This window comes from Pararge aegeria, chromosome 18 (genome assembly GCF_905163445.1).
Source record: "Pararge aegeria chromosome 18, ilParAegt1.1, whole genome shotgun sequence".
Taxonomy (NCBI): Eukaryota; Metazoa; Arthropoda; class Insecta; order Lepidoptera; family Nymphalidae; genus Pararge; species Pararge aegeria.
In genome coordinates this window covers 3,316,658-3,460,836 of record NC_053197.1, presented here as the reverse complement: position 1 = coordinate 3,460,836, position 144,179 = coordinate 3,316,658, and the positions used below count along the sequence as shown (strand labels likewise).

Sequence of the window (144,179 nt, the reverse complement as noted above, 5' to 3'; positions counted from 1 at the left end):
GCAAGGTCGCTGCCCACTGCGTAAATCGGTCGTCATTTTTATGAATATTATACATAAATACTTATAGTATACAGATAAACATCCAGACACTGAAAAACACTCGTCTTCATCACATAAACATTTTCCAGTTGTGAGAATCGAAGCCACAGCCTTGGATTCAGAAAGCTGGGTTGCTGTCCGCTGCGCCAATCGGCCGTCTAAGGTATAATTAACAGGACCGACATTACGTACCTACTCTCCAATGCTAGAGGTTTACAATTTTCTAATTCCAGACTTCAAAACGTCGTTGTTCGAAAAACTCAATAAAATTTATCGACTCTACCCGGGAATCGAAGCTAGGACCTGATGATATGTTATGGAATACGCTAACTACAAGACCAATGAGTCAGTTCCAATCCAATAAACTAGTAGGTAAATTCGTACCAGCAAAATTTCTATGAAGCTAACCGTAATAAAAACTGTTCCGGTCTAACCCCTTTTATAAAGAGCTTCAATTTCCGCCAGTAATATTCCAATGTATTTCAGAGGTTAACTCGAAAAGCACTGTTAATAGCCAATTATGAGTACAAAGCCATATTCGGCGGGGGTTGTTTTTTTCTTAAACATTTCCACGTAACGCTTGTATGCCGTTCACTGCGTGGATATGGTGCAAAGAGTTAGGATGTGAGACTGGAATAGTCTAAAAATTGCATACATATTATATTATTCTTGTGACATCACCACACACATCACGTAATCATTTCCAGTTAAGTATTCATTTTTCGATAACTTCTCTGGCACAACGGTGAGCACTGTTTTAAGTTGGAAATGTCGGGTTCGGTTCCCGGCAGAGGCAATAATATAGATTCCTAAGAATCTATAATTTCTGAATTTTCTCTGGTGAGAGCAACGTCTATACACAACAAAACGTTTAGCGTTCCGGTACGATGTTGCTTAGAAAACTAATTTTCTAAATTTTACCAAGATAATTTAGCGGTCAAGGCATGGTAACGAATTTAATTTTTTTAAATCAAGATTTGAATTTAAATAAATATCTAGATGCTTCATACTTGCCATATTTCATCAAGATCGTTTCTCTTCACACAGTTCTTTACTTATATTATATTGCACGCAGCAACGGAGCTACGGTTCTAGGTGGTTGTCCAAAAAAAACGCTGCCTCTGTAGAGTAAGATTTTTTTGCGATAAAGCTCGTCCGGGGAAGAACTCCCGCTATACTTATTTCTGCCGCTAAGCAGCAAAGCATAGCTACATACTTTCAACACGATCGTTTCAGTTTTCATTTTATTATTTAATGCCTCTTCACACAGAATAGTTATTTCTAGATAGTAGTATCCATGTTTAACATTGAATGTAGGTGGCTGGTGGCTGGTGGCGTGTACGCCACTGGAAAGAGTCGGTGAGTTTAATGTGCGATCGACACGGCAATCAAACACGCTCGCTCGGGGTGACTCATAAAACCGAGTCTAGACTTTTGACTTACTGTTATTTGCTGAAAACTTCATTACAAACGTAAAACTAATTACTTACATTATATTTTTTGAAGTGTTACTTCTTTCAATGGTAAATTAAAAGTACAAATTGTATAAGCACTGTGGGGAAATAAAAATTAAACGTGAACAATTCTTTTGACGATGAAAATTAAAACCAAACTGGTAGTTGGCTGTGATTGAACAAAGGAAAAAAAGTCGATAATTATTATTGTTAATAACTTGAACTTGCTCGCAACTATATCATTTCATTTCGAATAAATAAAATGTTAAGTTGCAGCACAAAATATGTTTAATTCTTTAGCGTGCATACAAGGTATGCATCAAGCGAGAGTGGACCTAAATTTTCTAACAACTAGATACTAAAATATGAACCACATAGTTAAGTTGACAAACCGTTAATATTTGTTTTTTCACTTTGTAATATATATCTTTAAAAAGTGGGTCGTACAACACAATAATCTCAAAAAAATAATAGTCTAATAACTAACTAATAATAATTTTACAAGAAATAGGTATTTTCTCTTTCCCGCCATTGAAAACCATTTGAAGGTAGCACGTAAAAGCGCAAGTACCCACTGTGCAAACAACCAGAGCCTGCGGCCAAACAGTTTAGCCCTATTTCCCAAAGGGAAGCCTGCGCAAATATTTGAGTTTGGCTTAACAACATAATATGACGGCATAGTTCAGCCCCAGCGTTCGCTAGTTAAACCTTGAAATGAGCAATGAGTTAGTTGCTATCGTGAATCACTACTATTAACATGGAAAGGTAATGGATCAAAGTGCATTCCACCACCATTTTTTATTTATATGCACCACTTACCTCTTTTCTTGTATACTTTTTGTTATATTTTTATTTATAATTTTTCTATATGTTTATATGGTGTACAATAAAAGTTATTCATTCATTCATTCAATTATTCATTCATTTTTTTTTTGAAGATACTATTTAGATACCCTTTACTACATTTAATAACTTTCCCCAAGGTTTGTTTGGAAGAGATTGCTGTAGCAATAAGCCCGCCTTTGCATAACAATATTTGTATAAATTTATGAAAAATTTTGAGATTATTTTCGTTAAATCGCATCGAACTCAACTCGCGTACATTTAACTTTTGACCATTTCTCAAAGTAACAGTTTTAGCTGAGAGGAAATCTCAAGCGGAAATATTACTTCAGATTTCTCTCTCACATACTTGCGGTGAGAGGCATCTCTATTTCATATAATTTCAGCATGTGTTACTACTCCTGCCAAGAAATAATTTATTATTTTAAATGCTGAGTTTCTTGCCGCCTTATTCTGGAAAGAATCTGCCTTCTGAAAAACGGAGTCACTACAGACTTTGAATGACATGATAAATTTTATAAGAAATAATTTTGACTGGCAGTGAATCGATCAATTAAAAAAAAACATATAAGAGTACAAAAGTGGGAATTATATTTTATAACTTTGTAAGGGGAACATAAAACGAAACGAAAAGCCGCTCCAGTACTTTGATCATATACGTGTACAATAAGTTAATCTACATCGGCTTAACTTGATTAAAAAATTTGCCTTTTTTTGTTATGATTGATGAAGGACAAACCAACAAACAAGCACTATTTCGCATTTATAATTATAAATAAACAAATTAATTAATTATACAATACGTAAATATATACGCATAATTATAGTTAGGCTTAGTGTGAGAATAGAAGTATAGCTAGATTGAGATAAGCTAAACCACGCAAGCGGAGTTTGATTCCCACAGTATCCCACAAGATAAACTTCCAAGTTTATTTATAGTAGTTATGCATAGTAGTCTTTTGTTTTCAACGTTGTCCGAGGAATAAATGTATCTGTCTTTAACATGCAAGCTAACCAAAGTTACACTAAGATCGATTTACATGCTCAGACGTGCATAGGTACGTACGGGATTAAAAGTATGATTTTCCATCTCCAAAATGTAAGAACCCAAATACCAATTTAAAAAAAACCAAATTCAAAAATCCTTTATATCAAGTAGGCCTAGTTTATAGGCACTTTTGAAACGTCTAGTCAGTCTGTTTGTTTTGACTCTATCACTGGTTTAGAAGACGGATTCTACCGAGAAGATTCGGCAAGAAACTCAGCAGATTGCCCTTCAACAAGAGCGCAGCGGCCTGCTTCCAAGCAGCCATGTCCTTAAGGAATTCATCGATCGTGAAGTAGCCACGATTAATAAAATTTGTTTAATTACATAGGTTAAACTTTGGTACAGGTAGATCTATTATTATCTACGGTATCATGTTATACAAGAATAGTATGTTTTAGTTAGTTGTCGCTCACTGGTCGAAATTCGACCATGATTAATTCAAATTATAAGTTTGAACATTACTCAGGTTCTTTTGTCAACAACTATATACTTCTTCAATCGCAGATTTTGCCAAGGATACACTGTCAATTTGCCTGTTTTTTTTTGCAAACAATAAATTATTTAAAAAAAAGCATATATGCGTGTATGTGTCAAATACATGGTAGTATGACTAATGTGGTTTTTATTGATTTAATGAAATTTTTATACATAATCTTTAATAAATATGAGCATTCTGCACTGTGTGGTAAAATTCATACTCCTTCGTCCGCGTAATTTTTTTAATAAGGGGTACAAAGTTTTGCTACAAGATAATAAAGATACAACCAGTATTATTAAACCCTTATTATCCAGAAATTAAACATCCTCCTGCTCAACTATAACTAAGATGTCACACAAACAATCTTATACTATTACTTTAATTAGGTACATTGCGAGATACGTCCCTCTCTGGTTTCCCAAGGGAATACTCAGGAGTAAGCAGTTTTTGCAGCGTCAGCCACAGCGATTAATGTCATCAAATATCACGTCTTAACGACGTAAAATAACAGTCACCAGACTGTTAGACCACTTAAGGATCGTCTTTATGATAGTAGTAGTCGTCTTTAAGTACGTACTAATTTCAACTGCGATAATTTTACAAGACTAAAAAGCTTGTGCTCTGTTATAACCCACGCCAGTAAAAAATAGATGCATAATATGCAGCCGACGTCATGCTAACTCTTTCGCACAGTATAAAAGCTCTATACAAAGAACATAGCATCGTCAAACGTGTTACCACTACTTCGCTGAACTAAGAATTGATAATAAAAGGTATTTGTGAATATTCAAAATTCAAATTCTCTTTCAAACATTTTTTATTCATGTCGGTCCATCATAGATACTTATGAAGCTTTTATTCATGTTATTTATGTTTCCATTATTTTGAGAGTGATACTCGTAACTCCATTCGTAAACTTAAAGCTAGGAGGGCTCCAAATGCACCATCGTCTAAGAAAAACCCACAGACAACTTGACCAAGTTTTTAATATCACCATCTCACAGTCAATTAATATTTAGTTATGACGTTAGAGCAGTTCGTACCCAAGCTTATTACCGTATGTCAAATTCAAATTCAAAATCAATATTTATTTATTCACGTAGGCCTATCTCAGGCACTTATGAAGCGTTTATACATATTACATAATTATAATATGTTTACATAATTGTAAGGGGATCGCCAACTTAAACCTAAAGTAACGAGGGTTCCAAACGCGCCCTGGTCTAAGAAGAGCCCACAACAAACTTAGCCGGTTTTTTTTTTATTATCACCATCTCACAGTAAGTACATTAAGCCATGAAGTTAGAACAATTCACACCCAAGTTTATTTATCGTTTAAGTAATCCTTAACGTTACAATAGGATTTTTCTGTAAGCTTTACGTTTGACCCTTGATCCAACAACCAAGCGAAAGCTTCATAATGTGTTGGTCGAAGCTTTTCGTGAGAAGACCATTGACTGAAACGACGATGGGAACAATAACCGTCAACTCAACATTCCACATGGCGGTAATCTCGTCCAAGTATTTAGATACTTTTTCCTTTTCAGCTTTCACCAGATTCAATTATTGCACGGCGCACTGATCAGTCGACTAGCACTATATCAGGTATATTAGCTGTAATATACTACTAGTGATAATCGTTCGATCCCAGTAGCGCAATGCACTGCTATTATCAAGAACGCCGATGATGATGCCGGGTTATTATTATTATTATTATAGCAATCTCAAGCCATAATCTCCATTCTGGACAGACGGACCGATCGCAATAGATGGTAGTTATAGCACTGAGGACGCTGCTGTGCTCCCTTAGTTGCCTCGTACGCCACCCGCGCTAAAAGAAGGGCTCTAACATACTCTCATATAATAGATATTATTAAGGATAACAACACTGTGGTTACAAAACCCCAGATTTATTAAAATGATTACAAATTTTAAAGTGAGTCAGAGCTTTTTATTGACTTTGCACAAGTTGTTAAATTAGTAAGAAATTTTCATTTAATTAAAAGTTGGATTGCGGAGCCGGGTGGATATGACTCTGACCATTATAATATTAAAGTTGAACTTTTAACTCAGTGTATTTCAGTTAGTAAATTTACATAGTCAAGCATTTGATACCCATATTAAGGGAGTTGGAAAAAAATCGCGATGTTGTGGTGGCGGCCATCTTGGATTTAAAATTTGTCATACTTTAGTATTCAACTATTCAAGCCCTTTCATTAGATGGACGATTGAGGTAGTCGTGAAATCTGACATTTTGTGGCCGCGGCCATCTTGGATTGATTTTCATCAAACATGGCTATGAGCACTCCCGACTAATTAACCTGTTAAGCAAACAAACAAAATCAAAATTGGTTCATCCGTTGGGGGAAATACGATGCCACAGACACACACACACACACACACCGTTGTTTTTGCGTCTGGGTTTGAAAATAGAATAAGTAAGAAAGAACTTAAATGTTTGTCAGTTACAAAGTTACCTACTGCGTAATAATTCCCAAGCTATACCACGTTTTCAATAACTACTAAGGTGTACATGTGACTAGATTGATGAGTTATACTTATAATACACGTTTAAAAGATAGTGCCGGCCTTTTTTATAAATCTTTCTGTTTGTCTGACTCCAAGCCTAAATCTTGATACAATTGAAACCGTTTGAATGAGAAGACCTTGCGAGTACTTAAGGCAACGTTGTACAATGATAAGTTTTTTAAGGACCACCACAAGCTAGCTCTTGGTCCTCATCGGTATGGTGATAACTAGCCACGGTCAAAGTTTCCCACCAGATCAAACCAGATAATTCGGAAATTATAAATTTCCAAATTTTCCTCATCGACACATTAAGTCGTTAACCTCAGTTATTGTCATAAATATATTGTGATAATAATCGAAAAAGCCCGCCAAACTTATTTTAAAATCCTCTCTCCTATGAAAATGAAGTTGCGGGTAACTAAAACTCTAATACAACGACGCAGTTCGACGACACTCATTCAACGACTTATCATTCGATCTAGGAATGGAGAGAGAGAGAGCACTTAGAATTAACTGTAGATATTATTTTAAACTCCTCGCTGCAGTTTCTAACTTCGCTTTTTCACTCTGGAAAAATAGATAAAAATCAGATTAAATTCGTTTACTAGGCAAAGAGCAGGCAACAGTTACATAAGAGAATACCTTTGATGTTAGCAGTAGTTGAGCTAAACATTATTTGTGTCTTTCCGAAACCCGAAACTTATGATACACTAAACTTATAAAAAAATATGCCATACTTAATAAGTCATTAATGAATAGCCTTTAGCCAGTCCACGGCTGAACAAAAGACTGTCCTCGTGGGAGGATTTGGATAATCACTACGCTCGGCAAGACGGCTTAATGATCGCAATATATGGTAGTAGTGGAAGAGAGAATGTAGCTGCCTGCACTGTTATATTTCGTCACGACACGTGCTTACTGGTAAACACTTATTTATACCAGGTACGAGTATATTGTTGATTGTTACGTCGCGGTTGAAAATATTTTTTTTTATATATATATATTATCATCATCATATCAACCCATTACCGACCGACAAGAGCACGGGTCTCCCACCACAATTCTCATTGTGGAAGATAACAAACTCACATAGATGAGATATTTTGTAACGAATGCAATTTTTAATTATATTAATTTTTTTTTTTTTTTATTATTTTTTATAAATGGATGTAATTTCTGTAAAAAAAGATTATAATTAAAAAAATTAAATCTATTCTTATTGCTGCTAACCAACATCAGGTTGATTTTACCTTTCCTGTTAAGAAAAACAAAAGTAGGGCATTTCAAAATGCTCAATAAGTTATAGTTTATGCTGATTTTGTGTACTTTTGTGTAATACTTTTGAGAAATCAGCACAACTTTTTCACGATACAAATTGACAACTTGCTTAATATCTTATTATTTTAAGCAATCGTTTGTTTATAATTGTTTAAGAACATGTCTTAAATTAACCGCCAGCTCTTTGACTAAGCCATAACACGAAGTTACGTTTTTAATGAGCGGACTAACTCTTCAACTAAACATAACATTATCTTTTACGGGCCTGTTATTTTCAGCGAAGGGTCATACAGAGTACTTAGTAACAACTTTATTTTCGTTTTCCAGTCCCTTCGCGTGTAACAACTCTAATTGATGGTCACTTCGCTCTAATAAAATCTAATATAAACTTTCCATAGTTTTAATCGAGTTTCGCAAATTTAATGAGAGCTAAAATGTGTTCCGGAAATAAACTTTTTTGCTTTGCGAGGAGAAAGTCCAGTCCTCAATGTAGACCACAATTTTACCGGCTTATATATTCGAATGAATGTTAAAAAAATATTGTTATTTTTGGCGATTTCTTTTATGATTCAGAAACGGTGCTATCACCGCTTCTAAATCATAATGTTGGATCTCGACTTCACTTGCGGGTGGCCGAGTTTGAATTCCAGCACGTACCTCCGTAACTTTTTTAAGTTATGTGCGTTTTACAAATTAAATATAACTTGGATCAACGGTGAAGAAAAACATCGTGAGAAAACCTGCATGCCAGAGAGTTCTACATTATTTTCTCAAAGATATGTTGAGTCCACCAAACCGCACTGGGCCAGCGTGGTGGACTGCGGCCCCTTCTAGATAAATCGATGTAAATTATCAGGTTTAATACCTGATACATATCAAGATTTTCCACTTTCCAATAGAATTTAATAAAGTATAAAATAATATGTTTTAGGACAATTCATAATTGATGTAAATATATTTTAATATTATTTTTAAGTTTTATATTATTTTAATTTAAATTTTATATTATCTGTACTTATAATAAAACTTTAACTGGAAGATTTCTGTACCTTTAAAATATTATGAAAATTTTGACCGGGGGATTCTTTGTAATCGATACTGAGTCCAAAACAGATTTCTATTTAATTTTTGTCTGTCTGTCCGGGCATCACGTAAAAATTACTGAATGGATTTAAATAACATTTGGTTTAGCTTATGTTCCGGGTCAACATATAGGATACTTTTTATTCCGATAATAAGATAAGTTTCCTTCGGGAAGTGGGAAGAAAATTTTTATCAATTTTACTTTATAGCTACGTTAAATTTGAACCGATTTTAATAATTCTATTTTTATTTGAAAGTGTATCAAAAATGTATCGTCTAATTTTAATAAAGATCTGATAAATGTTGTCGGAGATAAAGGACATAATTCTTCACGGATTACAGCAAGTAGCAAGGCATATAGGACAACGATCGAATGCATGCGTACTATCGTACTAATAATATAAATGCGAAAGTTTGTGAAGGTGGATAGATGTGTATATGTATGAATGTTACGCTTTAACGCCACAACAAATGAACCGATTTGGCTGAAATTAACCGATTTGTTGCAGACGAAAATGCGCAGGTCAGCTTGTGTTTATAAATGGATGTAATATCTGTAAATAGTATTATTACTTTCCTTAGAATAATTCCAATCTATATGTAATAATTTTATACTTTTATATTGGTTTAAGACAATAATTATTATTAACAGATTCAGATTTTTTAACTGTTTGAATGGATTGTACCATTTTATAATCCGGAGGTACCATGACTTTAAGCAGTATTTACTGTTTAAATGGTAAACCTTGACGTCCTTAAAATAAGAACTATAATACAGGTGCATTTTTGAAAAATAAAATAAATAATTTAGTTGACTTACAGTAGTTACGGAATTATGAGAATTTAGCAATCAATTACCAAGGATGGCTATCCATACCATATCCTGGATTGACACGCTGAATTGTTTTCCTCCCGGGTAAGTATAACACACCTCTGAAAAAAAAAATCATACTAAAGTCCTGGACAACAACTTTGTTTTCCCATCTTTCTATTTCATGTATTGTACCACCTACAATAAGTTGTTCATCTATCTTATATCTATCAAAGTACGCGAAATACAAAAACGCGTGTTAGCAAGCTCATCTGAACAGGGGAAGTTTCCTTGTTAACCTTGCCTGAGGGAATATACTTAAGGTCTTATTCAGGTGCGGCGATAAGACGCTGTATATTAGATGGTTCATAATCTTTTTGTAATATTTAAAAAAAAATGTGTTTTGGTAGAAACAAATATCATAGGTGATTTGGGTTTCACCGAAAGCATTTGGTATTGCACAGTTGAAAAGTCTGTCAACTTTTAGAGAGACTTTTCAACTGTGGGGATAATTTTACCAAGTTAGTAACATTGGAATCAACTCTATAACTATTCCAGGCTGTAATACATCGGTTGAACACACTTGACGTGGGCGTTTGTAGCCGCGTAGCTAGTCCTACGCCGTAGAACTTGCTACATTCCTACATGCTATTTTCAGTGAATGCTCATTAGACGTTACGTATTAAAATGACAAATTAACCTATGGCGCCCTGGGACACCGAATAGGAACGAAATTTTTTATTACATAAATAAATCGAAGTAAAAGTAAAATTATAAATTTTATTATATTTAGTTGTAATACTGATCAGATGGTTACAATTTTTACCACCAGATGGTGTTATTATCGAACGATTTTATAATAATAACAGTCATTATGAAGACTATACATAAGACACTGTCTAGGAAACAAACATAAATTATAACCTATTTTCCCTTATTATGTAAGCAATCTTTTCATAACTTTTTAGTGTTCATTATGTTTTAAAAATGTTAATACTTTATAAAAAACCTCCTTTTATTTTTGTCGTTTTTATGAACTTATTTTTTTCTATTTTGAAATGAAAAGATTGTTTACATTATAAGGCAATGATGGAAAAAAAAATTTATAAATAAAAATCTTACTCCACGCATTTTTCTTACGGATTATTTTTTATTATTAATAATAGATAGACGTTGCATTCAAATCTGTGTTTATATATGGAGAAATATTTCACCTTTCGATTAAAAGTGTAAAAAAAAATCTAGACCCAGTTTATATATCCTATTCAATAAACATGCTTGATCGTTTAATTAACATCAACATAATAACTAAGGTTCAATTAATTAATAATTCATTAAATAAAGAGCAGGGCAGTTACCTTATTATATTCATCGAAATCTAAGACGCTCATATTATTTGTGCCTGACCACTCAGTGAATAATCTAAACCGGTTTTATTAAATTGGGAACAGCATTTTTGGAATTTAACGAATATCATCCTGTTGTCATCAGTACCCATCAAATTGAGCATACCTAAGCACTCAATATATAGAATATCCAGCGGCGTGCATAGAGGGTATGCACAGGGTATGCAGATGATATAAAATGAAGAAAATCGCCAGTACGAGTTATAAATACTCAAGGGTTTCTATAACTCTTACCATGCCTATCCTTAAGTTTTTTATAACTCTTAATGTAGATTTTCTTAATTTTATATCATCTGCATACCCTGTGCATACCCTCTATGCACGCCACTGAGAATATCCATTAAGTTAGAAACAAGCTCCGTCACCCATTAAGTTCATAACTCATATTTAAGTATTTATGGTATGTTAAAATATTTATTAGTATATTCATTTTTTTTATTTATCAATAGTATTGTTGTATTAGTGTAGTCTGGTTTATGTATTAATATGTAGATATTCGTATGTATGTACTAAATAGTGTACCCCTATTCGTTTTTCTTTTTAGTTTTCCTTATCCAAAGGTTGCCTGGCAGAGATCGCTAGTTAGAGATAAGGCCGCTTTTTGTATCCTGCTTCGTTCTTCATGTGTTTATTCTTTTTTTTCTCATTTTTCTGAGTGGTATACAAATAAAGAGTATAAATAAATAAATAAATATGTTGAGTTAACCTAGAGTCGCCCATAAAATTGAGCGTTGACTGAACGCTCTTGCAACTACGTTTAGAACGCTCTGTACGGATCATTCTATACAAAGCTAACGAGCTAAGATCTCATTACCCGCTTTGTTATGTGAACACACTTAAGTTTGAGCATAGCTGGTACCTGCTAAGTACACCCTAAGTTAATGGAGATTGGAAATACTGTAAAGTTATAAGCCAACAAGGGCCGCTATTATAAAGTCCCTGGTTTGACTCATTATTCTAAATCTGAGTTAAAAATAACATTATCTCAGTGTATAATACTTTGACTTGTACAAAATATAAAATTACGAAAATTATTTTTAATTTAATTATTATTGGCAATTCAAATACTCACTCTTAAGCTTTCAAAATGTATAGATATCTATGTTTTTATTTTGTTAAGATTTGGATGTATGCAGGTAATTCAGAGATAAATCATTATCTGGTTCAGTTCATGTTATAACAGTAAATAATGCAATGAATTGCCGATAAGTTTTGTATGGAAATTAGAACGGCTAAGGCCTAGGACTCTTCTTTAACTAATTCAAAGTATCACCCCAAGGTAGTTTATCGTCCGAGGTCCGAAGAAATCATGTAGACAAATCAATTATACGATAAGTGCGGGGCGATTAAAGGACCCTCAGTAGTAAGGCCTACAAGGTTGACACTTTCCGCTAGATCAAAGGCGAGGAGCTGTCACATCTCTTCTATGAACAATGCTATTATGTGCACTTAATCATACTCATTTACAGACTCGACTCCGTAGCAACATCCTACTAAGTACAAGGGGGGCTAAAGTGGGGGATCTAGTCTTATGTAGTCTGGTGATCTGAGGAGCCAGATAGATCAAAAACTTTACAAGCATAATCACTTTGTTTGGTAATCTTCTCATAAAAGCACCGAGAACATTATTTTACGTCTGGAAAACCACGCATATTTAGACGTGCAAATTAGATTTTCTGCTTGAGAAAATAAATGACAATATTATTTTATGCAAAATGGAGAAAATAAACACGACTTGACGCGATTTCTCTCATCGGAATGGTTAACCATAGACACACTTCTATTATTGTGGGTATGTAAAATAAGGGTTTATTTACATTAACTCAGTTAGAAATGTCTTTGTTATAAGTTAAGGATCGTAGCGTGATGATAAAATATAGTTTTAACCCTGTAAAGGTATAAAGTATATTTTACTTTACATTTTGAAAGGTTTATGGGTGTGTATATACCTTTCTCAATAAATTAACAATCCAAAGTCTTGGCCCCCGTCCTTCAGAAAAAAACATACCACGGTCCCTTTTCTCAAGTTACATCTATGTCAAAATTCATTGAAACCATGTCTAATAATTATAAAACAAACAGACATGCTTTCGCATTTATGTTAAGTAGTTAAAATAGAAAAGTTGATCTATAATAAAAATTGTTACCGCAAGATTCTACCTATTCCCTATTTACGAGTATCCGGCTTTTAGAACATCTTTCAAAACTTTTAATTGGGTATAATGCTCTACTGCTTTCATTGTATATCAATTTACTATTATAAGCCGTGGGTTTGACTTGTTTTATTTAAAATAAATACACAAAACTAAACCATTCATCATCCTATCACGTAGTTTGACGTTTTTAGCCAAATACCGTTTTATGATGTCCTATATCGATCTTAAAACAAATTCTCAAGTTATCTTCTGAAGCCCAGTTTCACAACTACTTGAAAACCCATGACCAGCCCACTGACACGGGTCTCCTTCAAGAGCTGGGTTGAAGCCGTAGTCCACCACACTGAACTTACGTATTTCGGTAGACTCTACATGGCTTTGAGAATATTATGTTGCTTGGAAGCATCCGGCTCAGCTTTCAGCTCTCACAAGATAGAAAAATGAATGTTAAAATGTAAAATGTTAATTTTTGATGTTGGAAAAGAGCAACTGCTGAGTTTCTTGCCGGCTTATTCTCGGTAGAATCTGCCTTCCGAACCGGTGTTTCATTTTCATTCAGAGTCACTGCAAACATACTGACTTGACGTTTCAAAAGTGCTTATATTAGGCCTACTTGAAATAAATGCATTTTGAATTTTGAATTATGGAGAATTCTCAGGCATACAGGTTTCCTCAGAATGTTTTACTTCACCGTTAAAACAAATGTTTTTTGTGTAACATAGCAAATTAAGCGTTCATTGTGTTTATCAATGTCTAGACTTCGTGACAGAATCCTTTTTTTACTACTTTGACTCAGCAAGAAAAGCTTTTAAAGACAAAAATTACTAATCACTAGCAGGTGATATAAGAGTAGCGTAACTTGGTAGGGATTGACATCTCGCCCATTAAACTCACTATAAGCGAGCTATAGCCAAGCAACAATATTATCAGAACACAAGTTAGTTCCTTGGTACTAGCCAACTAGTGGTTAAAACACGTCTTACAAACGTCTACAAAATATAGTTAAAAATACTTTCTACTTTACAAGTTTATTTTTTATGCGTTTCAATACTTTTTCTTTTATTTATATAGTAAACACTCACATTATTTTTTGTAGTTTTTTTCTAGATTATAAACTTTTTTTGGTAATTAAGTGTTGTGTTAATATACAACTTTTGTTTGTTTTTTTTTATATTATGTTTTATTGTCTCTATATTTGATTGTTTGTTATTATTTAGTCGCGTGATTTCAGTGGTGACGAAGAATAGTTGGCTGGCTAAAAACCAGTGATGCGCGTTTTAGTGTGTAGCTATACTGAGCCTGTCTTTTCCATACATTTTTTTTTATTATATCATCATCAACTTTTCAACCAATGGGCTTGGCAATGGCAAAATAATGGCATTTTTATTATATAACTGATAACTGATGACAACAAAGATGTTTTTTTAAGAGAGTACAATGGGAGAGTACCTTTACTAGTGAGAGATTTTTAAAGTTTTGTAACAATGTTCTGTGATTTATAGCGTCTAGTTAGGTTCAGACGCGTGCCTCTCGTGTAAAACAATGTAAGTGCTTACTTAGAGCTTGGAAATGTTTGTTTATTTTGTGATATAAAGTACTCTTAATACTAAGAAATGGGGGCAAATATAAATTTCATTTCTATAGAATTTAAGCCTTATTAATTGCTTCTTTAAGGCTCCCTGCTTTTTAACGTTTCTAAACTAGGAGATGCCTGCGAGTACGTCTTATGTGGTAGAATAATTCATCATTAACATCATCATCTTTTCAATCATCAGGTTGCCTGGAAGAGATCGCTACTAAGCGATAGGGCCGTCTTTTGTATCCTACTTTCTAAGTTTCCTCTTATTGTCTCCATTGATTTTTGTGTTTCCCTTTTGTTTTTCCTCGTTGTTTTTCCCTTTTGTGGTGTACGAATAAAGTGTATAAATAAATAAAACCAATGGACTTCCAGTGCTGGACAAAGGTCTTTTGCCGTTTGGGTCCAACGGGTCAATGGGGGAGGCGAGTACCACTAAGCCTCCTAAATGGATTGCCTAGAGGGATTGCCCAAGATCTGTTTGATGTTACTTACACTTAACGATATAAGAAATTATAAATTACACCATACAGATACTCCTGCTTTACGCGGAGTATAGCGAATTAAGCTTAAATTTCATAATTCCTAAGTTAAGTCTAAAAAGCAGGTTTTTTTATTAAAAATCACTGACAAACCCATTCATTTGTAAATATATAATATTTAAAAAGCTTCGTGTTCTCAGAGAACGTTAGAATTTCATTATATTTAGTAGGTATTTGGCATACACGTGATTTGGTAAAAGCAGGGAAAAATTGTTTAATCATCATCTTCATCACTTCAACCGATTGACGTCCACTGATATAGGTATTTTGTAGGAAGTTCCGAAATCCATGATTCTGGGTCTCTTGTTTCCAGCGGATCCCAGCGATTGTTATAACTAAATGTACATAATTGTGTATTTGTTTATCTTTTTGCAATTTTGACAAAATACTAAGATGACGTCAATTAAGGCATATTGAAATTAAAGTACTATTTAAATTAGGATTAATATATTTTTATCTGATTAAAGATATCTGTCTGTCTGTATAAATATACAATCTAGAGTAAAAAATAGAAAAAAATCCTTTTGAAGTTAGTTACGATTCTCTGCAATTTGTAGTATCCAATCTCGCAATCTCATTGGTTTAATATGTTACTATTTGGCTCACTGTCTCGTGTAGTAAGATTCTTATTCTCTTTGCATTAAATTTATCAAGAAAGGTTACATGCAATCAATTTTTAGGTTACTGACCGTAATAGTGTTACTTGCGACTTATTCCACGTTTTATTGGTAAGATTTGGTTTTTGGTTACACGTTAGATGTGTGATCATTTATAATATAGGTAAGTGATGAATTGCCTGTTGAAACAAAGACGTTTCTAATCCTAGTTGATAAGCCATCCGTTGTGAGGAAATTCAAGTTTGGATCACGTGTACATAGGTGTTTAAAGTTAACCGCAGGCCTAAAACCGCTGATAAAACAAACACCTCTTTGTCCGCATGCCGCATTCGTGTCAATGAGGCATTAAGGTACATGTATTGCTTATTTCAGGGCAGGAGCATTAAATGAAACGTTATAACGGCGGGGCGTGGGCGAGAAACTACGGGTACACAGTGCCACTGTTTAGCAAGCGTACAGTTGGAAAGCGCGTATAAGAGTGAGCTCACTTAATTTAATACGTCAAAATTTCTTGCTCCGAATGCCGCAGTGGTTTTAGTAAAGCATTGAGGTAGAATTATTTGTAATTTCAGGGCAACAATATTATATGAAACTTTGTAAAAGAGCGGTGCGAGCAAAAATACAGTTAAATAGGGCAAACGATTAGTTAGAGTGAAGTGGATGAAATTAACAACAATAATATTGAATACAAGCGCTTTGATTTTGCAGAAATCCATGATGTAATTAGGCTTTATTTATTAAAGAAATATATACCAATAAACAATAATGAAATACATAACAGGGGATGCATATAAATTTGTCTGGCTGTCACAGATTATAATAAATTAAGTGCTTATTATGCCTACCTGAAATAAATGAATTTTGAATTTAAGTTTTTAAATTCATTGCATTACTGATGTACTTCACCATCCATCAACATCCTACTAGCGTCTACTGCTGAAAAGAGGCCTTTCCAAAAGTGCGCCACCAGACACGGTCCTCCGCCATTCTCATCCATCCACCTTTATGTATTATCTTAACTGCGTAGAGCATTGAAAATTCATCCGGCTCTAATGTGGGAATTTTTTTTTAATGAGCACCACTGTTTTGTATATTAATTTAAAATTGGGAGTTTAACGTTTGGACATCGATAAAACGCTCGAGTATTGCCAGGAATAGTGAGAATTGCATCTTATGATTAGTTTCAGTATAATCAATGACCACCTGTATGGTGGGTAAACTGTGAACCTAGTTAAGTACATTTACGGGGAGATGACGTGACGGAAATGTTTATTTTATTAAAAGGATGTAACGAAAAAGTACTTTTCTACCTACTTATTTGGGGTAAAACATTATATATTAAGAGTACCTGTCCACTCCTGCTTACGTTCTGCTATATAGGAATATTTTACAAGCTTAAGGACCGGACTACCTAACCTCAAATAGCTGAACTATAAAACATAAATGTCATGTCTTAAAATAGAGCTATACTTTTTTTAGAGATACGGTGTGGATAAGACAGCAGTAATTTGGGATCCGTCTATTTAGAAAAGAACAGAAAATAAATTTCCATATGCAACAGAATCAGCACCAATGTACTATGAAATATAGTAATAACTGCACACATTTTTATGTAACACAAAAAAAAAAACAATATCGCCTTATGATATATGGAGTGGAAACGTGGGCACGAATGTATGGTTTTATTAAAAATCTTAAAGTAGTTAAGAGTGCAATGTCGCGGACAAAGTGGGGTGTCTCTCGTAGGGAAAAAAATGCACAATAAGAAAATCCGTGGGAAAACTAAAGTCATTGGCATAGCTTAAAGGATTTACAAGATGAAGTGGCAGTAAGCAGGCAATGTCTGTCACAAAACTGATCACCTCTTTGGACGTTCTAGAGTGGCAAACACGTTCTGGTAAGCGCAACGTAGGGCGATGTCCTTGGAAAGGAAGAAGAAGAAGAAACATTTTATTTCACGTATAACATACAGGAAAAGAAACAGTAAGGAGTATACAGTACACAAAGTAGACATGCAACGGCGGCCTTATTGCTGCAAGCAATCTTTTACAGCCAACCTTTGTAAATAGGACTTACAGCAAGAAAACCGGATAGTGCCAAAAGTGTTGATAGGACTATGATCAGCAGTCGACGCAAACTGGCCGTTGATTAATTGAAAGCCTAATTTGAGACAAAGCGTAAACAACTTTTTAAAGCGTAAAAAAATTGCATAAAAATATCACAAAATTAAACAATAGTAGTAGTAGAGTTTTGTATGACAGAGCTCGTCCGAGAAGAAGTACTGCCAAGCTTATTTTTGCCGCAGGAAGCATTGCTATCCTCCGATCTGAAATGCGTGGTTGCCGGTTAACTTGCACATGAGGCTTAACATCGACGCCGCAGGTTTATGGGCTCGGACAGGCACTTTGCATACCCTGTAAATGAAATAAGTAATATAAATAAATATACTACGACATACATCGCTATCTAGCTCCAAAATAGGCGTTGCTTGTGTTATGGGTACTAAGATAGGTGATGAATAATTTTATGAATATAATACACATAAATACTCATAATATACAGATAAACACCCAGCACTGAAAAACATTCATGTTCATCACACAAGCATTTTCCGGCCTAGTACTCAGAAAGTAGGGTCGCTGCCCGATGCGCCAATTGGCTGTCAATAGTTTCTCTTATTAAAGGCGATGGTTCTTCACTTTACACTTAGCTATCATCAATTATTTGTTCCTTTGAAGGAGCATTAATGTATAATTGTTCCTTTAAAGAAGCATAAATCCCTATACTTATCCCTATCCCTATTAATATTATAAATGTCAATGTAAGTTTGTTTGTTACGCTTTCACACTAAAACTACTTAACCGATCCTCATTAAACTTTGTACACATATTCTTGGAAGTGTTAGAAGTAATATAAGATACTTTTTATCCTGACATTAAGCTCGGTTTCTCTGGGAGAGGGGATGAAAGTGTTTGACGATTTAACACCATAACTCCGACAAATTATAACCGATTTAAATAAATATTTTTGTACTATAGAGATTATAATATGAGTTTAATTTTGCCAAAAATTTGTGGAGATCTGATGAATGTAGTTAGAGATAGAAGACAGAACTCCTCAGCGGTCCCCTCATTTTTAGCGATACTGAATACTTGAATGTCAATTGAATGTTAATGCCACATCAAAAACAAAATCAAATGCAGACGAGCAACAAAATCGCGGGCAACAGCTAGTGTATAAAAACGTGCCGTTGTTTGTAGGTTTAATATTCCCTACATAAAAATAAGTGTAACTCATTGAGTGAAACTGTTATTTCTTTTGAGAAAATAAACGTCTTCAACCACATAGAAAAAAATTTTTTTTTTTAGATATATTAAATTAAGCCATTTTTTTAAATGGCGATAATCCCAAATTTGAGGCTTTATCCAACACATATTCAATCTTTTTGTATTCGCAAATTAGTCTACTTACATTTTCCTGTGCGTATCGAGGGCGTCAATTAAAATGTTACACGTGCAAAAGAGTTTCATATTAACATTCTTCACTGAAAAACACGCTCGGTTGTTCCCGCTGTACAGTCCAGCAATAAACTTTAAAAGTAACGACCGAAAACTTCGTGTTATTGACCTATAATACGATTGAGAACTAGCGATTATGTGGGCGTAGGCTTTTATTTCTTTTATTCACTACATTTAGAGGAAATAGTTCGTAGAATCTTATTTTGCTCTGTATTTAACTAGTTTAGTTATTTTTGTAAGTTTAAATCAGAGATAAGTTACACAAAAAACCCCCGCAGCGAGGCATGGTGCCTAAGATGCTGGCAGCACTGTTCCTTTGAAACTAATTCTTTGGCAATGGCAACTGCCAGTTCTAGGTACACCGATTGACTCATTAAAATAAACTATATCTTACTGTTATAACTATGATCTTTTATTTATTAGATAGTTCCATTAGACCTCCTCTTATCTTATTCATGGGGATTGCCAATAAATAAATAAATAAATTGCCCAATGTTCAAGAAAAAAGATTTAATAAGATTATAATTAAATAATAGTGTAGATAAAATAATAGATTAAATAGAGGTATAATATAGTTTATGAAACTGCATACAATTAAGAATTAAAACACTCGAGTAATACTATACAAATTATATTAAAACATGTAATATAATATTATTTAAACACACACTTATTCTGTAACAGTTTCATGAACTACAATTTTGTTATATGTCGGTAGTGTATATGTTTCATATCATGCATTTAATAAACAGCTGTTAATTTTCAATTACAAACAGACACTTAAATTTTATTTATTTTTAAAGCTGTTTTATCTAATTAAAATTATAAATAACACTCTCGCGTCTCGACTGATAATTTACTCCAGATCACTGGTTTTATTTACTCCAAGAATTTAATTTGCAAGAAATGTAACTGGAATAGTGCATTTGAGTGTAATTGAATTACGTTCAGTTTGTTTAACTTCAGTACCTAGAGCTTGTTTATTGAGCACTGAGCAGTCGCGCTTCTTTGATTCATTTATTCAGCACTTCGACGATGTTCTAAGGATTCGAGGGCTCGCAGTAGATAAAATAAATTTTAAAGTTATATTACCTCAATATTGTTACTACTTGTTATTGAGGAGTTTAAAAGTATACGTATGTCTGCATAGATCTTAGGATTATTTCAGATTATACTATAAGAAAAGAGAAAAATATGTTTGTAACATACGGATGAAACAGATCCTTCAGTTTGGTAAAATTTGTATAAATAGAGATCTTAGTATTTAATTAATATGTTAACGTCAAAAAAAAATTCTTCATACTATCACGGTAAATATATAAGCTAACTCTAATGTGACATTACGTGTTGTCTAATATATTTTACATTGTATTACTATATATGTCATTTAATATAAATTAAATCGATGTTATGCGCATGTGATCGAACATATGGGCTAAGACCACCACACGATGGGTTCCACAAAACAAAAAGAGACGGGCATTTAAAATTATTAATAGTTTATAATATATAATTAATAGTTGACAATGTGAGATGGTGATAACAAAAGAAAAAACAACCGACTAAGTTTGTTGTGGGCGTTTTCTTAGACCAGGGCGCGTTTGGAACCCTCGTAGCATTAGCTTTAAGTTGACGAAATTAGTTAACGCCATCAACTCACCTCTATGTTATATTTTACACTATAGTTATGACGTTTGACGGCCGACTGGCGCAGTGGGCAGCGACCCTGTTTTCTGAGTCCAAGGCCATGGGTTCGATTCCCACAACTGGAAAATGTTTGTGTGATGAGTAATAAGTGTTTTTCAGTGTCTGGGTGTTTATATGTATTTTCTAAGTATTTATGTATATATAATTCACAAAAATATTCATCAGTCATCTTAGTACCCATAACACAAGCTATGCTTACTTTGGGGCTAGGTGGCGATGTGTGTATTGTCGTAGTATATTTATTTATTTATTTATTTATATATTATTAAAATTTACATAACATGCTGCATTTTCGTATTAGGAGAACTTTTTCCTGCAATGTCAAAAATGTAAGATGGGAATAAATAAATAAAATAATAATTTTACATGTAACGTACGCATCAAAAGTGCCATATATGTGCCTATTTGAATAAAGATATATTTCACTTTGACTTTAATACTTAAAAAGCAACGCACCGTAACAAGTGGAAGGGATTAGAGGGCCTTTCTCCACCAATGGGTTACAAGAGGTTGCAAATAAAAAAGACCTATGTCCTAAATTATTATTAAGTATATAATAAATTAAAAAAATCAAAGTATTCATTTATTTTATTGATACGTCGGTAACATGAAAATGAACTATCTTATATTATTATTTAGACACCCGGTCAGCTCAGTGGGCAGCGACCCCACCTTCTGCGTCCAAGGCCGTGGGTTCGATTCCCACAAATGGAAAGATATTTGTGTGATGAACATGAATGTTTTTCAGTGTCTAAGTGTTTATCTGTATATTATAAATATTTATGTGCATTATATTTATAAAAATATTTATCGACTATCTTAGCTCCCATAATATAAGCTACGCTTACTTTAGGGCCAGATGGCGATGTGTGTATTGTCGTAGTATATTTATTTATTTATTTTTATTTATTTATATTATTTATTAGATACTTAATGTGATGCCCTAGCCCTCCCACTTTATAATTAACTATACAACTCTAAAAATAATTTACCTTATCTTAAACGCGACTAAGCCAACCTCAACCTTGTCTACAACAGCGGAATCTAAACCAAATCCCGGATTTAAGACAACGGTATTATAGAGTTGTTTCGCTGAAAATTGTATTACTTCTGTTTCTTTTACTCTACTAGCTTTCGTTTAAAACTACTATCTGTGTATTGGATGCCAAATTAATTAAACGAAAATTGGTCGTATTTTATTAAATCAGGAGTTATTTATTAAACTAAAAGTAATCCATGAATAATGTAATACCCACTTTCCATAGAACCCCAGTGGTAGCCTAGTGGTTTACACTTCGGCTACACTTTAGGGGGGCCCCCTAGTTCGAATACCAGCACGAACCTCTAACTTTTCTAAGTTATGTGCGTTTTAAGTAATTAAATATAACCTGCTTCAACGGTGAAGGAAAACATCGTGAGGAAACATGCATGCCTGAGATTTCTACACATTGTTCTCAAAAGTATGTGGAGTCCACCAATCCGCACTGGGCCAGCGTGGTGGACTACAGCCTTAACCCGTTCTCATTGTGGGAGGAGACCCGAGCCCTGTAGTGGGTCGGTAATGGGTTCATATGATGATGATGAAATATCACTTGCTTTAACGATGAGGGATAACATTGTAAGGAAACCTGCACCCCTGAGAGTCATCTATTATGTTCTTAAAGGCGCATGAAGTACTTGGCCAGCGTGGTGGACTACGGCTTTAACCCCTTCTCATTGTGGGATTAGAACCGTGCCCTGTATCTAGTAGATAGATAGATAGATAGATAAATTCTTTATTGCACCCAATTTATAATGTAAATTGAAAACATAAATATAAGAAGAATAACAATGCGCAAAGGCGGTCTTATCGCTTTAAGCGATCTCCTCCAGACAACCCTTAATGAAATAAGGAGTATGGAAACGGGATTGTGCAATTTTAAATTAAGCTTATAGGTAGGGGATGTGGGCTCTATTACTAGCCCACATCCCCTACCTCGTTTCTAACTAGTGATACAAAGACTAAAACACCGGGAGGTAATTTTTTATAAATTTAAAATGCATATAAAAATTTTCGGAACCGATAGGATTTGAACCTGCTACTCTCTGGCAATCGCGGCCTGAGCGCTTTCTCCAATTAAGCTACGGCTCTCCTACTGTCTATGCCGAACATTGTATATGCCTTTCACATCAGTATTATAGCGAGGTACTTTGTATATTGTACCGGGAGGTAACTTTGCATCGTTCGAATCCCTGTAGGCCTTGTATCCATAATGCAGTCGTATTTATATCAAAATACGCACCAACTCAACGTCATGAACATTGGTTGTTAATCAAATATAATTTAAATTGTGTCTTGAAAACAGTTATTAATTAATAAAAATAATGCATTTGTAAAAATCCTAATCAATTTAATGAAATATCTGGCAAATATGAATTTTGTAGTTATATATAAGTTTAATTATTTACTCTCTTTATATAATGACTGCAACATTAGTCTTATATTTATAAACGAAGAAATTTACATTCAGGATATTGAATCTATGTAAGCTACAGTCAAGATTTCCTAACCAACAAAAATGTATTGGAAATACTACACCAATACTTTAAGGTACTAAGCTGGACTTGTCTTGTTTGCACCAATGTTCGCACAGAATCTCCGATCCCGGATTTCAGACAAAGGTGAAATTCTAAAGTCACGATCAAATTCGAATTGTTCACATGTATTTCCCTGTATTCCACTGGTCTAGGCGGAACTGTATTTATTGCCAACTAACCAAAATTCAATTCAAATCATTCGTTTGCTATATTGTGCGACCTAGGTTATATTTTATATCGATTGTTTTGACGACCACCCTCGCGCAAAGGTTAGCGCTGTGAATTTAAGTAAGAGGTCCCGGGTTCGATTCCCGGCAGATGCAATTTGAGGTTTTTGTCGTGGTTAGTTGCCACCTACCGACAAAGACGTGCTAAGCGACGACGCTAAGCGATTAAATGCTCCGGTGCGATGTCGCGTAGAAACCAATTAGGGGTATGTCTCCCATACTCCCTAACAGGTTAGCCCGCTAACATCTTAGACTGCATCATAACTTACCATCAGGTGAGATTGCAGGCAAGGGTTAACTTGTAGAGGAATAAAAAATATTAAAAAATTGCTACAAGAATATTTTATAGCTGTTTTGTGATATTTTTGAGTGATTCATAACTATAAGATAATAATAACGAGTGATATTGCAATTTTTCATTTTAGTCTTGTTCAGGGCCAAAGGTCACATTATCAAAGAATTAAAATAATAAAAAAAAAGTAAAAATTCAGCTTCACGCGAAAATCTACTTGATTTGATATTATTTTTTATAATCTCGTGAGCAAGGGCCAAGTATTTTGAGACTTTCCTTTGCAGCATTCACCAAATTATCATCATATGGAATAGTCAACAATGATTGCACAGCGCATTGATCGAGTTGCACTATATCAGGTGTAAAGAGACGAGCGTTATTGCAATTTATGATTTAAGTTCGTAGTTCTGTTCAGAAAGTCGCGTGATAGGAGCAAAGGTCACATTGTTAAAGAATAATGACCATTCAAAATTCAGCTTCACGCGAGAAACTACTTGATTTAAATAAGTGAGTTCTTGTCTTCGCTTTGGCTTAAAGAGGAGTGGGAGGTCAGTGAAGGAGCCCTTACTTAAATAAAAATAAATTATATAAAATTAAAAGTAAAGCTTTATACATACCTCTTATGTTTCCACCGTGGCAATCACAAGTATTCCTGCGCAATATCCCACTTCTGATGGTAGGTATTTAGACGAGCACTTCTAAATTCGGGCGTCAACCTATTGAATATAATTCATCAATAGATATACGTTAAAATTTTATCATGAAATTCAAATTATTCCCATGCATTCCACTGGTTTGGCGTGCAAATAGTATATATGTGTGTAATGTAGTTGTGCGTTTGTGTAAATTTGTACAAGTGTATTTAACGGTGTTAACTTGTTAGCCGCTGGGCAAATTGTGTTTCATAAATACATTAACAATAAATATAGTCTGAGTGGATAAGACGTATGGAAATATAACTGAATTTAATATTTATTTATTTGTACACCACTCAGAAAAACGAGAAAAAAAAGAACAAACACATCAAGAATGAAGCAGGATGCAAAATGCGGCCTTATCGCTAAGTAGCGATCTCTGCCAGGCAACCTTTGGATTAGGAAAACTAAAAAGAAAAACGAATAGGAGGTGTACACTATTTACGAATATCTATATACTAATACATAAACCAGACTACACAAATACAACAATACTATTGATAAATATAAAAAATAAATATGCTAATAATTATTTTAACATACCTTAAATACTTAGATATGAGTTTGAGTAGATAAATAAATAATAATAGTCGTCTTTACTGAGCGAGATAATGAGCCATAACAGCATTAATAATGTCGCTGGTGTAAACTTATATTGGCATGAACTCACGTTAGTTATTAAATCTATTTAATTTTATATTCCAGTGCCAGTTAGCCTTTTTCTACAACCACATCTGGTCGTAAGAGATGACGCAGTCTAAGATGGTAGCGGGCTAACTATTTAGGGGTAAGCTATATAATCGGTGTCCTCGTAACATTGCACCCAAGCGGTAAATGGGTTTCAGCGTTTTTGCAGGTATACTATTTTTTTTTTTTTGTATTAATGCCCTTATCTCTCGGAAGTGCAAGTAGGTTTTGAAAAAACTTTTAAACACTTGATAAATCAAGCAAGGAAGTACGCGGAATGAGAGAATGAGATACTTTTCTGAAATTTTACGCGAACAAAGGCACAGGGGTCTATTGTATAGACACTAGACGATGTATTACACTTTTTATTAGCGCTTTCTGGTACAATATGTATTCGAATGTAGTTAATTGAATTCATAATAACGTTGCACCAGCAATTCGTTTGCACTCATGTTGACCTAATCTCAACGTTTTCAGAGACCGCTACCAAGCCATAAAGCCGCCTTTTGTATTACATATTTTTATATTTGTATTTTGTTTTTCTTTTAATTCATTTTTATTTTGGGATACAACAATGTTTTTTTTTTATTTATACTTCATAAATAAAAAAAAACCATTGTTAATCAGAATAAGATGGGATGAACACTTATTCTGACAACTCCGTCAAACCATTAAAAATAGTGTAGCATTTTTGTGTAGCGTTTAGTGCAAATAGTGTAGCGTTTGTGTGTATAAGCACTATTCAACTTTTTACATAACATTGCCATTTACATTTAGCCTTTTCTAAGGCACTTTTTACCTTTTTAATCCCTAGTGACTATATTTTGACGTATAGCAACATTTCGCTTCACCTAGGTATCCGGGGGCGCGTAAGCCTCTTTTCTCAAGTATTTATAATGATCCTCTCGAAGTCCTTGAGCACTCCAGCCCGGAGCGTCCCTCCTCATACAATGGGGGCTATAAAAAATACAAGAGACAGAAGACACCATAGATATCTGTCGAAGATATGCAGTTTGACACATCCGCGATATAGCAATGTGTATGACGGCCGAAACTTTGCATGTTAAATACTCATATTAATTGGTGTATTTTATTTGAGATAGGCCTAGTCAATATTCTGGGGTCGATCGCAGCTTTTGTCAGTTTAGAATAAAAAAATATTAAAGTGCTAAACAGTATCGTAAGCAGTGATAGGCATAGGCTTTCCTTTCGTGGAGACTGTGTCCGAACCACGGTACGCACAACTAACTTTTCGGAGTTAAGTGCCTTTTTATTTTAAGCAATTTAAATATCACTAGCTTTAAACGGTTAAGAAAACATCGTGAGGTAGCTTGCATGCCTGAGAGATCTTCATAATGTTCTCAACGGCGTGTGAAGTCTACCAATTCGCACTTGGTCAGCATGGTAGACTACTAACTAATACCTTCTCATTCTGAGAAAGAATTGTGCCCTGTAGTGAGCCGTTAGTGGGTTGATGAGGTAGAAACAGTTTTGATCATACATTTGCTAAACTTTGGAACATTCGCACCGCGACAATTTTCGTGCGGCGTGAAGACATGTACCTAAAGGAAGAACAAAATGCAGCATACTCGCCTTATATTAAAGATCAAAAAAATTAATTTTAAGAATATAAGTATTCGGGTACACAAAAGGCCAAGGCATTTGAAAAAAAAGAAAGCAAAGCGCTGTCACGTCTTTCAACGAGCGTCGTAATTGAAGATAACGGAAAACGGGCAGCAGCTCAGCTGTGCTACTACTAACATTTACTGCAATCACCCCTGTGAGGTCTTTAGTCCAACAGTGGACAGTTATTAATGAAATACATATCTTGGATGTAGGTAGTATCAATGGTTCCGATAAAAAATATAAGAGTTTCGAGACAGAATTTCGCGGACGGCCAGTCGCCGCGCCGCTCGACGGATGAAATGAAAGAGGCCTTAATTATCCGGTTAGGCTCCTTGATCGAGAGAAAAATGTCTTTTGTACGGACATTTTGCTTCGGTTTTTGATTTATCTGGAACTTTGATATAGGTCAGACGCGTGAATGGATCTGATTTAACTTTTTTTTTAGAACAGTATTTTGTCTCGGTTATGATGTTTATTATAATAAACTCCAGACAAATTTACATTTAAAACAAAATTGAAACCGGCTCATCCGTTTGCCACTACGATTCCGCAAACACACACACTCACACACAGACACGTCTAATTATAGCACCCCATCGTTTTTGAGTCGGGCGTTAATAAAGTAAAGCTTGGGCACTTCGATAGTCCATTCACTGCAAATTTTTGTCATTATTATTTTTTATTAGAGCTTTTGAAGACAGAAACGGATAAAAATAGATACAGCTGTGCATACAATATCATGCCGCAGACAAGGTAGACTACTTGCATAGCATAATGTTAAATTCGTATACAAATCGCGCAGGAAACCTGTGTTGCTGCTTGCTTGTGTCGCTTCCAACAATACAGTAAGGACTCAAACCAATGGCCGTAAAAAAATATAAGAGCAGTAGACTAGTAGAGTTTTCTGTGACAGAACACGTCCGGGAAAGTCCCTAGTACTGCCATGCTTGTTCAGGTCACCAAGCACCATTGTTGTACTCCGCTCTGAAGGGAAAATTTGCCGGTAAAATTATAGGCTTTTTTTTTATAATTAGGAGGAAAAAATCCTCATGGACATCCCTATGGATAGTGCCGGACTCCTACTGACTAGAAACCCCTCCTGCCTTCTAAACGTTACTGTACCTGCGATTTGGCCTACCACTAACGTCGTTGTCCTTTTTACCTTCCTTCTGTTTCGTCCCTTTCCTTTACTTTTATTATCTCTTCCATGTATTTTTTTATAGATTCCCATTTCTCTGATGCCTCTAGCATTATGGAGGTTAGGTTTTCTGTCTTTATTTCACTTCCTATTTGCTTCTTCACGTACTCCCTTTCTTCTTCAAATCGTGGGCAGTGAAAATTATAGGCTGGAGCTTAACACTTATGCCCCATAAGATGCCCATGCCACAGGGCGGCACTGTATAGCACGTGTTCCATTCTCTGTCCTTAGGTGATGGTTGTCCAAAAGGTGTGCCATCTACTTTTTCCATAAATAATTCTTGTAAGAAACCCAAAGAAGAGATTTGAAGAAATAAAAAATAAATATAGCTATTTAGTCGAATACCTAAGTGTCGGCGTTATATTAAATTCTTTATCAGCTATTGATCAGTCGATCTGAAAGCCTTGAGCCTCTCTATTTATGAAAATGAATACAAATCTCCTATAATGAGTAGCCTCTTTTGTATACAGAAAGTAAAATCCTAATGAGATATTAATCGTAATAGGTAGGGTAATACATTTTTTAGCCTTTTAACGTACCACCACGTTGCTCGAATTCAGTTTGGGGGCGTTAAAGCTCTCATTCGTAATATTATTTACGCTTGTTCAGGCAGCATTCTTGGCACATTCGTTTGATAAGTTTACCTTGAAGTCTAATTTAGTTATAAATTTTATTGCGACTTTCTCAATAATAAAAAAAAAAAAAAAATTGTGAGGTTGAGGGCTCCAATAGATGGACAGAAGAATAGAACGATAAAGAATAATTTCGACGCAGAAAACTGTACACGTTGATGAACACGGTCACTAAGATCAGGGAGGTAGGGTCAGGGTCAAGGAGACTAATAATAATAATAATCTATACTAACATAGTAAAGTCACCTAATCTAGTTTTTTAAGTTTCTCTATTGTTCCTGTTTTTTGTATTTTGTTTTTGTGCGTGCAATAAAGAATTGTGTGGTTGGGCACAAACCACAAACCAACTAGCTATTTTAACCATTACTTCACCAAAAAAAAGCTTAACTATTACAAAGTAAAATAGGCTAACATATATAACTTATTTAAAAAAAAAATGGAGGTCCTTAAGAAAATTGCTATAATGTAAAGTATCAAAATTTCACCTATAAAAATAATTTATTGGCATGTGCTGATGATACATCAAAATTGTATACAAGTTATATGTTAGTACATAGCTAGCATACTCATTATTACCCACAGAGAAGTCCGCAAGAGCATATTTCTATACAGCTTTTATATTCTAAATTTTTATTAAATCGTCGGTAGAAACAAAAGTGGGTTACATTAGTATTGCATTATTAATTCTTAATAAACCAAAAAGTTTTATCATCAAGGGTGTTTATATATAACTATGATACTCTTTATTTCATACTACTTGGACATGACATTGAGAAGTTAATTCAATTTTGAAGAATTAAAGGACCACACCTAAACAAAACAGCCATTTTTGAGGTACTTAATTGAAAAAGTTCTTTTAAAGATAAATTTGTAGAACTACACCTAAATTCAATGCTACACATTACCCAAACGGGATTGGGTTCCTACGGGATGCTTTAAACACATAAACAAACAATTCGCGGGAAACGGTAAGTAATAAATAAATTCATTCCCAAGAATGTAGGTACCTACACACAGATCAAATAACATTAAAAACAGCCTACATTCTACCATTTGATGTATGAATATTTTAACTTCGTTATTAAAAGTATTACAATGAATATTTAAATTCTAACTTTACTCACAAGGACAGAATAAGTAAATGATTAATTAAAATATATGAAGCAATATTTTCTTTTTAATTATATACTGTTGTATCAAAACCTTGTTTCTAATAATTAGTATTCAACATTAATTTGTTGAAAACATTTCGAATAACCGCTCTATCGTTTGGCAAAAATCTCTTTGACTAAACTCCAAAGGCCATATTGATCCGGTATTATCAGCCGTAAAACGACGATAACGTTCCGGTCATCTCGCTACCGGGTATTCGGTACCCCGAAATCGAATTTGCAGCTTTAAATTTTTTTAAGAGTACAAAGTTGCAAGCAGGGTGGATCCGGAATCTTCTTATTCGAGTAAGCTGCTTAGAGAGCAAGTCTTTGACAATCGAATGCGAGAGATTGGGACTCGTGAATTTAAATTTTCTTGGAGACTGTCGGGATGGGGTTGAACTCGCACTGCAGAGAAATTTTGTTAGGACCCGTGTGTGGGAGGTTGGTAATTTTGAAACGAAACTTAGCCGGCGACAAGATTACATTTTTGACAAAAATCGATAGACATATTTCATGGACGCCACACGTTTGAGCATAATTCATTTCATGAAAGAGCAGGTAAGGCCAAACGAGTTGACAATAAATTAAAAACTAATGAGCTTCTACCGCAGCATTCTAATCGTAGCGGCTAAATTTCATAACGCGTAATAACTTGCCTTGGTTATTTCTATGTATTACTAGTATAATTATATATTTTTATGTCGGCGTTAGTAATTATAATAGTAACTACCACTGTGGCGCGATTGTTAGTTCGGTTGTATGTTGGAGTAACTGAAAATTCAGAGCTGAGCATTATTGCTGATGCTGAGTTGTCGGCTATTTGTCATAATATTGTTATTGTATCTAGAAGTAATAATGGACAAAAGTAGAGTAGGGGAAGAAAAAGCAAAGCCATGCATTGTATATTACAGACACGTTACACACACATTTAATTAAACTGTTTAATGTTTATTCTACTTACAAATGTTTTAAGTTAATATTTTTATGGCTGTTTGCGCAGGTTACTTTTTATATTTGATTTTCGGATCGTATATATTATAGTATATACCCTTTAAAAATAAGCACCCATCATAAAAAGGCATAAGTCTGGCCCGCACCAAAATCTTTTTTTAGAAGCTTTACTTTTACTTATAGAGGCTAAATTTGCTCCAGTATGTCATTAGGTAGTGTATTAAAACATAGTATTCAATTCCCTATACAGACATTTTTTTATGTAGCCTAGTAACACTTTAGCACTTTACGTAAATTAAAAAAAAGCAATAAGTTAAATATAGAATCTCCATCGTGAAACAACTATTATTACCCGTAGTGTGCAAAATCGCAACACTTGGAGAAAGACCCGCGCCCGACTGAATTAATTCGGACACGAATTAATCCGAACGCCTTCCGATTTGAAAGATGGTGAGGACCCGATTGGCGCTTTTTAAAGTTTGAACACGTTCCATTTATCATCGACAATTTTATTTTCACAAACGACTTTATTAAATGTGATCAAGCCAGAATTCCTCCTTTGATGTTCTAAATTGGAATTTAACGACATTAATTTATTTGATTGAGTTTAATTATAATGAATAAATTGTATTCTGGCACAGAGGGTAAGCCTATTATTTATATTTCTTTTATTTATACAATAGGCAATGATATTTTATTTTTTAGAATATGATTTTATGAGTTTTGATTAATATACAACGTGTAACGAAATTACAAAATAATGTTGAAGGATGCATAAGTATATTTCATGAGGAATCGTCCTGTAATAATTTAAATCAAAAGAAGCATATTAATTTTTCAATACAAACTAATTCAAAACATTCTAAGTGTATACATATGACAACCCTATTGAAGATAAAGGATCGAAACGTGTATTGTACCTACGCTACGAGACGCGTGTGACAGAGGTCACTTGATTTTACTTTTGCATGTGCTGTTAGGGCTGCATCAGATTTCTTTCAGTAAAAACTATGTCAGTGGTTTACTCAAAAACTATTAGCATTTCGGTTTCACAGATAAGTTTCAGAGACAGTAAATAATGTACACCTAGAGCCTACAAAGTATTATTTCGGTTTTTATTTACACTTTGTATAATTAATAATTACGAAAGAACTTGAAAATTAATAAAACTGGATGACATTTTGACTTTGTTATGGACGATAGATAGTGCAGTGTTTGTATTTATTACAAAGATACAAAAACTACTACTAACAAAATGCTAAAAACTTTCCGTGATTAGCACGGTGTAGTGTAGAAATCGATGAGAGATATGGGTTTAATAAAACTGCTGTACCCCTAACAGCTTGGTCGCTACCATCTGACACTGCATCCTCACTTACCATCTGGTGAGATTACTGCTAAGGGCTAACTTGTAGTGGAATAAAAAAACTTGGATGGCCCCGAAATCGTTCGAGACGAACAGATAATACGCCGTGGATTTTCATAAATGCACTCGGTGAGCGCAAGATATTCACAAGCTCACAAGCACACACTTCCATAGTTGCTACTTGCTTCAATAGTCTTTGTTTGGTTTTTAAAATTCGCGACATGTCCCCATTGTGCCGGTACAAAGAGAATTTTCAGAATCATACTTGCTTTCATAATGTATAAGCCGTCCTGGTCTAGAAATTGCCATTGTTATGGCAACTTTACCATAATATTTATTCTGTGACCCAAGACATATTAAAGGCGATTACCTATACAGGGTGATTATAGCCTAGTGGTTATAACATCCACTTACCTTTCGAGAGCCGTCTATTTTGAGGAATGCCATTGTTATGGGCAACCTTAACATAGTATCTTGTCTGGAACCAAGCCATATTATAGACGGGGATTATTACCTAGTGGTTAGAACTTCTCGGCCTTCCTTTCGTCTCAGTGTCATTGCTATGGGTAACCTCAACATAGTATCTATTCTGGAACCAAAGCATATTATAGGGTATTATTTATAATGATTCTTTAATCACTCTGTATGTGGGTATCTGTATGTGTAAAAGTTAGTTCTAAGCACTAGGCTTTCCTAGTGCTTAGAACTTTTACATTCCTTTTGAAAGCTAGTTCTTTCGAGGAGTCTCAGTGTCATTGCTATGGGTAACCTTAACATAGTGTAGAAGCCTAGGTAAAATAAAGTAGGGTTGATAGTGAAGATGATGATGACGATGACTATACAGGACTCAGGTGTATACAGCACAGTATACACTTGTATAATCTCCACACTACCGATCTGAGTCGTTTCTAACCGTTTTCTAAAATCCTTTTTAACCGACTCGGATCTAGGTTCAACTGTATGTTTTCTTGACCGATGTCTCGGTCAAGAGTTTTAGACGGATTTTAACACTTATTTAATTAAAGGTTATTTCATATCGACGAGGCGGTCTCATTCGACAACATTAAATTACTATGTCTGGAACTGAGAATGTATTTACAGAATAACGCGGATAAACCTTGCAATTATTAACCCGGGGATCGATCCATGATCTCGTGGTCCATAGTCAAATAAGCTAACCACTACATCAACGAGGCAAAAGAATATCAAATAAATATTAGCAGTGACGTCAGACTTCAGAGACCTGTGGCTTGAGGTTAATCCCATAGAGGAAGTATGTACATAATGGTTTGCTAGAAGAGACCAATATAAAAGTATTTTTATTATTTTTTTTTAAATGGCAATTAGTTTTGAAGTAGTCCTACATATTTATTGCTTTATTGTGAGGTGGTGGGCAAATAACATGCGTAAACATCGTCACAATCATCTTAAGCGACTGATTATAATTATGTTTTAGGGATCTGGCTCGCTTCTGTCCAATTTATGCGAGTTCACCACTCTGACCCCTTGGCATCCCTTCGTCCATTGGTCCTCCAAGCATTTTGAAATGTTCGAGATTGTTGCCATCCAGCATTGTAGCAACGCGCCATTAAACAAACACCTTTCCATATTACGACAGTCCTCTGTGCAGATCATGCATGGTGACAATGATACGACCTTGGATATGCTACATTGGGGTGCCCATATAGAAACACTAGCGGGTAAGCTAAACTCGGCTGCCTAAGCATAGTTTCATAGTGTAATGTCCTACGGGATCTTGTTAAGGGGCTAAGATACTGATATTAAAACTATATTTATATTACAGAAAAGAGCTTTACGATAAACATATAAACTCAAATCACGTAAATCCTTCTGTGACAAATTAAAAAAAATAACTAAACTTACTGTAGCTTCACAATACATTTATAACAATATAGTATTTGTAAGATAAAATATTAATCTTTATGAACAATAAGTGGATATAAATAGTCGACTTACAAGAAATGGTCAAAAATAAGTGTCATCTGCATATCGTCTGCGAAAGGTACAGAAGTCATTTGTGGGATTGAGTATAAGCTTTCATTATATTGAAACCCGGCAATTTGGTAATCCATAATTTCTGTTTTTTCTCTATTCTGACCTGGTGGAGAATTAGGATTAGGATAGATTATGGTTCAGGTTTTATTGAACTGTTTAGCCCGGACTCTAGACGTCTTCACTTGGGATCTGGTGAGTCAAGGGCTAACTTATAATGTAACAAAATAATGACATAAATTAAACTCTATTTACCACCACAAAATTATTACCCTCTTAAGATGTTGGCTAGTTGAGCATTAAACTGTCTCATCTAGTGGATCTGTATCCAAACTTTTCTATCTTCACAAAGGGTTTTCAATCGCCAAAGGATTTCCCCGGACTTTGGCACAGATTCTATTTCATCATTCGATGGAAATGTGCCCCATTATGCCTCCGTAACGGGTAATTTCCGAAAGGACATTGCAAATCTTGGGTAAAATGCTAACCTAACCTATAAATGACATATTGCTTTTTTATCCGATGAGCTTGATTGCGACTATAAACTGGGAGTTTGTTTTGCAACTTATAGCGGCCAACTCAATTTTCCTAATTGAAAATAAATGATGCATAAGAAACACCCTATAGGGAATGCGTCATTTCCTTCAGCAAACAAATATTGGAATATCCTACACATAATGATTTCAACGAGTGTTTTTAAACTACATTTTAATAATTAGTAGATAAGTTACCTAAGGTAAAGTAGTAAACAAAAGTAAATAAATAATAAATATACTACGACAATACACACATCGTCATCTAGCCAAGTAAGTTTATCATGTGAACTAAGATTACTGATAAATATGAATATGTATGATGAGACTTCATAGTAATAGTTTGTGACTACGTGAGCTAGTAAATGTCATTTTAATAATTGTATATAGTGTATAAAGTATCCTCAGTCAAAGAGGATCACGAGCATGTTAGAATATTCACAAACAAATACTTGCCGTTAGAAGCTCAGTTTGCTTGAAATTCCGTCAAAGACGGAACACTACACTTGGATTGACATAAACTTGAGATAGGAAATGTTATTATGTCTTAATACAACAGCCTTTGACGGCCGATTGGCGCAGTGGGCAGCCACACAGCTTTCTGAGCCCAGGCCGTTGGTTCGATTCCCACAACTGGACAATGTTTGTGTGATGAACATGAATGTTTTTCAGAGTCTGGGTGTTTATCTATATATAATAAGTATTTATGTGTATTATTCATATTATAATTATCCATCAGTCATCTTAGTACCCATAACACAAGCTATGCTTACTTTGGGGCTAGATGGCGATGTGTGTATTGTCGTAGTATGATTGCCCTGGAAACGATGATTGCCCAGTGGGTAGGAGCTCGAATTCACTTCCGAGGGGGTCGAGTTCAAATCCCACCACGCACCTGTAACTAATTAAAAAACCACTTGTTTCATCGGTAAAGGAAAACATCGTGAGGTAACCTGTATGCCTGAGAGTTCTACATAATGTTCTCAAAGGTGTGTGGAGTCCAAAAACCCGCAATGGGCCAGTCCATGTGTGGAATAGGGCTTCTTAACCCCTTCTCATTGTCGGAGGAGACCCGTGCCCAGTAGTGCCCGTGGCCGGTAATGGGTTGATATGACGATGATGATGACAACAGCCAGTGGCGTACACTAAGTTATTTACCAGGGTATGCATACAGCAGGAATATTGAATCAAATGGCAAAAATCCTCCTCCGATACGAGTTATATATATCAATTTTAGGGTAGGCATTGCTTTTGTGCATGCATGAAGTGCACGTCAATGACAACAGCCTGTACCACTAGTACGAATTGTTTTATTTTAGTGAAATAAAAATTCGATGTCGTACTTCCTAAACACATTTCTTTTACTACAGCCAAGTCTGTGTTCTTTTACTGCAGCGTGTCAGTGTACACGTATAACGACGATTCTCAGGAAGTTTCGCATCAAAATATCATCTAACCGAGACAATACGATTAGCACGAATGATGAGTAAACCAAATCAACAGCTTTATTATTTAGTCATATAACATGGAGAATGCCGAGGGATTATAAAAACCAGCGTTCATTAAAGCTAACGAACTGGCACGTTGCAATAATCTCGTATTCGTCAGTATGTCTATTTCGGTACGAGCTTTTAGATTTTTGTAAACCTCTAAACGTTCACACAATACAGCTAGCTATACTAGCTTATGCCCGCGGCTTCGATCACGTTCAGTACAATTTATGTTTTGGGTAAAATTTTCATCCCCTATTTGAAGCTTTTGGAGTTGAATTTACAAAATTTGTGAAACACGTATTTCTTTATTTTTAATCGAAACCCTAAAATCAAAATTTCATAGATGTAACTTGAAAAATTAAATGATAAATGAAGGATTTTATACAAACTTTCATCCCCCATTTAACCCTCTTAGGGTGAGAGTTTTCAAAAATCCTTTCTTAGCGGGATGCCTACGTTGTAATAACTATCTGTGTGCAAAATTTCAGCCCGATCCGTCAAGTTAGAGCTGTGCGTTCATAGATCAGTCAGTCAGTCAGTAACCTTTGCCATTTATAAATTAGATATTAAAATAGTTAGGTGGTGCATATATACAAATACCCATAAAAAATATATCATTACTTAAATAAATATATATACCTGTAATTAAAATATATTGGGGCAGATAAAGTAGAAGTAAAGAATTTTGTTACAGAGCTTGTCCGGGAAAGTATCTACTACTACCGCCATGCTAATTTCTTTCGCAAAGTTGCCGGTGTTGTATAGTGTATTATATATAATAGGCTTGTTGACTAATTGTGAAAAACTGCCTGTTTCCAAAAAATATCTAATTATTGCAGAAATGGGTCTGTTGATATAAATTGCAAATTATATTTTTAAAAAATATTTCCCGCGCAAACGCTCGCCGGTTTTCATGGCCGCATTCGTGACTTCACAGAAAAATTAGAGCTTTAGTAAGTCCTTGTTCCATAGTTAAAGATTACTGATTTTCGTATTGATAACAAAAACTTAGCAAATGATCTTTTAAAATCACAAAATACTAGATATACGCAGATATTTTCGAAGTTCAAGTGGTACAAAATTATGTTTACATAGAAGTGACGTCATACATTTTTAAATTCGGCGTTTCAACTATCATGGCAGATCGCTAGGTTTTGCAGTTTTATTTTTCAAAAAAAATACCAATCTCACTTCGAATATTAGTAAAATTACGTTTTTCATAATACATAATATATCATTAGATAAAAAAAGCAATTCTTTGCTCCTGCCATCATGCCTATATGTGCATGAGGCTTAACGTCTCTTAAGGCACGTTGCAGCACGGTTTCCTGGCAAACCTTGCTAAGTGTTGTTCTGTTTATAGCTGATGGTGGAGGTGTATAATAACCGATTTTGAAAAATTCTTCATTGGTCTTAGCGTGATGATATATAGCCTATAGCGTTCCTCGATAAATATGCTATCCAATATTGATTTCAAATCTGACCATTAGTTCCTGAGATCATCGCGTTCAAGAAAACAAACAAACAAACGAACAAACTCTCCTGCTTTATATATAACTGTAAGTTTAAATATACGGACCATTATTTACATACATTATCATTGTACTTGAGGAATTAATAGTAGTATCAATATACCTCTGTTAATACACGTACAATTGTGTCATTTCATTTGGTTTTATTATTACTTCAATCAGAAGTATATTTAGTTTAAAGAGTTAAATGAGATCATATTTAACGGTCCAATAACTAACAAAATCTATTACTTGCATATATAAAACTAGGACTTTCTTTTTAAAGGCTTCAGGAGCAAAAGAATTAAGCGAGCTATTACTGGGCCGCTCAAAGATGCAATTTATCCTCATTAAGAGTAATGTCGTCGACGGCATTAATCACTTCTTGGTCCATTAGTGCCGGAATTACTAGCGGACGTTTTAATTTTACCAAATACAAAAAGCAGTTTTAGATGTGAAATCTTATTTTTCAAGTAATAAAGGAGGTTTTGCATTGACATTTCCCTGCCCTGACGGTTACACGGTGGACGCTGAGGTAATGTTCGCCAAATATTTCGCATCATTCCATTATCCAGTTGTTTAAGCGCCCGTTTTTTAATGGAATTTGTTAAGGTTTTTCCGTTAAAAGCTGTTATTAAATTTGATATTTTGGATATAAACGCGAAGTCCACACTTGTATATATCTATACTATTATTATAAAGAGGAAATGTTTGTGAGTTTGTGACTCCGTCGGCGGTCATCTCTGGATCTACTGAACAGATTTTCAAAATTCTTTCACCAATATAAAGCCACATTATTTGTGAGTGCCATATGTCATATATTATCATAATAATTTCTGCCCGCGACTTCGTCTGCGTGTACTTCAGAATTCGGTCTAAAGCTTCGCTCGTTAATAATTTTTAATCTTACCACGGAAATTATTCGAGAGATTGGTATAGAAAGTACGTGTCCTTTTCCATAACAAGCACACAAAATTTCAAAGTTGTCTGCCCCCGGCTTAGCTCATAAACAATTTACAATTTTCTCTCGGGAACTACTTAAGGAATCGAGATAAAAGGTAGCCTATGTTCTTTTGCATGACAAATGCTACAGGCATGCCAAATTTCATCCAAATCCGTTCAACCGTTTCTACGTGATTGAGTAACAAACATCCAAACTTTCACATTTATAATATTAGTAGGATATTTGTGTTGGTAGTATCTGCTTAATATAACATAACGCTACGACCAATTGCTACCACGAACATGCTACAATCATCAATGAGAAATGTTGCAAAAAGTATCCTTTTTGAGAGATTTCGATGCGTGCAATGCGTGAACAGTAAACGTTACGCAAAAACGACGGACGTATGTAGTAAGTATAACAGAATTGTTCCGCTTTAAAAGAAAATAATAAAATAATTATATCTTTGCAACACTAATCTTTTTCATATTTTATAATTTCTATAAAAATTAAAATCAATAGTTTTTCGTAAATCTTGAAACGGTATATCCTATTTTAAAAAATCTTTTGTTTTTTTTCTGGATCCATAAACCCCCTGGGTTTATCAAAAATAAATAAATATACTACGACCATTCACACATCGCAATCTAGCCCCAAAGTAAGCATAGCTTGTGTTATGGGTACTAAGATGACTGACGAATTTTCTTTATAAATAATACTATACATAATTATAATAAACAGATAAATACCCAGACACTGAAAAAACATTCATGTACATTACACATTTTCCAATCGGATGACTTGACACAGTGGACACAGCCCACTGCGCCAATCGGCCGTCAAAATTATGAAATTAGCTAAATAATAAAAAATATGGAAATAGCCATGGGAACGGATAGCTACAAGCTAAATTGGTAATTTAATCATAATAAATCTTTTATTTGAGAAAAAACAACACATATAGAGTACAGGCTACACAAAAACATATCAATGAGGACTTAAACTATAAAAAAGAAAAAAATTAAAGGATCTTAAAATTAGGATCTTATAACTAAATAAAAACTAAATAAGCTAAAAACAAACAAATATAATTCTATGTTGTCAGTGACATATATTTATTATGAGAATACTTAGGTGGCATGATTTTCACCAGGTTAACTATAAGTGAATGATATTAAATGTCATCTATGATTTCACTGTTGGATTTTTTTTTAATTAACTACATGTTAGCCCTTGACTGCAATCGTACCTGGTGGTTAGTGATAACGCAGTCTCAGTAGCGGGCTAACCTGTTTGTGAGTATGGTAGTCATACCCCTAATAGGTTTCTACGCGACATCGCACAGGAACACTAAATCGCTTAGCGGCACGTCTTTGTCGGTAGGGTGGTAACTAGCCAAAGCCTCCCACTAGACCAGATCAGAGAAAATTCAGAAATTAGGTATTAATTCCCAAATAGCCCCAGCTGGGAATCGAACCGGGGACCTCCTACTTAAATTCACTCCGCTCACCGTTACGCCAGGGAGGTCGTCAAAAACTGACTGTTGGGGTTAAAAGCCAGGATCTCTCATTTCGACAAAATATGCCTTCGGAATCGGCGGTAGAGTTGCAATAGATTACAAACAAACAGACTTATTGTATCAAAGTGCATACACCTTACGTAATAGGTAACATAGTACGTAATAGGTATAGGTATTATAACATGTGATATTCTGAGCCCCTACACAGACATACACTCAATTAAAATATTAGTGTGGATTTCATTACCATGAACTGCTTTTGATTTGTCACTGGGTCCAGATTTGAACTCTGAAGCCGTCTGGCATATTGAATATGATTAAGTGGCGACTTCAAAGGGTCCAATGGCTTTTAATTAAGACTGGTTACAAATGACATAACTAGTTTTTTTTCTTATCCATTAATTTTACAGTCGATGTTTATATTTCAACGACTAAATAAACTTAAAGGATTTAGTTCTTTCTTGATTTTAACCAACGCGACGACCTATATATATACTTTTTTTTTATAGTACGACAATACACACATCGCCATGTAGTGCCAAAGTAAGCGTAGCTTGTTTTATGGGTATTAAGATGACTGATGAATATTTTAATGAATATTATACATGAATACTAATACAATACGTATACACTCAGACACTGAAAAACATTCATGTTCATGACGCAAACATTTTCCAGTTGTGGGAATCAAACCCACAGCCTTGACTGAGAAAGCAGGGTCGCTGCCCACTGCGCCAATCGGCCGTCAAATAAGCTCAAGCTTTGGTCGAAGTTTTGTCTGGAAGATTTGGCACCATTATCATTGATAATATATTAATACATGGAATTGAGAACATGCAGAAGAACTCATTCAGCCATTATTGTATGTAGTGCATTGTGTCCAAAAACAATGAACACCCCCGCGCACATCTGACTTCACACCCGCGGAATGTCGCTAGCTCACAAACTTTTTCACTTTCTTCATTTTATGGCAAACGTTTAGAACATCAGAGCTAAAATAATTAATTTCAACTGGACTAGGAAAAATAAAAAAGTTAATTCTAAAGCTTTACACTAAGTAAGTGTAAACGTAGGCATGACTGATTTATTTCGAAAAAGTAATATTCATAGACCTTGGTTATCTTTATTATGTTTTATTTTATTTAGACAACTAAAAATTAAACACAAACTACTTAGCATTTTAAGTCGCGTTTCGGTCATGTCACGCTCCACGGCATGACTTATTTATTAAGAAAAAGTAATATGTATAGACGTTGGTTATCTTTATTATGTTTTATTTTATTTAGACAACTAAAAATTAAACACAAACTACTTAGCATTTTAAGTCGCGTTTCGGTCATGTCACGCTCCACGGCATGACTTATTTATTAAGAAAAAGTAATATGTATAGACGTTGGTTATCTTTATTATGTTTTATTTTATTTAGACAACTAAAAATTAAAAAAAAAAACACAGAATTTAAGTCGAGTTTCGGTCATGTCACGCTCCACGGTATGACTTATTTATTAAGAAAAATTAATATGTATAGACCTTGGTTATCTTTATTATGTTTTATTTTATTTAGACAACTAAAAATTAAACACAAACTACTTAGCATTTTAAGTCGCGTTTCGGTCATGTCACGCTCCACGGCATGACTTATTTATTAAGAAAAAGTAATATGTATAGACGTTGGTTATCTTTATTATGTTTTATTTTATTTAGACAACTAAAAATTAAAAAAAAAAACACAGAATTTAAGTCGAGTTTCGGTCATGTCACGCTCCACGGTATGACTTATTTATTAAGAAAAATTAATATGTATAGACCTTGGTTATCTTTATTATGTTTTATTTTATTTAGACAACTCAAAATTAAACACAAACTACTTAGCATTTTAAGTCGCGTTTCGGTCATGTCACGCTCCACGGCATGACTTATTTATTAAGAAAAAGTAATATGTATAGACGTTGGTTATCTTTATTATGTTTTATTTTATTTAGACAACTAAAAATTAAAAAAAAAAACAGAATTTAAGTCGAGTTTCGGTCATGTCACGCTCCACGGTATGACTTATTTATTAAGAGAAATAAATATGTATAGACCTTGGTTATCTTTATTATGTTTTATTTTATTTAGACAACTCAAAATAATAAAAAAAAAACACATAGCATTTTAAGTCGCGTTTCGTCATGTCACGGTCCTAAGCCCACATAGGTACTTTGTCTGGGACTAAAAATACTAGCCGATGTCGCCAACCGTTATTCAATCTATTTTATTTGCAGACAGGATTCAACTAATCGGAAATTTGGCAAATCGAACCTATTAACGGGAGTCTGTGTGAAACTTTGCGCCAGAAAAATGTCCAAAACTTTTATAATAGCCAAAGTTTTTATCGGCGCGATCATTGAAACGCGGATTATTAACAATCTGTTTGCTGTTAAACTTTGGAAAGTGCCATAGATGTTAATGTCAAGATACGGCGCCCAATCGATAATAATAGTTTGGATCATTGAAATCGATTGGGCTAGTTTATTATCGTCATCGTCCTTATGTTATTTTACTGCTGGGTTCCATTTACGTTGCGTTTTAAAATGTAGAATTACCACACCAATCCCTTAGGATTCATTAGTTCTCCTTGCTACGTGCTCCGCCCAATTCCTTTTTACCTTTGCAACACGATAATCAATGTAGGTAACTCTGGTTCTCCTAAGAATCTCCTAGAAAAATATATATATATATATATGTGTTTATATATTTATAATCTTTATATATATTATTCATAAAAAGATTAATCAGTTATCTTACTACCCATAACACAAGCTACTTGGGGGCTTTATGGCGATGTGTGTATTGTCGTAATATATGTTTTATAATTATAGTTATTTATATGTGATTCGTTCACGTAGAAATACTTTTAGCTCTCTCACACTTCTGCACTCGCTGAAATATGACTAGAACCCAACTTTTTAATCTTATGAGGCCATGTCACATGTTGTGCGTTCCTTTATATATAATCATCACTAGCATATAACAGTTTACTGCTGAACTAAAGGCCTCTCCCATCGGAAGGTCTCCCCATACTCACCACGATGGGTAGACGGGTTAGTGATCGCAGAAGATGGTTAGTATGATCACAGACGACGCTACCGCCTGTTATATTCCCACAGAGGGGATCTTTATATATGTCAATGGAAAAGGGCATTTTCATTTTGGTTAAACGAGAGCCAGTCTGGGAGCTATCGTTTGAAAAAAAACTTACACAATAAGCCTAAATATTTCTAATGTTTTCCAAAAACTGTGCTGAACAACGAATCGATTGAACGGGCAACTTTAAAGTTTGTATTAACCTTTTAGGGTTTATGCAAAATCTCGAGCATGTTCGAGTACGCTCGTTGGAAAGGCTTATATGTTCGTATTTTTTAACTGACTCAAAATTTCTAAGCGGTAATTTTTTTTGTGCAGTTGGCCGCTGCCAGACAAATGGACAGGACAGATGGACGGAAGGACAGACAGACAGCGGTGTCTTAATAATAGTGCCCATTTGGCACCATGAAACTCTCAGCTACAACTTCTTGTCCTCTTCTTCTTCTTCTTCTTCTTCTCAGTCGGTTCGCTCTTGTCAGAGCGGTCGTGGTCGTCACTTAAGGGTTGTGGCACGTTTGACTATTCGTCGCCACTCCTCTCTGGCAGCTGCCTTTCTAGCACACTCATGTAAGGGGACAGCCACTGCAGCCTTTATTTGGTCAGCGCATCTCATGGGCGATCTTCCGCGTGATCTTGTGCCCTCGATTCTTCCTTGGACAACCAGACGTTCAATGGAGTCGTTGTCTCTTCTGGATACTTGACCAAAGAACATGAGAATACGAGCCTGTACTATGGAGGATAGACGTTGCGTGATGCCGAGTTCTTCAAGAATGGCCTTATTGGTCCGGAATGCATTCCAAGGTATTCTTAGCATTCTTCTCCAGCACCACATCTCAAGAACGTCTATCTTCTTTTTTTACTCTCCCGCAGGGTCCACGTCTCCGAAGCATAAAGGAATATGGGGAACACAAGCGCTCTAACTAGCCGCATTTTCGTGGCTTTGGTTATGTTACGGTTCCTCCATATTTTCTGCAACTTATCCATAGCGGACCTTGATATCGCTTGTCCTTTTACCGGCTGTAAAAGCAATATAAAAATCGGTTTCAAAGATTAGTCTTCACATACAGACAAAAAACAAAAGGAGAGTTAAATGAGGAGTTAAATGTTGGAAAATAGCAACTGCTTCGAACGGGTTTAGTCACTACAGAGAGACAGACGTTTTAAAAGCGTTTATAACGTATGGTATTAGGAGTGCTTACTTGAAATAAATAAATTTTGAATTTTTATAATTGAACTTTAGTTCGAAATCACAGACCGACACTTCCATTTTTTTATTCATTATAAGTAAAAATTTGTTTATAATTTAAAAAAACTGTACAGACATAAAAATAAATTTCAATCAACGAGAGCTTACATTAGCTCCCGTATCTATCAAAAGTAAAATCATTTTTGAGGGCTCCGTTGATTAAACTACACTCGACGAACGTAGGTGAAACCTTCAATCAAATGACTTGCTCTGTAGTTTTTAGCTACTGATTTTGACAGCCGACATTTTTTTTTAATTTTTGTGGGAAAATAAATGATTTTGATTGTAGCATCTCCAAAAATTGTGTGCAAAAAAAATCTGTCACAAGGTAGATAGGAACATACGATTGAAGGAACCTTCCGATCAAAATAAAGTTGTTGAGTTTTATAAAATAATTATTAATAAAAACAATAAATTATTGCCAAAGGTTTAAATAAGTATTTTAGGGGACTCTTATACAAGCTAAAATACGGGCCATATTTTTTACTCACGGTTCTATGTTTAAAAAAACTGTACACTTTCAGAGCTGTCAATTAAGATAATTTTTCGGATATGTGTAAAATCGAATTAGTGCCAATGTATTTAGGCACGTATTTAAAATCACGTTAATTTAAGTACAATTAATACAACTGCAATGACTTGACATTCAAAAATAAACCTTATTCCACTACAATAAAGGCTAAATTCATATAATTGGATCATTAGCGATGGCTATGAATTTTAAACGTGCTTTCATTTATGTCAGTATCTGTCGTGTATGCGAAATCATTAACAGTCTGCGAAATCGTATTTGTTGTGGTCAAATTAAGCTTGCATTTTCTATTAAATATGCACTCTGTACGTATAATGTGACATTCGTCTGATTTTGGTTACTTGGATAATAAGGTTACTATTTACAATCTTCGTAGTAAATCTACGTAATAAATAACGAAGGAAGGACTTCCCGTTAATTTAGTTTTCACTAGATTCATATCTATAATACAGTGGCGTGCACAGGTTTTTTGACCAGAGTATACATAAAGCAGGTACATGGCATAAAATGGAAAAATTCCCCTCCAATTCGAGCTATATAAAATAATTTGGGTATGCAGTGCTTTTGTGCATATATAGTGCATATATTGCATGAAGTGCACGCAGCTGCTTAAATACGAATCATCATCATCATTACCCTCTTACCAGCCCAATAGAAGACACGGGTCTCCTCACAAAGCAAAAAGGTTAAGGCCGTGGTAAACTACGATGGCGAAGTGCTGATTGGTACAATCACACGGTCTTGAGATCATTTTAGAGAACTGCAGGTTTCCTCGCGATGTTTTCCTTCACCGTTTAAGCAAGTGATATGTAATTAAAAACGCATATATGACTCCGGAAAGTTAAAGGCTACCTTGCTATTTATGAATTCAAGAATATGAATTTAAAAACATAGTCAAGAATTCAAGGTATGCAAGTCCTACAAAAGCAATTGCATGAATTCAACAGATCAGAATTTTTTCGTTTTGTAATTCTCGCTTTGCAATTTTATCTAGTAATCGAAACTATTGGCTGACGCGGAATAAGGTGTTAAAAGAAGAAGGTAGGTAACATTTTCATGTAAAATCCTTTTCTTTTTTTTTTTCTCTACAAATTAGCCTTTGAATGCAATCTTGTCTGCTGGTTATTAATAACAGTCTAGGGTAGTAGCGGGCTAACTTGCTACTCTTTCTAAGTGTATGGCACTTATATTAAACCCATACTCGGCTTACGTGCGGCATCATACCGAAACGCGTAATCGCCTTACAAAATTACCCTACTGGGGATCGAACCTGGGAACTACCACATATATTATCACAGTGCTCATTACTGCACCAGGGAGGTCGTCAATTTTTATCATCAGGTCTTAACCCGAGATAAACCACTACCACGTTATTTGATTAATTAAACATATAAATTATTTATCTTGTAAAAGCTTGTGTCGCGCACGCATCATTCGTATATCGTTTAGTTTATTGTGTGCGCGCGCGCCGCTTTTATGAGAGACAGTTTAGTCGAAACTGCTTTAAACTGTGGACGTGTTTTATATACCGTTAATTGTTCTGTTTATTGTACACTTTTGTTTGATTACGTCACAGTTCAGTGACGTCGCTGCGATGGCCTACGAGCTTTGTAGAGTGACAATCATAATGGCGGTTATAGGTAATATTTTTTTATTACTATTTTTATTAAATGTGTATTGAATTTTTGCCCAGCATTGCTCTAGTTAACTAGCGTGACCAGAATCGATAACTGGATGGGTGACCGGTACTGGTCATGAGGATAAAGGCTCAGAAATCGATATTTACTGATAAGAAAGCTCGAAAATCTCGCCTATTAACCGTCATCCTTATAAGTAACGTTTTACTGTTTTTCTCTCAGAATGTTAGGGTTTAGGCCGAAGTCCACCACGCTGGCCAAGTGCAGAATGGTAGAACATCATGGAGAACTCTCAGTCATGCAGTGTCTTCCTCACGATCTTTTCCTGCACCCTTAAAGCAAGTGATATGTTATTAAAAACGCATATGACTCCGTTAAGTTACATGTAGCCTTACCCACTACTACCTTCTTACTATATAAATAAATTTAAGAATATGAATTTAAAAACATAGTCAAACTTTCTTGGTATGCAAGTCAAATTAAAGCGATTGCATGAATGCAACATATCTAAAGTAGCACGTTTTGTAACGCTCCCTTTGCATTCTTCACCTTTAAAGCAAGTGACATTAAATTTCTTAAATTAAATACATTAAAAAAAATATACAAGTTAACTGTTGCTACCGCATGGTTAGGAAGATTCGAATCCCGGCCACCGGCACCAACAAATTTAAATATCCTGGTACATGTCCAGACTTTTTAAAAGTATTCTTTATTGCCTGTACCGAGAATTGAACGCGGGAACTCCCACTTAAAGACCACCGCAATCACCATTGCGATGAGCTGTATACAAAATGCTGCGATACAAAAAACTGTAAAACAAGTACATAGGAGAGCTCTCATTTCATAATTCAAGGTAACTGATAAAACTATCATGAAGCATTGCAGAGCAGCACAGATAACCAAGCATATTGGTTTTCTAGGTTACCGGCATAGACATCTCACGCGAAACCCCCTGGTATTTAATTCTCATGAAGTTCATGAATAAATGTAAGCCAATATTTAGTTCGTGTGTTCTAGTATCCATCGCCATATCCGTCCTCATTCAAATGTTAGTTTATATATTGTTCACTGCGCTGATTGATCGTCAATGCTCTTTTTAAGTGCGCCTACTTAGGCTTCGAGGGCATGATATATGAAGTCACACAAACTTCAGGATTACCATACCAACTTACATTTTCACAAAATGTCACCCCGGCTTCGCACTGGCGCCCAGTGGCAGTAAACGGAGATGCCGGAAAGGTGTTTCACAACTTATCGGTTACTATCAAAAACGGGGATAAAATAAGATTCGTGCGAGTTGGAATCCAACAACTTGAGAATGCCATGATAACTGCGTCTTACTAGTTGAAAAAAGAAAAATGTTTTATGCGAGAACCACATAAATACGATCCTTTGAGCCTTGTTCCCGGCCCATTCGCTATGCAACTAGCGGAGCTATGATGTTTGTTTCAAATAGATTCTTTGTGTTCCGTCTGAAGGGCTACTTTTTTAGGGCTTAGAAGGGCTTTTTACTTATTTAAATAGGCACATATATGGCACTTTTGATGTGTACATTGCATGTAAAATATGACATAGAAGTGAGTTGATGGCGATAACTAAATTCGTCAACTTAAAACTAAAGCTACGAGGATTACAAACGCGCCCTGGTCTAAGACGAAGCCCACAACAAACTTAGTTGGTTGTTTTTTTTTGTTATCACCATCTTACATTGTCACTTAAAACTATGAAAGAAGTTAGAGCAATAGAAACCTGGTTAGAGCAATAAAATAGATATTTACAGGTATATGGGGTTTAACACCTACAGCTGATGGACACAGTGCGACACTTTATAGGACGCGTCAGAATGCCCTGCGAAGCGTTAATCTGTTTATTATCATATTATCATAATAGTTTCCCCATAAGCATGACCCAAAAATAAATATTAAAAAAAATACAAAATTGCTGAATAGTGCAAAAAAAAACTCCCAGCCGCCATAGATCCGCGCACCCATCTTGCATATTAAATTCCTCACATTAACTGCCTCTATCGCAGATGTCTCTTTAATTATTCTCAATTGGTCGCAATTACTAAGCTACTGGAGGAGCTTCTATAAAGGGACCTCCCCGTTTGATGGCTGCCATAAAACGACATTTGCTTAATAAAGTACCCTTTTAATCTTCGAGCTCCCCATAGGAATAGCAATTATATACTTTAACTTATTATTGCGGTTAGGCAATAATGCTAAGTAGAGGTGGGCCCTTATTCTCTACGAAATTGCTGTCTTAGGTCGGCTCTTCACTGGTTCACTGTGATGTAGTTACGAGGCGCGAATTTGTCTGCCAAAATTATCTGAGAGACTATTTGGATCAAAACAAAGCATCATTTTTATCATTAGGGTATTAAAACCCAACAGTTGAGGCTGCTGGACACAGGTCTCCTCGCTATTACATCTTTTATCCACAACGCTGCTTCAATATGGACTGTCGGGCAATCCTACAGTAGGTAACTCTAAGCAATACTTAAGAAATTTACTACACCGATGATAAAAAACTAAAACATAAATTTCTGCCTTTAGAAATTCGAAAGCAGCATTTTTATTTCGACAACATGTCATTTTGTTACCTCGACGTGTTCCTTTGATGCCCTGCGAAGTGTTTCTCCGTTTATAGGTGATGGTTTTCCACTTACAATCAGGTTGGCCAACTGCTTGGTCCATCAACTAATACTATAAAAAAGTTGATGCAAACTGTTTTTATTCTAAATTTTCTGGAGTCAATCATTGTGAAAAATCTTCGTACCCCGTGCGTGAATATCGTATTCCATAATACGAGCGTAATGCTCCAAGCATATTCATTAATGGATTAATTAAAACGCATTTAAACAACAATGAGTTTAATTGCGTAACTGTCATCAAATTATTATCTCGGACCAGATACTAAAAAGGAGGTCATAGCCTAGTGGTAGACTCCGGCATGCGCCCCAAATTTTTTGGAGTTATGTGCGTTTTGAGATCTTTTTTGGGAGTTTTGTCCGATTTGAAAAATTCTTTCAGTGTTGGATAGCCCATATATAGACGAAGGCTATATGTCGTCAAACTTAGTAATAGGAACGTAGCATCTACTGAGAATGTTTTAAAAATATGATTTTTTTCCTACTTTTTTTTGCTTCCGCTGCGTGCGCTGCGTAAACGGTTAAAGTTTTAAAAAAATCACGTTAGACAAAGTTGTCTCCTTTAAAAGTTCTTAAAAAAACTCCACGACGGCATACGTCTATTGACTTATACGCGGACGAAAACGCGAGAGACTGCTAGTTATAAATAAACCAACCAAGTCGTACCTAGTATGGACTTAACAGCGCTTCATTCAAATGCGTTTAACCAAGTAATATACATAATTAAGCGGCTGGCTATGCATTTCGGAACGTATTTACAACCTTATCGCTATTAATAGGACGTGGTCTCATCCGTACGATAATTGAATGACTTTATCCCTAGAGTATTTTATTAAATTATTATTTATTATCATCGTATCAGTAGTGCGTGCTGGGATTCGAACTCGGCCCCCCGAAAATGAAACCGAATTCCAAACCACTGGACTATCTATCACTGCATGCATAATAAAGACTAATTAATCAATAATAAAAAATGGTTTCTCATCATACATATAGCTTGCAGCGGGATACCAACTAAACTAAACCGGGTCATGATAAATAAATCTAATATAATCTAAGATAATCTATCATATTAGATATAGATCCTTATACAGATGTAATGAGATCCTAGTTACGAGCAAGTGTGATGAAAAATATTGTATTGTAACACTGTAAAAACGTATTGCTACGATACCATTATCCCGTTTTCCATAATTTTATTCTTCTATTAAGGTTTGTCTGAAGGAGATCGCTTAAAGCGATAAGGCCGTCTATGCGCATTTTTAATATTTTTTTGCAGATCAAATTTTTTCTATAGTTTCATCTATCTATTTATTTATGATTCTTTATTTCTTACCAAAAGCCTAAATATAAATTTTCATAAATAATTTCAATAAATTGAGAAATTATGCGTTTCACATAATTACTTTAATCTCCGATGACATCGCATCTTAATTCAATTTTATATTATTTAATGTCGGCGATTCTGATACACGCAATCTCTAAACTACATATATGTACGAGTGCCTACAGATCTGCAAGTAGTACTGCCTACTTCACTGTTTTAATCGCCACGAGTATTGATTTTGAGAAATAAAATTGAACAGATAAAAAAATATAGTCCGAAATTTATATGGGACCATTCTTACTTATAGGTATCATTAATGCAAAAGTGTGTTTATTTGACCTTTCTTTACGCCGTAACTAAGCAATCCATGAAATTGATTTTTGGCATAGAGTTAGTTAAAAAAACGGAAAGTAACAAAGGCTACTTTTTATCCTTACAAAACAAACGATTCCCACTGGACTTGTAAAAAATCATTTTTCCGGAATTTTAATTTAGAACACAAAAAAATTGGTTATCTGTAAAGTCGGCTTACTGACGATAGTTGAACGTGACAACGTCGTAAGAAAATACTGATCGAATGGTTGCATTTTTCAAAAGAAAATTTTAATTTTATTTGTTTGATAGATATTATCGTTGCTATTAACAATTGACACCACATTCACTTTTCACTGCGCTTCATCCTTGCCGAAAACATGTAAATGTATTATTGTACAGAAGCTGTCCACGCGGACGCATCGCTCACTCAAGTAGGAGAGAGACAATGTCGAACGCGGAGGCAGACTGTGCCTCTTTGTCGCTCGTTCCGCGCTCTCGCTTGCACTTCAAGCCTTGAATGGAACGCCTCAGAGCGAGGTAACGCCGCATACGCCATGTTTTTACGTGCGTGCAGCCGGCTCCATCGAATTATACACGTTTTCACGTCAAAAACATAACTGCAAATTTATCTGTATATGACGGAATTACAAAAATATTTTTTCAAATCCGTGTGTTATTATGACGGAGTTATACCCGAAAATACAGTAAAATAATATAGGGTAGTAGGTAACGCCTCACTCCATAGATAGTATGCAAATATTCAAAGTACTCGTGCTTAGGATATTAACGCCTAAGTTCCCATGTAGCCACCAACTACATTTAGTTATGAATTGTAAACGAGCAGTTATACTCAATTGGGGCGACATGCGCGGCTTAATTCTTTAATATAGCATTTGGGTCGTCTTGTTATGATACTTTGAGGCGCGTAGTCCTTGATGCGTAGATAATAACGAGCATGTATCTATTAATTCATTTGTTTTCTTGTTTAGTTCAATAGTAGTTAAAAGTTTATTAATCCATTTTTTTGGTAGACAACATGTTTTTATTTTTAGGCTATTATTATCGTCAGCACGGCTAGACAAAATGTTTATCTTCTTCCACAGTTTTTATCACTCTCTGAGCATGGGCGCACGGCTGTAATAATATTCAAAGAACTCAATTGGAGCCTCGGCACGCACCATTTTACTTTTTCGTGTAATGTAACACATATTACACCAGACTTCAAAAAAAAGGAAGTATCTCAATTCTACCTTATATATGCTTTTTTTATGTTTGTTCGCGGATAACTTCGTCGTTAATGAACCGATTTTGATGATTCTTCTTATGTTAGAAAGAAAATATTTCAAAGGTAGTTCAATGATAAGGAAATCAGGGTATGATGATGGCAGACCAGAGAAATCGAGGGGACCTTCCAAATCGTAGCGATTTGTGCGGTTGTAAGTTTTTCAATAAGTATTTTATGTAGAAGATTGCAATTTGCAAACCTACCCGCTAAATATTTTAAATACTTTCGACAACATTTTTAAGTCGATGCCAAGTAAAATGAAGAAACTACTGGTACTTTCCTTGCTTCTATATAAAAAGGTATACGAAGTACCTACATGATCTATAGTAACTTTCTACATTTTACTTAGGACAGACTTAAAAATGTTGTAGAAATTATTTATTTCTTGCTGTTTAGTTGTATAACAAAGTCGGTTCTTATTTGTAATTTTTTTTATTTTTAGCAATTATTTATCACTTGCTTTAACTGTGAAGGAGTACTAGATACCTAAGACTAAGAGTTCTTTACAATATTGTCAATGTGTAGCTTGGCCAACATGGTGTCATCATCATCATCATCACATCAACCGATAGACGTCCACTGCTGGACAAAGGTCTTTTGTAGGGAGTTCCAAGTTCCACGGTTCTGAGCCGCTGTCCGCTGTCTGTCGCTGTAATGTCGTCTGTCCACCTCGTTGGGGGCCGACCAACGCCTATTGCCACTTCAGCTTCGCGACTCGTTGAGCTATGTCGGTAACTCTGGTTCTTCTACGAATCTCCACATTTCTGATTTGATTGCGTAGAGATACTCCGAGCATAGCTCTCTCCATCGCCCGCTGAGTGACTCTGAGCCTTCTTATGAGGCCCATAGTTAACGACCATGTTTCAGAGCCATAGGTCATCATGATAGTCAGGAACATGGTGTACTACGGCCTAAACCCTTCTCAATCAGAATAGAGACCTATGCGCTGTAGTGGCCCGATAAAAGTTTGTTAATGATGAATAAAGGTACCCTAATACGCTAAAGTGACTGACCAGACTCCAGACTAAATACGCTATGCGTTGTTAATCGATTTGAACGAATCTGCATAATCAAATACTTGGCAATCTACAATAGAATGAACCCGTCTGGTTTATTCATAAGCCAGTCCATTTACAGTCCGCCATTATCGATGCCGTGTAGGTATAAGAGAATGATGTGATTATAATATATCTTGTCGTTTTTTGTAATTAATGTACAACCGCTGTCTCTAGATTTCCTCTCTCATATGGAACAGATATATAAATATATAAAGAAATATTAAAATATAAGACATCACACGTGTTTTTTTTTTATTGTTTTTATTCTACTAAGAGTAGCTCTCGACTACAATTTTACATGCTGCTAAGTGATGATGCAGTCTAAGATGGTAACGGGCTGACCTGTTAGGGTATTGCAGTTATATTAAAACTATAACCCTAATCGGTTTCTACGCGACATCGTGACGGAACGATTAATCGCTTAGCGGCACGTCATTGTTGGTATGGTGGTAACTAGCCACGGCAGAAGCCTCCCACCAGGCATTACCAGAGAAATTCCGAAGTTATAAATCTTCAATTTTTACCTGCCGCGGATCGAACCTGGTACGTTCCACTTGAGTCCACAGCGCTCACCGCTGCGCCACGGTGGTCGTCGAATGTGTGTGTATGTGTGTGTTTTTTATAGTTATAGTTAACGGACCAGATAGTAAGCGGAAAACCATCGCCTATGAACAGAGCAACACTTCGAGGGGCATACAAAGAACTCCTTCTACCAAATGCCGGCCTGTGGAGGCGTAGATGTTAAGTCTAATGTACCTGTAATAACACCAGCAACCAAGCCGGTCCAGAATTGCTGCTTGGAGGCAGAATTTAGAACAGCGGTAGTAGGTACTTCCCCGAAGAGGCACTGTCACAAAAAAGCTTTACTTACTACTAATATGATATTATATCTCAACTTTGTAAAAGTTTAATCAAACATTAAGCAAGTAGCAATATGAATTCAACATGGCAGCACAGTCCCCTTCCGCGTTTGATAATTCGTTCAATTTAAAAGGTAATAACTATGGAGGGTAGAGGTAAGGAGAGTCATCTGTGTATATGAAAAAGTGTCGTCAAAATGTATTAAATTAGGATGGCGCCACATTTGCATCAGGGTAACTCTTAAAAGAAGCGCCAAATATAAATATTGTTAGAGTAGGCTTGAAAAATAAACAAGGAAGTATGGAGATACAAGGAAGTAAGGTTATATTTACCACAATATTTTGTACAACGTAAGTTGTTGAAATTCTCAATAATTACCTACTTTAGTCGATAATGACATTAAATTTTTAAACTCGGCATACTTCAATTCATCTACGATTGCTACATTCATAACATACCCTGTGCATCCACCAGCGCCATTGTGGAGGATTTTTGAACTGTTATTTAGCGTAACAACTGGACACTTTTTCAACTTTTCTCCCATATAAGATGACTCTCCTTACCTCTACCGTCCATAGTAATAACGTAAATGACTAAACTGTTTATTAAACTCCATGAAGTCAGTTGTATGTGTCAAATGGTTACTTGAGTATTTTTGAATACGGGCCGATTTATAGAACACAAAATAATCTGATTTAGTAATTGAGAGTATTGTTATTTAAATGCCGGTATGCTGAATATGCGAAATAAATGTGGTGTTTGCAACTACCAATAATATATGTCCAAAACACTAAGTATAATTTTCTCCTTTCGTGTTTGTAAAAAAATTGACGAGTCAGCTTCTTGTTTGCCCTTTTCGCTTTATTCAATCTATACGTAGAATAAAGCAAAAAAAAGACAAACAAACAGGATTTAACACTTAAACTTCAGTGACATTAATAATTAAATAAAATAATAAATTAATAAAATCTGTCAAATAACTAAATTTTACCTCAAACTTAAAAAACAGCTGTCATTTTTAAAGTAGAATAAACACGCGAATGACTGGAAATGTCGCTAAATAAATTCACAGATTTTCTTGAATTGAATAACCCTATTATGATATAAAGGATTACTTCAATTGTAAAAACCCTTGGGAGTTAATTGATAATATAAAAGAATTCCCGGATAAGAAATTTGTAAGCTTTTTTCAGAGCGGGCTTCAAAGGTTCCACCTTCGGAGCCATATTTATAATTCATGGAATAGTATTTATTATTCCGGTCGCCTCACAACGATTGAAAATTTTACGAAAGACAAAAATGTCTGAAAGTAAGACTTATTTGAATCCATTTTGTTATTTTAAGACTTCAGTTATTGAAAGTTATTTTACTCCAGTAGGGAACTTTATCAAAGAGCGTTCTATAGAATATTGTTTGACTTTGGTCAGATTAAAAGAAACAATAAAAACAAGACTTGTCTGAAATAAATCTGATTCGTTTGAACACTAAGTAAAGCCTGAGTTAAACAACTAAGTCAAAATACCTTCTAGAACCTGAGATCTTATGAGGTAAAGTTGACTTTAGTGATATACAACTGTCCCTTAAACGAATTGGTAATAAAACTGTATGAAACAGAAGTTAGCATATTAAAGATTTTATTATAACTCTGACTTTTAAAAGATTTAACTACTGCTTCTTAGTACTAATGATGAACAATAACAGTCCTAATAAATTCAACTTTTTTGTGGTACGCTAGACAACTGCGTACCCTTAACCAAACCACAGATTATATAACACTTGTAAAAGCATCTTTACAAAGTTAACATATAAAATAAAACTGAACTGCTTTTTATGGTCAAAATCAAACAGCTTTACACTAAACGCTCCATATAAAAGTATACATACTTTTTCTACGCGACATCGTACCGGAACTTTTAATCGCTACAACAGAAGGTTCCTGCCGACCAAGTACGGAGACAAGCCCAGAGAAAGATTAAGAAGAAGCTTATAACACTTATTTTCCCATAATTATATTCTTAATAGTGCCAATTTAGACGTGAAAAATGTCCAGTGTGTGTTTGTGAAGTTGCATCTAACCTACGACATGCAAAATCGATATTACTAAGCAGAAGTGGAGAGTCAACTAAATTATGTATTATTTTATATAACAACATTTGATCTCTTAAATCACGTCTTTCTTCTAAAGTAATTTCAGTAGCAGATCAAATACTAAATTACGACTTTTAATATAACGCAGAAATTTACTATAAATCCTTTCAATTGCATCAATGTACACATTATATTGCAGATTCCAATATGCTGAACAGTACTCAAGAATAGTATTATGGCATTAAATAAAAGAACCAGAGTTGAAGACTAGCGTATTCATTCAAAGATTTTTCACTTGTGAGAATCGAGCCCACAGCCTTGGCCACAGAAAGTAATGTCACTGCTCACTGCGCTAATCGGCCGTCAAACTTAGTATGACCATATACAAGCTTCCACCGGTAGCGGGAACCGATGACGCGATTAACGCAACTAACCAACGCGATTTGTCCCATAGCCAATTAAAACCCATTTAACTGTAAACAAAATCCGATTTAAACTGGGAGTTACAATAACAAAAGGTTTTTTGCAGTGTCAATTAAGGTTTTTTACTGGTTTCCAAGACAACGAGCGCTACTACGATTGTAGGTATGACTGCCGTGCCATTAGCCCAGTATGAAGCGCACGCCACAATTCGCAGTTTCGTGACCGACCCACAGTCAGGTGTTACACCGCATTTGCATAATTAATTGTTTAATCCACTTGGCTGACAAAAACGTTATGTAAATAAAGTGTTTTAGCGCCGTAAATAATGCACAAACTAAAATGAAAAGGATAGAGGGATTTATTATATGGATTAACAAAGGGATAACAGACTAATGTTACAGTAAATTTAGAAACTGGGTAAATAAATAAACTTTAGATAACTATAAATTCATATTTGCCAGGTATTTTATTATAAATTGATTAGGATTTTTACAAATACGCTAATAATTATTTTTTAATTAATAGATAGATTTCAAGAAACAATTAAAATGATATTTGATTAACAACCACTGTTCATGACATTCTGTTGGTGGGTATTTCGATATAAATACGACTGCATTATCGATAAACTCCAGTCCTACATGGACTCGAACGATGCAAAGATACCTCACGGTGTAGTCGTTTATTACTAATAATGTGGAGTTTGCTTAGAAGGATTTTCATCTTTCGCAAGACACCATTATTATGTTGAATAGTTAAAAGTTATTGAAAAAGAGCAACTGCTGAGTTTCTTGCCGACTTCTTCTCAGTACTTGAGTAGGTATATAGGGCTAACACACGAGCCACAATATTTTATGGCTTCTTTTCTATCTTCTTGTACTGTTTCTATTATTATTGTCTAGTACTAGCGGTCCCTCGCGACTTCGTACTCGTATAAATCAACCATAAAAGCTAGACATATCTATCTGTCGCGGATTCTATTTTTACAGTGGAAGAACTTTGTCATACAAAATTTTATCGAAACTAACCGTTTACGCAGCTCACGCAGTGGAAACTCTAAAAAAGGAAAACAACCTCGATTTTGAAACTATGTTGGTGCTTACGCTACCTACTATTGGTGTAAGCGTGATGATAGATAGCCCATTGCCTTCCTCGATAAATGGGCTATCCGACACTCGAATAATTTTTCGAATCGGACCAGTAGTTTCTGATTTCTCTTCAGTTTTATATATTAGTATCATCATCATCATCATCACATCAACCGATAGACGTCCACTGCTGGACATAGGTCTTTTGTAGGGAGTTCCAAGTTCCACGATTCTGAGCCGCTTGGATCCAACGGCTACCTGCGACGCGCTTAATGTCGTCTGTCCACCTCGTTGGGGGTCGACCAACGCTGCGCTTACCAGTACGGGGCTGCCATTCCAGCACCTTGGGACCCCAACGTCCATCCTTTCTCCGAACTATGTGCCCGGCCCATTGCCACTTAAGCTTCGCGACTCGTTGAGCTATGTCGGTAACTTTGGTTCTTCTACGAATCTCCACATTTCTGATTCGATCGCGTAGAGATACTCCGAGCATAGCTCTCTCCATCGCCCGCTGAGTGACTCTAAGCCTTCTTATGAGGCCCATAGTTAACGACCATGTTTCAGAGCCATAGGTCATCACTGGCAACACGCACTGTTCGAAGACTTTCGTCTTCAGGCACTGAGGGATTTCTGACGAAAAGATGGCACGGAGTTTCCCGAACGCTGCCCATCCGAGTTGGATTCGGCGGTTCACCTCCTTCTCGAAATTGGACCTACCTAACTGGATCGTGTGTCCTAGGTATACGTATTCGTCAACAATTTCGAGTGCAGTGTTCTCAACGATTACTGGTTGAAGCGGAACATGAGCATTAGACATAATCTTCGTCTTGCTCATGTTCATTCGTAGGCCAACCTGTTGAGAAGCTCTGCTGAGGCCATCGAGCATCGTATTTAGGTCTCCCAGAGTCTCTGCCATTATGACTACATCGTCGGCAAACCGAAGTTGAGTGATGTACTCGCCGTTAATGTTGATGCCAAGTCCGTTCCATTCCAGAAGCTTAAAGACGTCCTCCAACGCAGCGGTAAATAGTTTCGGGGAGATAACATCTCCCTGTCGCACGCCTCGCTGCAATTGGATTGGTCTCGTAGTCTGATCCTGTATACGAACTGACATAGTGGCGTTTTTGTACAAACACTGCAACACTTGGATATACCGGTAGTCAATTCGGCATCTCTGCAGTGACCTAAACACAGCCCAAGTTTCCACCGAATCAAAGGCTTTTTCATAGTCCACAAACGCTAAGCAAAGTGGCCGGTTATACTCTTCAGTCTTCTGTATAACCTGCCGCAGCGTATGAATGTGGTCTATGGTACTAAAGCCCTTACGGAAACCGGCTTGTTCGGGAGGCTGGAAGTCATCAAACCTACGAGCGAGACGATTCGTAATGACTCTCGAAAACAGCTTGTAGATATGACTCAGCAGCGAGATGGGTCTGTAATTCTTCAACAAGGTATTATCACCTTTTTTGAAGAACAGAACCACCACACTCCTGTGCCATGCCTCTGGCGTTGTGCCTTGGTGAATAACGGAATCAAACAATCGCTGAAGGACTTTCAGTATCGGTTTTCCACCTGCCTTCAGGAGTTCTGCCGTTATTCCGTCATCACCCGGCGCCTTGCCATTTTTAAGCTGCTTGAGAGCCACACTAATCTCGTATAGGCTGACGTCTGGGATATCTTCGGTATAATGTCGAGTTAATTTGGCTCTAGGATCCTTAGCCAAATCTTCAACAGGCGTCTGTACTGTGGTGTACAACTGTCCATAAAAGTTCTCAACCTCACCCAAGATCTCAGGTTTGGAAGAGACAAGACTACCATTATTGGTCTTCAGTCGCATCAACTGGCTCTGACCGATAGACAGATCTCTAGCGAACACTTTAGAGCCTCTGTTTTGCTCGATGGCATTTTTAATACGCTCTGTATTGAAGTGCCGCATATCACGAGTCTGTGATTTAGAGATCTGCCTATTAATCCGCCGGTAAGCGGACGCGTCTGCTATAGACTGTAGTCTCATCTCTTGCCTCTCCGTCATAAGCTTGAGTGTATTGGTTGAGAACCTATTGGCCTTGTTTCTACGGTGGGCCTTGTAGAATTTGGACCCGACTGTTTGGACAGTTTCCACCAGCCTGTTGTTCAAATCGTCCACAGTGTCGCAATCTGCTAGGCAACCGAACCGGTTCTGTAGTTCTAGTTGAAAGCTCTCGGGGTTTTGAATATGGGCACGAGTAGGCCGGAGTGTAGACTTCACCAGTCTGACTCTTTCAAGTTGAACGTTTATACTCAATGTGCCTCTTACCATACGGTGATCACTTCCGGTTTTAACCCTGTTGATCACAGAGACATCATTGAATACATGCCGTTTGGTCGACATGATGAAGTCGATCTCGTTTCTCGTGGAACCATCGGGGCTTATCCAGGTCCATTTCCTGTGTGGCCGCTTCTTGAAGAAGGAGTTCATCATATAAAGGCCCTCCTTCTCCATGAAGTCAGCCAACATTTGACCCCTGTGGTTCCGTTGCCCATACCCAAATTGCCCCACCCTCAACTCTGAACCAGTTCGCTCGCCAAGCTTCGCGTTGAAATCCCCCATCACAATATTGTAGTAGGTGTTCGAGGCATGTATGGCTTTTGAAATGTCCTCATACAAAACCTCTACATCCTCGTCTGGGTGTGCCGAAGTCGGCGCGTATACCTGTATGACCTTCAACGAATACCGTTTGGTAATTCTGAGTATAAGGTATGCTACCCTGCTCGACACACTTTCGACTTTTACAACATTGTTGACGAGAGACTTGTGAACGATAAACCCGACACCACCCTGTGACTGTTGGTCACCCTCCCGGTAGTAAAACAAGTTGCCGGATTCCAAGATTATCGAGTCCTCCCCCTCTCGCCGGACTTCAGACAATCCTATAATATCCCAGCGCAACTTGCTCACCACTTCTTCCAGCTCAATCACCTTTCCATCGGTCCTCAACGTGCGTGCGTTGTATGTTGCCAGGTCAAGTCGTCGGGGTTGGCAGCGGAATCTCTGCCGGAGATTCTTAACACCCCTTGCCCCGCCGTTACCATAACCGCTGCCAGAGCCAGGAATAGCGGGGCCGCCGGGAACTAGGGGCTGTGGTTTTTTTCTCCTTCCCATTAAAGATATGCCCCCATTAAAGATATGCCCTAAGTATTATATATTAGTATAAGGGTATAAGATTTCAAGGCTTTAATGTTGGAAAACAAAAAACACTTTTTGCGGTAAATTGGTGTACAACTTTTTTGACCGTCCATTGGGTCAAATATCCCCTACAAAGATGTATGTTCTCAAACACCACCACATATGTTATAGTTTTTTGAAATTGAGGCGCATGAGGGCGCCGGCATCTTCGTTAAGAATCGTTCAGTGCTGAAACTCCTGCACCTTCGTATTAAATTTAGTAAAAAATGGGATATCCAACATCCGCTATAACGTTTAGGTCTGGAGGAAAAATTGTTCCGTCTACATTATTCGCCAAACCTGTGAAATAAGGTTTGTTTATTCCACGCCCGCGAAAACATTTAGCTTTAAAGGGATTGCATTTGATAAGAGTTTTAGTGCAGGAAATGCGCTTAGTTTCGTTTGGGAAAATTGTATTTCAGGTGCTTAATGAGTTGCGTTTTGAAACTTTTGTTTGAACTAGTGTTTTTTTAATACCGGAAGCTTTTATAATATACTAGCTGTTGCCCGCGACTTCGTCTGCGTTTCATTTTGTTTTTAAAGTATTTAGAATCGCTAAGCCTAAAATGATTATAGTAGTATATATTTATATATATAACATGTGACTGTCAATTAATTATAGACAAATAATTTGCAATAAAATAAAATTGCGACTATAATTAAAGATCTAAGCTATCCTATCTCTTAAGTTGGACCAGACTGATCACGGTGTGCCCATTTAATTCAAAATCGGTAAAGTAGTTTAGGAGTCCATCGCGGACAAACATCGTGACAGGAGATTTATATATATTAAGATTACAGCATTAAGTGAATTAATATTTTACTTTACAAAGTAAGTGTTATATAATGCAATAGGTAACTAACTAACTAACCTAACTAGCGAAATCATATACTTAATTGTAATTTAATTTACTAGAACTTTTTAAGTGTTATCTAAACTATCCATATAGGCAGACATACTACCTAAATGGATAGTTTAAGAAAAATTATCACTTCTTCTAAGCAAAGGCCTCTGCTCTCAAAAAAGTGAGATTTATAGCTTCGATCAGTCACACTTGTTTTTTTTTTTTTTACTACAAGTTGGCCCTTGACTGCAATCTTACCTGATGGAAAGCGATGATGCAGTCTTAGGGAGTATGGTAGGTATACCCTAATAGGTTTCTACGCGACATCGCAGTGGAACCTAATAATGAGGTTTCTGTATATTCTTAAATCTGTGACGCGCGGTTTGCAAACAGCTCAGCGCAACTGGTCTCAATGCATAGAAACTGAACAATGCTCCATACATTTCTTGTTTGTATTGCAACAACAATGACTCATAATGCACACAGTTTGTATTCCAGCAACAATAACCCGAGCGATAGATGTGAACGTCACGGGCGAATGGAGACCCGAGCGAGGCTGGGAAGTGACTTGCTCCTGGGAAACTCTAGCAAATGACACGCTGCAATCTGTGCGCCTGTACAACAATGGGCAACAGTTCATGATCTACAGGCCTGAGGTATGTGACTACTAGAGAAGATGAGATGGAAGTTATTTTTGGAAGTCTGTCAAGTGGGTGTGACACGCTGTATTACCAGTGGCGTGCATAAAGGGTATGCACAGGGTCAGTGGCGTGCACTTCATACATGCACAAAAGCACTGCATACTCTAAAATTGGTATATAACTCGTATAGCAGTTAGATTTTTGCCGTGCTATGCAATTTTCCTGCTGTATGCATACCCTGGTAAGAAACCAAGTGCACGCAACTGCACAGGGTATGTAAATGATATAAAATGAAGAAAATCTTTAGTACGTGTTATAAAAAACTTAAGGATAGGCATTGTAAGAGTTATAAATACTCTCGTACTGGAGATTTTTTTAATTTTATGACATCTGCAAGCCCTGTGCGTACCCTCTATGCACGCCACTATGTATTACGTGTCACTTTACAACAATGAACAACATTCTATGATTTATTAGACCTGAGGGAATTGGTTACCTTACCGTCGGAAACTGTGATCTAACTGATCGACACTTTGAGAAAAATTACAGAAAATCTATCTAGTGAGAGCAGTGGCGTGCAATTCATGCATGCACAAAAGCACTGCATACCCCAACTTTAATATAGCCCGTATAATAGGAGGATTTTTTTCTTTTTTATGCAATTTTCCTGCTGTATGCATACCCTGGTAAGAAACCCAGTGAAACCACTGAGTGAGAGGCTTTCGCTATGGCTAGTTACCATCCTACTGACAAAGACGTGCCGCTAAGCGATTTAGTGTTCCGGTGCTAAAAGGTATGAAATCTATTAAGGTTATAACTACCGTACTCCCTAACAGATTAGCCCGCTACCATCTAATCATCAACTTTATCTTTTTGTCGACCGATTGGCGCAGTGGGCAGCGACCCTGCTTTCTGAGTCCAAGGCCGTGGGTTCGATTCCCAGTACTGGCCAATGTTAGTAAGTGTTTATTTATATATCACTAGCTGTACCCTGCCACCCTTCGCTGTGGCACATTGTGATTGAATGGTTGAGAAAAATAGATAAAAACAATCCTTGATGTGTATATATATCATGCTAAAATTTCAGCTCGATCGGAGAGTTTTTGAAGCGTACACAAACCAACATAACATTTTTATATATATAGATAAATATTTATGTATATTATTTATAAAATTATTCAAGGCAAGCTACGCTTACTTTGGGACTAGATGGCGATGTGTGTATTGTCGTAGTATATTTATTTATTTATTTATCTTAGACTGCATCATCACTTACCATCAAGTGAGATAGCAGTCAAGGGCTAACTTGTAGTAGAATATAAAATATATATATTTCCCGACCCACATAGATGTGCCACGTTTAGTAATTTGAACCTCCCATTCCTATGTTTAATAATTTTTAATTGTTCCCTCAAATCAAGTCTCAACCCTTTGTCGCAAGCATGTTATATTTCCTATGAATGATTACTGACTACGTTATGTCCACTGTCTAAAAGATGTTTTGCAAAATGAGATTTTTCAGGATGGTTATGATTGAAGGCTGCCATGTGCTCTTTGTAACGCGTTTCAAATTTACGTCCGGTCTGACCCACATACGTGGCGTGCCATTCAGAACATTAAATGTTCAGAACATTATAGAAATTATTAAACATAGGAATGGGAGGTTCGAATTACTAAACGAACAAATAAACTTATCAACTTCACCTCTATTGAACATATTCAGAGGCACTAATGAGGTGGGAGGGGCTTAGATAGATTAGGTGGGGGTATAAAAGACGACACATTTGGCGAATTTTTCACTTAACAATTATTCATTGTAAAGTCAACATCTCCTGATGATGCTCCGGTTTCGGATTGAAACGTGCGTAGAGGGTGTATTGCCGAGGATCTGTTTGGTGTGGAGTATAAGGATTGAAGAAATTATAAATTACACCACACAGATTCTCCTGTTTTTCGCGGAGTATAGCAAATTAAGCTTAATTTTGATAATAAGGCACAAAAGCACTGCATACCCAAATTATTGTGTATATAGTCGTATTGGTGGGGATTTTTTCCATTTTATGCCATGTACCTGCTTTATGCATACCCTGGTCAAAAACCCTGTGCACGCCACTGTTAGACCGCTGCCATTATAAACTTCATCATCACTTATATGATATTCTTGGTTTAACAAAGGTATCATGGCCTAACTTGGAGTGGTATAAATTATTTTACTATTTCTTTATACCTACCGCTTAAATTATAAAACAGTAATTTTGCACGGACATAGTCGCAGCAAGTCTATAAATCTAGCTTGGTCGCCTCTTTTCTAGAATATTATTTCTATTAATTAAAATAAGTGAAACACTTGTTCCACTAAGTAATTAAATAAATTCTTCCTCGCCCTCACCTTATCTCAGACTTAGTGGTTAAACAAAATACATTTGTGGAGGAAATTTTTATTATGAACGGCCCGGGAAGCAATTAATTTTGTCGTTACGGGGGACCTTGGTCCCTTTTTATTTAACTAACAGACTGGAAAGCTATTCGAAAGGAAAACCTTTGGGAACACAGATATATTTCTGGGGATAATCTTTTGAATTTAGATAAGGTTACAGCATAGGTAAGTCAGAGCAATTTATGAGGCGCGCAATGAAATTAAAGTCAAGTCTAATAAAGTTTATTTGTAAAAATACACAGAGACGATAATCTCGAAGTGTAAAACATACTTAATTTGACTTTAAGTGAGGTGGTAATGACAATTTTCCTAAGTAAACTTAGCTACTTAAAACTAAAGCTACGAGGTCTCCAAGAGCGACTAAGTAGACTAAATTCATATTTTTTGTTTTACAGCCACGTCATCATCATCATATCAAGAAATTACCAGCCCACTCCTCCCACAATGAGAAATTATTTAAGTCGTAAACCACCACGCTGGCTCAGTGCGGATTGGTGGGCTCCACACACCTTGGAGAACAGTATGGAGAACTCTCAGGCATGCAGGTTTCCTCACGATGTTTTCCTCTACCGATTTGCGAGTGATAACTATTTTGATTGCTTATAATGCACATTACTTAGAAAAGTAATAGGTCCGTGCTGGGATTTGAACTCGACCTCCCGAAAGTGAAGTCGAAGTCCTACCCACTGGGCTATCACCGCTTCCGGTTTCGGGTGAATTTTTTATTTAATTTTCTGTTTACATACGTACAGTAGACATTGTACCTTCACTTTCTAATTTTATTCAAAATCCATGCATCCAAATTATGAAATTAAAATAAAAAAAAAATTAAAGATGTCAAAGTGTTTTCTAAGACATGTTAAAAACGGCTGGCGGTTCATCAATCTAGTTAACTAGCACATAATAGAAAGGAAGTGGACGGTTGCACCGGTAATATATCGGATGGGGAAGATTAGATCCACTCAGTTTCACTTCGCAGATGACTCAAATAAGACAAGTTCATTTACCGACTTACCAACATAATAAAATATATTGGTCATTTTATAATTTTTATCAGTGTTTTTGCCTTTACAAAAAAATCATAAAAATATATAAATACAACATTAAAAAAACCCTTGACTCTCAATATCCTGAACATTATTCAAACCCATTTATTTGATATCCATATGGAGTTGTGTAAAAAAATTGTAAGTCCCCATTCGGTGGTGGCAATCTTTGATTTGAAATTGGTCATAGTGTAGTATTCTAATAGTCGAGCCCTTTTGTTTCATACCCATATTTATTAATTTATCTATTCCCCATCTTAAATTTTTGTCATTATAGGACAAAGTTATCCTAATGCGGAGCATGTTATGTATATTTTAATAATATATATAACTATAACTATAATATATATATATATATATATATACATATATATATATATATATATTATATATATATACGTAGGTACTGTAGGTACTATTGTATATAATAAAAACCAAATCGCTGTATTTGTGAGTTCACTGAAAGTGTAACAAAATAAATCATCTTCTGGTTATGCAAAATATATCCGCCATTTTGTTGCGGCGGCCATTTTGGACTGATTCTCATTAAACATAGCTAAAAACACTTTTGAGTAATTTACAGTCAAATAAACTAAAATATTAACGATTTTGAACACTAAACAGTGACTGAAGTCTTAACGTGCTTTAACGCTTAACGTAAAAGACGTGGGGCACACGAAGATTTCCAACTCTTGAGAGAAATCTCCGTAACTAACAATTTTTGCCTTCTCTCTAAAACGCGGGAGTTTTGCCGGTGCCGGTGTAATTACAGGCACATGAGTAAATGAACACCTACGCCACAGGTTGATGGGCACCGAACGTCACTATAGGACGTGTCCCGCCATGCCCTGGGAAGTGTTGCCCTGTAAAGGCGGTAGTTCTCTACTATTTTTAGGTAGAAATAACCTAAAAATAAAATGGACTGTAACAATATAAATATTAGAAGCAAAAATAAGCTCGTTGTCGAGTTTACTAGGCTTCATAAACTTGCTAATTCATTCAAGGGAAATTGTATACTTAGTATTATTTTACAAAAAATTACTGAATGAAATCTTTGAGATGTCTCCCAATTAGTTCAAAGATTATATAAAACGTAAGCTTATAGAAAAATCCTATTATATGGTTGATTACTTAAACGACAAAAAAGCTTGGGTTTAAATTGCTCTACTTATCTTCATAGTTAAATATAAATTTACTTCACTTATTACTTAGTGTAATAACAAAAAAAACCCGGCTAAGTTTATTGTGCGCTATTCTTAGATAAGGGCGCGTTTGGAACCCTTGTAGCTATAGGTTTAAGTTGGCGAACGAAGTTATAACCATCCCCTTACAACTAAGTATGTAAACATAGGTATATGTATGAACGCTTCATAAGTGCCTGTGATAGATACATACATAAATACATAATAAAGATTGAATTTCTATCCATCAGATCCATCCATCCAGATAAGCCATCTTCTTGCTCTGTCTGCTAATGCTACAAAAAACAAACCTAACTTACACAATGGACTGATTTGTGATGTTAAAACTAGAACAGGCAACTCAATCTGTACCTACTATTCCACCACTTTGTTACAGAAACACGGCCGAGGTCGCACCGATGTTTTCCACAGCTCCGACAAGGTGATGATCGTTAACTGCACCATCATAACCTACAGAGGGCAGGAAGGTCGATGTGTGCTACTGCTGGAACCCTACCAACCTCCTGTGGGAAACTATAATTATACTTGCGAAGTTTCCGGCGAGAGACCTATGTTTAGGATGGGAAAGAAGGACTACGTGATCCGTGTGCTCGGTACGTTAATATGTTACTATTTTAACAGTTCCTTATCATAACGGTTGTAAGCATCTTATCGATACCTACTCTGGTAGCGTCAGAGTAAAATTTAATTTATGCCACGTTTTAAAAGTTCGAATTCGTCCACGATTCTATAGCAAATTCACTTAGCTAAATAAAGCAGAATTACAGGATTTGTGACCCAGTAAGAAGTCACATTAGGTCTATTTTGCTTTGACGTCACAGTATTTCGATATTCAACAATGACTATGTTTGCGAGCATGCAACTCATATACTAAGTAGTTAGTATACAGTATAATTTACCATACTTTGTGAGCTTGCGCATAGTCGTAGACCATTTTATATAATCTTTCCTACCCTTTTCGAAGCAATGCTTTACTCGATTGGATAAAAAGCAAACAAAAATTTAATCGAGTAAAGGGTGCAAGGACAGAAACTGGTGCTTCGCTTTAAACAGGTTTTCCATGTATATAATTTTCTTCAATATATTTATTACAAAGATAGGAAACCTGCTCCCATTGGACAGATATTAGTCAGGCAAATAGAAAAGGTTAGGTACGTACCCACCTTGAAAGTAAAGCAAGCATGTTTTACCTAACTTCCTACGAAAAATGTCATTATCACATTCCCAAAAAAAGATAAAAAATTTAAAACCAAATGACTATTGTCCAAAAAAAAAAAAAAATGATAGCGCGCTAGCCTCGTGTGGGATACTTTAACACTAGACTTCATTAGACTATAATAAACCCAAGGTTACCATATGTACCAAACATGAAGTTCCTACTTATATTTTCCTTCAATGTTTTAGTTCCACCATCAGATGCAACTATATTAAGCAAAAAGGAGGAATCGTCTCAAATCCGCGTGATGATGAACTGTTCTTCCACTGGTCTGCCGGCTCCCAATCTTTCGTGGACCGTTGGAAATGACAAGGTTTGCGATAAAAATATCTCTAACGTCGACTGGAATCTTGTTTTGCTTAGCTATAGGCTTCGGCTGCTCTTTTAGAAGACCGAGATCGGACCCGGCGTCGTCCACTGCTGGACAAAGGTCTTTTGTAGGGAGTTCCACAATCCACGGTTCTGGGCCGCTTGCCTCCAGCGGCTCCCAGCGACTCGCCTGATATCGACCGTCCACCTCGTTAGGGGCCGACTTAAGCACCTTAAGACCTCAACGTCCATCGGTTCTCCGATCCCCACCTATTGCCAATTCAGCTAGCGACTAGCTGAGCAATGTCGGTAACTTTAGTTCTGATTTGATCACGTATAGATACTCCTGGCATAGCTCTCTGCATCGCCCGCTGAGTGACTGAGCTTTCTTATGAGGCCCATACTATGTCAGTACATATTACATGTTTAGTTAGTGGATTTCGGCCTTAGCCCCTTCTCATTGTGGAAGGAGACCCGTGACCTGTAGTGGGCCGATAATGGGTTGATATGATTATGATGAAATATTAAAATATCATTGAATTTCAAAAACCTATATATACGAAGCCGCTCGTGACTTATTACAGTTTGGAAAACATAGTTAGCACGTTATGATATTTATTATTCGTAAAACTATTATTTATCTGATTGCAGGTTCAAGCTGACTTCTCCGGTCGCGTTTGGAGTCCAACATCAAAACTTTGGCACGTCTGGTCCTACCTCTCGTACACAAAAAACGACGACTCCAAAGTGCTTTGCAGTCCCGAGGTTACTTCTGAGAATGAAATTATTAGAGGAAAACCGGCTGAGTACAACTCTGCTAGTGGATTAATTGGTATGACCTTGAATCCTTCTCATATTATAATATTAGTAGTAGAACTTTTGTGACGAAGCTCGGCCGGGGAAGTGCTACTGTCATGCTTATTTCTGCCGCTGCTGCAGCATTTTTGTAATGCTATGTTTCGATCTGAAAGGTGTGGTTGTAACCTGAGGCGTAATAGCCAAACTTCAGGTTGATAGACACAGGGCGACAATTTGAAGGATGTGTTCTTGCATGCCTTAAGAACTGTTGATCCAATTAGGCTATGGTTTCCTATATGGTATTACCATTATTAATTGAAATATCACTTGCTTCAACGGTGAAGGAAAACATCGTGGCAATTGGTTGATATGATGATAATGACGACGATGGTGGACCATGTGGTTTGTTCGTCAATTTTATTAGTATCAAAAAATATATATATAATCTTACTTCCATCTAACGGCCTAACGCCTCCTATCACCCTTCGACGAGTTTACTTTTTTTTTTTAATATTAGTGCTTATGCTCCCCACTCGACTAACCGTGATATTGATTGAGTAGGGGTAACTAACGGCCTTTGGGATTACAGAAACACTTTATAAAAATAAAATAATATCGTTTGAATATTCCTAAAATAGTTTTTTTCTTGTTCCCAGGAACAGCAACGTTAGTCGCGATAATTTTAGTTCTTAGTCTACTGAGCTGATATAGCTGGATATTTACCAAAGTACGTTTATTAAAAAGAATTCAAGTTGGACGTTTACTTAAATGAAACTAAGACTTTTGATAATGTATCGTTTATTATTTCTGTAGAGTATATTTGTTGACTTATGGCATGTATCAAGATGGTGGTACACTGGAACGATTATCATTATTTAGGCAATTTTTCGGCCTTTTTGCTCACTATAAATAAATAAATAAATATATTACGACAAGTAGACACATCGCCATCTAGCCCCAAAGAGTAGTTTGTGTTATGGGTACTAAGATAACTGATAAGTATTTTTAATAATATACACACGTACTTATAATATAAAGATAACAAACACCCAGATACTGAAAAAGATTCACGTTCATCACACAAACATTTTCAGGCCATCAAATTATGTATTACAACTTCAAATTTGTGTTACGTAATATTTGAACATTTTAAGGATAGCCGTTATATTCCGGCCTTTTGTCAGCTGGTCATATAAAACGATAGTTGATATAAATAACCCTGTAACAGCGCTATATGAATTTGGCAGAAAAGTTATTTTATACAATATTAAATTGAACGAAATATTGCAAAAAATTATGATTTTCAATAGTATTAATTTACACTTATCTAAGTTTTTATGAAATGGTTTTCTAAATATTTATAATATGTTAGATGCACTTGTGTTTATGTATTGTTTTCCTAATTCTAAGGTTGCGATAAGGCAGCCTTTTGTATTCTACTTCCATTTTGATGTTTTTGTTTTCTTGTATATATCTTTTACAGATTTACGTGTTACGCTATCCCTGGATACTCGCAGTAGCCTATTAGATTCATTCATTTTTTATAAAGGAGTTTATACTAAACTTCTCTTTGTGTTTTGTTGTACCTTCCCACGTGTCACGTCGAGACACTTAGTTCTAATGTGAACCCTGCTTTTATAAAATCATTAAAATTTCTGTAATTTAGGTTTACATTACAGGATGTGGAAATCGTACAATAATAATAATAATCAATGATTAGACAATCGTTCCAGCGTAACACTTTTATTAAAACAATATTATGTAAATAAATCAGTTACAAACTTTTTCATGTGTAGTGGACACATAAAAAAGTATTGGAAAACTAAAACTTCAACGATATTACAAATCTAACAAATAACTAAAATAGGTAATTACGAAAATTGTATAAATTAAAATGATAATTTCTCTAAACCGCAGTATGAGGGTTATTTTACAACTTTACTAGACAAAGTGCCTAGTTTGAATTGAGAAGTTTATTAACTTTAGAGAGTCAAATATATTAATTTGACTTTCTAAAGTCAAACAAAAAGGCGACTTTACACACGCAAGTTTTTTCTCGTTGCATGCCCAACTGGCTAGGATCATTTGAAACTGACAGAAGTTTACTTCCACGCTAACGAGCTCCTAAATTATGGACACCAGGCTGTTTTTCGAATATCGATCGTGAGTAAAGCAGTCTTATTTGTGTATTATGAATAACACTAGTTTAATTTCCAAAATAAATAATGATTATTAGGCTCGACAGCAGTGAAATGTTGATAATTCTCAAGATATTTGTTAACTGTGTTTTAAAGTTTAAACAAAAAGAGTGGGAACTCAAAAAACAAGAAGCCCGAAGACGTCTTAAATTAGTTGGGAATAGACGAGTGGAATGACGGACAGTGGCGTACACTTCATACATGCACAAAAGCACTGCTTACCCTTAAATGGAAATATAGCTCGTCTAGGAGCGTTTTTGCCATTTTATGCGATTTCCCTGGTAAGAAACTCAGTACACGCCACTGATGACGGAGGGTCAAATGGTTGGTCCGTACGTCTCAGAGGTCGTGGACTAGAAATGGCCCTGGGCTCCCTTCTGTCAAAAATACTAAAATACTAATACTCAAAAAGTTCATTCCGAGTGAACTAACAGTCTGCACTAAAGTTCTTTTTACTTTCATTCAATGTTCGTTTTTTCTTTATATTGTGTTAAGTCATGTTAACGAGTAAAATAACGTACGATAGACGGAAATGAACCAAAAGAGAACTTCCTGATGTACTGATATTTCATCTTTTAAGTACAGGATATGCAATCTCACTATAGTGTATTCCTTTTTGAGTGACGGAACTTCAATAAATAAGTAAAAGGAAGTATTTGACTTTAAAAAATAAGGCAGAGCGGTTGTGGACCACATCTCACTGCTGAAGTCACAAAAAAAGAACAAGAGGGTAAAATAAACGGTGTCAGTAACTCTTTATGTATGTTAATATAGATATCCACTTTATTTGTATTAGATCTTTAGCACCTACTATATGTAAGTGCGATAAATAACATTAAAGCTAAGATACGTACAGCGAAATAATTGTCCATCCATTTACTCGTCTTATGTCATAGAAATAGAACGAGAAAATCGAAGATATAAATTTGTCGTGGCGCGAATGTTAGCCTTATTGAAAACCCAGCTTTAGCATAAAAAGTTTTGTATTTATAACTTGGAAAAGGCAAGTCAGTTTTTTAATGTGATCAATATCTTTGCCGTAAGGTTTATTAACTAGGCGTTACCGAAGCCATGTAGAGAGTCTGGAGTGCTATTGGGAGATTACTATCATCGCTTGAAGCAGGTAATTTTAAAATGGCAGTTTATTAGACCATTAGAATAAGAACTATTATTTTACAACAAATCGTCAATCATATTAAAGTAATATTGCTTAAAGCGATGGTAGTAAGGCTCCAGATCAGCAAATATAGTGGATACCCAGTTTTATAAAACATACTCGTAATTATAGTACAATATTTGGCATTCGGATAGGATTTACAGTTTTACATCACTATAGATTATATATGTTCAAATTTTTTCGGGTTACATATTAAAATCTATTTTACAAGTGACTAGAAATCTTACATAGTTTATATTATGTATTACATATAGAATAATAGAACCGTTGATATATTTTAATATTATGTGCGCAGAATTGTCTTACAATTTGTGAAAAAATTGTAAACAAAAATTAATATGTCTTCTGTACAGATTGTAAATAATATTTTAACATTTTATATGGACGTTATTCGACGCAATTGATTTGAGATAACATTTTAAAATAAGTGTAAATACATTTTTTTTTTTTTAATATAAGTTATAATGTCAATAGTAAGTTAATAATTCGATTGGATACAAAGCTCTAAACGAAATGATTAGTACTAAAAATAGTACTAGAACACGTGAAGTTGTAAAATATAGCACTGTTTTAAGACCTATCAGTAAATTTTAGTATTAGCATCATGCTAATGCTTAAACAGCGTCGTCACATTCTATGGCAATTTTAACAACGTGATGCTTATTATAACTAGATCTATAGAAAAAACGAAAAAAAATTATATTCTCATCCACAGGTAAGGTTGTAAAAGAGCGCTAGAGGAATAACAGTTTTTCGAGACCAGTCAGTTTGTATTAGCATCACGTAAATAAAAGTAACATTTCATTTTATAGCAATGGGGTGTTAATCCCGAACTAAATTAAAAATATTTTTGAGAATTTTCTAACTTATCTATAGGTATCTGTGAGAAGCATAGCACTATATTAACAGAAACTTGTTAAATTTGGTTTGAGCATCATGTTGCTAAGAGTTCTTTACTATAATATGAACCATTAGAAACAATATGCTAATCTGAAACTTACTTCACTGTTCCAAAGGTAAGACAATTATTGTCTTAATTTTTCTTAAGCATGTTTTTAGTGCGATCAATTTATTTTTGTTGAGGATTTGTGCACAATCGAATTAAATCTATTTTACATACATAATAAAAAGGAAATGGAATGACTAGGTCATTGAGATAGAAGCTCAATATATATTTTTTATAACTTCGAAGATATATTTACCTAGAGTTTACATTAAATTCTTCTATTCAGACTACCCTTATTCTTTGGCGATCCGATTCAAAGTACAATACGCAAATAGTCATGTCAAAGAGAGACGGTGCTATAGGAATATTACCGCACAGTCTGCCTTTCAGTCTCATAGACTGTACTGTAACATAGTTTCCTTCGCCATTAAGAAATAGTTATATTATGCAATTATAACAGAATCTCGTACAGTAATAAGATATTAGTTAAGTTTAAATATGTACAATTTATGACTCAAATGATTATTATGAATCAGTTTTGTGCGTTTTAGAATATTTCAATTGCAGAGCAATATTCCACCAAAAGACATTTATCTAAACTACGCTGGGATTCCAAATGTTTATAAAACGTTTTATTTCGTATATTGTTTACGTCAAGTTTTATTGAATAAACGAATTTTTTTTTCTTTAAGTACAAACAAACGAATATTTTATTTGTTTTTACACTCCCGCTTGTTTTGTAGAAATCTTAATGACAAAGAACCTTAATACTAAAAACTTAAAGTTTATAATCGCGCCACAACGTGTTTTAGGTATATAAATCTAAGAAATCTAAGAAGAAGAAGAGAATATTAATAAATCATAATGTTTTTGGATCATGCCCTTTGGGTACGTCTTCGGTCTAAAGAAGATTTAGCCAATAGAAAGGTCGTATAAAAGTGGACTGACGTCGCGACTGAGTCAGTCTCCTCTGAGGGCGACGAGATAAAACTTCGGAGTGAAATAAGTGATCTATTGAAACCTAGTGTCCTTGGCTACCATTCTGGACTACGATTAACTTGCTATTGGAAGTGTGTTCTGGAAACTTCGTCAGAAGAGATGATTAAAGTCTTACAAGAATCATCAGGTGTTGTAATTTCAAATCCTCGAACGTAACAATATTATGTATTACAAAGACATTTAGCTCACTAAAAGTTAAAGCAAACAACGATAAGCCGCTGTACAACGCATTAATGACGAATGATAAATTAACACCAAAACTGGTGCCCAGTAGAGTAGTTAATATTTTTTCTAACAACTTCTATAAGATAGAAACTCTCAGTCAATGAAAATGAAAATGTTTTCACGATGTTTTACGTTACCAGTGATATTTCATTGCTTAAAACGCACACTACTTCGAAAAAGCTCAAATTAAAATTGGCTTGATCGTATACGTAAGAGAAGACGTTGCGCGAAGTACGAACGTGTGCGTTAAGAAACTACATTATTATCACAGTACCTTCCTATCCCTCATTTTTTTTCTATATGTGACCCTTGTAATGAATATTAGTCCTCTATCACCAAAGATCTTCATCAAATACCGTTCGGAAATCTAAATGACAACAAATTTCTAAATACATGGACCATTGATGAGTGATGAATGTTTTGTTTTAATTAACGGTCTAAGATGGCCGCAGCACATCAAAACGGTGGAATGCATATTTTTTTCACAACTCCCTCGATATGGGTATCAAATGAAAGAGTTCGACTAGTAGAACTAGACTATAAACAAGATGGCCGACGCCACAAATGTGACGGGGTTTTTTTTATATAATTCCAATTTTGTATCTATTACGTGCGGACTTTAACCTTCGCGACACACAGTGGAGTGTGGATTTTTCAAAAATTAATGCTTATTTTGACAGTATTTAGTGTAGTGTGGTCAAAATGATTGAATCTAAAAGTAAAGGAATGGCTTTTTGAGCTAATACGTTAGAATATGACATAAATTAGTTATATCTGCATTGCCTGAGAAAAGTACAGAAATTCTTCGTGCTATAACAATGATACCGAAGATCATATTAGATTTATTAATATTGACCTTTGCATATGTTTGAACAATGTATTAAAACTTATTTACTCACTTCAAAGTATTTACTTGTGTACATACTTTTAAGTACGTACAAATTTGGTATTGAATTAAATAAAAATTAGGCCACTCCGCTTTCTTTTCTGAGAAGCTAGAAAAATGTTAAACTGTAAAAATATGATATTAGAAAAGACCAACTGGCAAGTTTTTGTAAACTTCTTCTACGAAGACAAACTAGTGGGAGTAATTACAAAAAGACCGTCGTTTTTAAAATTTCCAATTAAGTAGGCCTCTTTAAAAAAAACTTTCGTTTTTTTAATTTTTAGCAGTTTCTTTTTTTAAAATGTACGTAGTTTCCTTAATTACACATGTGGCAGATAACTGACAATATTTTTAATAAATTAGCATAAATCATGGGTCAAATAATTCGTAATCTATCCGAACTAACTGAATAGCGAGTCTACAGTATTACATATTGATTTATTTGCGTTTTCATTACTCGCATAACAACTTAACCCTTAACACGTTGACTGCTGCCTAACATTAACAAATACGGTACACGAGTGCGGCAGCATTACACGCTAGGCGTGTTTTCAGCACTGGTGAAGCGTATTCGAAACAGGCGCTACGAGCATGCGGCCCCACACGCCTGGCGTGTTTAAACTTATCGCGACAGCTATGCGGCCTTTACGCAACAGGTGTGTTATTACATCACTCGTATTTTCTCATTTATTTATTGAACAACATGAAAACCCAACACTTGTCGCATTTTAATAGCAATTTGTATTTTTTTGTTGGATAAAATAGAATAAAACTTTAATGTAGTCAACACAGATTTTCTTTTTTTCAAAAATAATCATTTTCTAAAGAGCTTTAAATATAGTGGCTTTACATCTCGTAGGTACACTATTTTACTATATTCAAAATCGCGGCAACGTCAACCTGTGTGTAACTTGTGAATGTCATTTACGAATCATGATAAATAAATAAGTAAAAAAACAGTATTAAATACCTACTTACATACGAATGCGGATTGCCGACAAAGAAGCGAATTTGAAAATAATATGCATTTTAAATATAATAATCCTTCCAGTAAATATACAGAACCATTGTTAAATTTACTTTTAAATTCGAAACAATAGTAACTCATTCCTGAGTAGTTTATTGGTACCGCTGGCCGCACCGATAACGTTTATTTAAGACGATAAGAAAAAATAAGGATGCGGATGCATCGTTTTGTAATTCTGTCGGTATAATGGAATGCAAACCGATATTTATAAAATAATTTATTGACGATACCGATACCAATGAAAATAGTGCAGGCGAACTCAGGCGTACAAATATTAAAAAATATATAGACGTCAAACTTATGTTGCGGATACCTTTATTGCAGAAAAACATTGTATAGTATGCTAAAATATAGGACGACGATCCTATATCGATATCAATATCTATTTCGCGTCCCTATAAAATATTTAAAAACAATGCAATTATCTAGGTGGGTATTATTTAGTGATCGATGGTATTATACTATTGTTGCAAATATTTGGTCGAAAACATGTTTTTTATATGAACTTGTTAGTTATACGTGTGATGGTCGATACTCTCGATGGCATGGGAATTATTAAGAAAAACACTCATGTATAATGATTAGATAACTCACAAAACAACGAATTTTAAGTAGGTATACTGTCTAATATATAATAAAACGTAATTGCGTTAACGTTAAACTAATATTTAATAAAACGTACTTGCGGTAACATATAACACACTCGTTGCGTAAAGGCCGCTCTAACAGTATATTTAAACAACACAGCGTTTGTGTTTGCCGCACTCGCAGAACGCCGGAAAAACACGCCTAGCGTGTTCGGCCGCATCCTTGTAGGTACATTTATTTTAACACGCCTAGCGTGTTCGAGCCGCACACGCGTTACGTAGTTTTCAAACACAAACGTTGTGTTTTCAGCAGCCAACGTGTTAACCTTTGCGTTTCTATCACGCAATGTATCGATTATTATTTTAATAATTTTATCGTAGAGTTTAGTAAACACAGACGTAAGAATAGTTCAGTCTACTTGATTAAGATTAAACACATTTATTTAGAATGACTAGACATCATATACAAAGTATAATTGGAATTCAAGTGTAACATAAAATCGAATACATTACGACTTTCCAAATTGGGGCAGTACTGCTTTTGAATGTAACTTTGGTAGTCAATGAAACGCAGAATTTATCTTCTTGTTATCTAGTAGTATTTGACTGCTTTTTAAAAATCTATAATTAACAATAATGCTTTTATAAGCTTATAATATGTTAACCTACTTGTGACGTCATTAGAGATTCTACAAATCACAATATAGAGTTTGTAAATCACCTGAACTTGGCTCAGAAAAAAAATATTTTATTTTATGTTTTTTAAATAATCTATACTTTATTTTCTAGTTTAGTGAAATTAAATGATATTTAAAGTTAATAATCTTTAAGGATTACACGACAGAACAGTCGATACTTTCAATACAGTCAAATACCCTATTACAAATAGATATTTGTTATTGAAAACAAAAAATGCAAGTTATTATTGTTAAGTGTAAATAGTGTAAAAATCAATATAGAATAAAATAAATTTAATATTGATTTACAGTGTAAAAATCAATATTAAATTTATAATGTCACTATTAATTATATGTAAATAGTGTAAAATACAAATTAAATTTATTTAATATTTATCTTTACACTATTTACACATATTTAATTGACTTATTTAAAATTGACTGACAAAGTTACCCTTGAAGAGCAAATTTACCCGAATTAGTTAGTGTAAGTATACCGTTTAAAAGTCTGTACCATTTATCATTCAATAGAAACTATTATCACGATACTACAAATACAGACGAATTCGAATTACATTATAATTATTAATAGTTAATAATAATTAAGCTAAAAATCACGTGTTGACTAGTATTAAAGTTTTACATATTAATTTCTAGAAATACAATTTCATTTCTAGAAACACTACAGTATAATATGCGTTACGATACGATACGATCAGTCAATTGACTACAATTTACTTATGGACAAGACTCGATAGACTTTTCCAGAAAAATCTAGTTTATCACCTAAATGTTTATTTTCACTACTCGTACAGTCAATTGGCAGTTTTAACCTGGGAAGTTATTCGCGTGTTTTTATAGATTTCAACGAGCTTTTTTCGAATTTCCACCGGAGCCATCTTGGAATTATGCCGGCCAAACACAAACCTTTTGACGACAATTCTTTACGTACCGAATTTACGATCACATCATTTAATAAATTTACACTTACAATAAACCTTTAATTTCTTTAAAATACACAATAGTTTCAATTTACGAATATCCATAACCAACCCATATCTAAATAAAATTCAAAAATAGCACGTGTTAATATCCAAAACTTGTCAAGTATCTTTTACTTTGAAATCCTACGTCAAAGTAGGATCCAACCAATCAAATTATTGAAAAATGACGCGATATCATCTCAAAGCAATTTGATAGGTGGAATCCTTAAATTACCTTTCGTTACAATATTAATAGGATATACTGGATAGGTGTGATTACGGTGCAGTTTGGAGCCAGGCGCGTAAACCTTTGGCCCTTTCCGCCACACCGTCTGAGTTGTCCTGCATCACGGGTTCAGGCTATAAAAAATAATATAACACGTGTAACGCAGTATGATTGATGATATATGCTATCTCGCAATCGAGGAGCCGCTTTTGAGAATCAAAACTATATTAGAAAAAAACGCGTCGCATAGGTATTGTACGCGTCTCGATATTTTAACTTCAATAGGGTTGTCATAAGTAAACAAGTAAAATGTTTTGAATTAGTTTGTGTGGAAAAATAAATATGCTTATTTTAATTTAATATTATTACAGGGTGGTTCCTTATGAAATATACTTACGCACCCTTTAACAGTATTTCGCAATTCGGTTACACGTTGTATATGTACATATATATCCTTTATAAATAAGCCGGATATATTGAACACAGGCACCTCGGCAGACGATAAAAATGTGTTGATTAAAAGGGTGTTTTTTTTAAAAGATACTCACAGCTGACAATGTCATCCTCGTCTGGGAAGTGGTGGGCATATTACAGGAACTTGTTTCTGGTGAAACTAAAACCAAAAAAAATAAGAAACTTAACAACACTTTACAATAAGCTTTCTTGTGTAAAAATTTTGGAAGAACTCCTCAGCATCCTGTACGATCAGAAAAAGATGTTTTTTAAATTTGATGATTTTATTGATTTCAAATATAGTATCTATAAAAATTGGAATATCACAGCCTAAAAATAGTCATGAGTAAATCCCAGATTGTACATTTTGCAACGTACATCTACATCTGGTATTGGCAGTTTATAGCCAGTTAAGTTTAGTTTTCCTCGTGGTCGGTCGTTTTAGCAATGCATATTTTATATGAAGCGGTGATAACCCAGTGGTTAGGAGCTCGACTTCACTTTCGGGGGGCCGAGTTCGATTCGTAGCATGCACCTCCGACTTTTGTTAGTTATGTGCGTTCCAAGTAATTACATATTCCTTTCTTCGACGGTGAATGAAGACATCGTGAGAAAACCAGCATGCCTGAGAGTTCTACATAATGTTCTCAAAGGTGTGTTGAGACCACCGATCCGCACTGGGCCAGGTTGGTGGACTACGGCCCTTTTCATGGTGGGAGGAGACCTGTGGCCTGTTGTGGGCCGGGAATAGGGAAATCAGAAAACAGATGTCACCACCCGTCCTCCTCGACGGCCGATTAGTGCAGTTTGTAGCGATCCTGCTTTCTGATTCCAAGGTCGTCGGTTCGATTCCAACAACTGGGAAATGTTTGTGTGACGAACATGAAAGTTTTTCAGTGTCTAGGTGTTTATCTGTGTATTCATAAGTCATCTTAGTACCCACAACACAAGCTACGCTTGCTTTGGGGCTAGATGGCGATGTGTGTATTGTAGTAATATATTTATTTATTCTTCCCGCAATGCGAAAGAAGCGTATAACAGAACACAAGAAAAAGTTCTTGTATTCTGTTATATTCCTAGGTTTTACAATATTCTGCTCATATAAATTAGGTCCGTACGCACCGTTATTAAGTTTCCTGGCGTCCAAGGCTCTCCATATGTCTCGCACGTCCGCGTGTAAGGCCCGTAGCGAGCGAAGCACCGCTCCACCGGTCTCCGCTTCGTTCGCTGCTTCGCTACCCGATGACGCTTCGCTTGTAGTTGCTTCCTGGAATTTATAAAATAAATACGATAAAACAAAATGTAATGTAACTAATTTATAAAGAACAACTGAAATAAATCAAAAAGGGATTTAATTTGTTTAGGAATGAACTAATGAAAATGCTTTTATTTTACACCATACAAAAGTACAGAAAAAAAAAGAAACAGTGTTTACAATAATTTGGCGGCCTTATCGCTAATGGCATAAGAAGACACAGCTAGAGAAAAAGTAATGTAAGCAAATAGAGAAAATAAGAATATGTTAATAATTTATGAAAATGGGCTGACATCGCTATGGGCATAATTTGCACTCAGCGTAGTTTAGATGGCTAAGTAATGCTACTTATTAAGTAATTATACTACGCTTTGTATTTATTAATATTATCGACGCATAATTTTCAGAAATTGAAGCCTTCGGACGTTTACGGTATATCATAAAAAACAAATTCTTTTCCTCTTTACAGTTTTCTTTCCTCCTTTCTTTCTTTTCTTTCTTTATTTTTCTTTATTTGGCGGACCAAGAAGGCATGTTGCCAGTGGCGTGCATGGACGGTATGTATAAAATCTCCAGTACCTACGAGTTATTACTTAAATACTTAAGGGTAGACTTTTTATAACTCTTACAATGCCTATACTAAACTTTGTATAACCCGAATAATATATTTGAGTTTTTTATTTTATTTTATATAATCTTCCCGCTGTTGGTAAGTTCAATTCCATGGCCTATAAACAGAGCCACATTTCGCAGGGCATGCAAGAAAATTGTCCTTCAAAGTGCCGAGCTGTGTCCGACAACGTAATAACAACGGCAAACACGCCCTTCAAGACTTCAGTACTATTATTTTTATAACTAAATCTTATTTGGAACAAAATAATTTATAATGACAAATAGCGAAAAGTACAAGCGCATATAAGAAACAATCTAAACACAAGAGAAAACTTAAAAAGTAAAATGCAATAAATTACGAAATAAAAAGTTAAAACTTAAAATTAGTCAAAGTAAAATGTAATAAAATAATCTTGCGACAGTTTTAAATTATTTTACTTATAAAGTAAATTACCAAGGTAAGTAAATTATTTACAGCTCTCGTATTGATATTTTGATATGGAAGTACTAATAAATTTATGACATTGTCCTTTTTTTTAGATGCATGCAATATAATTATCATTAAAAAAGGCCTAACGAATCATTATATATTCTTTAATAACCATTAAGCTTGCTAACAAGATGTCATGCGTTAAAAAATATTATAACAATGAATGAATAAGTCCAACAGATACACAAGCAGCAACAATATCCTTAAAAAAATTCTGTTGTTGAAAACCAAAAAAACCTAAAACATACTGACTAGTGCTTATTCAGTTGTGCACATTGCAATATATCTAAACATAAATATAGCAGGTCAAAAATAATGCAATTTTTTTGCCACAGAGAATAATATAAAAGATGGCAAACATTTTGTCACCAACAGCCTGCATGCGTCGACATTTCGATAGCGGGCCAAAATATACCTCCCATCCTCCACTCATTTCCCATAATATTCGTCGAGTCATTGGCACATGGTCTCTTCTTCAAAACTTTTCTGCATCGGAAGCTATCAATTTCTAAGACAGACACAGCCTTGCCACTTCCCAATTGAGGTTACTAATCCTTAGTGTTGTCTGTGAGCATGGCTTTTTTCGGATTTCCTTGTTGTGGATTATGGGGAGAACCTTAACGATACACAATTTTTGGAAAAAGTCAAATATCCACGGTTGCTATGCATACATTAAGGGCCCATCGCTGCGTACTTTTGTCTTTAGCCTTTGGGATAGTGAGCAATTGATGACCTGACGGGATTTTCCGAATACTGCCAAAATTCGACATCTGGCAGTCTGCTTAACTTCTGAGATGTGTGCACAACTGAACGAGCGCTACTTAAAGCAGGACGGAGCGTATGAAGTCTAAAATGATGAGCCACTTTGACTGCAAATAAATATGATTCAGGCCGTGTCGGATCACCGTGGCTAGTTTATAAATGAATATGTCTTTTGTTCACGAAATACCATTAATATTTAGTTTACAGAACTCTTTTTTGCCCTTTTTATATTTTAGCTAAGCATTCCATAATCTCTTTAAATTTATTTCTTTCTATTTTGAATGTTTCAAGTATCTAATTTTGAATATAAATTGTTTTCATACATGTTTTCACAGTAAAGCAGGGGTTGATTAGCATTTTATGGAAGCAGGATTAATTTTAGTCCCAATTATATTACCTCGTATAATAATAGTACTCGTATAATAATAGTAGCAGGATTAATTTTAGTCCCAATTATATTACCTCGTATAGTAATACCTCGTATAATTATAGTAATGGTACTGAAATGTAGATAAGGATTAAGTATGACCTTCTCCAATCGATCAACTAGTACCGGCGAGGCAAATGACCTAAGATGGATAAGTACTTCCTAGCTTAAAAAACTGGGCCAAGAATTTTTAAAATTTGAGTTTGGATGAATTCTTGGCTATCTTCGTTGGGCACTAAGAGTTAAGAAGTAAGTTTGGCTTCGAAACGTTCATATATTTCTTTGTTTCCTTTGTGCGCAAAGACGTATTCACGACTAAAAACCAAGCGCATAGTCAAATCCACCTGTATCAAAGGCGGTGGATGCGCATCGGCGAGCCTTCGCAGTGCGCGCTCGATGTGCCGCAGCCTAATCTCCTTCTCACCGAGCAGGGCGCGCGCCCGGTGCAACGCGACCTCTAGCTCAGTCGCCTCACGTTCCTCCTATGCAACCAGTTATAACTTAACAGAACTAGTAGGAAAACTACATTGAACATTAGTTTAACAACAACGCTAAGAGTATTATATGATTACATTACATATTACGAGTAATATATACCTCATATTATTGAATCACGCAGAGTCACACGCGTCGAACGAACCACAACTTCATAACGTCATAAATTTGCCTGCATCAGCTAAATGTAAAGCGTGCCCAAAATAAAAGCATTCTTAGAGGCAGTCCCACATTTTCATTGATTGAAAATGCGTTTCGTTCGATTCGTAGCTCATACTATTCTATGCACCTTACAAATAAACGTGGCATAACGGAATAGTTACACACTTCAACTGCAGAACAGCAGCTGTCAATGTCAGTGTATGAAAAATTACCGCATAACCATTCCGGCGTTATTTCCATTATATTTTCAAGGCCATATGTATCTTAACCATCATGCAACAACCTAATATGCCTATATCACTAAGTTGTATGTAAAAAGAGGATCATGTGTCCAGTGTCCTCTAAAAGTGGCACATTAAACTTTAATTATATAATCAATGTTGCTTCTACTTTAACGTTACACTATTATACATGCAGAAACTATACGAGTCTTTTTAAATGAACTGCGAAATTTCTCGACAGAAAAAACCATGCTATCCTACTTCCAATTATTACGTCAGTACATTGCGTTTTAAGTGTGCGTTTTATGCTATTTGTCATGTCTACCTTTTTTTACCTTTTACTCTTATCTGTATGTTTCTTTGACATAAAGGGAAAACCCTAAAAGACATCAAACGCACAACCATACATGTATATCAGCTTATCTAAGTTCTTCCAGCCAACTTCTTGAGTTAAGTCACAAAAAACAGCCAGTTCGACTTGCTCACCATTTGGACTGTGTTTCTATTCCAAGGAAATTAATTTATAATAATAGCACGCTAAGCAACATTTGATTTCTGGACTGTATGTTTCCTTAGGTATCACATAGGACTCATAAAAGATGGACACAGCCTGGAATTCATAGGAATTCCATCTTTTACGTGTCCTGTGTGGGTGTGTGGCTTGACTATTCAAGCCAGGATTCAATAAGCGTGCGTTCAATTTAAACTTTATGCATTTCAAAGTCATCCCTTCAACATACCAAGTAAAATGCCGTTCACCGAACATTTCTTGCTTTAAACTGCACGTGATTTTCATTTACAGGTTAAATTTAAATATAGATCGAGTAATTAAGAAAACAAATATATATATCTTATTGTGTGATCTCAGCTATGAATTCCAGCGTTAAAAACTTAAAAGATTTGGAGGGACGACAAATTAAAAAAAGTTCTCAGAATGCTGTCCAAGCTAGCAAGTCAGGTCTTCCTCTTCAGATTCCTTGTGTAATTTCGGATTGATTTATAGCTACACGTAGTAGCTCTGCAATCTAATAAGAACTGTAAACAATATTTAAGTGTAATAATATTTTTTTTCTTTTTTAAAAACCCGTCGTTTTTCCATATAATGTACATAAACAAGCCTTTTTATTTGATATCCATCTTGAAGGGGTTGTGGAAAAATAAATTATTCGCTATTTACGGCCATCTTGGTCGATTTTCATCAAACATAATAAAGAACACTCCCGACTAATACATCTTTAAAAAAAAAAAAAAGCAAAATCGGTTATCCGTGCGGGGAATACGATGCCACAGACAAACAGACACGCACACACACGCACGCACGCGCGCATGCACACACGTACGCACATACAAGTCAAACTTATGATACCCCGTAGTTTTCGAGTCGGGAGTTAATAATTGCTTACCAAACGTACTCTCAGTCCAACTGCTTTATTTCCCCTGATTAACTTCAGATTGCAGAGTTATTGTACGCTCCGCTTTTACTACCTAAGATGTGGTCATGTACAAACTGTAACTGTATTAAACTTATTGCTCACCGAAGGTGCTCTGTGCGGTGACAGCGAAGCCCTAGACTCCCTCAGTGCAGCCCTGCGCCGCTTGAGAACGGCTTGAGCGCGACGCATCCCCTCCCTTTCTACTAACGCGCGGTGACGGACAAACTCTAGCTCGGGCGTGTCAGCTGTGGCGACCGCACCTTTACAGAGAAATGAATCTAAAGAAAGACTTCAAACCGTTGCCAGAACAATTAGCCATCTCTTTAAGAAAAAACAAATATTTTAATATTATGAGTCCGACGCACAAGTTTTTCAAAGGAGTTAATTCTGTCGGTGAAAGTTTATACAACTTAACCTTAATTTTTAATAATTAAATTGTACTCACCTAACTCAGAAAATGGATATCGTAAACTATAAGCCGGTTGACACGCCAAATCCGGAAACTGATCTTCTAAGTCATCTAATTTGCGCAACTGTTGCCTTAACGATTCTAATGGACTGGACCAACCTTCGCCACGCCTGAACAGAAGAACCAAATAAACATGGTCATTACATGTAACAAAATAATTGTGGTTAAAAATGAACTAGTTTAATAAGGTTACAGTTATTAATGGAGTCAGTAAACTAATACTGGAATGGTCCACACGTGGTGACGAAAATAGTCTACGAACTTTTCGGTGCAGCTTATGGAAAACTTATTTTCAAAAGCTACGCAACCAGAAATTTTTATCAGCCCTTTGTGAGAATAAACTGAAACTGAATTCTTTCCCCGTATTCAAAACATCACAGTTCCCACTCTTTTGGGTTCCATTAATGAAATAAATTACTTATCCCTATTTCATTAAATTATTGATTTAAGCTTAGATTTATTAAAAATTGAAGGGTTGTAGGATATTTAGGTTTTCCTTTTAAAACTGCTATATATGCTAGGGTTTATCCAGTCAAGTAAACAAGTCAAATGTGCAAGTAAATAGAACCACCAATGTTAAAATTTACTCATTTATTTATAACTCGAAAATACACAAGTGGCGTAGTCTTCTCTACTCGAACATTAGAGTATATTCTTTTTTTTATTCGATGACAAATTATCGCTTGACTTCTATCTCACCTGAAGGTTATAAGATGGAAACGCTCTATGAAACCTGAACGTTGATGTTCAGGTTGCCGCATGATAGTATAACTTCAGAAATTCTATATTTCCACAATCACCCAATCAGGGATTCAGACCCAGAACCACTAACCACTTTATTCATTCCTGAGTGCCAAGACACTGCACGGTTTTTCTGTATTTTACAAACCTTTATACTCACTTGCAATATGCAAATAAAACATAACTAAACAAACATATTGAGAAACGATAAGATATTTTTAAATTAGGAAAATCAATTAAGAATTAACGATTGTGAAATCAAAACATTGATCAAAGCAGAAATAAGTTTACGGAATTCTGCGAAAATTTATAGCGAAGTAAGCTCGAGAAGGGTGATAGATTAATTTGAAAAGAAAAAATAAATGCACTTATTTCATATTTGCACATACTTAGGTGAATAGTTAAGACGCGATGTGGACGCAGATTTTAATCTTGTAAAACACCTACGTCTGCCGTGACCTGCAAATAATTTTCACCTTTTTCACATTAATAATCTAAACTACGATCATGAGGTGAATGTGAGGTCGGTGTATATTAGGTTAGAGATATGTTCGTTTGTTGCTTTTCTTTGATAAAATGTTAAAAAACCCACAACGAACTATTTCCCGTCATATGCGAAATCAAATATTGCGGAGGTTTCAAGGTTGATAATTCTGGATTTAAGATGGCTTCATTCACTTTAGTTCCCGAAATTAATATGTATTGATTACGGATGTAATTCATTAGATTATAGTGCTATTCTTTTTCTACTTTTCCCTGTAGATAAAGATAGCACTTCTCCCATCTGAAGCGTTTTGGACTAAATTAATAATCATTCGGGCGTAAGATATCAGTTTATAGTCAACGAGTGAAAAAGTCAATGTAAATTAAAGTTTTCTATCTGAATCTGATCTTTATTTTTGGTTATTACGGCTGCAGCTTAAAAGAACCTCGAAACAGCAACATTAATATCATTATACATTGATTATGGCAGATGTTCCTAGATAATATGTTTTAATAATGGAGTCATGTCGAGCTAAATTAAATTATATTATATTACACTTACCGTTGATTGCCTCTTTTGGTTTGTCATCAGCTGTAGTTGCATCAGAAGAATCTTGACAATCAGTTGTGGCACCTGAAGCGAAATAAAGAATACAATATTTAAGAATAGGTTATTTGAGTGCTTTTATATCTCAAATTGTATTCATGTAAACAAAAAATGCCGCGTAAACGCTTCCTTCGGGGTCACGTGACACCACAAGTCAATAAAAAATGTAACAGATTTTAAACTGTAGTGTCGCTTGTTATAAGCAAGAACTAAGGTTTTATTTATGTGATTTGTTAGACATCCTGATATACCTCCGTCTCTGTCTCTTTCTCTCCTCCGCCTGGGTGGTTCTCTGAAGGCCACACTATTCCTTTTCGTACGTGGATGTTTCAACGCTGATATTTGTGATGTGTCCGATTGTAAGGTCTGCAATTTATAAGAAAAAGAAACATTTATATACTATGTTTAATACACATACATTAGAAATATGTTAATTTTTTTTAAAACTATTTTTTTTCCCAAAGTACTAGCAGTAGTTTTTAGAGAAGACATTTAAAATTTGTTTAAGCCCACAACAAACTTAGCCGGGTTTTATTGGCGAAAAAGTAGGAGTTACTTGAATTGGTTGTATTTCAAATCTCAATGTAAATCAAGAAGGTCTGCTATTCATTATGTTTAATAATTTGCGCTAACGAATTTTGCCATTTAAATTCACTTCACCTGACATTTGATTGTTTATATATAGTATATTTTAGATCTATTATATAGTATGTTTTTTACTCACATTATCCCTTCTGAGTTTCCAATCATCGTTGTTATTGTCAACAGATTTAGGGGCGTTGCTTTCCGAGTACGATGTCTCGTTATCGTTGAACTTTATAGTTGGATTGTTGTTCCTAATTCTAGTCGGTTCCGCTTCTATAACCACGCTAACTGATGTCGTTTCATTTAGTTCTTTACATCTGGAAATAAAATTTTAATAAATAAAAAAACGATGATTTTTACAGTTTTATGTGACAGGCCCCAAGAGCGATATAATGAAAAATAAGCTGATAGGCAGTTCTTTGCCAAGATTTATTGTTTAGTTAGACCCATACAATGACAGCCTTTTTATATGAGCGAAAATTAAGTTTAGTAGTAATTGAAAAGAAAATTGTTAAGAAATTTGTTTCCAGAATTTTCAAACAAAATGTGTTAAATCAAGCATCCATAAATGTGTAGCTAGTTATTTGGAAAGGGGTATTACAGTGTTAATATTAATGAAAAATTTAAACGGAAGTTCCACCTTTTTATGAGATCTTTAAGAAAAATAACTAACTGTACAAGGTTGTCCTAAAAAATAGGCAGGGACAACCATAACATAGTTGTTTACATTCAAGGTCAAACGGGGTCACGGATTACTATGGCAACAGCAACAAGGGTGTAGACCTAAATAATGTTAAAACAATCATTGACAAACGTATTCATACGCATACACGTCTTTCAGGTAAATAAGACGTCAAAATTAAGATTACCTTTCTAGCGATTGGTTAGCTTTGTGAGAATTAGATTTTTCAGTCTCGGATCCCGTTGTCATACTCATTTCGCGTCTTTTATTCCGCCTTTCGATTGACATCTGCAATTTAAAAGCACTGTCTTACATTCTGAGTTTGGTTTGCAATATGTACGTTTCATGTGTCGACTTCGTCAACTTTTGAACTCCGCGAAAAAGCAGGAGAATCTGTATGGTGTAATTTATTATAGCGGAGTATAGCAAATTAAGCTTAATTTTCATAATAAAACAATGATTGTTAAATTGTATGTCGCCGCGGATATACCAAGGCGTGAAATTTACATCTAGACGTAAACAAATTAGCTCATAGGTCTTGATAGTTTTATTGTAATATGGTTATCCAAAACTGCTTCTTTATTATAACCTTACTTTCCCAACCATTTAATATAAACTTGGGTAACAATTAATGATTTAAAGGTAGAATGTTGTTGCAATGATTTGATTTTAAATAGTTTTAATTTCTACTAAAACAAACTAGCTACAAAAAGTATTTATGAATTGTTAATGGATGACATTTTGACGCAGGAAATAAATTATTAAGTTTGCATTTTGGTTAATATTATTTCTGAGAGGTTTTAGACCTCCGTAAAATCGTTTCATATTTTAAAATTAATAACTGCATTGTAATTTAAATTATTACGCAACTTAGAAAACATTGTAAAAATAAATGAGTGCAATAACGAAGCAACTTTGTCGCCTCTGAGTTACGAGAGTGGGGATTCGTGACACGTGCACTCGCTTATTTAAGACCGAACGCGGCGGAGCTCAGACACCTTTTGTGTCGAGCGCTCGAGCGGTGAGGTCTTTCATTTCTATTTTTGTGCGATTATTTTTTTTAATAATTTTACTTGATTTTTGATTGTTTGTTAAATTATTCGTTTCGAGATTAACTAAACTATAAATCAAATATTAATTGCTTTGTCTTTTTATTTACAGTCAAATTAAAATTACCCTGTTAGATTTAAAATTCATCGAAGTAATAAAATTAGGTTAAGATTAATAAGTCATTTCACTTGATTTCTATTATTTTATTTGTGATTAAAAATGAATAAAGAAAACATGGCCGATGGCTCTAAAGGAGTCAGCGGTCATGACCTTTTTAAAAATTCTGATTCTAATCAAACTCCGACATCAGAAGTGGGATCGCTCCTGCGATCCCTTTCTGCCGGTCATAATGTTACAGACCCTGACATTATCATAGGACCTTCCAGTGCAGATGTTTCTTCAGCAGTTACGCCTCAACAAATCAGTCAAACGTCACCTACGGACCCTGTAGCATTGCCATCGATTGGTAACGTTATACCTCCCCAGTTCTTTTTGCAGATGATGACCATGATGCAGAGCATGAGCGATCGTCTTCTACAGAAGCCAAGTGAGAGGGTAAAGATAACGGACATATTTTTACCTTCCTTTGACCCAGATGGCAGCGTTGGTGTACGTGAATGGTGCAATCACATCTCTACGGCTGTAAGTACGTACAAACTTACTGATTACGACATCCGGATGAAAGTAAATAGCTTACTCAAAGGACGTGCTCGTATATGGGCTGACAACTGGTTAGTCACTACCTCCACTTGGGACGAACTTCGTGAGACCATTATAACAACCTTTGAACCAGAAAATAGGTACTCTCGCGATATCCTCAAATTTCGAGAACATATTTATAGCCCCAATAAGAATATTTCAGAATTCTTGTCCGAAGGTTGGTTACTGTGGAGACGAGTTACCAAAGACAAATTGGACAACAGTGATGCAGTGGAAGCCGTCATTGGAATGGTAAGTGACGAACGTCTGAGGATAGAATTGATGAATGTTAGGGCCAAGACTGTACCTGAACTGATTTCAGTGGCATCTTCCATCAGAACTAAACGCCCTAACATGCCTCCTCCGCATTCAAATACGCCCCCTCAGAAACGAGCTAGATTCTCTCAAGATCATAGAAACATTCCTCAATGTAGTTTCTGTAATAAGTTAGGTCATGTCTGGCAAAACTGTCGAAACAGAAATGAATCTAGCCATCAAATAAAACAACCTATTCCATCCAGCAGCACGGCACCAACCACCGCTGTCAACGTAAGTAAATATTGCTCATTTTGTGCTAAACCTGGTCACACTTTTGATACCCGTTTTCGTCGTGAAAAACAAGTTGCCTCCAACGTAAACTCCATAACCAACGATAACAAAGGTAAGCTAAATACTATGCGTATGCATGTTGGGAAAATGGAAATTGACACAGTTTTTGACAGCGGTGCTGAGTGTTCGGTGATGCGAGAGACTGTCGCTAAGAAGATTCCAGGACGTAGGCAGCAGGTAGTAAATTATTTACGTGGATTAGGCCCAGTACCCGTCATATCTACAAATACGCTAAAAACTGTTTGTACTATCAATAATATTAATGTAGAAATACTTTTTCATGTACTACCCGACTTTGAAATGACAACTAATGTGTTGATTGGATCAGACTTACTGAGCAATACCGATTTAAGCGTAATTATAACTCTCAACACTGCGACATTAGTATCACAGCCCCAAATCATGCATGTTCGTTCTAATAGTTCAATTTTCAGTAACTTAAACCATGGCTTATCTGACCAATCTGAGATTGATCAATTACTGTCACTACTTAACCGATATTCGTATCTCTTTACTAATGGTTTTGCAAAAACCCGCGTTAATACTGGACAGCTCGAAATTCGTTTGAAAAACCCAGATAAATATGTAGAACGTAAGCCTTACCGATTAACCCCCATTGAGCGCCAAAAAGTTAAGTCTATTGTTTTAGAGTTGATCGAGAACCACATAGTTAGAGAAAGTAAATCCCCTTACTCTAGCCCGATTATTCTAGTAAAGAAGAAGAACGGTGACGATCGATTGTGTGTTGATTACCGAGAGTTGAACTCTAATACCATTCGTGACCACTATCCACTACCTCTTATAGGAGACCAAATAGACCAATTAGCAGGTGGTAAATATTTCCATACACTCGATATGGCATCTGGTTTCCACCAAATCCCAATTTCCCCTGAATCAATAGAAAAAACAGCGTTCATCACACCCGACGGGTTATACGAATATTTAACTATGCCGTTTGGCCTTTGTAATGCACCTTCAGTGTACCAAAGATGTATTAATCGTGCTTTAGGACAACTTCTTAACCCTGGTAGTGCCCACAATGGTATAGATAGTATAGCTCAAGTCTACATTGATGATGTCATTAGTAAGAGCTATGATTTTCCCTCTGGTCTTACATATCTTGAAAGAATTTTTATTGCTTTACGAGATTCAGGATTTTCAATTAATGTCGAAAAATGTTCATTTTTTAAGCGATCCATTGAGTACCTTGGTAATATAATAGAAGACGGTAAAGTTCACCCAAGTCCCAAAAAGGTTGATGCCCTACTAAAAGCTCCAATTCCAACCTCCGTAAAGCAGGTTCGTCAATTTAATGGTCTCGCGGGTTATTTCCGTAGATTTATCCCAGATTTCGCACGCATAATGGTTCCCTTGTACAATTTAACAAAGCAAGGAGTTAAGTGGTCCTGGACAAATGACCATGAAGAGGTACGTCAAAAAGTCATCCATCATTTAACTTCTAGCCCTGTACTAACAATATTTAGGGAAGGCGAACCAATTGAACTCCACACCGACGCCAGCTGTCTTGGATTCGGAGCGGTTCTCGTGCAGGTAATCAATGGTCGACAACACGTCGTGGCCTATTTCAGTATGCGGACGACTGACATTGAAAGCAGATATCACTCCTATGAGCTGGAGACACTAGCCGTTGTGCGAGCAATCAAGCACTTTCGACACTACCTCTACGGGCGTAAGTTCAAAGTCATTACAGATTGTAATGCCTTAAAAGCTTCAGAGCATAAAAAAGATCTTCTACCAAGGATTCATAGATGGTGGGCTTACCTACAGAATTTCGAGTTCGAAATAGAGTACAGGAAAGGCGAGCGTATGCAGCATGCTGATTTTTTCAGCCGAAACCCCAACTCCTTTACGGTCAACGTGATGACAAGAAATTTGGAATGGCTCGTTGTGGAGCAGCATCGAGACCCTCAGCTCAGACCAATCATAGATGCCCTGCACAACGGTGAAGCGGTACCCGGATACGTTCTCGAAGGTAACGCCCTCAAGTATGTAAGGACAGACCAGGTGTTAGGTGCACAGAAGCTTACTATGGTTCCTAAATCTTTCCAATGGAGCCTGATAAACACTTTTCATACCGCTCTTAAGCACGTAGGCTGGGAGAAAACTCTTGGTAAGATAAAAGAAACCTATTACTTTGATAAGATGAACACCATTATCCGAGAATTCGTCGACAATTGTGTGGTATGCAGGATATCTAAGCAGTCTTCTGGGGCAACGCAGGTACAGTTACATTCCATACCAAAGCCAACAGTACCGTTCGAGGTGATCCACATGGACATCACTGGGAAGCTTGGGACACCTCAAGACCAGGAATACGTCGTGGTCACCATCGATGCCTACACCAAGTATGTATTGCTTCGTTACGCTAACGATAAAAGTCAGCATAGCGCTCTTGGAGCTCTGAAACAAGTGATACACCTATTCGGAGCACCGAAGCAAGTAGTGGTAGATGGTGGACGTGAATTCCTTGGCGAGTACAAGAACTATTGCGATAAGTACGGCATAGAAATACATTCAATTGCACCCGGAATCAGTCGAGCTAACGGCCAAGTGGAACGAATGCTGGCCACATTGAAAAATGGTCTAATAATGATCAAAAACTATGAGGTAGCTGAGTGGCATACTGCCCTTGAAAGTCTACAGTTAGCATTTAATTGTACGGTGCACAAAACAACTGGTATCGCTCCACTCACACTGCTGACTCGACGCCAGAATTGTGTACCGCCAGAACTACTGAACTTGGTAGATTTTGACAACCAGATAATCGATTTTGAAACAATTCAGAGGCGAATTCAACAAAGGATGGTTGAAGCGGCTGGTAAAGATAAAGAAAGGTTTGAAAGAGGAAGAGCAAAAATACAAAGGTTTCAGAGAGGAGATTTTGTTCTGATCAAGAATAACCCAAGGAACCAAACTTCACTTGATCCAAAGTTCAGCATGCCTTATGAAATCCATAGAGTACTCGATAATGACCGCTACCTTGTGAAGAAAGTTATTGGTCATCACGGACGTCCTCGAAAAGTAGCTCACGACCAACTACGTCGAGCACCACAGCCGGGATACAGTAGCGAAAGGTTGATGACCGTGTCGCCGTCTAACGAACTTGAATCTGTACAGATAGAAGCCCAGCCAAACGAACAGGAAACTAGTCCATCGACTCGCCCAGCGGAAGCTAACGATTCTTCTCAAGATGACTAGTTGTCTCTGGCTGCTTGGTGAATCCATCGTAATCTGGTGAGCTCTTTTCACACTAGTTGCTTTTAAATTATTTAACACGTGGTCTTATTATTGTTCTATTTCCAATAATAATAATTACTAGTCACTGGTTTAATTAATATGCTTACTAAGCTATTTACACACATGGTGGTGTTCAAATAGCTCATCTGAAAAGATGCCTTTGGCGTGCGGATCCGACCCACAACCACAAAACTTGTTGTTGACGATGTGGAGGCGTCATACAACCACGAAAAGAACAACCCTACTGTTGGGCAAATAATAATAAAAGAACAACCCTACTGTTGGGCAAATAATAATAAAAGAACAACCCTACTGTTGGGCAAATGATAATAAGAGAACAACCCTACTGTTGGGCAAATAATAATAATAAAAGAACAACCCTACTGTTGGGCAAATAATACTAAAAGAACAACCCTACTGTTGGGCAAATATTACTAAAAGAACAACCCTACTGTTGGGCAAACATTACTAAAAGAACAACCCTACTGTTGGGCAAATATTACTAAGATAATGTTATAGGCGGGTGGAGACGTTCTATAACGAATTAGAAAGATGTTGTGTGTGTTCGAGTGATGCCCCAAAGCCATATTAAGAAGACTAGATAGAAGATCGTTTAGACGATCCATATCCAACAATAAAAATCCAAGTATTAAAGTAACCAAATAAATTTCCTATGTACTGGTTTGCGTAATGCTAGAGTATTGAGCCGATTAATCCATGCATTTATAATTTAGATAACAGATGAATTAATATTGAGTTACAAATTACCAAAATATTAATGTGAAACTATAGATAATAAATACCTAGGTTTACTGTGGAAGTACCTAGCTAGACTAAAACAAATCAGTTTCATTACAGATACACGGCGCAGAGCACGCACCGCACATCAGTATGGCCGTGTCGCCGCGGATATACCAAGGCGTGAAATTTACATCTAGACGTAAACAAATTAGCTCATAGGTCTTGATAGTTTTATTGTAATATGGTTATCCAAAACTGCTTCTTTATTATAACCTTACTTTCCCAACCATTTAATATAAACTTGGGTAACAATTAATGATTTAAAGGTAGAATGTTGTTGCAATGATTTGATTTTAAATAGTTTTAATTTCTACTAAAACAAACTAGCTACAAAAAGTATTTATGAATTGTTAATGGATGACATTTTGACGCAGGAAATAAATTATTAAGTTTGCATTTTGGTTAATATTATTTCTGAGAGGTTTTAGACCTCCGTAAAATCGTTTCATATTTTAAAATTAATAACTGCATTGTAATTTAAATTATTACGCAACTTAGAAAACATTGTAAAAATAAATGAGTGCAATAACGAAGCAACTTTGTCGCCTCTGAGTTACGAGAGTGGGGATTCGTGACACGTGCACTCGCTTATTTAAGACCGAACGCGGCGGAGCTCAGACACCTTTTGTGTCGAGCGCTCGAGCGGTGAGGTCTTTCATTTCTATTTTTGTGCGATTATTTTTTTTAATAATTTTACTTGATTTTTGATTGTTTGTTAAATTATTCGTTTCGAGATTAACTAAACTATAAATCAAATATTAATTGCTTTGTCTTTTTATTTACAGTCAAATTAAAATTACCCTGTTAGATTTAAAATTCATCGAAGTAATAAAATTAGGTTAAGATTAATAAGTCATTTCACTTGATTTCTATTATTTTATTTGTGATTAAAAATGAATAAAGAAAACATGGCCGATGGCTCTAAAGGAGTCAGCGGTCATGACCTTTTTAAAAATTCTGATTCTAATCAAACTCCGACATGTATAATTATGTTGGAAAAGAGCAACTGCTGAGTTTCTTGCCGGCTTCTTCTCGGTAGAAACTGCCTTCAGAACCGGTGGTAGTCAAACAGACATACTTAAAATTTCAATAGTGTTTATATTAAGCCTACTTGAAATAAATAAATTTTGAATTTTTTGAATGCTTGGGTTTTTTTGTTCTTGGATTACCTTAACGTCGTGTTTGAGCCTCGCGTATTTCTCCTTCAAGCACTTGTATTTCTCGTGCGTGGATCTATCGTCGTGTATCCTAGCGGCTGCAGCCCTCTCGCCCGCCAACCGAGCCCGTAGTTCCTCTAGGTGACACCCGTGCTGTGTTCTCAGACGTTCCACCTTTATTAATAAACTTCTTTTTAGAAAGATAAAAATAAATTTTATATTTCACCACATAATTGCTTACAAGTTATAGACAAAAATATAACTAAAAAAAAAAAAAAAAGAACAGTAGGCATGTGGACAAATATGGTTCCGCCTCAGCACGAAACCTCCGCGAGCTGCGGTGCTGGTTTTCAGGGGGTGGTTTTTACCTACTTCGGTATTGAAATGTTCTAATTATGAAATAGACAGCAGTTTCGAAATAGGGGGAGAATTTCGACATTTATGATTTCGACTCTGCCTCTTTGTTTTTTTTTTTATTTCACTACAAGTTAATCCTTGACTGCAATCGCACCTGCTGGTGTGAACAGTGATTATGTGAAGTGTCACAGTGTGAAGTGATTATGCAGCCTAAGATGGTGTCGGGCTGACCTGTTTCTCTGCTTTTGTTTGTTGTTATGGCAGTTATATTAAACCTATATCCCTAATCAGTTTCTACGCAACATACTAACGGAATGCTAAATCGATTACCGGCACGTCTTTGTCGGTAGGGTGATAACTAGCCAAAGCAGAATCCTCCCACCAGATCAGACCAGAAAAAAAACAGAAGAATTTGGGATAATAATATCCAAATTTCACCTGAACGAACCTGAGACCTCCCACTTAAATCTACAGCGCTCACCGCTTTAAATTTTTTTCATCTAGATACGTATATAGTATTTTTTTAACCTGTTACTTTACGTCTATTTTACAACAATTATTTACTTTTGGTTGCAAATTATTATTAAAAACTATTATTGAATGTAGTAAAAAAAGCCTTAACAAAAGTTACCAACATTTTAATGAGACCTATTTTAGAGCTTGAAGACCTTAAAATTAAAAAGACCGCAATAAAGTAAACTTTACCTCAGCCCTATAATCATGTCTCAACTCAGTAACTCTACTCGTATGCTCTTCTCTCAAAGTTTCTAGAGTTGCTCTATTCTCTTCTATCATACGCGATCTCTCTCTGTTGAGATTCATTTGCAGTTGCGTATGGACTTCTGTTAGGGCGCGTTCGTTTTCTGCAAATAAAGAGTACATTTAAATGTTTATCATGTCTATCACTACACAGTTTAAATAAGATAAGTAAAACAACAGTGAAAGTATACTTGCCTATTTCTAATTGTTCCCTCATTTCCCTGAATTTGTTTCCGTAATCGACTCTCAAAGTGGCTATATTGATTTCATGTTGTTTCGCAGCCGAATCGGCGTCATTGAGATATTTCCTTTCTAACTCCTTTAACCTATTCTGCAATTCCTGCCTATGAATTTTCTCCGCTTCTGTTAATTCCTTGAAAAACAATACCACCTTGATAAACAAAGTTTAACTACTTGGACCTATGTATATTTGTTTTAATTTTACCATACATACCTACAGTGGCGTGCATAAAGGGTATGCACAGGGTATGCAGATGATATAAAATGAAGAAAACCCCAGTACGAGCTATAAATACTTAAGGGTAGGGTTTTTATAACTCTGACAATGCCTATCCTCATATAATTATTTTATAACTCTTATCATATAACATCTGCATACCCTCTATACACGCCACTGCATACCTACAAGCTTCACAAAATTTGTATATCGTTAAATATAATAACTATAAAAGCTACCGTATTGTATTACTCATGCATAGTGTAGCTTTTAATTAGTACATTAATCTTTAAATGCATAAAGAACAAATAAAGCAATTTAAAATTTGATTTAAACAATTACAAATTGTGAACTTGATCTCTAAAGACTATGTTCCACCATCAAATAAACAAATTTTACAATATAAAAAGAAGAAGATTTACAATAACAAATTTAACTTATGTGTCGTCATAATAATTCAGAAAGCATATCCACTTGTTATTTTAGAGAGCGCGTCGAACTAAATTACATTGAATAGTGTAAATCGTATAACCATTTAGTCAGAAATATGTTTCGGACATTGAGTTTATTAACAGTTTAAGTTCTCATTCAGTAGCACTCGACACCTTAACCTATTGCTCATTGTCCTTACCAACTGGTAAGCAAACCCTTAAATATTAGGATCGTGCTAGATAAAGATGTGACTTACTTCCTCCATTTCCCTTTGGTGTCTCAAAGCCTGATCTGATAATCTCGTTTTCTTGTCACTTAAAAACTTCTCCTCTGCCTCTTTAAACTCTTCTTGCAACTCTGCTCGCATTCTCTTCTCCTTAGCCGTAAACTCCATTCGAATGATCTCCAGCTCCTTTTGCATTGACAACTCTAATCGTCTCCTTTCATCTTGCTTGTTCCTCTCCATCATTTCCCTTACACCCATATCTGGGATTAATGGAGATTTTATGGGCTTTGGAGATTCGTCTTGAGTTTCGAACTGATAAACTACCACAACGTTATCAGAACTAGATTTCCCTTGGGATAGTATTACTCCATCTAACCTAGGACTTGTCAAACCTTTTCCTAAGCTCGATGCAGAATCTGAAGATTTTAGAGGATTTATCACTGGTTTATTTAAAGGTTTGAAAGTTGATAAAGGACTTGACCAGTTTTTAGTGAATTCTAATCTAGGGGATCTATCAGAACCTAAACTCGGGGTAGGTGATAATTTAAGTTGTGTTTTAATATCTTTAGGTATATCTATACTGTTTGATCTACCGCTATTTTTGGGTTCCTCGTCTTTTAGAGATTTCCTAGAGTCTTCGGAGTCGGAATGTGTAAATTTGGCTTTGTTTGGTGTAAAATCTAACTTAGGAACTCTGATTTGAGGTATTGGAATGTCGCGAGATCTTTGAATGGAATCGCTAGCTTTGGAATGTGTTTTGTCCGAATAATCCTCAAATCTAGGACTTTTTTCCCTTTCGTTTTCCCTAAAATCTGCTGCCTCTTGTTTATTAGAATCGTCCAAGTCGTTTAGATCTAGATTTGCGAACTCTCGGTCGGGGGAATCAATTGATGTTTCAGATTCGATGCTTTCCATTAGGTTGATTGATATTTTGCTTTTGAGTGGTATCAATGGTGACCTGAGGGGAAATTAAATTATTGTTACAAAAAAGGCAATGCAAAGTACATTTCGTGTATGTTTAGCATTCCCTGTACAAGAAGAATTGAGTTTATTATGAAACAATTATGTCTCTAAAGGCTTACCTTGGTCTACTCCCTTTTTCCGAAATAGGTTCTTCTAAAGTAACAGAAGGGGGATCGATGTCTGTGCGACGGACCAAATCGGATATCTTTTGGAAGTTCTTTTGAAATAGTTCAGGCTTTATATATTCAGCAGGTGGTGGTTTTATAAGGCGACGTCGTGGCGATGTACCTCGATTTAGGCTTTCGCTGTCTGAAAACAAAACCTAAAATTTATCAAAATACTAAACACGAGGCGTTGCACGATTATGCGACATGAAAAGAAAATGATAAAATTCATGGTATGCCTTCTATTTCTGATGCTATATTATTTTGCAAAAATAATCCATTCAATAAGCCCTTCGATCAGTATGATAAAGCTACAAGGTAACTTTTTTCCCGTGAAGCGGTTGGAGTCCCGATTTAACCAGGCAATTATTTAAAAGTTCGATTCGAAGTTCGATCTACAATATTTAAGGCATAGCCGTGGGACACCCTTTATAATATAAATGACTTGAAACTATAAGTGAACTTACTACTTCAATAAACTGGCGAACTAAAGTAATCATTAAAAATATGGAAAACAGAATTGGTTGAAAAACAGATCATAGATAGATTAATGAAAAAGGTCATTTCTCACATAACTTACCCAAAGAATCTCTTTCGGAGCCGGATATACTTTTCAATTCCCTCGGACTATCCAAACGCGGTGGCAAAGGAGGTCTCGAGACTAATGGTGACAAGGTGTTCGATGGCACGGGATGTGTGATAGGTGTTAAAGTTATATTGGACGTGATAGGTGTAAAGGTTGATGGCATGATAGGTGACGAGGGTATGATAGGTGATGGCATGGTCGGTATGGCACTGATGATCGAGCTCTGTCCGTCGTTTTGTTCCGAGGAACTGTTTGAGCCGGGACTAACTGTAGGTTCTGGTAGGTTTTCTAACTTGAATCTGAAAGGAATTAAAAATTCAATTTATTAAAAAGAAATAAAACCGCAGGCGTTACTTTGCGAAATACCATGATATACAATTAAAATAGAAAATTAATATGACTTTCTTTATACGGTGAAGAAAAACATCGTGAAGAAACCTGCATGCCTGAGAGTTCTCTATAACGTTTTCAAGGGCGTATACAGTCTACCAATCAGTACTTGCCCTGCGTGGTAGACTACGGTCTAAACCCTTCAGAACCTTAATTCTAAAACCCGTGCTCCGTAGTGGACCGGTAATAGGTTGATAATGGTGATAATGAACGTAAAGCTGCATGTGCTAAAATCAGTCAAATCCACACCACACAGCAAATTTCTAACAAAATGCTATCTCTACATACTTAACGGTATATTAAAACATATTATAGTACTAACTACTATAACTAACGTTGAATTCTGTTTTTCACGGTCATCTTGGATTTTTTCGGGATAGTCTTTGTGTTAATCGAAGGTTTAATCTATAACTAATCTCAGTCAATTAGCTCAGTTATTAGTAGTTACGGCGTGAAGTCGTGAAAAACATACAGCCTTATATACTAATTTTCCGATTTTTAATATCAGTTTGATGACACGTTCTCACCTTACACTCTTCTTATCCTCTTCAAAGCTGGGTGTTTGTTTCGGCTTCCCAAATACTACGCTTTCGGCTTTCCTTTGTACAGAATCAGAGGTTTTCTCTCTAAGTATTCCCTTTGGGGGATCGCTTTTGGTGACCGAGTCCAATTGCCAAGATTTATCTGTGTCTGGACTGGGCAGGTTTGAGCGAGATATCTTGAGAAACATGCTGCCTTTACCTAAGAAACAAAAGATTGATATTCAATATCGCAATCGGTCTCATGAAATACGAAATCGGACCGAACGGACTCCTCCAGAATCTACATTTTTGTTCCATTGGTGTGAAGGCGATGGCTATAATAAATATAGTCGTTAACATAATCAGAACTAATATGCTATTGCATATGACGTTATGGTTAAGAGTAAAGGCGAACTCCCAAACAAATTATATACAGTATTCGTTGCGGTTACGGTTGAAGTACGGTATGAAGTCATTTTCTTCTTATTCTTAGGTTTACTTTAAAATAAAGTCAGGAAATACAGATATAACGGTTTGAAATTGTTAACGTACTGTTTATATCCTCTTTGGTTTTAGAGGTTTTTCATTTTTTAAGGACCAATCTAACGGCCGATTGGCGCAGTTTGCAACAACCCTGAGCCCAAGGCCGTGGGTTCGATTCCCACAACTGGAAAATGTTTGTGTGATGAGCATGAATGTTTGTCAGTGTCTGGGTGTTTATATGTTTATTCTAAGTATTAATGTATATTATTCATTAAAAATATTCATCAGTTGTCTTAGTACCCATAACACAAGCTACGCTTACTTTGGGGCTAGATGGCGGTGTGTGTATTGTCGTAGTATATTTATTTATTTATTTAATCTAAAAACTACGTTATTGTTAGAATATCTAAGAAAAATGAACAAAAAAAAAACCCGGTTTAGGTAGGTACTCAGTGGCGTGCATTGAGGGTATGCACAGGGTATGCACTAAACGAGCAGATGATATAAAATTTAAAAAATCTCCGATACTAGTAATTAAAACTTAAGGAGCGGAATTGTAAAAATTATAAAATGCCTTCCCTTAAGCTTTTAATAACTCGTACTGGAAATTTTCTTGATTTTATATTATCTGCATACCCTGTGCATACCCTCTATGCACGCCACTGTAGGTACTATAAATCGAATAAAAAAAATTTGAATACATCTTGAGTTTAATAATATGCTCAAATATGTTATTCATAATATTTTTATGTAAGATCTCAATAGGCATGCAAAATATACCTCACATAAACACATTGGCATTCGTATTAAATCACCTATGAGGTCTTGGGACTCTTATCCACATAAAAATATTTTGTGGTTCTATTCAAGGTTTACATATTACATACTCTTTGGCTTTACTTTATGGACAAAATAATTACCAACTACGTTCTACTAAGTATAAATATTCTATGCCTAATAATAATGACTGAAAATCCTCTTTTAATTTAAAATTATTTTCAACATAATTTAAAGAAATTCTTTATTAGTCTTATTTTTTAGAGACATAAATATGGTTGCGCAGAGTTTTTTTCTTGCCAATATTTCTGTAGTACAGTGTTTACGTATTATTAAAAAGAATGCTTTCGTGTTTTTTTAAGTAATGCAATTCTGAATTATTTTAAGTAAAAAAAATATACTTATTATTTTTTAAAAATGGATGTAATGTATGTAAATTAATATCATTATTTTTATATAATATGTATTTTATAAGTATCTATATATATTATTCATAAAAAAAATTATCATCAGTCATCTTAGCACCCATAACACAATCTACGCTTACTTTTGGCTAGATGGCGTTGTGTGCATTGTCGTTATATATATTTTTTTATTTTTTATATGTCTCTTGTATGTTCCGTAATTAAAAAACATACCTGCTAATGGCAAACCCTTTTCGATTTTCGCTGAAGCCAATAAGGGACTGAAATTCTCTTCCTCTGGACTGGTAAGTACATGCATTCTCAGATCAATTATTTCGGATTGCTGCTTGAACAACATCTTAGGCCTTTCGAATGTCGGTCGGCTCAAGATATCTCTATCAGATATATTTCTCACTAATGCCGGTTTAGTGGGTATTGGACTTTCAGTACTGCGTCTTAATGGTGATACTCGTAGATCACTGAGCTTCTTATCTAATCTGGAAAGCGGTGCCAACGGTGGTCTGCCCAGAGGAGTTAAGCGTCTATTCCCCGGTAATAAGGTCGGATTTGTGTTGTCCTTTGTGTCTGATGGATGTTGTTCGCTGTCTGTACTAAGATCTTCATCTTCGCTTTCCACTTTGGCTTCGACGCGTTCAAGATTTTTGGTGTTTTCTTCGGATGTGAGAAGTTCCTGGAAAACAAATGTTTTATGCTTAGTCGGAGAGGAAAGGGGAAAATTAGTTTCTAGCATTAAAATAGACTATGGGACAAAGGTGCCATAAGAAGCTTTTGATCTGGGTAACCTTTTATTTATTTATACACTTTATTTGTACACCACAAATAGGAAAAAAAAACAATGGACAGAACAAAAATAAACTTAAAAAGTAGGATACAAAGGGCCGCCTTATCGCCTTTTTAGGACATGTTTGGACAATTTTTGGACACAGTTAATTTTTGGACTTAATTAAATAATAAAGCAATGAAATGTCACTTGCTTCAATGGTGCTGGAAAAATCGACAGGAAACCTACATGCCTGACAGTTCGTTCTCATTAATATTCTCAAAGACGGGTGAAGTCTAACAATCCGCACTTGTTCTGCGTGATGGACTAAGGCCTAAACCCTGCACATTATAAGAGAAGATCCGTGCTCTGTAGTGGGACAGAAATAGGTTCATATTGATAAGGCCTTGGAACGTCGTTTTTGTTTGTTTGTCGTTCTTTCACGCAGCAATATAGAAACAGATTGATATTTTTTTTTATGATGATTGAGAATTTAGCAAACTCACAGGATACTTATCTTTCCACTTATTACCCCGAAATTCCTACTAATATTATAATTATAATATTATAATTAGATACATAAGTTATAATAATTGAACAGCTTAGTTATACTTAAATTCTGAAGCATTGAGTTCTTGAAGCGTAGCTTCTTACTGTACTCCGGAATAAACATGGTGCATTGGCTGAATTCCTATTTCTGAACATGACCAACCGTATCTAAACTTCGGCCAATTTATTCGAAGACCAAATATAAACAGGTTAGGTTATTTTAGTATTTTAGAGGATAAACTTTTTTTTTTTTAATTTTTATAGAAGACTAAAATGTTGTTTTCTCCTTCATTATGTGAACGACCTTTCATTTGTTTGATAACATTCGCTCCGCGGATAAATTGGCCGGACACCAGAACCTACTGATATTTATTTGTTTATAATGAAGTTGCCTTTGCAACTGTTTTCAGGACTAAAGAGTACTTTTACTTTATATTGTAAACGACTACTTATAATCAATCAGTCAAGAATAACATATTATATTATGTTCTTCACTGTGAGGAACTTCATGGATTTATTAATGCTATATGTTGTTTGAACCTCATTTCGGTATATTAATACTAATATTTTAATGAGTATTAAAGGTTTTGGTAGAGCTATATAATGCATACACTATGTCTAACTTTTATATTGAGGTCCCAAAAAGTAGTTTTGTTATATACATCTCGTACAGATGTGGGGTCGGGTCGTTAGACTTTAATACAGACGCGTAGTTACCTGCACAGAGGCGCATGTATCATCCTGCATAGACGCATCGCGCGCTTTCTTCACTAGTTCTCTGTACACGTGGTCTAGCGGATGCTCCCACTGGGTCTTCTTTGTGTCTTCATTGTAGTAATAATGAGTTTGCAGTTTCTCGTCGAAACTGTTGACAAATGACAATGAAATCACTGTTGGTATGTACAAATGTTAGTGTCTAATTATATATAAGAGATCTCTCCCAGCTTTTTTACTATTTACTATAGTCGTAAAAATGTAATAGGCCCGTTTTGACACTTGTCATCGCGACGTAACTAGTTATGGAACCATAAGACTCTGTACTCGATACTCACGATAAATCAATTCAAGTCTGTATCAGTACTTGATTGATATTATTATGTATTGTAAAGTGTTCGTTCGTTCAAAGTATTCCTTTAACTTCACAACCAATACGCGTGACTGGCTGTTGATTATACGTCCACTTTTCAATATGTTGAAACAGAGTTAGTACTATATAACAACAAACACAAAAATCGAGTCAAATCACTATGTTTAAATTAATGTCCAAAATAGAAGAGCCATAGTTAACGTAATAGTAAACAATATATATCAATCTTAAACGAGCGCACAGTCAACTTTACAAGATGAGGAACGAAAAACTGCGCAGTGCGCGCGGGGACGCTTCAGTCATGTGCCGCTTGGTCAGATACATCATCTCAGACTCATTATTTAGAACCCATTTTGAGAACCAAGCTCATTCTTTGCAGTAAAGATAACTACACAATATTTAATTTCGATATTCAGTAAAAAAATGGTTACAGCTCTAGTATAAAAAAAAAAAGACTGAGAACGTAACTGTTTTTGGAACGTTTCGCAACAATTATAAATTGCATGATACTATGAAGTAAGCGCAAAAACAATACTCGCGATATATTCTTTCATATTAGTTAACGTCCCAAAAAAATTTACGTATTTTTTAAAACACTGTATGTAATTGATTTGAATTTTTTTGTTTCTTTCAGTTTTGTTCCAAGTTACATTCTATGGTCTTGCACAAATGTCAAAACGGGCCTATTACATTTTTCCGACTGTAACATTGTTGATATTCATATTTCTGAATATACAAGATAAATGTACTATATACAGGGTTATATTAAAAATACCACAAAGCTCTAGGTCTTTATTTGTTTACATTAAAACTAACAAGTTTTGTTCTACGCCTTTTTTTTAACTCAATAGTTTGTGAAATATTAAATATTCAATATTTTTACATAGATACTCTACTTATTATTACTCTGTATTATAACATAAACTACCGCGCGAACCACGACTCTATGGTGCGGTCACTGACCCGACTATGCGACGTTATCAAGTCTTATGTATTTGGTTTCACAGTGTAATGTCACTTTACAGAAATAACATGTTTTTTTTGTATGATATAAATTAATACTGATTTTTGCAAAGTCGTAGAACAAAAGTTGTTAGTTACAATTATGGGAACTACAAGGTCGAGAGCTTTCTAGTATTTTTTTATTTTACCCTTTATATGTAGGTAAATTTAAAGCTAAAATTGCAACCGCCAACCGCACATCGGACTTACCTACAAGTCCAATGTGCAGTTGGCGGTTGCAATTTAATGAACTGCTGTTTGTTGCAAGAAAAAAATAACTATTATTTATCCTTACTAACATTAGGTATATATGCGAAAGTATGTTTGTACGAACGAAAGTATGCTGTTGACCTTCCTTCACGCCGAAAACAAACGGTGCCCACGGGATTTGTATGAAAAAACAACAACAAGAACATGGGCAACAGATAGATTAATATTTAAAAAGCTAAAAGTTATTTAATTGCGAAGAAAAAATTTACCAATCGACACCAATATAGAACAGACTAATAGACACTATGATCCAAACGGCATGGAAATACATCAAGCAAGCGAGCGCGATACTGGAGCCAAGAGCGTAATAAGTTATATACCATACGCGTATACAACGATTTTCATCACACTTGATGGCTAAACTTTTAGATCCGTTCCCAGAAAATAACTGACCCTTTTATGCTGTTACTTTACTGTATGGTTCCCTGCCCTCAATTCTAGCGTTTTTACGTTAACTTACAATTAACACACGCCAGCCTTCGTGCGAGTTAATTAACGACTTTACCTAAATACTCGAATAACCTTATCTGAGCACGATTTATTCTCCCTACTAATATTATAAATGCGAAATTTTGTTTGTTAGTTTGTCCTTCTTACACGCACCAACAGAGTCACTTATCGCGGGCGAAGGGAAAGATCTAAAAGTATGGTTTAACTAGATTGCACACTGCTACATTTTTATATAACGAAAAGCGAATGACATAGGACTTTATTTGAATTGGGCAACCAATTTGAGAACTTTTAAAAGATTTTTTTAAATATTTGTGTCTATTTTGTGGTGTATGTGGTTTGATGATAATAAGGTTAATACCATGTAGTGTTTCATATGCGGTGATAGCGCAGTGGGTAGGAGCACGACTTCACTTTCGGGAGGCCGAGTTCGAATCCCAGTACGCACCTCTAACTTTTCTAAATTATGTGCGTTTTCAGTAATAAAAAATATTACTTCGACGGTGAAGGAAAACATCGGTGAGAAACCTACATGCCTGAGAGTTCTACATAATGTTCTCGAAGGTGTGTGGAGTCCACCAATACGCACTAAGCCAGCGTAGTGAACCTTTTCATTGTGGGAGGAGACTCAGGCCCTGTTGTGGTCTGGTAATGGATTATGATGATATTGTTTCATACCTTGCAACTTGATGCTGAACCATAATATTGGCATAATAAGCATAAGATACCAAAAAACATATTTCATGTATAAGACCCGGGTTATTATTATCAATTAAAGTCATGATAGAAATGCTTTGTAGATTTTTAACTTCTTACTTATTCTTGTTAATGTTCATGAGATTGGTCAAATTGTTGGCAAACACAGAAGGACGGATGGACAACCCAAAAGGACAGCAGAGGCTTAATTATAAGATACCAATCTCACCATTTGGGTTCAGGTTTTTAAAAGAATGTTGCTAAATATTAGTTGTTTTTTATCCAGCTAACGTAAAATAGGCTAAAGTAATAGAAAACTTACTATGCTTTCCAAGGTGCGGGCAGTGCTTGCATGAGGCCATCTCGAGCCAGTGGCAAGAGGTGGCTCTCGCTCTCCGGATCAATGCCCAACTGGCAGGCATAATCGGATATTTCTGGAAGATAAAAATCAATAAATTAGTTTAATTCATAAGAACTGGAATATGTGTTTATACTAAAGAACCTGTGAGTGATCTTATACATAAGACTTAATTTCCAGGCACTTTTTTAGACATCTAGTCTACCGTTCAAAGTTACTAACAACACATAAGAATTCCATCTTCAGTATGATGATGAAAACTATGCAGAATATATCTATAGCAGAATCTTTGAGAAATTAAGATTTAACACCATCTATAATAAAGATTTTTAGTATAATACTCTAAATTTAGATGCTGGGAAAGTCAAAGTTAAATAGAAAATTAGGGGAAAACACTACCATATCTTTTCCGGAGCAGTGTAATCAGGTAGTAAAGCTTAATGGATTAATTCTAGGATCTTTCAATTTCTGGAAATTTAACAGTTAAACAGTAAATGTTGACTTATAAAATAGTAGTGTAAAATTCTTACAAAATCATTTTATAAGTCAGTAGTAACACAAAGAAATGTAACAGATGAAAAAGTGGTGATTGCTACAACACTGAAGGGAAACATTTTGAGGAAACCTGCATGCCTGAGAGATGATCTCAAAGTTTTCTGGAGTCCACCAATCCACACTGGGCCAGCATGGTGGACTATGGCCTTACCCTTCTCATTGTAGGAGGAGCCTGCCCTGTAGTGGGCCAGTAATGGGTGGAGATCATAATGAACTGTATGGAATATGGTGATATTCTTTTTTTGGACTCTTTCAATGGTGTCAGATGGCCTGGCCTTTTAGCAAGCTCAACCATTGCCAAAAGCAACCAAGAATCCAGGGGTATTTTATGACCTGTTATCTGAATTAAAGACTATTTGACTGTATATGTTTTATGTGATGAATATTTTATGCCTGTAATACCCTGTTTACCTTAGTGTCACTACTGCTAGTATACCGGTACTTTACCCATCAAACAAAAGTTAGATTAATTTCTGCAGATATTACAACACTTCACTTATTTGTAGCAATACCTAGTTAGTTGATCTTTTCTTTAAAGTTTTAACATGAAGTTTGCATAACAAATATTATTTTATTAATTTTTTGATCTTGTTCAATCTCTAATTTCTACTTCATACTTATCTAGTGTAAAGGATGCATGTTAGCTATGGATGAGTGTGCAGAGTTCAATTCTGAGTTAGGGTTAAAAAATAGTTTCTCTGTTAAGAATTTTGATTAACCTGGACATGAACTGGTACATGAAAAAGCCTTAGTATCAAGTATTCACTGGATATTACTAGTTTTAACAATGAAAATGCCCAAAAAAAAATGACAAGGGGAAATAAAATAAAATGACTGTAGTAGTAAAACGGGTGGGTGTGCGTCCTGTCTAGCCCTGCAAAAATGTGTGTCCTGCTATAAAAACTTTAGGACTTTACAGTACATTTACTTTCAGGATGTGTTTTAACTGTAAATCGATTCTGAATTATACTCATCAAAGTTTTAAGCGATTTTCAGATTGAAATGATGTAGTTTTATACAAAATACAAACAATACAGACCCTCGGCCGACGGTTGGCTGTTTTCGTCGAAAATCTCGCGGCACACCAAAGCCGACGGCGAACTCATATTTAGATATCATGCTTTCCTCATTTCAGACAAATGCCGCTACTAACGTAGCTATAATTATAGTATAGAGATTTTTTATCCATTATTGAATAATCGAAGAAAATTTCGACGAACCCCCTTAAACTAAAATTAAGACGACTAAATGACAATTACAAAACAGGGTTGCTATGTAATAAAAATAATGTATATAAGCGCAACCTACACCTCCAAACTACGTTTAAATTGAACGCCAGATTAAACTTGGTACCCAAAACAACTAGAACTCCTACTCAACTCTCAAGTCTGTGGCCTGTGATATTTAAAAATTAATTGCCTTGTCTATGATCAAAATAATAAAATTATTTCAATTCCAATTCAATCGCTTTTGTTGATAAAAAATAAATAAGCTACCGGATTTATTAAGTTCAATAAAGAATAAAATGGCTTCGCTAAAAGACGTTGCTACACTATATCAAAGTCTAAAAACAGAATGGACAAAGAAACCACGTAAGCTTGAAAAATGCGGCGAACTTTTGAACAAAATCAAGGTAGGATGACTCGTCAAAACTCAAATGAAATTTTAACTTTAATTATTTTTTTCTGATAGATACTAAGGCTAATATTAGTCTTATTGGAATTCTTAGTAATATCTGCTTTAATTTTATTTCAGATTGCATTAACGCAGTTGAGCTTTTTGCCCAGTAACAATACAGCAGCAAATCAGAAGGAGTTGATATTAGCTCGGGATGTTCTTGAAATTGGTGCCCAGTGGGCTGTGGCTACTAAAGACATGAAGGCTTTCGAGAGATACATGTCCCAGTTGAAATGCTATTATTTTGATTATAAGTAAGTCTGTCTTTACAATGGAGAGAGGAGTTATTGGTTAGAATCATCAACATTATCTTCCTATTAAAATCCTACTGACACTGGAATCTCTATTAAGAGAGGGTTTTAAGTATGCTGCTTCAGTGTTAGCTGTTAGGATTAACAATATTTGTCATGATGTTAGTGATAAGTGGGACCAATGACCATGCCCATGACTTTGGTGCACAAAAAGTAACTGGGACCAATGCTTAACTTAACATGATTTTCTAATTCTGGACTGACCTTTAACATAAAACCCAATATGTAATAGTTCTTGGCTCAACCTGGTAATCAACCCAGGACCTTGGGTTTCTTTCACTAGACCAACAAGGCAGTTGTATAGCAACTGTGGGTTCTTGGGATAGTGCTAGCCACTTGGGGCTCTGAACCAAATGTTATTTTAACTTCTGCCAATTTGTGATTGTCAATTTTATTAGTGGTGGTGGCCAAATGCTTTGGCCGCTTCAGGGAATGTACATCTAGATGAATACATTACATTTGTGCCTCAGTGCAGGCAGTGACATAATATGCCTTAGTTTTTTTATTGCCTCTTGACAGTCTGCTTTTGTCTGGTGGCTTTTGCTGTGTCTTATTTCCCAACAAGTACAATAATGATTTAGTGTTCCTGTATAATGTTGTGTAGAAACCAGTAAGGGGTATGAGTCTTATATAACTAAAGCCTTACCCCCTACCCTAACCATCTATGTTGCTACCATCTTAGCTGGCATCATCACTTACCACCCGGCAAGATTACAGTCAGGTGCTAACTTGAAGTACACCTAACATCTTAAGAAATCAAGTATCTGGATATTTATAAAAATATGCACAAAAAGTATACTTTTTCATTCAACTATTTTTTTTTTTCATTCAACAATCATTATGCTTTCAGAGATCACCTGCCAGAATCAGCCTTCATGTACCAACTGCTCGGTCTAAACTTGCTGTTCCTCCTATCTCAGAATAGAGTAGCAGAGTTTCACACAGAGCTTGAGCGCCTATCAGTTGATGTCATCCGAGTGGATCCATATGTCAGGCATCCTTTAGCATTGGAGCAGTATCTTATGGAAGGGAGTTATAATAAGATTTTCTTGGCTAAGGTAAGAATACTTCTAGTTGAAATTGGTATTTTATTATACAAACATACCATTTACTTAGTAACCAACATAGCTGAACAAATTAAATTGCTGAAGGAGCTGAGGGGGTAGAGAACATAATTTGGAGAATGGTTATAATTTCGCTCATTTACAGGATAATGTACCAGCAGAAAGCTACACCCTTTTCATGGATACACTTCTGGACACAGTGCGAGGTGAAATAGCTGCATGTATTGAGAAGGCATATTTCTGCATATCCTGCAATGAGGCTGCTAGGAGGCTCAACTTGCCTTCGCAGCAAGCTGTACTTGATTATGGAAAAAAGGTAACACTTTTTTGTTAATTAAGCAATTTTAATGGTACATATTTCCATCCCATTCCCTTTTTCTAAGTTATGAGGCATGAATATTTTTGTATTTACATAACAATAGTTATGAAAAAAATAAATAAAGGTGATATGATGTGTGACAGTGCTTTATTTTTTTTAATTATATAAATGCACTAACCTGAATGATCAAAGAGGTTTTCAAAAACATTTTTATAGTTATACAAATCATTATAAATTACTAATTAGTAATTAAAAGTTTTTAAATAACCAAAATACTCAGTAACTATGCTTCTTTTTATATGTTATCATGCAAACATTTAGCACATAGATAGATTATTATCTGGAATAACACATAAACTACGTTTTCTCACTGAAAAAATATGGGTTGTTTATTTTTCACAGAGACTTTTTTTTACCTAGTTGTAGTTCAGGTCAATTCATAGGGTACGCGTCAAATATTCTATGCATATGAAGTCTCGCGCAACAACTATTGTTATGTTTATAATTGTTCTTATCCTGAAATTTAATCAATAACTAAAAACATTAGACAAACAGAGGTAACATTGCCATTTTTAATGAGAACATTTAACTGAATCATGTTTAACCAATATATGACCAATATGCGTGACAATTGGTTAGTATTATTATTCTGACTAATTGGTTATACAGCAACCAATTTAGTTTTAACCCATATAGTCAAGAATATATGTTTTTGTTTGGCAGTGAAAATCTTCGTATTAAACGAAAATATAATTATTATTACTTGTAGTTCTTTCAATTATTTCGTTAACGGATTGGTTTTTATTTCAGCGCAACTGGGTACTGGGCGCTGACAACTGTTACCATTTCTCAGCTTCTGTAGATACAAACGCCTCGGCCTCCGAAGCATTTCCCTCGTCAGAACTAGCTGAGCAAACCATAGAATACGCTAGACATCTCGAAATGATTGTGTAGATTATTAAATGATAAATAAAATTATATTTAAATTGCATTCATTGTCAAAGCATTTTTTAATGAATAAAGAACTTAAGAAAGTATGCTTTAAATAATGATTATATGATATATCCTAAAACATCTATCCAATTATCATTCTGTAAAGGATAAGATTACGTGTAATGAAAATAACGTTACACCCTGCCAGGAAAAGCACCTTTTAATTTTTAAATTGCGCCACGGTATTGTGGCCGTATTAGTTCCATTTTGGAGTTTACTCCTTATATAAGGCGCCCGGTATGAGAAAAATGTGAGGAGTAAAATCTACTAACGAATGACCTCGTTGCGTTTTCGCTTTGCGACGTTGCATGCCCGTCAAACGTGATGCGCAAACATGCAACGTCGCTTTCGTTTAATTAACTTATTTTTCCTAGTTAAGTTACCAAGGAAACCGAATAATATCTAGATAAAGAAACAAACACATAAATGTATAGGACAGAGTGAGATAGAAAATATAATACATTTTTTTACCTATTCTAGTAAATTGCACAGGATTTTTAATTTACCCTTGCATATGGTATTAATCTTTATTCAGTTAAATAAACTCTTTTTGTGTATGTTTCGACAATCGTACTTAAGGAGTAAACTCCAGTGGTGCGTCGGAGCTGACACACTTTTTTTATCAAAATTTATTTTCTAGTAGATCCATATGTTGCCGCGTTAAAGGTATATGGGAATTTATTACAAACGAATTCACTCCCTTAACTTAGTTGACGCCTTGATAAAAAATTGTTAATCCAATATTTTTAAACGACGACTACGTGACGGTGTCTTTCGTTAAACTACGCTTCGCGCTCCCGGCATCTTGGTTGCATTATTTGGTCGTAACTCGTAAGTTACTACTAAGTATAATTAAAAGTAGATGTGTGGAAGACGAGGTAAAAGGTAAAAAGCCACTTGTATTAATTAAGTTGACTAATCAAAGCTAATTTGGACGAAACTGCTGTTCAAAGGAGACGCTGGGCGCTGTTACAATACATAAGTATGTGACAAGAAGATTGCATAGTAGTTGATGACGGTTTGTCTCGTTTCAGGATTACCTAAACTACCTAGACTTATTAAGTCATTTGAGACAACTTTACTAATAATTATTACTCATAATATTAATTTTGGTCTCCGATGTAGGTATATTAAAAAGCTATCTATGCATCGGATGCATACTTTGGTTCCATGATATCTTTAAAGGAAAGGGTATTCATACATTTGATTAAATAAAATTCGAACATATATTAAGCTTATTTTATTGCAGGTATTAATATCACGAACTATTCAAGTATCTAAATTATAACAAGGGCTTATGAGATGTAACTGTTCTTGTTTAAATGTCCAACGGCATTTTAATTCATTAGGCTTTGAAGGTTGCCTAATTTAAGGAGCTTTATAAAATACTCTAGGGCGTGCTTCATATGCCAATCATTTGCTTCCAAACACCTGAAAATTTAAAATCGTTCGTTTTCTTCACTTAAAGATAAAAAAGTTTGATAGTAGAAAAATATTTAAATTTTTTGAAATCTGCATTGTTTAGTTTCGATATCTTTTTCATAGGTAGACTTGATTATAAAATATAAAAACTAAGATCTCATGAGACCAATAGAAGTACCTACCTTTCACTAGGTAATTTGTCGAGCTCAGTTAAATTCATGAACAACTCCACGAGTCGCTCTTTAGTGTTATCATCTGGAGTTGCTTCAAATTTTATATCGAATACGCTTTTCTTTGGGACCTGAAATAAACAAAAAAATTAACTTTTTCAGCTGTTCTCTTGGATTAGCAAAAAATGTTTAGGAACAATTTATTATAAAAATTAAGCTATAATCCGCTAAAGTTTCACTTATAGTACTGCTTTTCGCGGAATAACGCTTCCTTCTATCCAATATTTATGAAATTATCTATTATAAGTTGTCTCGTGTATAGAAAGCTTTACGTAACTAGGTATCATAGACAAAAAAGTTGATTTTTTCAATATGGCAACGAATCGATTGATTCGGCGACGCCGCTGTCATTTTGGCAAACATTGCAATCTGCGTCGAGTCTGAACGTAAAATTATATTCAATTGTATTATTTACAATAAAAAAAGCGTGAAACATGAAGAAACATAATACGAGAAGATTAAACGATCCAATTATAGTGTCGCGGGTGAAAAATTACCTAGCGGAAAACGTGGATAAAACGTTCGTCGATGTAAGCCAAATGGCGCGTTCTCTCAAAGAGCGGTATCGCGAATACAACAACAAAAGTGACAGCATTTTTTGTCATATGGTCGAAGGCGCGTACAAAGTTGTGTTGCAAAGCTACGGGCTCGACGGGGGCCCCTCTACGAGTGAACCATCCGAAGCAGAGGAGGAATCTGATTTAGAAATGTTAGATGAGAAGCAGACTGCGATGAACGACTGCTTATTAGTAATGTACAATAAACGAGCAGCCGCCCGCCGCGCCACCGACAAGGACGGCGAACCTATTGACATAATCAGCAGTGACGAGGATGGCAGCGCGGCGCCCAAGATACCAAAAATTAACGACCAGATCACCATAACTCCACATATACCTAATCGCACTGCCAACCCTAAAGTGGAGAGTCGTAAAAGCTCCGCGAAACCACAACAAACCCAAAATCCCACAGACAAAAAACGCAAAGCGGAAACACACAAAAGTGCCGTGTTCAAGAAAATTAAAGAATTTGGCAGTGCCAAACGTGTTAAGGTTAGTTTTGAAGACATGGGAGGAATCTCTGAAATCATCACACAGATATGTGACCTTGTTTTGCACATGAAACATCCTGAGGTTTACATCCAGTTGGGAATTAAATCCCCTCGAGGGGCCCTGTTGCATGGGCCACCAGGTACGGGAAAAACTTTGCTAGCTCATGCAATTGCTGGCAAGCTACAGTTACCATTGATAGCTGTCACAGGGACTGAATTAGTTGGTGGTGTATCTGGTGAATCTGAAGAACGAATTAGAGAGCTGTTTGAGAGGACAGTTTCTGTTGCCCCATGTGTTTTGTTCATTGACGAAATTGATGCAGTCTGTGGCAATCGTATACATGCTCAAAAAGACATGGAGAAGAGAATGGTTGCTCAATTATTAGCCAGCTTAGATAGTTTAAGCGAAAATAGTGCTTCCGTTTTAATACTGGCGGCAACAAACAATCCAGATACTTTAGATCCTGCATTGCGAAGAGCTGGGAGGCTGGAACAAGAAATTACCCTTGGAATACCTTCATTAAAAGCTAGGAAAGAAATCCTTTCAATACTCTGCAAAAACCTAGCTCTAGCAGATGATGTGGACATGAATGTGCTTGCCCAAATAACGCCTGGTTTTGTTGGTGCTGACTTGCAAGCTCTAGTAAATAAAGCCAGCACATATGCTGTTAAAAGAATATTTTCTGAAATACGTTTACAAAGTAAAGATCTGGTTGCAGATAAACCTAACGATAAAAAAGACATTGAAGACCACATCATCCCTAATGGAGATAAAGAAAGTGAAGATAAGGCACAGCCAGAGTCAACTGCACAAAGCACCGAGGAGAAATCTGAAGAACCGGAGAGCACTGAGCCTGATATAAATGATGCACCTAATGAAAATGAAATAAACACAAATACTGTTATACCATCAGATAGTAAAGTAGATCCCCTAGATGAAGTTGTTAGTCTTCTTGAAGACACAATGCCTTACTCAGAAGAAGAATTGATAGGTCTTGCAATCAGGCAAGATGACTTTGTAAGAGCACTGAAAACAACCAAACCTTGCGCTGTTAGAGAGGGCATTGTCACAGTTCCTGATGTGACGTGGGATGATGTTGGATCATTGAATCAAGTTCGAAAAGACCTACAGTTAGCTGTACTAGCTCCAGTTAAATATCCCGAACAGCTAAAAAAGCTTGGCTTATCTACACCTAGTGGTGTATTACTGTGTGGCCCCCCAGGATGTGGTAAAACATTGCTGGCCAAAGCTGTTGCAAATGAGGCTGGAGTCAACTTTATATCTGTGAAGGGCCCTGAACTACTGAACATGTATGTAGGCGAGAGTGAACGAGCAGTGCGTACATGCTTTAGACGCGCGCGTAATTCTGCACCTTGTGTAATATTTTTCGACGAATTTGACGCGCTGTGCCCAAGGCGAAGCTCGCACGATAATAATGGGGCTGCCAGAGTAGTCAATCAGTTGCTGACGGAAATGGATGGCATAGAAAGTCGTGAAGGTGTCTTTGTTCTGGCAGCTTCTAATAGACCTGATATTATTGACCCAGCAGTTTTACGACCTGGTAGGTTAGATAGGATCATGTACGTGGGAATGCCAGGAACAGATGACAGATTTGATATACTACAGAAGATAACAAAAGGTGGTAAACAACCTCAGTTAGGCCCAGATGTAGATTTGCAAGTGATTGCTAGCGTAACAGAGGGTTACACTGGTGCTGATTTATCTGGCTTAGTACGAGCAGCTGCCACAAACTCTTTGACAAATCATATTGCAAATGATACACTTGAAGGCGATATATTTGTAACGTTTGAAGATTTTAGAGGTGCTCTAAATAAATGTAAGCCATCCGTATCAGCAAAAGAACAGTTACATTATGAAAAGTTAAGATTAAAGTATGCTGGCACCAGTGAGGAAAGGTTTATGCAAATGGAAATTGAGCCAACAAATGAAGAATTTATGGACACAGTGATATAAGACAAATAGTAATAAAAAATAGTATTCCAATTGTATCACATCCCTGTGTGTAAAATGCCAATTTGAACATATTTAATTTCAGGCATTCAAAAGTTTTACAGCCTTTCAGTTCAAAATACTTTTAGAACACAATCATATTAATGTATAAGAGCATCTGTAATAAAAGAATGTGTATGATATTTTTATCTTTTAATTAATAGTATTGTTTGTGACATTAGAAATTCATGTTCAATTATTTGTAGCAAACTTTACTTTTCTAAATTGGAACATAAGTACTAATTAGGAACAAGAAATATAAACTTCCTTAATTCAAATCTGCCACACAATGTATTGTATCCATTGTTATCAAATAATGGTGATTATTATATTAAAGCTAGTCTCAAACGTCAGCTAGGCATTATTGTTAGCACCAACCCAGTGCCTCTTATAACTAAATACCTAATTATATCAATTAATACATAAGCTTTTGTGTTCCAATTTACTTTTGAATATCAAATATTTTTTGTAGTTTTTTATTGTCCATCAATTTTTTTTTTTCTTAAGAATTTAAATATCACAATTAGTAACCTTACTTGCTCCATACTATATTTATTTAATGTAAATGTGGTGTACAATAACAGTGTATTTATGTATAAGTCCGAATTTAACAATTGTACACCTTGTATTGTATTTAGGACAGCAATTTATAAGTTTCTGCACATTTGAAATTCAGTGACTAATAAAATATTTTAATTAGATTGTGAATTTTTTCGCCACACTTTTATAACTACTATTTTTGAATCTTGGTTTACATTTTTAAATAGATATTGGATCTTCCCTACCTTTTTGAGGTTAAATAACATGTCATATGTGTAATTATACTAAATATTATAACAAAGCTGAAGAAGTTTGTTTGAGATTATTGGTTCATAGATGATAATAAATAACTCGAATATAAGCAATTATGAAGCACTTGGCTTCACAATTCCTTTTAATTTATGAACTTTTTAAAGCATCTATCTTCAAATCTACCTTCACATTTTGTAAATTGAATAGAGATCAGATAGATATATTTTAAGTGAGTACATATTCACTTAAAATTTATTTATTATACCATTAATTTAGTGCCCATTATAGGGCACAACTTACTTCCAATAATTGGCAATTACCAAAAGCAACTGCAGAATAGGGGATTTGTATCATGACGTAGTTTAATACACAACGTGATCTCAGCCATGCGCCGATACTTATTTTAGATCGTACGAGAGAGAGAGAGAGACGTCAATATTTTATTAGATCATACAAATGAAACCCTTCAACCATGGTCGGTTAGTTCTTAAATTTTATAAAATAAAAGTCAAGTTATGTAAAAAATTTATTCAAATAAAGGCTCTTCCAATAACTAATAGAACCTGTTTTTGCTGATAATGTTTGTTTGCTTACCTTTCCTTTCAGTTCAGTCAAGTTTTACGTAACTGATGCTGAAAGCTTTTGCTGAAACCTACTTTACTTTTTGCACAAATCCTTCCAAATCAAATCCAAACATGCCCGTAACGATATCCAATAGGTAAGTTTATATACATAAATATGGTAAAGAAAACCTTTTAGGTAGGTACCTATATTTTTTTTTATTGAATATTTTTGTCGAAAATAAGTAAGGTGTGGGACCTTATCTATAGTCAGTCAGATGTCAGAATCACACGGATTTAAAAATCCAAATGTAGCATAGTTTTATCCAAACAATATGTGCTATATGTGTATATGGTGTATATGCTATGCCATATGTGTACTGCATATAGTGGGTGAACCTCTTATTATGTTACTCCGGGGGTTAGTGATAATTGAACCTTTCTTTATAGATTAAAAAACGTTAATTTGGTATGAGTTTGGCCCCTCCAGCATCCATTTTCCCCAGTACCAACAATAGGAGTACCTTCTAATCAACAGTGAATAGGCATTTTATAGGCAAGCGCTCTCCACCTAAGGCTGCATCATTACTTACCACCAGGTGTGATTGCAGTCAAGTGCTTGTGGTGCAAAAAAAAAAGTGTCTCCTAAAAATAAAATAAAAGAAAATAATACAACTTACCGATAGCTGTTGAAAAGCCCTATTCGAGTACTCTTGCGTAGGTTCATCCCAGTACAGCATTTCATTGATGATTTTGTATTCGGCTCCATTTTTTGTAAATAAATGTAAAGTGCGAGTAAACGCTAGCATCGTTTCATCTTCGGCCAACGATTCGGCGGTAAGTTTCAGTATACCATTGATACTGAAGATGGTTGATGAATCCTATACAAAATAATGGGTAAACTTATTAATATTAATCCTCACCTTCCACTCACTTCTCACGTCCGTATACTAATAACCTACTTTTAATGTTAAAACATATTTATTACAGCGAGTTTACTATACAATTGATGAAATTCTTAATAACAAAGCAAACGGCTCCGCTTTCATCTCTCACAAGATAGACAAATGAATGTAAACATGTAAAATAAAATTAAGATAAATGGTTTATGTTGAAAAAGAGCAACTGCTGAGTTTCTTGTCGGCTTCTTCTCAGTAGAATCTGTCTTTAAAACCAGTTGTAGTCACTACAAACAGACAGACTTGACATTTCAAAAGAGCTTATATTAGGCCTACAAATAAATGAATTTTGAATTGTTTTGAATTTTGAAAGGCTAAACGCAATCCATAAATCTCCTTTTAATATAAATCTCTTCCTCTCTAATTCTTTGTTCTTTCACACATATATTAAACATTATTTATTACAAGAAGTTATAGAAGTTGCGAAATTGGAAACGATGTTCGACGTTGAGCTTTTAAGACCGCTTTTAGTATAATCTCGTAAGTGAAGAGCGACGTGAAATAGGTAATAAACCGATATCTACGTTTCTTATTGAGAAAAGGTAGGGTGGAATCCCGTATCGGTCCTCTATCTATGACCAAACATGAGAACTTGTTAGCTCGATGTCGGTTTATCCAATTTGTAGAGTTGTCAAGTCATGACGTGAGATCGTATCATATCGAATGCTCCGCTTCACATCGTCGCCGATTGAGGCGAAATTCTGCATAAAGGTTGATTGCATCCAGGAGATGGTAATATTTATACTTTTTTTGGTTCTTTATTCTTTTGCGTAGGGAACAGGCAAAGGTATATAACCGTACAGCCAAATAGTATATACTTTTTATACAAGGAAAACATACGTTTCAAGCGGGATTTAAAAAACAAAGAACCGAATAAAGGAACTTTTTAAAACCCCGGGTGCCCCTTATTTTCTTCGGCTAAAAAGTATACTCTGTCCTTACTCAGGAGGCAATCAATCTTCTTGCCAAATTTTATTGAAATTCGATCAGTTGTTTAATCCGTAACAAACGGAGTTGCGCACATTTTCGCACGCCATTGTTCCGGTTTTTGGAACCGGGATAGTTTGTATCCCGGTTCCCAAACTTTGTCCGTCTTGAGGCTTCTAGTAATTTATGTTCAAAATCCGTTAAGCTTCAAAGCAGTGTGTATAATCTTTTCTTTTCGGAAAACAGAATGGATTATGTATGATAAAATTAAGTTTGGAGCATCCTGAAAAGTCGTCAATTAAGGGTGTCAAGAACTACGTAAACAGTTCGATCTCTGGTTTAAAAAATTAATAAATAATAAAAGTACAATTCAAGTTCTGCAAATACACATCAGAAAACAACTCACGTTATGCAGTATAACATCAACAGTGAACGTCGACGGGTCGTGTTGTAAATTAGGCCATTTGGTCAACAGCTTGACGATATTAGCGGCACCGTAGACAATATCATAATCGCCTTCGAGTAAAACGCGGCTTTTAATTAAAAGGTTCCTGGCGTTTTTGAATTTTGTGTCGTAACCTGGAATAATACTAATTTTGAATATTGTTCTTCATTTTTAGCGTCTTGATGGTCGATTGGCGCAGTCGGCAGCGATCGTGCTTTTGAAGTCCATTTGACTTAGAAAGCACCATTTTAAACTGCATCCTCACTTACGAGCAGGTGAGATTGAAGTGAAGGACTTTGTAGTGGAATAAAAACAAGACGATTATTGGAAAAGTATTACATTGTTAACAGTGGCGTGCATAGGGTTTTCGGTCAGGGTATGCATAAAAAAAATAGGTACTGAACATGCTATTTTGATGTTACTGTATAATTTTATTTGTGAGTAGGTACCTAACCTAACATTGTTTGTGATACCCATGTAGATCTTCTCATCATCTCCTATTTCCAGTTGGTATAGTAAGCTCTGAGACGACCGACTAGCGAGTTTTTAAAATTGTCTGCCATTGCGGCAATTACATTAAATAATGTTTTTTAGTGTAAACAATAAACAAACATAGGTATTATTATAAATAAATAATGAAACAAAACATTGATCACTGCTATTCGCCTGTTTCTGTAAGTCAGTCAGAGCTCTTTTTACGTGCCGCTTCTTGTAGGTGCATTCCTTCCTTTACGAATAATCTCAATTAAACGTTAGTTAAGAATTAGCTCTTAACTTACCTACATTTTCCAAGCACACTGAACCATCAGATCACACGCCGAATATAAGAACTTTCTTACACTAAGAATATTCCTCACAATCATTTACAAACAGTACACTGTCACAAAGGTTAATGTTAACAATAATAATTGTAACTATTTACAAACAACCGTACAGCAAACGAAAAAAACAGTAATTAATTCTAATTCGGTGAATATAAGTTGTTATGACAGAAGGTAAAAGGTAAACAATAATGGCGCTGAGCGATCGCCAGCGATAATGAGATTATCATAGTCAAAATATGTCCGTAATATTTTCTTAGTACACAAATGCTATTAAAAGTTGTCATTTGAAGAATATTACTTCATCAGTTACCAATGGCACCTGGTATACGTTAATAATATATTTAACATAATTCGGCAACTTTTAATTTGGTTATTTTAATATACTTTTTGAACAAATTAGGTACTTATAAATTTCTAAAGACCTTGAATGTAACAAAATTCATTGATAAATTTTTTAACTACAAAAAAGAATTATTGCCGTTTAAAACCATAACAAACAAAGCAAATTACTTGTGCTTATAAAAAAACAAAGCATACATTTGGATTTCAAATTTCCGTAAGCAGTGCTTTTAAGATTTGCACACAAGCGAAACCCCTATACTGGAAACCTGGAAAACTCGCACACATAGAAAGAGCCAAATATTGTGTAAGCACGCACGCGATTATATCACTACACAACAGAACTTCCTTGTGTGCTGGTGCACACAAGTAACGACAGATGCATTCAATCGCCGTGCTTCCATGGAGACCGCGGCGGCGCGGCGCATTAATTCGAGCGACGAATAAACGATTTGCCCACCCCAGCTAATTTTATGAGATTTAAATTATATTTAAAGCGTTACTTTTTATTTAGGAATACTGTTTACAACTCAAAATTAAAATATAGTCGAAATATTATGCAGTTTGTCTATTTTAGTTCTAAACCATGACACGGGACTTGTCCATTGATTTACATAGAAGTGCGGCCAGTCTTACCTAGATGGCGCTTTTATAGTTTTCTATAAATTGTTTAATTTTTTTTCAATCTTTAAATTTTAAGTCGTCCTTATGGTCTGAGAGGCCCTGAGGTCAGGGTATGCACTGCTTATTTGAATGAATGAGAATGCTGTAGCTGTATAATAATATAAAACTACTCACGCACTTTATTCCTATAAGTTATAGTCAAAACCGCTTTCTTCGAGTACATTGAATGCATATTGCTCCTGTCATCCGAAGACTGGTCCAGTAAAGGAAAGTATACTTCCAGAAACTTCTCTACTACGGCTTTGGCGTCTTCTAAGCAGTAGTTCTTTTGGACTGGAGGCATTTCACCCTTAAGAATAATTAGAATTCCGTCCTGAAAAAAAACTTTATTGTTAATCGAGATATGCCCTTTGAGACTGTGTACACCCAAGTAAATTTTCGTTTTTTCACCATTCCGCTATACAAAAGTGAGGCAAAAGTTACATTGATCAAAGTCATGACTTATGTTGGTTCTTGTTTGTTCGTGTGACTTAAGTTTGAATGGGTACTAGACCCATTCAAACTGACATATCTTTCAAATATGACATAGCGGTTGACGTTTGTTTTATTAATATATAAATGATTTATTTTCAGGCTCAGTTATATGTTTTCTAGTACAAACTTTACTCTTAAAATAAGAAATATTCGTGACCTTGACATAACAGTACTGGTTTGTATAATAAAAACAAAGATTTTTTATGGTAACTCATAGATATGCCAACTTACCAAATATCTTAAAGTCTGGAATACAGTCCTCATGACCTTGACATAACGGATTGCATTATTAACGCAGATGAACTATTTCCAGGCTCAGTAATTAAAATGGTCACTATTACAAACGTATAGCGGGTTAGATTTGTATTATAATTGCAGAGGTTTTCTTCAAGGCTCGGTAATTTTAATGGTAAATAACCCAAAAGCAAACTTACCAATTCTCGCCAAGTCGGTAATATAGTCTTCAAGACCTGATATAACGGTCAGGGTTTGACAATTAATGCAGATATTTTTTTTCATCCAGGCCCAGAAATTTAGTAACCACTCCCAAAGGCAGAATTCTCTTTAGATTAACTCTAATCTCCAAAGAACTGTTTATACTTACAAGGGAAATTAGGAAAAATTACATTAATCATCAACTAATTACATTACCTTGAAGTGGACTTCTGAAGCGTTTGTATAATAAAAACAGAGGCTATATTCAAGGCTCAGTAATTTCAATGGTGACATCTACATAAACCAACTTACCAATTCTCTCAAAGTCGAAAATATAGTCTTCATGACCTTGAGATAACGATCAGGGTCTGTATAATCAGTGCATAGAGGATTTCCTTCAAGGCTTAGTTTTATTAGGGGTAACTGCCTACATTGCAGTAACGGTTTAATACTGTCTAAATAATTGTGTGAGAGATCAAGGATCCTTAATCTAGGCATTGTATCTTCTAAGTTGAAGCCTTCGAGGGATCTGTAAAATTGAGGGTTTTTAAAAATTTATCAAGTGTTTTAAATTCAGAGGGGCAAAAGATTGGTCGAAGCGGAGAATTGCTTATTTAAATAGAATTTGTTTTACTATTAAAGCAAGCAATTCTGAATTACTTTTATTATTTTGAGTCCTTAAAGTCTGTTATTTTTAATTCATTTTATTTTTCAGCTAAAAGTATGTTAAATGATGTGTGTTTAGATTTTATTCCAAAGTTTTCGAATTTTACGGGGGCGGGGGCCTAGTCGATTTTCCTCTCAGGCATTAAAATAACAAATTAGGGCATTATTACGCACTCATTTATTTTTTAATAAATACCACATCTCAATAAACTTTTTGCGTCAGCAGTTAATAAATTTGAACTTACGTGATCCTATTGCGAGATAAATTAAGTTCGGTCAAAAATTCCCAATCAACTTCACTCTCTATACGCAATATTTCCTTTTGGTTGCATATTCGGTTCAGCGGAAAGTATATAAAATGGCTTATATCTGGAACAATCGACCAAAAATAAAGCTACATTAGTTTTTTAAAGTAAGGTCCAATCGTTTAGATCGGCACAAATAGGTTTTGTGCCGTGCCGCCTTGGCTCGTGCCACATTTTGACGAAGGCGCCGCTGTGCTAACAAAGAGTGCCGCGTGCGGCGTAGATCCGCAGGAGAATTTGGCGTTTTATTTCAAACATGCCATGCCGTAGTGAAAGTTTTTTACTTGATGCAGTACCTACGTCGAACAGATGTTATGCTAGGTTTCGAAACATTAGTATGTATTGAGACCGTAATGACGTTGAATTATAAATAAAGGATCCTTTATTATCAATGTCAGTACAGGACATTATGAACCCAACTTTTCGCGAGATGAAAAAAAGGGTCTATTTCACTTTAGTTTATGTACTTAAGTGATACGAAAATATGCACTGAACTCGCTAAAATAGAAAATAAAACCAAGGTAATATATAGATCACAATTAAAAAAACAACAAGCGGGGAGTACCACAGAGGAGTATATTAGGGCCTTTCCTTTTTCTAATTTATATTAATGACATTACAAAGGCAACGTTACGAAAATGACATCAATAACGCTTTAGAAAATATAATTAATTGGCTTAGTAATAATGACTTAGGAATAAATTTAAGTAAAAACAATCGATTTCCAGAGAGAGGTTCAAATTCTTTAGAGTCTGAAATATTTTAAATTATTAAATTAAACACTTACCAAATTTAAGCGTGAATTCGCTCAAATCCAACTCTCGCTTGCCACCATCATACTTCATAGCCAGGCGTTGTCTGAGAACGGACCGCGGTGCGAACTCTAGTTTATGAATGGATATCGTGGTAGTAGATACGGTTATCTCAAGTTCCACATCTTCTTTTCGCATCGCGAAGCCGAGAAAATGTATCATCAGGAGCGCGGGTCGACATCGGATTACGAGGAATCTGCACACTTTTGGCTTAAACTGTAAATGTAAATAAAAAGCGAACTAATACTTCCAAGGCTTAAGATTTTTAGAGGTTACATAATGTACTGTCTCTGAGACTTATCTGTGAAACCGAAAACCTAATAGTTTTAGAGTAAACCACTGTCATAGTTTTCACTGAAAGCAATTACACTCACACGCTCAATTAAAATCATGTGACTCCTGTCACTTTTTGAGGTACGCGTCGCGTAGTAATAAATAATAATAAATATACTACGACAATATATACCTCGCCATCTAGCCCCAAATTAAGCGTAGCAGTATGGGTACTGAGATGAATATTTTTATTTATAATAATATATATAAATACTTAGAACATACATATAAACACCCAGACACTGAAAAACATTCATATTCATCACACAAACATTTTCCAGTTGTGCGAATCACTTACGGACACACGGCCTTGGACTCAGAAAGCACGGTCGCTGCCCACTGCGCCAATCGGCCGTCAAAGGCCGTAGTGTAGGTACTATGCGCGTGTCGGTATTTTATCTTTAATAGGGTTGTCATAAATAAACACTAAGAATGTTTTGAATTCGTTTGTATGGGAAAGTAAATACGCTCCTTTGATTTAATATTTTTACAGGGTTATGCGCCCTTCAACAATATTTCGTAATTGGGTTATACGCTGTATATTACTGGTGAGAATGTTCGATCACAATATGTAAGACGAACGCAAAATCTGTCAACGGTAAAAAAAGAACGATTTAAAACTTACCTCTATGAAACAAGGAACAAAACTTTTCCCCACTAGATTTTCCAGCATCGAATCCAGTAACTGTTCTTTTGTCCATGACGGCGGGTAGCCAGTTACCTAGACAAGTTAAAATAGTAAGTAATTAGTACACATCCTTACTTATATACTAGCAACCATATAGGTTGACGACCTCCATGGCGCACCGGCGAGCGCTGTGAGTTTAAGTAGGAGCTCCCGGGGTCCAACCCGACAGAGGCAATTTGGGAATTCATTATTTCTGAATTTTATCTGGTCTGGTCTTGTGGAAGGCTTTGGCCGTTGCTAGTTACCACCCTAACCATAAAGACGTACCGCTAAGCGATTGTTCCGGTGCGATGTTGTAACAGAATACAATACTCCCTAACTAAGCTAATTAACTAAACTAAGCTTATGAAACTTACTGTAATCATGATAAAGTTTTTATCTTTCTCATATATTTCCTCCATTTGCTCCTGTTCCATCATCATGACAGTCTGAAAAAAAAAAGTGTGTGTACTTATTCAGCACTTCTTTGTCGTAACAGGATAAAAATATTTCATTATTCTACGTTTATAGAAAAAACGTACTTGATGCATTGAAAGTTCCATTATAACGCATTATCTATTTAAATAAAGTTTATTTTAATATTACAAAAATAATATTTCTACATAATTAAAGAAATAGACATCAAAAACATACTTAAATTTGGAATACTGAAAGACATTTGAAAGTGTATATAGTCAAACCTTATAGCTAACTTCAGGGTGTCGGTTTTTTGTGACGGTGTGCGTGCGCATCGTAACAATTTACTCTCATCATTTTTCCCTAACGCACCAATAGAAGTATAACTTTAAAAAAATAATTTAACCCTTTTCGTATACCAAAAGATTTGAACGAGTAAACTGTCAATTTTATTGATCAAACTATCGTTCGTATCGTATCGATCGTTTGGCTATACGCTTTTGGTACGTATTGGATAGAAGCAGGCGTTACTTTGCGATGTTGTTTATATTATCGTAGTATATATACTATTATATTTATTATATATGTATGAACGTTCCATAAGTGCCTGTGATATGCCTACATGAATAAGGAAATTTTGATTTTCTTTTTATGTATTATTTCAGGGGCTGAAATCTGATAATTACTGAATAAAATTGCCTTTAGATTTAAACAACAACAACAAACAAACATTTCCCGAATATAAAAATAAGCGTTTACAACGCGTTCCGAATATTTTGAATATTAAGCTTAATTTGCTAAACTCCGCGAAAAGTAGGAGAATCTGTATAGGAGGGACAGAAAATTAAAAAAAAAAACATCTCACGTAATTATGGACGCCCCCTAACCCGGAAGAGTTGCTATGTGAAACCAAACCCTTATCGCTTATCGGCAATATAAAATGAAGATAAACGAACCTTTGATGTTCTCGCAGTGACACTCTTCTTGGTGACCACATGGTTTTTCCACGGCCATAAGGGTAGGTAAGTGACGACAGTCTCATCAGTGCTGTTGATTATGTTCTCGTCATCATAGACGTTCTTCAGTTCTACCACTTCCCTGCAAAGACATTTTTTTTGACGTTATACTTCTTTTGGCGCGTTAGTGAAAAATTTCACGATGCGCGCGCACACCGCCACAAAAAACCGACACCGTGAAGTTAGCTATAGTCAAAATGTTAGTTTTTCTAAAAAAGCTTTGACAGTTGACTTTTAAATAATTAAAATAATACCTTTTTTCTATTGTTATCGTTTTTTCTATGAACGTAGAATAAGGCGAAAGATAAAAAAATTTGAAAAGATTTTTATATTGTTACGCCAAAGAAGTATAACTTCTAACGCGTGTACATAAGTACACACACGATTTTTATATTTTTTTAGTCATAGTTGATGGACCAAGCAGATGGGCTACGCGGTAAGTGGGTTTTTTTTTTATTTTAAAAGTTAGCCCTTGACTGCAATTTCAACTGGTGGTAAGTGATGATGCAGTCCAAGATGGTAGCGGGCTAACCTGTTAGGAAATATGGTAGTCTTAACTCATACCCCTATTCGGTTCCTACGTGACATCGCACCGGAACACTAAATCGTTTAGCGGCACGTCTTTGTCGGAAGGGTGGTAACTAGCCACGGCAGAATCTTCCTAAAATTATAAATTCTCAGATTGCCCTTTCCTGAACCCGGAACCTGTTAGTTAAAACAAAAGGGCTCACGGCTGCGCCAGGGGAGACGCAGGTCCCGGGTTTAATCCCCGGGCTGTGGTTATTCGGGAATACTGGGTTATTTGGTCTGATCTGGTGGGAGACTGGGCCATTGTTAATTACCCTACCTACAGAGACGGGCTACTAAACTATTTACCGTTCTATTGCGATGCCGCGTAGCCATACCATACACCCTTACAGGTTAGCCCGTAAGCTGTAAGGAACTTTCGTACCTAGGTTACGTAAGTAAAACTTACAAGTTTAATCAACACCTTAGAGTAATAATGTTAACAGGTTAGCCCGTAAGCTGTAAGTCACTATAACTAACTTACAAAGTTGTTTACATTAGTAAATTGATCGTAAGGAACCTTCATAACTAAGTTATGTAAGTAAAACTTACAAATGTAATCAACACATTCAAAAATTCATAATTCATTTATTTCAAGTAGGCCTAATATAAGCACTTTTGAAACGACAAGTATGTCTGTTTGTAGTGACTCTACCACCGGTTCGGAAGGCAGATTCTACCGAGAAGAAACCCGCAAGAAACTCAGCAGTTGAAATATGTTGAACATTTACCTGACGGGTTGATCGTTGTCCATGTTGAGATTTATCGTCAGTTTCGGTTTCTTCGGTTGCGCCACCGGTCCGAGTCTCTCGAAAGCGCTTTGTCGCTTCTGACCAAACTCAAGCATATCCGGTGATTCGGAACTATCGCGCAAATCTGGAATCCATGGTTAATATTAAAAATGAGAAAGAGTGAAATATTTACTCTGGTGACATTGTCAATTTTTTTAATCTACTACGAGTTTTGAAACGTTCTTCATTGGTGCTATGCTACTACTATTATAATATTAAGGATTACATGTATGATAAAAAACCTTGGGTATGAATTAGAGCAATTCAAAGCCCAACATTAACTAGACTGTGAGATGGTGATAACGAAAAAAAAATCTGGCTCAGTTTGTTGGGGGCTCTTCTTAGACCAGGGCGCGTTTGGAACCCTCGTAGCTTTAGTTTTAAGTTAACGAATGCAGTTATCACCATCACTAACATTAGTGTAACATGTTAAATGTATGAATGCTTCATAAGTGCCTGTAATAGGTCTACATGAATAAAACATTTTTTAATTTGAATTTTAATTTTACTATTCATATTCATTCATACAATATAGGTCTTAGCGTTGTTATATTAAGACTTCCTCGATAAAGGGGCTATCAAACACTGAAATCATCGTGTTCAAGTAAACAAACAAACTCTTCAACTTTATCTATAAGTATATAACATACAGATAACATTTACCCACCAACCCGCACTGTAGCAGCGAGGTGGGTCTATGCTCTAAAACTGTCTCTTTGAGATATTTCAATTTCAATTTCTTTATTTGCAGATTAAGTTACAGGTTTGCAGGTTGGTGGGTACAATAGTATAATAGCGCTAAAATCGATTGGCATGCAAATTTGATATTTTTAAAACTATGTCTTTACAATGCTCATTAAATTAAATTCTTATCAAGTATATAAAAAAATATATGTCAAAGTTTTATAAAATGTCACATACATAATCCTTAATAGCATAATATCGCTTTTTTAAGTTAGAACTCTTTAATTTTATTTCAGCAAACAGCGCATATAAACTTCTTTATCCCACCAATTATAAATTGAAATTTCCATCATAATTCGCGTGTTGACCATAATCGTAGTGATTTTTAAAGTTGATATTTAGTTTAGTAAATTAGTTGATATTGTTTGTCATTTGCCACAACAAGAACTACCTATTAGAGGTCATGACGAGTCCAATAGTTCATTAAACAAAGGAAATTTCGTAGAACTTGTATTGTTACTTTCAAAATAATATCTTGTTTAAGAAAAACATATACAAAATCAATTAAGTGGCAAATCCGGGCAGAGTTATTTATGTAATAAAATGATATTATTCATTCCGCAGCTGATGTAATTAACTCTTCTGGCGGCGATTTTGAAATTAATTTATCGATGAAACCCCCGATGTTAGCAACAGAGAACTCTGTTAATGTGTCTGAAAGTCGTACGTCGGACACACTAATATATTTTTTAGGTCTTTAAAACCCTAGGAACGCCACTGGACTTGAGGCCTGTGTTAGCAGTGGGACGTTAAAAGGCTGATGATGAAGATGATAATGGTGGATCCACACTACAGCCTGATGGAAATTAATATTACCTTCAGCTTGTTTAATTTCATCATACACCTCAGTCGGAGAATACGCTTGGCCTGCTACCATATTGACATTGGCAGTTTGAACAAAAATCTGTGACTGGTTTCCGGAAACGTTTTGATTCATCGGTGGTTCAAAATGCCTTCTTGATTGAATGTCCACAAAATCTAGAAAAAAAAAAGAATACTTAAAACAAAATCGGCTAAACTGTGAAGGAAAACATCGTGAGGAAACCTGCATGCCTGCAAGATGTCTATAACGTTTTCACTACTGAAAAATGTTTGCGTGATGAAAATGAATGTTTTCCAGTGTTTGGGTGTTTATCTGTATTTTATAAGTTTTTATGTAAAGTGGAACTAATAAATACACGTATATTATACACTACACACAGAAAATTCACAAAATACAAATATAATAGAGCGTTAAGGTAGAACGTACAATTTGGCGGCCTTATCGCTATATCTCTTCCAGGCAACCCAACATAGGAGAAAATGCTATAGATGCTTGGGAGGTGGTAAATCTTATGATATTATGACATAAGTACATAAACTTAAAAATATACAAAATAAATATTAAACCACCCAAAATATATAATATATACAGGTACAAAAATATAATATACATATATTCAACACACATAAACATTCTAATAATTTACTACAAATACAAAATAGAAAAAGAAAAGCGAATAAATAGTAAAAAACAAACAAATAAAGAGATACTAAATAGAAACATTTAGATACAATCATCATTCCCATCAACGCCAGACTGGATGGATTGATGGATCTTATTAATACTGAATTAAAGCTCACAATCGCCTCAAATTCTTCAGCTACTGTTTTTGAAACAACATATGCAAAATAAAAATCAGAAATACAGGATTTGCGACTCTAAAGCGAGTGAAATAAAACCAATCTGACAGCCGATTGGCGCAGTGGGCAGCGACCCTGCTTTCTGAGGCCAAAGTTGTGGGTTCGATTCCCACAACTGGAGAATGTTTGTTTGATGAACATAAATGTTTTTCAGTGTATGGGTGTTTATCTGTATATTATAAGTATTTATGTATACTATTCATAAAAAATATTCATCAGTCATCTTAGTACCCATAACACAAGCTAACTACTTTGGGGCTAGATGGCGATTTTATAGTCGTAGTATATATAATTTTGCTTTGAAGGTGTTGCCTTAATTTGCTGAATTTTGCTATAGTTTGATACTTGACGAGTGACGACGACTTCGGATTGCGAGCGAGCGAATCTTGACTCTTGAAAACACACTTATGATAAGTAGCCTTATTTATCATGAGCGTGTTTTCAAAGTCAAATTACACAAATTTTATGTTAACGACTATGCTCTAAGATGAATGATGCTGATGATGAAAAAGCACTTATATATTTCATATAATGTTTTCGTTTCACCTGTTTGCGGTAGTATTGCACCAAAACGATCTTGTTTCAATAAAAAAGACCTCGGTATCCCAGCTGGGTTCTTGTACCGTACTGAAAGTAACAAGATAAAACTTCAATGACTGAATTTCTATAAAATATTCCTCAACAGCCTACTTCGTCAATAGGTTAGTCCACTGGTGGACTAAAGGCCTCTCCCAACGGGAGGGTATGTCCAAAATCACCACGCTGTAGTAGTACCACGTCGAGTACCACGGTAGTAGTAGCACAGAGGTCGCTGCTACCCGGTCTTTTAGTCGTCTCGTACGACACCCGCGGGAGGAAGAGGGGTTTGACAACTGTATTCTGATCTGCCATCACCACACGCCAAGGCAATAAAATATTTATAGGTGATGGTCTAGTGGTTAGAGCTTCGGCATCCCTTTCGGGGGACCGTGTTCGATCGAGTAATGAACAGTTTCAAGTTACATAATTATTTGATGGGCCTGATCCGATTTGAACGACCTTCAATTAATTACGAAAATAGTTTTTTATCAAACATGTCTTCGAAATAAATCGAAATTGTTGTGCTGGTGAAATATGGCCGGCAGTGTGAGATGGTGATAACAAAAAAAAAGGCTATGTTTGTTGTGGGCTCTTTTTAGACCAGGGCGTGTTCGGAAACCTAGCTTTAGTTTTAAGTTAACGAATGTAGTTATCACCATCACCTAACATTAGTGCTAACTTGTTATATGTTTGAAGGCTTCAAAGTGCCTGTAAGGTCTACATGTATAAATCATTTTTGAATTTGAATTTAGACGTATAAAGTCAAACGAACAAAGACGTATACCTAGATCGTCATAGGCGTTCAGATCGTTATTCATTTTGCGTCCGACTTTATTTCCTCTACAGAAAATATCAGAAGACAGGCCTTCCCGAATTTCTTGGTTTGCTCTTTTCCTATATTCACCTGAAAAAAAAAACATAATTTAAGCATTTTGATATCGGTACCCCACGTTTTTGTACTACGTGTCTTAGTATCGGTAATTTCGTTATCTGTACTTGAATTAATAATATTTTCATTAGTGGGATGAGGAAGCTTTTTGTTCTTATTTTTCTTTTTCTGTTTTTACGCCTACGTTGTGTTTGATTTTGTTCCAGTCCAATCTGAAATTGTTCCTTTCCGATCATTCACGACTTCTTAATTTAAACTTGTTTATAAATAGTCATTAAGTACGTAGTTTTTAGAGTAACCAATTCTGATACATTACATTTTAGTAATTTGTAGTTGTTCATTTTAGTTGCTTAATTTTTAATCTTAGCTTGGAAATGATTCTTCATACAATATAAAAACGATGCAATAGTACCATTGCAAAAATGTAATTTAAAATAGCTGGTAAAATTAATTAATTTTAAAAGCTTGGGAAAAATCAATTTAGTCGCCTTAAAATATGAAAATAATTGGACTTATATTTTTTTGCATTGTTCGCCTAGTAAGGAAATTTATGTAGAAACCGCCGAAAAATGTAATTAATCTAAATTGGAAATTTTGTTTGGGATATGCCACATCAGATTACTTTTGATAGATGGCGTTCAATCAAATCAATTTGAGGTGGTACACACTATCCTGCCAGAGGAAGTAGTCATATGCAAGTTTTTATATCTGCCTTATACATATTTGGACTTAGCTGCAAAACCAATCATGATCATATTTGCCAAAGAGGTAATTAATAAACTAAGGTTTTGTAGACAAAACCAGATATTGCATGTAGAATAAGTCACAAAAAACCTACATTTCTTTCGAAATTTTAGGTGTTTCGCCAATAGGAATGTCATCTAAAAAGGCATTACCCAAAGGGGGTTTAGCTCATTTTTCAATCTGTTTGTTTTCAGTTTCAAAAGTTGAATTTTTTCATCAATACTTATAGTAGCAGTTTCTATACTATCATTACACGCATTACCAATATTAGCACTGTTGCTATTGATATTAATTTGGTTTCCTTTTTTTGTATGTACATTGAAAGATTTTTTGTTGGTAATAATTACATGATTAATATTTGAAATATCTTTTTATGTATAGCTTCATCAGTAGTGTTTATTATAAAATTACTTTCACAATCGGTATCAGTACAGTCAGCATTTAAAATTACTTTGTTAGCATTCAAAATATTAATTATTATTAATTGTATTATCAGTGTGTTATCAGAGTGTTTGCATTATTATTGTTGACATCAATATTTGCGTTTTTGTTATTACTAGTATTAATATCTGTTTTCACATTATCTGTGCTTGAACTAATAATATTTTCACTACAAGAATCTGGAACTTTTTGGTTTTTCTTGTTACGCTTTTTACCGGTGCCTTTTATTCTTCTTGCCAAACCTGAAATTTTTACTTTCTTAATGTGACTATAACTGAACCTAATTGACTGAAGTTGTAAGTGAAGATATCCCATACATTATAATTTCCGGGAGGAATATCTGAAAATTATTTATTACACATAAGTATTAAAATTTAAGAACTGTAATTTTAATTAAGGTTTATATTTTTATCATTGTAAAGCATTTTTAAATTTATTATTATTTATTTTAAATTTTTAACAATAGTGACAGTGTATTTTTTGATGTCCTAAAACTTTGCAGAGTAGGTCTACCTACATATGTTCTATAAATATGACTCTGAGGAGTACAAGTGACTGCTCCATGTAGTTTTAATTTAGTTACAAAATTCATAAATATAAACAAATATAAACATTATTTATAAGTCTCTGTAAAAGATGGTAAGCATAGCTTATATTATATAGCACTAAATTTCACAATTTAAGTAAGGTTTTACTTGTATATTATTGCATAATTTTATAATTATATGTATAGTTAGAGAGTCACATATTAAAAACAAAAACCGAATATAGATGGCTTTACAACAGTGGATAAAAAGGTGAGATCTGTTTTGCACAGTGCAAACTAGACCAACTTAATATACTTTCAGTTTCAACAAGCAGCTAGCTTTTTGCAAACATTCTTTGTAATTGTAAATTGTTAGGTCAATATTTAATGAGGATGCTTCAGTATAAGAGTGGAAATTGGCAAATATCAAAAACAGCTCTTAAACTACGGGCAATTGTTTATAACTGCTGCCTAACAGTACAGGAACTTACTTATTTAAATTTCTGTACTTCCATAAAGCAAGGGGCTTTTTCAGGGATAGGTTAGGTTGGTAAGTAATAGGTCATTTAAAAGTTAATAGGTTGAGATATGTTAAGAAATTAAATACTTTTGGGGCAACAGTGAGGAAACTAGTACGCCAAAGAGTTTTCGATAGTGTTGAAAGCACATAAAATCTACAAATTCACTTTTAAGATTTCATATGCTTTCAACACCTTATTCTGGGAAGAGAGCCGTGCTTTGTGGGCCGATAATAGGTGGATAATGATATGGTTGAATTATAATAATATATGGCCATAAAACACACTGCCTCATCTGAGATAAAAAATTAGCTATAACATCTTTACTAATTAAATTCATCACCATCATCATATCAACGCATTACCAACTGATGTCAGAGTCTTCTCCCAGAATTAGACCGGTTTAGGCTGCTGCCCACCATGCGGGCCAAGTATGGATTGACAGACACTCTTTTGAGAATATTATGGAGAACTCTCAGCATTACAGGACTTTTTCACAATGTCTTCCTTTACCAAATAAAGCAAGTGATGTCAGAATTAAAGAGATGTGTGCTGGGGTTCAAACTCTGCTTCCACAATAGTGACGCCGAAGTCCTAGTCCTAGAGAACTACTCGGCAACAATCAACCTCTATTTTATCAGTGCGATATCTGTCTGTTCAATTCATTTGTAACCCTGAACTAGGTACCGTAACCGGTAACATGGAAACCGCATGTTTCATACAACAGCTGTCCATATTATACACGAACTCGCAAGTAATAGTAGTAAAAACTTACATTTCTTCCGAAACTTCTAGTGTTTCGTTTATAAGGATTGCATCTTAAAAGATTTAACCCAAAAGGGTTTCAACTTCAGAGGTTTCAGCAGTTATTGCATTATCTTCTGTATTTTTTTAGAAATTTTATATTCCGGCTGGGAAAAGTTGAAACACAATTTCTTTGGAAGAATAAACACTTCCAATTTCTCGATTCCGAAGTAAACACAAAATAATTTGGTAGAATAACAGACACAATGTGACGGTTGCGATGTTTTTACATTGGCTGATACGATTCCATTATTGGTTATAATATGCAATCTGAGTGGAAGGATCGTGAATTCAGCCAATAGCAACAAATGAGACTATCTGAAAGAGTTCACAACACGTAAATTTCTATTTGACTTTGACGTTCATTTCGACAGCTGTCTGTCGAGCTTAAGTGTCAACTTTGACATTGACAAATACAACACTCTCAGACAGTTCAGACACTGACCTATATTAAACTATAGTACGGGACAGCTTTTCCTTAAAAATGACAGCAAAACATTGTGCCGATTTGAAGCGCTGATGAGAGTACTACGATAGGGATGCCCGATACTTTGTCGATAGTACTGATCGACAATATTTCTGTTAAGATTTATAGAATTTCAAAATATTGAAGCACCGATTGTTATAGGTTGCTATATTACATTAAAATCATTGCGAAATATGAATATCGTACATTGGGGTTCTAAGTTGTATGATTAGTTATATTTATGTTCTAAACAACAACAATATTTATGTTTTTGACGGCCGAATGGCGCAGTGCGCAGCGACCCTGCTTTCGGAGTCCAAGGCCGTGGGTTCGATTCCCACAACTGGACAGTGTTTGTGTGATGAACATGAATGTTTTTCAGTGTCTGGGTGTTTATCTGTATATTATAAGTATTTATGTGTATTATATTCATTAAAAATATTCATCAGCTATCTCAGTACCCATAACACAAGCTACGCTTACTTTGGGGCTAGATGGCGATGTGTGTATTGTCTTAATATATTTATTTATTATTTTTGAAAGGCATTTCATTTCATTTCATTCGTGCTAGGAGACTCATTGGCAACGACCTTGTAGTCAGTAGACTTCAAAGCCTTGAACACCGGCGCAAGGTTGCTTGTCTGGCTGTTTTCTACAAGATACATTTCGGAGAGTGTGCTCAGGAGCTATTCGATTTGGTCAAACCATCTTCTTTCTACCATCGAACTGCGAGGCACCGAAAGAATCTGCACCGTTACGTGGTTGAAATACCATCAACACGTACGAAGCGTTTTGCTTCTTCCTTTCTGATCCGCACCGCAAAGGCCTGGAATGCCCTCCCATCTTCCGTCTTCCCTGATACCTATAATCTGGGTACCTTCAAATCAAGAGTGAATAGGCATCTTCTAGGCAAGCGCGCTTGCAGGTGTGAATGCAGTCAAGCACTTGTCTATATATATAAAAAAAAAAATACGTACCACTTTAAAGAAGTACAGTATAAATGTATTTAGCAGTATGCAGATATTTTGAGTTTTTTTGGACAAAATGTACTTAAATTTTAGCAGCCCATATTCCTGTTTACTTTTATTCCTTCTTTCAAAAGCTTAATTTTTTATACATGTTTGTTATATGTTTCAGGTGTACCTTTTATGGATGGTCAAACTGAGTTGCAAACAAATCAACTCGACCATGAAATACTGATAAGTACAGATAGATATATATAATATATATATATATATATATATAGGTGAAGGGGGACGGTATACGCAATCTATTACTCCAGATCAACACAAGGCTATGCGTTCTACAGGAAGACTTACCACATCTTTCCTTCTTTAAAAGTTAAGTTGCTACGCACAAAAATTGAGCCTTTCTGCAGAACACACTTGACAATTATATGAAGTTATTTATGTGTACCGCTATAAAGATTTGGTGAGCCAGTGCTCTGTTATACACAAAATATGTGTGTTGAGTTTTTCTACAAACGCACAACAGTTCTATTTCTATTTGTTTGCCAGTAGCTCTCTATAAGCTCTGCATATTTTGATGTACTTACAATGTTAATATTACAGAGCTTATTTTTGTCTTATTTTAGTGGAAGAAACATAAAATGAAAATGGTGGTCTGCAGATACATTTTACGTAGATTCTGTAATGTATATGTAAGTCGTAAGCAACCATAATAAAAGTGATAATGTCGACGACCTTCTAGGAGTGTAGCTTTTTGTGACAGAGCTTGTCTGACGAGATTTTACCGCCATGCTTATTGCTGCTGCCAAGTTGCATTGCTGTGTTCCGGTCTGGAAAGCGTGGTTGCCCGTGTAAATACAGGCATTAGCTTAACATCTACGCCTCAGGTCGATAAAGATAACTTGTAGGACGTGGTTCTTGCATGCCCTGCGAAGTGTTGCTCTGTATAAACAGAGAACATCATCATATCAACCATTTATCGAACCACAATAGGGCAAGAGTCTCCTCCCACAATGAGAAGGGTTAGGGAAGGTGAATAAGGCAGTATTCCAGCACGCTGGCCCATATTGGTTTGGTGGACTCCTGACTCCTTTGAGAACATTATGGAGAACTCTAAGGCATGCAGGTTAACTCACGATGTTTCCTTCATAAATGAAGTTGATATTTTAATTGCTCTAAACGCACATTACTCAATATTGGATAAAAGCAGGCGTTACTTTGCGGAATAATATTATGTTATAAAAATTAAGGTTAATTTGCCATACTCCGCGACTTATTCATTGTAACAATTATTCATTGTGACAATTATTCATTGTAAAGTCAACATCTCCTGAGGATGCTCCGGTTTCGGACCGAAACGTGCGTAGAGGGTACATTGCCGAGGATCTGTCTGTGGAGTATACGGATTGAAGTAATTATAAATTACACCATACAGATTCTGCTGCTGATCGCGGAGTGTAGCAAATTAAGCTTAATTTTCATAATAGCACATAACTCAGGAAAAATAGAGGCGCGTGCTGGTATTCGAACTTGATCCTCTGAAAGTAAAGCCGAATTCATAATGATTGCGCCATCAACGCTTAAAACAGCTCTGTTAATAGACGATGGTTTTCAATTTAACAAAAGATGGTCAATCTACCTGATCTGCCAATGGGCGTAGAAAAAAAGATCTGTGTGAAAGCGATTCTATTTATATTCAGTAGCAGAATTTTATACGTCTTTAAGTTGTAATAGAGGAATGAAGCACTGAGCCGCGATTAGTTACGTACTTGTCTCGTTGTTTGACAACGTAATACAAAAATTCTTGAACCTATATCCGGTTCTAGTACCACAGCAATTTGGAGACGGAAAATTTGCTGGCAGAAGGAAATCCCTGCCTAAAAGCTGCCTAACCGTTGTTTTAAAGTATGCACTCAAAATGTCGTACATCCGAGCACGAAATGCAATATTACTTGTTAAGTCCACTTGACCCGCGGGTCTCTTATACATGCTGTTTTATTACTACTCGACGACGGAGCTATGGCATTTTGTGTAAGAGAATATGAGCATGACATAAGATGAGAACAAACTTCATGTTTTAAATAAACTAGCAGTTGCCCGCAACTTAGTCGATATACAACTTCGATCAATATTTATTTCTCGTATAAATATACGCTGACATAACTTGTCGCACTGCCTGAGAAATAAAGCGGTCCTTGGGATAATTGTATTTATTTTGTTAATTATTTTACATCCTTATTCAAGAATTTAGCTATTTAGGTTAGCTCGTAAAAAGAACAAAACAAATTTTTCAGCTTTATAATAGAGTAAATAATGACATCGTAACCAACCAGACAGTCGCTAACCGTAATTTCTTTGTTTATTCCACTACAATTTAGCTCTTGACTGCAATCTCACCTCATGGTAAGTGAAAATGCGGTCAAGATGGTAGCTGGCTAACCTGTTACAGCTATAACAGATGTATTAAACCCACCCATCTATGGTTTCAACGCTGCATCGTACGCTTAATTGCTTGGCGACACCTTTTTGTCAGTAGGATGGTGACTAGCCACGGCCGAAGCTTCCCACCAGACCAGACGTGAGAAAAATTCGGAAATCTTAATAGCAGACTCAATAATTGGATACGGTCTGAGTAGTTATGGTAGAACATATAAAACATATATTACCCGAATATACAACTAAAAATGTTAAAAACCATAGTACATAAAAAAATCAAACTAAAATATTCAAAGGAATGCCATGAATTATTCACATATTGTAAATTATTGCCAGTGCAGAGCAAAGTTACGTTAGCTGTACTTAAGGAAGAATTTGGTAATATACAACATCTTAGACGCAAAGGGCGAGATGGTAATTTTCGGAAACTGCCTAGTTATAAAAAGTTTATTCTACCGAAAACACATAATGTGTACGGAAGAAGGAATTATAAATACATATTACCCAAAATATTTGAAGATCTCCCACCTGCTTTGCAATGTGTAAATGGAAAAAAACATATATTTTTAAGAAATTGTAAAAGACATTTTTTAGCTAATAGTTCAAAAATGCCACTGTTTGATTAAGATTGTCTAAATATTTTTACATTAAGATTAAGTAGTTGAATAAATTTTTTCTTTTTTTTAAGATATACACTTGCAAACCTGCCATCCCCACCATAAACGCATAGTTTCTAAGGGGATGGATAATTATGTTGGAAAAATATTTGTTACTTTTATTTTGAACAATAAACTAAAAAAAAAAAAAAAATTTCTCCTGCCGAGAATCAAACCCTAGGCCTGTAACTTGTTAGACCACGGGAGGTCGACTTTCATAGTAAAGATGGAATAGACTTTTTTTCACGATGTTCCAAACACCAACAACCCCACCATAAATACCACCGACCATCATAATAATCCCACCAATTCATGGTTTTTTATCAATTGTAATTATATGCAATATTGTATTGCAAACAAAGCGTGGCTTTTCTATAAATTCGCAATTTTTTGAACTGTTCAAAAAAAAACATCGAACGGGCAACATTGTAATTTTGTCAAGCTACCGCACGATTGATATGTATCTATACAGATATAAGATACGTAACGATAAAAGAAAGACACGGTAATTAAGCAAAATCTGACACATTGGCTTATGCAAAATTTTATTTTATGATTTAGACGAACTTCTTCTTTAATATTATAAATGTCAATGTAAGTTTGTTTGTTACGCTTTCACGCAAAAACTACCTAACCGATCCTCATGAAACTTTGTACACATATTAAATATAAATAAATATAAATATATTACGACAGTACACACATCGCCAACTAGCCCCAAAGTAAGCGTAGCTTGTGTTATGGGTACTAAGACAGCTGATGAATATTGTTATGAATATAATACACAGAAATACTTATAATATACAGATAAACAACCAGACACTGAAAAACATTCATGTTCATCACAGAAACATTTTCCAGCTGTGGGAATCGAATCGAATCGAATCGGCCGTGGGCCACGACTCAGAAAGCAAGTTCGCTTCCCACTGCGCCAGTCGGCCGACGATATTCTTGGAAATGTTAGAAGTAATATAGGATACTTTTTATTCTGACATTAACCTCGGTTCCTTTGGCCGTGAGGGGATGAGTGTTTGACGATTTTACACCATTACTCCGACAAATTATAACCGATTTAAATAATGATTTTTGTACTATAGAGGTTATAATATTATGTGTTTAATTTTGCCCAAACTGTGGTTGGAGATAGAGGACAGAACTCCTCAGCGGACAGCAGCAAACCCCGCATTTAAGGCTTAGCGATACTGAATACTATAATTTTTTTTAGATCTACAACTAAATTCAATGCCACATCAAAAAACAAAATCAAACGCAGACGAAGTTGCGGGCAACATCTAGTATGCTATATTTTTCTTCACATCACCCTGTAAAAGTATGACCCCTTGAGATCAAACTCCTAAATTAGTAGCCTATCGAATCTTCATGGGCGTAATTAAATAATTTGCACCCATGCCGACCTCAGTCTGTACGTTGGCATTACTTTGATCGGCCGCTAGTAATAATTAATAGTACAAAAATATTATAACAATAATAATATAACAATTCCGTCGTGAACTCAATATTTTTCCTTGTAGTGCCGCGATGATATTAAACCCGTTGCAATCATTGCAATACCAAAAATAAAAGTAAATAGCAAACCTAAATAGGTATAAAACTTTTATACAGGTTACAATTAGGGAGGTAGTTTATGAGAAGTTAGTGTGAACAAGTGTAAGAATTATTAACCTGTCTCCTTTTAAAATAAGTTGGAATATATTTCTGTTGGTAAGTAAGCGAGATGCAGTCTAAAAAGGATAGGCAGTGCTTTTGTGAAGTGCACGCCACTGATTGCGGCCAAGATACAGACAGACAGACAAACAGAAAAAAATACAGTTTGGCTTCAGTATCGAGCATATAGAGGGACCTTTAAATAAGTTTTCACAAAACAGCCGCGGACCATCTGACCTTAAAAAAAATCTTACTTGCTCCCTCCCTAGACCAGAAGCTGGGTACGCTTAATGCCAGGGTAAAATACCTTGTGAGAGTCTGGTGATTTACACCCTGCGTCGTTTTATGGTTTAGGTGTAACTAGGCCTACGATATTTATTACCAAGAATAAATACCTTTTAATGAAATAAATAAATATACAAGACCATACACATATCGCCATCTAGCCAGCCCCAAAGTAAGCGTAGCTTGTATTATGGGTACTAA

At 35.4% G+C, this 144,179-nt stretch overlaps 5 protein-coding genes across 6 annotated transcripts; 3 read left to right on the top strand and 2 right to left on the bottom strand.

Moving 5' to 3' along the window:
* The first annotated feature begins 46,910 nt into the window (after window positions 1-46,910).
* On the top strand, window positions 46,911-71,085 carry LOC120631440. 2 transcript variants are annotated; one of them, XM_039901024.1, is made up of 6 exons: window positions 46,911-47,046; window positions 62,687-62,844; window positions 67,891-68,107; window positions 68,919-69,043; window positions 69,691-69,871; window positions 70,494-71,085. In XM_039901024.1, the coding sequence occupies exons 1-6, from the start codon at window positions 47,001-47,003 to the stop codon at window positions 70,541-70,543; spliced, it is 777 nt and encodes a 258-aa protein (XP_039756958.1). In that variant the 5' UTR covers window positions 46,911-47,000; the 3' UTR covers window positions 70,544-71,085. The 2 variants fall into 2 exon arrangements, with proteins under 2 accessions (XP_039756958.1, XP_039756957.1); XM_039901023.1 differs by having other exon boundaries at window positions 62,675-62,844.
* Window positions 71,086-78,991: 7,906 nt separating this feature from the next.
* On the bottom strand, window positions 78,992-110,700 carry LOC120631456. Its single transcript, XM_039901052.1, has 22 exons — window positions 110,526-110,700; window positions 108,896-109,007; window positions 105,786-105,933; window positions 103,973-104,429; window positions 102,081-102,294; window positions 101,158-101,462; window positions 100,533-100,722; window positions 99,481-100,408; window positions 98,531-98,708; window positions 98,282-98,439; window positions 97,232-97,393; window positions 89,833-89,933; window positions 89,103-89,280; window positions 88,630-88,744; window positions 88,334-88,405; window positions 87,678-87,747; window positions 86,524-86,657; window positions 86,181-86,338; window positions 84,112-84,249; window positions 81,344-81,488; window positions 80,317-80,381; window positions 78,992-79,902 (listed from the first exon to the last, which is right to left on the bottom strand). The coding sequence occupies exons 1-22, from the start codon at window positions 110,590-110,592 to the stop codon at window positions 79,819-79,821; spliced, it is 4,179 nt and encodes a 1,392-aa protein (XP_039756986.1). The 5' UTR covers window positions 110,593-110,700; the 3' UTR covers window positions 78,992-79,818.
* Window positions 110,701-110,926: 226 nt separating this feature from the next.
* On the top strand, window positions 110,927-113,848 carry LOC120631703 (26S proteasome non-ATPase regulatory subunit 8). Its single transcript, XM_039901380.1, has 5 exons — window positions 110,927-111,119; window positions 111,242-111,417; window positions 112,325-112,532; window positions 112,684-112,854; window positions 113,668-113,848. The coding sequence occupies exons 1-5, from the start codon at window positions 111,012-111,014 to the stop codon at window positions 113,809-113,811; spliced, it is 807 nt and encodes a 268-aa protein (XP_039757314.1). The 5' UTR covers window positions 110,927-111,011; the 3' UTR covers window positions 113,812-113,848.
* A 1,227-nt stretch (window positions 113,849-115,075) lies between these two features.
* Window positions 115,076-137,778, bottom strand: LOC120631352 (nuclear RNA export factor 1-like). The gene is made up of 16 exons (XM_039900870.1): window positions 137,474-137,778; window positions 134,365-134,484; window positions 133,548-133,628; window positions 132,135-132,296; window positions 130,515-130,659; window positions 129,157-129,298; window positions 128,161-128,232; window positions 127,742-127,837; window positions 126,759-126,999; window positions 125,912-126,035; window positions 125,313-125,529; window positions 124,206-124,404; window positions 122,206-122,378; window positions 120,594-120,794; window positions 115,455-115,573; window positions 115,076-115,281 (listed from the first exon to the last, which is right to left on the bottom strand). The coding sequence occupies exons 2-16, from the start codon at window positions 134,396-134,398 to the stop codon at window positions 115,188-115,190; spliced, it is 2,100 nt and encodes a 699-aa protein (XP_039756804.1). The 5' UTR covers window positions 134,399-134,484; window positions 137,474-137,778; the 3' UTR covers window positions 115,076-115,187.
* LOC120631351 (nuclear valosin-containing protein-like) lies at window positions 115,842-119,262 on the top strand. The gene has a single exon (XM_039900869.1). The coding sequence runs from the start codon at window positions 115,937-115,939 to the stop codon at window positions 118,523-118,525; it is 2,589 nt and encodes an 862-aa protein (XP_039756803.1). The 5' UTR covers window positions 115,842-115,936; the 3' UTR covers window positions 118,526-119,262.
* Window positions 137,779-144,179: the final 6,401 nt, after the last annotated feature.

Bases quoted from the DNA above. Each gene is read 5' to 3' on its own strand.
- LOC120631440 (XM_039901023.1), top strand. From the start codon at position 47,001: ATGGCCTACGAGCTTTGTAGAGTGACAATCATAATGGCGGTTATAG. The intron at 62,845-67,890 runs GTATGTGACTAC...ACTTTGTTACAG, and splicing joins TCATGATCTACAGGCCTGAG to AAACACGGCCGAGGTCGCAC. The intron at 69,044-69,690 runs GTTTGCGATAAA...ATCTGATTGCAG, and splicing joins GGACCGTTGGAAATGACAAG to GTTCAAGCTGACTTCTCCGG.
- LOC120631456 (XM_039901052.1), bottom strand. From the start codon at position 110,592: ATGAGTTCGCCGTCGGCTTTGGTGTGCCGCGAGATTTTCGACGAAAAC. The intron at 86,339-86,523 runs GTGAGTACAATT...TTCTCTGTAAAG, and splicing joins ATATCCATTTTCTGAGTTAG to GTGCGGTCGCCACAGCTGAC. The intron at 79,903-80,316 runs GTGAGTATCTTT...TATTTTTTATAG, and splicing joins CGAGGATGACATTGTCAGCT to CCTGAACCCGTGATGCAGGA.
- LOC120631703 (XM_039901380.1), top strand. From the start codon at position 111,012: ATGGCTTCGCTAAAAGACGTTGCTACACTATATCAAAGTCTAAAAACA. The intron at 111,418-112,324 runs GTAAGTCTGTCT...TTATGCTTTCAG, and splicing joins TGCTATTATTTTGATTATAA to AGATCACCTGCCAGAATCAG. The intron at 112,533-112,683 runs GTAAGAATACTT...GCTCATTTACAG, and splicing joins ATAAGATTTTCTTGGCTAAG to GATAATGTACCAGCAGAAAG.
- LOC120631351 (XM_039900869.1), top strand. From the start codon at position 115,937: ATGAAGAAACATAATACGAGAAGATTAAACGATCCAATTATAGTGTCG.
- LOC120631352 (XM_039900870.1), bottom strand. From the start codon at position 134,398: ATGAATAACGATCTGAACGCCTATGACGATCTAG. The intron at 128,233-129,156 runs GTTCGTTTATCT...TTTTTTTTTCAG, and splicing joins TCACTGCGAGAACATCAAAG to ACTGTCATGATGATGGAACA. The intron at 125,530-125,911 runs GTAAGTTCAAAT...TCAATTTTACAG, and splicing joins TTATCTCGCAATAGGATCAC to ATCCCTCGAAGGCTTCAACT.